This window comes from Culex quinquefasciatus, chromosome 2 (genome assembly GCF_015732765.1).
Source record: "Culex quinquefasciatus strain JHB chromosome 2, VPISU_Cqui_1.0_pri_paternal, whole genome shotgun sequence".
Taxonomy (NCBI): Eukaryota; Metazoa; Arthropoda; class Insecta; order Diptera; family Culicidae; genus Culex; species Culex quinquefasciatus.
Window position 1 is genome coordinate 11,775,467 of NC_051862.1, and position 144,179 is coordinate 11,919,645.

At 35.3% G+C, this 144,179-nt stretch overlaps 3 protein-coding genes across 8 annotated transcripts; 1 reads left to right on the forward strand and 2 right to left on the reverse strand.

Moving 5' to 3' along the window:
• Positions 1 to 7,232: 7,232 nt before the first annotated feature.
• On the reverse strand, positions 7,233 to 7,982 carry LOC119767754 (uncharacterized serine-rich protein C215.13-like). Its single transcript, XM_038257162.1, has one exon. The coding sequence runs from the start codon at positions 7,980 to 7,982 to the stop codon at positions 7,233 to 7,235; it is 750 nt and encodes a 249-aa protein (XP_038113090.1).
• A 41-nt stretch (positions 7,983 to 8,023) lies between these two features.
• LOC6045578 (liprin-beta-1) lies at positions 8,024 to 103,569 on the reverse strand. Of its 6 annotated transcripts, none has more exons than XM_038256507.1 (11): positions 103,356 to 103,569; positions 86,899 to 87,514; positions 39,531 to 40,348; positions 39,191 to 39,415; positions 24,707 to 25,072; positions 24,453 to 24,639; positions 17,967 to 18,514; positions 17,363 to 17,902; positions 16,907 to 17,302; positions 8,484 to 8,526; positions 8,073 to 8,234 (listed from the first exon to the last, which is right to left on the reverse strand). In XM_038256507.1, exons 2-11 carry the CDS (start codon positions 87,404 to 87,406, stop codon positions 8,110 to 8,112), a joined length of 3,756 nt encoding a protein of 1,251 aa, XP_038112435.1. In that variant the 5' UTR covers positions 87,407 to 87,514; positions 103,356 to 103,569; the 3' UTR covers positions 8,073 to 8,109. The 6 variants fall into 6 exon arrangements, with proteins under 6 accessions (XP_038112432.1, XP_038112436.1, XP_038112434.1 ...); XM_038256510.1 differs by having other exon boundaries at positions 8,143 to 8,234; positions 17,203 to 17,302; XM_038256504.1 differs by lacking the exon at positions 8,484 to 8,526 and having other exon boundaries at positions 8,024 to 8,234.
• LOC6045575 (mucin-2) lies at positions 42,664 to 44,768 on the forward strand. Its single transcript, XM_038256511.1, has 4 exons — positions 42,664 to 42,931; positions 42,989 to 43,096; positions 43,154 to 43,996; positions 44,054 to 44,768. The coding sequence occupies exons 1-4, from the start codon at positions 42,880 to 42,882 to the stop codon at positions 44,629 to 44,631; spliced, it is 1,581 nt and encodes a 526-aa protein (XP_038112439.1). The 5' UTR covers positions 42,664 to 42,879; the 3' UTR covers positions 44,632 to 44,768.
• Positions 103,570 to 144,179: the final 40,610 nt, after the last annotated feature.

Consider the following 144,179-nt stretch of genomic DNA (forward strand, 5'->3'; position numbering starts at 1 on the left):
TTCCCCAGCTTTTCCCGCGCGTCAAAAAACTGAGAGCGAAATGCTCTCCCAGAGAGAGGGAGAGAGAAAGTTGGAGCTCCCCAACATTGGTTAGTGGGGGGTTGGGGGGTTCAGCGTGGCGCGACGGCGCCCTTTACCTCACTCCTCACACCACAAATTCACAAAAAATCACTCACGAGCGAGCTTTTTTCGGAATCGCGAGAGCGAAATGAACTCACCATCGTGAGAGGCGGGAGATGGCAGCATGCGGTGCAAACGAAGCAAGTAAAGGAAAAAAAAAGTGGAGCAAAAGAGAAATTGCGAAACACATGGTCGGGTTCGGTGGGTGGTGGGAGGTTAAGAGAGGGGAAGTTGAAGGGGGTTAGCGGGAGCGGTGAAAGGGGGGAGGATTGCTATGTTGAAAGCTCGCCGCGCGCGTCACAGAGTTGAGTTCGGAGAGAAGCGGTTTTGTAACCGTGACTGTTTTGGGATCACGCGAGAGAGGGTGGAAAAGTGGGTGGGAGAGAGTGAGAACCGTGCGTCGGGAGGGGAAAAAGGGAGCTTTGTGTGGGGTACTAGAATGATGGTTTGGATGGGAGTGGGTTGGAATCTTGGGGTTTGGGACCATGGCGCACTGTTTGAGAAATAATCGACAAATAAAATAATTTGAGAATTATGAAGTAAAAACTAAGATTTTATTAAAGATTTTTGATTTAAAGTATGTCGAACAATTCTGATTATTTTACACTCTCAGCAGGCGGCTAAAAGAAATACGATTTCTCTTTAACTTAGTCATAGTCTTTATTTTTTTTTGTTTTTGTTTTTGTTTTTGTCTTTGTCTTTGTCTTTGTCTTTGTCTTTGTCTTTGTCTTTGTCTTTGTCTTTGTCTTTGTCTTTGTCTTTGTCTTTGTCTTTGTCTTTGTCTTTGTCTTTGTCTTTGTCTTTGTCTTTGTCTTTGTCTTTGTCTTTGTCTTTGTCTTTGTCTTTGTCTTTGTCTTTGTCTTTGTCTTTGTCTTTGTCTTTGTCTTTGTCTTTGTCTTTGTCTTTGTCTTTGTCTTTGTCTTTGTCTTTGTCTTTGTCTTTGTCTTTGTCTTTGTCTTTGTCTTTGTCTTTGTCTTTGTCTTTGTCTTTGTCTTTGTCTTTGTCTTTGTCTTTGTCTTTGTCTTTGTCTTTGTCTTTGTCTTTGTCTTTGTCTTTGTCTTTGTCTTTGTCTTTGTCTTTGTCTTTGTCTTTGTCTTTGTCTTTGTCTTTGTCTTTGTCTTTGTCTTTGTCTTTGTCTTTGTCTTTGTCTTTGTCTTTGTCTTTGTCTTTGTCTTTGTCTTTGTCTTTGTCTTTGTCTTTGTCTTTGTCTTTGTCTTTGTCTTTGTCTTTGTCTTTGTCTTTGTCTTTGTCTTTGTCTTTGTCTTTGTCTTTGTCTTTGTCTTTGTCTTTGTCTTTGTCTTTGTCTTTGTCTTTGTCTTTGTCTTTGTCTTTGTCTTTGTCTTTGTCTTTGTCTTTGTCTTTGTCTTTGTCTTTGTCTTTGTCTTTGTCTTTGTCTTTGTCTTTGTCTTTGTCTTTGTCTTTGTCTTTGTCTTTGTCTTTGTCTTTGTCTTTGTCTTTGTCTTTGTCTTTGTCTTTGTCTTTGTCTTTGTCTTTGTCTTTGTCTTTGTCTTTGTCTTTGTCTTTGTCTTTGTCTTTGTCTTTGTCTTTGTCTTTGTCTTTGTCTTTGTCTTTGTCTTTGTCTTTGTCTTTGTCTTTGTCTTTGTCTTTGTCTTTGTCTTTGTCTTTGTCTTTGTCTTTGTCTTTGTCTTTGTCTTTGTCTTTGTCTTTGTCTTTGTCTTTGTCTTTGTCTTTGTCTTTGTCTTTGTCTTTGTCTTTGTCTTTGTCTTTGTCTTTGTCTTTGTCTTTGTCTTTGTCTTTGTCTTTGTCTTTGTCTTTGTCTTTGTCTTTGTCTTTGTCTTTGTCTTTGTCTTTGTCTTTGTCTTTGTCTTTGTCTTTGTCTTTGTCTTTGTCTTTGTCTTTGTCTTTGTCTTTGTCTTTGTCTTTGTCTTTGTCTTTGTCTTTGTCTTTGTCTTTGTCTTTGTCTTTGTCTTTGTCTTTGTCTTTGTCTTTGTCTTTGTCTTTGTCTTTGTCTTTGTCTTTGTCTTTGTCTTTGTCTTTGTCTTTGTCTTTGTCTTTGTCTTTGTCTTTGTCTTTGTCTTTGTCTTTGTCTTTGTCTTTGTCTTTGTCTTTGTCTTTGTCTTTGTCTTTGTCTTTGTCTTTGTCTTTGTCTTTGTCTTTGTCTTTGTCTTTGTCTTTGTCTTTGTCTTTGTCTTTGTCTTTGTCTTTGTCTTTGTCTTTGTCTTTGTCTTTGTCTTTGTCTTTGTCTTTGTCTTTGTCTTTGTCTTTGTCTTTGTCTTTGTCTTTGTCTTTGTCTTTGTCTTTGTCTTTGTCTTTGTCTTTGTCTTTGTCTTTGTCTTTGTCTTTGTCTTTGTCTTTGTCTTTGTCTTTGTCTTTGTCTTTGTCTTTGTCTTTGTCTTTGTCTTTGTCTTTGTCTTTGTCTTTGTCTTTGTCTTTGTCTTTGTCTTTGTCTTTGTCTTTGTCTTTGTCTTTGTCTTTGTCTTTGTCTTTGTCTTTGTCTTTGTCTTTGTCTTTGTCTTTGTCTTTGTCTTTGTCTTTGTCTTTGTCTTTGTCTTTGTCTTTGTCTTTGTCTTTGTCTTTGTCTTTGTCTTTGTCTTTGTCTTTGTCTTTGTCTTTGTCTTTGTCTTTGTCTTTGTCTTTGTCTTTGTCTTTGTCTTTGTCTTTGTCTTTGTCTTTGTCTTTGTCTTTGTCTTTGTCTTTGTCTTTGTCTTTGTCTTTGTCTTTGTCTTTGTCTTTGTCTTTGTCTTTGTCTTTGTCTTTGTCTTTGTCTTTGTCTTTGTCTTTGTCTTTGTCTTTGTCTTTGTCTTTGTCTTTGTCTTTGTCTTTGTCTTTGTCTTTGTCTTTGTCTTTGTCTTTGTCTTTGTCTTTGTCTTTGTCTTTGTCTTTGTCTTTGTCTTTGTCTTTGTCTTTGTCTTTGTCTTTGTCTTTGTCTTTGTCTATGTCTTTGTCTTTGTCTTTGTCTTTGTCTTTGTCTTTGTCTTTGTCTTTGTCTTTGTCTTTGTCTTTGTCTTTGTCTTTGTCTTTGTCTTTGTCTTTGTCTTTGTCTTTGTCTTTGTCTTTGTCTTTGTCTTTGTCTTTTTGTTTTTGTTTTTGTTTTTGTTTTTGTTTTTGTTTTTGTTTTTGTTTTTGTTTTTGTTTTTGTTTTTGTTTTTGTTTTTGTTTTTGTTTTTGTTTTTGTTTTTGTTTTTGTTTTTGTTTTTGTTTTTGTTTTTGTTTTTGTTTTTGTTTTTTTTTTTGTTTTTGTTTTTGTTTTTGTTTTTGTTTTTGTTTTTGTTTTTGTTTTTGTTTTTGTTTTTGTTTTTGTTTTTGTTTTTGTTTTTGTTTTTGTTTTTGTTTTTGTTTTTGTTTTTGTTTTTGTTTTTGTTTTTGTTTTTGTTTTTGTTTTTGTTTTTGTTTTTGTTTTTGTTTTTGTTTTTGTTTTTGTATTTGTTTTTGTTTTTGTTTTTGTTTTTGTTTTTGTTTTTGTTTTTGTTTTTGTTTTTGTTTTTATTTTTGTTGATTTTTTTCGAGATAAATTTTGTAATCTTGTGCGCTGGAGTGATAACAAAATATCAACAACAAAATTTTCAATAAAAGCCATGTGAGATAAGATTTTATTTATTATCTCAGTAAAGGTTGTTGTCAAAAGAAAAGCAATATTCGGTTGTTTTTTTTTTCATCATTCGCCTTTTATTGATCAATTTACTCAATGATTGTAGTATTACAATAGATTTTCTTCCTTGAATAACCCCTCAAGTATCAATTTCTATTACTAATTATCAATCGTAACGGTGTTTTCTTCTTTTTCTTTTGGAAACGCCTCATAAGTGTTCCTCAACTAAGTTTTTTATGTGATTCGGTAGAGTTTTCGCTTCGCTTGTATATTTGTATTAATTTTTCCTTCTTTTCATCGGTTAATAATTTAGTAATCCTCCTGTGTGAGAGCGCGCGTGTGTGCTTGTTTTGCTTGTAAAGTCTTCGAATAATTTCATTATTTTATTTCTTTTTCTTTTTTCTCTCAATAGAAGGTAATAACTGCTTATTTTTTTGGAAATTAAATATGTCTTTATTGAACATTCTTATAATAATTACATTTCTTTTACATGCTAAGTGGTATGGCCTAATGCTCTTCATCTTTGTTGTATTTTTAGTTTTATTATTAACTGATCACATTTATTTTATTTATTTCAAATTGTTTTACATTATTGCATTGAATCGAATACATTTGGGTAAAAAAGAAAAAAAAATCACTTTAACAACTAATCCTAACTTAAAACTAAAAAAATAAATTCATTGAAATATTCAAAATCACTAGAACGAGTAAACTACGAACTGTATTTTAAGATGAATGCTCCAAGAGTTCTTACTTGTTCCTGGCGAGTTTTGCACCCACGCAGTGTTGTTGTCATCTCGATGAAAATGTTCAGAAGTTCTTGTGGTGAAAACAGGTCACTACTGCCTTCACCCGTTGATGCTGGTTGGTTTCCCTCGGTTGCTGACTGAAGCCTGGAGGTGTTGTATTCTCTGCAACTCTTTGCCGCTGATTTAACGGCAATGGCTGCAGATTTGGAACCACTCGAACAGATCCTGCTCCTGGCGACGCCAAAGCAGGAAAATCCACGTCCGTGTATGCTGGTGGTGTTTTGCGACGATTTGGTTGGTGCCTCGTCGTCGCTTGTTGCCGAATTTTTACAAACTCAGCTCGTTTTGGGCAGCTTCGATTCTTGGTAGAATGGTCGCCGCCGCAATTGAAGCATTTCGCTTCGATGTTCTCGTTGATTGTTTCGCAAGCTTGTGTTTTGTGCTCACCTCCGCAGGTTGCACAACGACTCTTGATGAAACAGTTCCTTCCACCATGTCCAAACTGCAAGCAGTTCGAACATTGCGTCACGTCACGGTGCACTGGACGATAACGTTCCCAAGTCACGATGATGTTGAAAATTGCCCGAACTGCTTTCAGCTCAGACGGCGTTGTCGATCCTTTCTCGAGATGAACCAGGTACAGTTGATCACGATACTTGATGTCCTTGTTGTGTCTCGTCATCTTGAAAACTTCGATCACGTTCAACTTAAGAGTTTTGAGCTCTTCTTTCAGCACACTCACATCCATGTCGTACAGGCCTCGGAGGACCTGTTTCATGGGGCGTTTACCTGGATCGTCATGGCTGTAGTATTCAATCTTTGTGTTGTTCAGGAAATCCCGAACGTAGTTGTAATCCTTTCTGGTAGGTAGCAGAATTTTGAGTCCATCAGCACACAAGCGAATGGAAGCTCGTAAAGCACCAGATTTGATAAACCCGGTCAGCCACTTTCGCACCGAATCCGATGACGATGTTTTCACAAAATGGGTGGCAACTTTTCCCGTTGTTCAAATTCTTCCTTCTCGCTCACGTCCACAGGGAGGGTAGCGAACTGGTTTCCAGACGGATTTTGAGCGTCCTTGCTCAAACTGCCTGGCTTTGCAGGTAGCGCTTCAGCATTCTTTAGCTTCTTCAAATCTGCCGATCCTGCTGGTGAGGACCGCCTCTTTTTCTTGCCCTGAGGCATTTTTGCACTTTTTAAGCACTTTTCAGGAGCTAAAATCCAGGAGTACCTCACTGAATGATGGTCCACAAAGGAATAACTGCTTATTTAAGTTCTCACCTCTCACAAAACTTGGAAAATATCTATTAAAGAGTCTCTGCCAACCTGGCTTAAACGGTAAGTCGGTTTTATTATGCTACCTTTTTTGTGTGATTTTTTTGTTTCTCTGATTCACTATCTTTTGGTTGTAATAACAATCTTAACTGGTAGTAACACGGTTTTAAGGTATCCATTATGATTAGTTTTTTTTTATGTTCTTCACGTTCGGTGTAACAATTGGTTTGCTGTACTGTTTAGTGTGTTTGTTGAACTATTTTAGCCTACATACAAATTGGTTGAACTGCTCGTTTCTTGCAGAGAGTTTGGTTCCAAATCGAAAGTACTCAAAATTATAGCAGAATGATGGTGTTGTTTGATTGCAGCAAAGTGTGCCATGCATTTTTCAACGTCACCGCCATTTTGAAATTTGACATACAAACTTGCATGCAAGTTTGAAGGGGGAAACCGCACAAAATGGCGGTCGTGTTAGGAAATTCTGACGAGTTGTAGAAGATGAAAAAAAAGATTTTTTTCAGTAACTTGTCACCTTACTTTATTTGCTTTGCATAAACTTGTACAACGGCACAAAAAAACTTGTTTTCATTTCAAATATTTTCTATCCATTTCTGTGCTGTATTTTATGGAGTTTATTGTCTTTGGCTTCAAACGTGTTTGTGTGTGTATTTTTATTTTCTGCTTTATTTCGGCTAGTTTTAAGTGTGTACGAACGTTCAACTTTAAATTTGCCCTACAAATTAAACGCGTCGGCTAAAACTTACATTTCACCGGGAGGGAGGAAAACCGGCGCTGAAAATTGCAATAAAATTGGTTCAAATTGGCACTGAAAAGCAGTTTCACTTGCGTTCTGGTCCACGTGGGCAGAATCTTTTGTTTATGTTTCGCTATATTTGACTCGATTGGTTTGTTTTGTTTCTCTGTTTTGCGTGTAGAAAAAGATATGAACAGTTTTTATTCAATTTTATTTTCTCGTCTCTAGGTAGGTACACATTAGAATAGTTGGTTTACTGTATTAGTTTAGTTTAGTTATAAATAGCTGGTCGATTTTTTGTTTGTTTATTTAGTTTATTTTCGGGGAAGGAAGGAAATAGAAGGGAGATATTGTTCCCATTGGTTCGTCGGATCTTGCTTCCGCAATGGTACACAGTTTCGTGGTTTCGCTTAGCTCTCTTGATAGGTTTGGATCTGTATCGGTTCGTGCAGAAGTGTTGAAAATATGCAAACAAAAGCTCTCTTTGACAGGGGTGACGTCACAAGTGCACATCAAATTGCACGCGCTCTCTTGCCACGCTGATCGCTCTCTCGCAAAACTTCAACACAAGAGAGAGAATTCTTTGCAGAGTTTCAGCACTCTGCTGGTACGGAAACAGACATTTCTTAAACTAAGGGCGTTAAAAACAAGAAGGTTTCGGATGGGTTCCACTAAAACAAAAGGGACACAAATCAACACGTGGTCTCTACCTACAAATATAAAACATATCGGTATAGTGTATTCTCGTCCCTAAAGCTTAACATGACTACAGGTTTGCCTAATATTAAACGTAATAGTCAACGATGTTGTTCTTGCTGAACTGGGCCAGCGACAGCGCGGCCACGGGTCCGGTTCCGGTGGCGGCCGGGGAGTTTGGGGTGGAGGCAGCTGATGATGCAGCAGCGGCTGCGGCGGCGGCGGCCGTGATCGTGGAGGTCGTCGAAGAGGCCAACGACGTCGAGGAGGACGCCGAGGGCGAGTTTCGCAGGCAGGCGCTCGGATTTTGCCCAGCCATGGCCAGCGCTTCGGTGATGTTGCTCGAGATGGTGATCCCGTTGGCTTGTTGTTGCTGCTTCAGCGCCAGCAAGCTGTTGGCCGAACTGGAGGAGGAAAACTTGAGCAGGGAATTGGCGGTCAGGGACGCCGTCAACCCGGACTTTTTCGCCACCTTTGTCAGCAGCGAGCAGTTGCTGAAGGACGCAGAGTTCTTGACCTGCGTGGTCTTGCTAATACTGAGCGGAACCGTGCAGGTCGCGTTGAACGAAGCCGATCGCTGCACGGGAGCTCCCGAAGCGTCAACCTTCCCTGGCTGAGCCTGCACCTGCTGCTGCGTCGTTGGGCCCTGATTTTGGGACGATTGCTGGGACTGCTGGGACTGGGGCCGGGCCGAGCTGGCCGTCGACACCAGCGACGACGACGACGAGTAGTTGGAACTGGTGGACACCGACTTATAAACGTCCTTAACCGGCGAGAAGGACGCAATAAAGTTGGCCGCGCCGGCGATCCCGGTGTTGTCTTTCTTGCCCGACGACATCAGGCTGCTCGGGACCGGCGAGGACGAGGACGATCCACCGCCACCGCCGGTCGCCGAGATTAACCGCTGCTAGGACGTGGACGTGGTCGAGCTGCGCGTTGACGTAGGCGAGTCCGACCCGGTGTTGTTACTCAGCAGTTGCTGATGAGAGACAGCCTCGGACCCGGGCCCGGAAGTCATGGCCGTGCTGCTGCTGCTGGTGCTGCTGATGCTGCTGTCGGGATGGTACGTGGAGTACGGAGTCTTCGTCATCTGCAACGAAAGTGACCCCTTAGTACGAAACCCTTGCAACCAACTCTTCTCACAACATCTCTCTGTTCTAAAAAGAAACAATCACCCCACTATCAACATTAGCCCAAACCCCCACTCAAATCCCCAACCCTCATCAAAGATTAGAGTAACCAAGCGGTATGACGGGTTATTTCATCTTGGAAATGGAACAAAGCGACAATATAGCGGAACGAAACGAAACGAAGATGATTGGGTTGAAAATCTATTTACCACGACGGCGGTGGTTAGAGCCCGCTAGGAGTTTGTCGCGATCCTGGAAAGAATAGATAGTACAGAAGTTTACAGCTTTGGTTTGAAGCGGAAGCGATTTGTCACGGGTTTTGCAGAGCGATTTTTTATAGTTTTATGAAAGTGTAATGTAATTTTAAACATTAAACTTTTAGCTCGAGTTCCGGATCGATTTATGAGATTAAAAGCGAACTTGGTATTGTGATTTTAATCACGTGTGGTGCATCAAGTTCGTTAAATTCACATTAAATGAACCTTTTTCATGACATAGATTTGTTACAACAATCCATTCTTTTGCGTGGAACTGTTGCTACACGGATAGAAATCTTTTATGCTAATCCATTAACTCTATTTGTTGATTCGTAAGCATTGAAATGTTTTCAAAATTGTCAACAATATTTTTTTTCGATTTCGAACAACAATGTTGACGATTTCGGAAACATTTCAATATTTTTTTTTATTTTTTTTTCGCTTTTTTCCCCAAAATTATTTTTTAACATTTCAATGTTTACGAATTCAAAAAAAAAAAAAGAGTTACCGAATATGCTACAACATTTCTAACCGTGTACGAAAAGGACTTGCTTACTAGTTGTTACAGTCACTTATTTTGTATGATCTTTATGAAGGCCTCGGAAAAATTTCTCTCCGGATAATCGAACCACGAAAAATCCCAGCAAGCTTCAGTCAAGACACAAGAGAGCACGCCGGTATCGGTATGCTAACAGGCAATTTTATAAAAGCTTAGAATGTGGTGTTTTTTATACATAATATTTTATTTTATTATCTTTAATCTCCAATAAAGTCATTACAGACTGAATACATGGTGTCGATTTCTGGAAAAGTCAGGGAAAACCTGGAATTGTCAGGGAATTTTATTTGACCTGGAAAAGTCAGGGAAAGTCAGGGAATTTTAAGCTGGGTCAGGGAATTTCGATGATCTTAAAAATATTACTACAAAATTTCATTTCTTTTTGAAAATTCGCCCTTGATGATGTATTTGAATGTCTTCCAGGCCAAACTTTGCAACATTGATAATATTTAATTTTTTATATTGGTCAGTCCGGAAGAAACGCAGAAATCCATATAAAAAATGCGTAAGAAAAGGGTCACGTTGAAAAGCGCGTAGCTTGTTTGCAATATGTTTAGGTATAAAAATCAAATAATTTGGATTTGATTTGGGTTTCCGTTCAACTGAAAATTACAAATCACTAGTGCACACAGGGTGAGACAATATGACACAGTTGCCCCACCATCCTCAGAGATTTGTTCTAAAATTGGTCGTTTGCTTAGCATATAGGGACCATAGAGAAAATTTTGTCAGACAAATTGAATGATTTAAAAAGCAAAAGTTCAAAAATTCGAACATTTGAAGATTAAAAAAAATAATCAAAAATTCTAAAGCATAAAGATTTTAAATTTTTGAAAATTTGAAATTCTGATATTTTGGAATTGTTGATTTCTTATTTTTTTTTAATTCTTATTCTAAAATTCTAAAAAAAATGTGAGGTTAGAAAATTTTCCTTAATTTCACTTTAGTATTCGTTATCTAAATTTTTAACTGAACTATGATTTAGAAATAATTCAAAGTAGTCTAATTTTGTGTAATCTAAAATGTTAGCAAAATAGTGATGGTGAAATGGAATTAAAAATTAAAGAATTAAATTTAAGAATTAATGAAATAAAACAACAATTTATGGAATAAACAGGGTTGTTACGGACTACACTCAACTCATTTTTAAACATTCTGACTCTGAATATTTCATTTCTTTAAAGTTTTGAGTAATGTTTTTTTATCCTTATTTATTGTTTTTTTTACACTGAATACACTCAATTTTAATCTTGTGAATCTTAATCGTATTTCAAAATTTTCTTGAAGATACAGACATTTGGATGTAACAAAAATTATTATTGGGCATGTGCCAGTGGGTTTACTGTGCTTCTATCCCAAATATGAGCTTGATTGGACGTAACAGAAGCTTTTCCGCCTTTGAATTTTAGATGGGATTCAACCAGTAGAAATATATTTTTTTTAATTTGAACATTCTTGAAGAAAAATAAAAAAATCAAAACATTCAAAAATTACAGCTCCAACATTCAAAACTGGATTATTCAGGAATTAGGAAATAAAATAAGGAAAAATAGTATTAAAAAAATAAATTCATATTAAAAAAGATGTTAAAAGATCCGAAATTTTTAAATCAAGATTTAAAAAATCTGAAAACAAAAATCAAAGATATCAATATTCAGAAATAAAAAAATCAAATAAAAACAATCAAGAGAACAAAAAAATATTATTTTAAAATTCTTAAATTCTTAAAATCTAAAAATCTTAAATTCTTAAATTCTTAAATTCTTAAATTCTTCAATTCTTAAATTCTTCAATTCTTCAATTCTTCAATTCTTCAATTCTTCAATTCTTCAATTCATCAATTCTTCAATTCTTCAATTCTTCAATTCTTCAATTCTTCAATTCTTCAATTCTTCAATTCTTCAATTCTTCAATTCTTCAATTCTTCAATTCTTCAATTCTTCAATTCTTCAATTCTTCAATTCTTCAATTCTTCAATTCTTCAATTCTTCAATTCTTCAATTCTTCAATTCTTCAATTCTTCAATTCTTCAATTCTTCAATTCTTCAATTCTTCAATTCTTCAATTCTTCAATTCTTCAATCCTTCAATTCTTCAATTCTTCAATTCTTCAATTCTTCAATTCTTCAATTCTTAAATTCTTCAATTCTTAAATATTTAAATTCTTAAATTCCTAGTTTCTTGAATGCTGCCATTTTTGTTACCATCTTAGATTACAGAATACCTGATAAAATTTGAAGTGTTTTTGGAGTTATTTTTCGGTTAGAGAAATTTTGAGAAAAAGATGTAGGACAATTCGCTTTGATTTTTCTAAGTGACGCTTTGGTAAGATCATCGAGTATGAACTGTATCTTAAATTTAAATCTCAAGATCGAGAATTTATCACAATTTTTTTTATTAAGATTTCATTCAGTTTTTAGATCTAAATTTCTAAATGTTGATTTTTTTTTGCCAAAATGTTTGTTTTGGCTTTTTCCTCTAGTTTACCTAATCCAAGAAAAAAATACATTTTCAGCGTTTCAAGATTCTGCGTTCTGAGATTACAAAATTGAATTTATTGTGAAACTCTTTTGTATGCTTGTCGCAAAATTATTTTTCTTTAAATGACGTGGATTTTGCGCGGATTGGGTTTTGGGATGGCGCGGATTTTTTCGATTTCTCCGTAACAATTCTGAATAAAGGAATTTGAGAGTTCAAGAATTTATAAAAAATGGTCTCTTCGGAAAAGTTGTTTCCAGCATCCGAGATTTCATAGAGATTAGACAAACAACATTTAACAAATTTTCCCCAAACAACATTCAAGGGGTTACAAGGAGGAGTTCCCGTGGTCAGATCGAGCTTAAATTGGGAATCTATTCCAAAACACCCAAATATCTAAGTTTGATAAATAATGATTATTTGAAATGCTCGAGCAGGTTGAATTTTGTTTTTATTTTTATAAAATCAAAACAAATGGGAATGATCGTCTGTAGGCTCTGGTCTAGGTAGAAAACATTTTTTTTAAATTTTACAGCAAAATTTTTTTTTTTAAATTATACAAGAAGATGTTTTCTTCAAATATCCAGAAAACCGTTAACTTTAAATACAATCATTGTTGAAAAATACCTAGATCTTTTTAAAACCGTAAACATGTACTTGAATAATTTACATTTAATTGTATATTTTTCTTAGTTTTTCAGTTTTGTTTTAAGCTTTCTTAAGGTTCTACAAAATTACATATTTTTTTCAAGTTTTTGTCTCCAAAACCTTTAGTTTTTTTATAAAAACGCAATCAAAAATGGCATCGGCCTAATTCGCTTAAAAATTACGCAAAAGGCAACAATTTTAAAATTAAAAACGACTTCTTACTTTAATTCAAATTTTCAATTGTTTTTTTTTTGAAAACTTTTAACTATAAATTTTCTTTAGGAAATGAAGTGAAACTAACTAATCGCAATTTGAAATTTGCAACATTTGTAATTATTAATTATTTTTAGAGTTTATTAAAGGTGCTGTAAGCTATTGTGTTTCATATGTTTATAGGACCCATTCAAAAAAACTCTAGATTTTTTGGTTAAGGGCAACATTTAAAATGGCATCACCAGATAAAAAAACATAGGACAATTTTATGGTTGCTCATTTTGGATGTTCGATCAGAAAAAATGATTGACAAAATAAAAAAGTTTTTAAGTTTTTGCATCGTTAAAAAATAAAATAAAAAGTCATAGATTTTTTCCAATATCTTAAATTTCCAATATTCAAAAAGGAAAATGCATGGAACCATAAAAACGCGCCAAACAATATGTTAGTAAAAAATAGAAAATAATAAAAAATGGGTGGTCTGGAGAGGTCAGGGAAAAGTCAGGGAATTTTATTTTGGGATTTGGATCGACACCATGGAATAGGTACAGTATATTTTAACAGCATTAAAAAAATGAAATTGGTTCCTAAATTTGCTGTTCTGTTCCCGTTTGAACCGAAATCAATTCAAAATAAGAAAACATTGTGCAAATAAATTCGCCCCACATGCTGGTGAGCTGGTAGGAAAATGTGTAACATGTGAAAATATATTTCAAATTATAAAAAATATACAACCGTTTTAAAATAAAATTTCATATGGCAATTTGCGGAACTGTACAATGAAATTTTGACAATGTTCCTTAATATGCCAAATTTATGCAATTTTAGTGCCTAAAAATCCAATCGAATGCTAAATACTGTAAGTGGAGGTGACATTGGGTCAAAGTGATTTTTTACCGATTTTACCATCACTCTTTTACCATCTTGAGATGACTTAGTTGAAAAACTCTCGTTCCTTGAACAAATCCTGTCAATTTGGAAGCTATATAAAGTTGAGGTACGTTTTTAGCCAAAAATGACCTCTCGAAAAATCATGTTATTTTTTTTTTAATTGCTCGAAAGCTTCCCAAATGTTTAAAAATCTCTTCTTCAAACCTTGTAGCATTTCAATAAAATTCCCTCAAACAAGAAAGACTGTTGGATGACTTGTTTTTACCATATCTTTCTATTTGAGCATCATTTAATTTCATTTGACCCAATGCACCCAATGGGGTGAGATTGGGTTAATTCAAATTCCACCATATTTTGGGAAAATGTTAGTAGACTATCTAAGAACAATTCAACGTTAAATGATTTTTGATGTTAAAATTTTGCGAACATTTCTTATAATAAAGAAATTTTCGTAAAATTTTAATTTTTAACGCTGAAATAGTTTCTGAGACAGTTAGAAAAAAAAAATTATCGATTCGAATTCTTAATAAAAAAATAGGGTATTTCGGGCCTACTAAGACGAACGCACTTGTTATTTGATGTATTCTCATGAATAAGTTGTATTATTGTATTTTTGTATTGTATTACAGTCGACTCTCTGGTTGTCAACATCCAAGGGACCATCGAGGAAGAGAATCATCAGTTTACAGAACGATGCAAAATGAAGACTCGATTGAAAAAAATTTTTCTTGATGCCATTTCGTCCATCAAACAAAAACAAACTAATGTCTAACACCCTTCAAAGCTTCGTTTCGCCAAGAAAAATGTCTATGCAAGCCATGAGAAAGTGAAATTATTGACAACCGGAAGAGATTTTTAAAGCAAACAGAATCCAAGGGACCGTCGAGAAAGAGATCCTTCAAGCAAGGGAAAATATCGAGGAATGAAGATAATTGAAGTATGCAGATTGAAGGAACTGAAGAATTCATCGATAGATGGAGAATTATTGATATCGAGAAGATTGACAGCCAGAGAGTCGACCGTACATTAATAAGTTGGTTTTTAATGCTAATGCTCTTACTTAATCACATATTTGACGAAAATACTTTATATTTCTGTGTAAACCCGAGAAACTAAAACATTTTTTGTCCCTATTTTGGGGATATTGCTTTGTACATATTTTCGGCCTAACTAATGATTGGTTGAAATCTCGGAGCACGTGGCGAACTTTTTTGACGTACGGTTAAGCCCCAGCTCGTACAGTACAGCCGCACAAATTCGGTCGACAAACATGCTCAATAATTGTGATGTTTTAAGCCGCAAATCAACATTAGAATGATTGATTTCTTGTTTCATCTGTAATTGAGCATGAGCATGGTTAATTGATTTCTTGTTTCTTCTGTAACTTGTGAAAAACGCACACACACTGTCACAATTTGTAAAAGTGTCAAATGGACTGAATATAGAGCCATTCTCTCCGAAATGGACGAAGTAACTTCAATCAGATATTTTATTGATTTGGTGGCAATTACAGAAGGTTCGGGAGACGGCTCTCATTTAGAGAGCCTATATGGAGAGGCGAAATGTCACTCTCAGGGTTCAAATCGAACTGTCAAATTGGGGTTCCAATCGAGCAACAAGATCATGCAAGAACAAGGTTGGAATCAATTTAAAATATTTTTGGCAAAAAACGATACTTATAACAATTATAAGTATTGTAAATTTGTTGTTGATAATAATCTGGTAGTTTTAATTATGTTTGATTACAAGAAAAGTGCCAACACCAAAGAAAAACTACTACAACTCAACCTTAAATTAAAATGACTTTGGGTGTTTGAAATTTCTCCCAGAACATTTCATTTCCCTATGTAGGTCCCTACTCTCATTCATGTGCTGAGAGACGAAAGCCGTGACGCTGAGTGTCAACAAGCGGTAAGCAATAGTGGTGAGAATTTTCGACCTAATGGGCAACTAGCGATTTGCCATGAAAAAAGTGAAGAGTGCAATTTTGATTGCTTTATTTTTAATTTAGGAGGAAAGTAAATTATTCTTGCCCACCAAAATGAAGATGATGACTGCACGTATCATTATCAAGTGACAGATTCCTGCCAGATTTGGTTAAATGCTCAATTTCGTTGAATTAAAAAAAAGTTTTGCAGACCCAAAATAGGTACTAGGCCCACAATAGGGACAAAACAAATTGTATTATTGGGTCTAAAATATGAAATAAGGAAGATGATCTGATTTTTTTTTATTGGATAGATCATACAATTTAACAAAAAAAAAACAATTTTAACATTTAAAATCGGAACAACACTGTCCATAAATATCTTTAGTTTAAAATTACAGGCTTATTAGGTGATAATTACTGAAATTAATTCTCATTGATTCAAATTCTCTGTGAGGCTGTACCTCATCAACTAATTTCCTGACTTTCAAAATCGCTTTTATTTTAAGAAGTATTTTTGAAACGCAGAAAAAACGAAAACAAATCGAAAAAGTATACCTAAATGTAGCTATAATAGCCATTCATAACTTGCAACATTGCTGAAGACACCAAATTGATCAGAAAATCCCTTCTCAAGATACAGAATTCCATTCATTTATGTACATACCCATTTTGTATGACCAGCATCACAATTGTATTGAGACGTGCATGGAAAAACGAATGATGCAAAATGACTTCTTGTGACACAGGGAATGCATGAACAAAGTTTCATCCAAATCAAAAATACAAAGAAAAGTCGATATGCGAAATCGACTCAACTCCTCTGCAAACTAAGATGACTAAGATGTTTCCATACCAAAAACCAAGCTTTTTTACAGATTTGGATTTTTGAAATTTTCAGAAGAAAATCATTTCTGGTTCTTTGGAGTGACACATTTTTGGTTAGGCACCAACTAAATAGGTGGATTAGGTTAGTTTTTAATTTGCATTACTTTTACGACTACCCTGAACGCTTTATTTATAAAGCCTGTGCAGCGCCTTCTGAAGTCAGCCACGACTAGGTACTGAAAAAGTGACTTTCCCCATTAAAAAAAAGTATGGAAAATGTATTTAGATTGGGGTGATGAATTTGATCCAGTTGAGCTCGTCTTTGAGATTTAGGCTAAGTGTACCCTAGCAATTTAGCCGTGCATGGAATGCGAATAGTCAATTTTGAACCATACTAATGTTTGCCATCTTGAGATAATATTCCGTTGCTTGATATTCTTCCAATTATTCATATCAGATTTATTTTCGCAATTTAGCAATAATTTTATTTAAGCTTCTGTTGATACATCATTTCATTGTTGACATTAATCTGCTAAATGTTAAATTAGTAGAAGAAATATCAGTTGCTTCAAACATTTATGTTAGAACACGCAATACAAAATACGGTTTGGATTTCAACAACCCAGCCTAAGTGAATAGTTAAGTAAACTTATGTTTTGTTATAATAAAATGATTATCGTGAGATTCATTAGTCAGAAAGCGTACAGCAAATCTCAATTCCTCTCCCGAAACCCCCATAAACTTAAGTAAGATAAGTCCCTAAGAAAACACACACACACACATCCACACAGAGTTAGAACAATTCGGTTAAAAACGTGGTGTTACAACTTACAGCCAGCGCAGCGTTGTTGCTAGTGACATGGTTAGGGTTAGCAGCGAAGGATGGATGTTGTTGGGCGTTGTTGTTTGCGGCGGAGGAGGAAGAAGAAGAAGAAGTACAAGAAGAAGCAACAAGTTGTGCGCCGTTGTCTCTAGCAGTAGTAACATTGGTAGCATTGGTAGTGGTAGCAGCGTTGCTGGCGGTGTTGTTGGTAGTAGCACTAACGACAGCGGATTTATTGCTAGTAGACGACTGTGACTGTGATGAGTTGTGCTGCGTTTGCAGGTGCGGCGGAAGGTGGTCCTGACCTGAGTCGCCCATCGGGCACACGTAGTCGCTCCACTCGTCCCCGGTCAGGCCCTTGGAGCTCTTCTTGCGCTTCAGCGAAAACTGCGACTTTTTCGGCGTCTGCGGGGAAGATTTGGAGGTCAGGTTGGGGTCTTTGGGATGTATCTGAGTGTGACTTACCTTGATTTTGGCGGCCAACGTTAGCGGTTGGAACCCTAGGGTGTTCTCGGCGTCCCGCTTGACCTGGATGATCTCCCGGCCGAGCAGTTCCTTAAAGTGCGTCGCCAGATGTCGCCTCAGCAGCGTTTTGCTCGGTGGGATGCTGAGCAGTTCGGCCAACAACTCCGCGGTGAACTTAACCTCAAACACCATCAACGCCCCGTGGACGCCCGTTCCGCGCAGGTTCGGCGCGTACTCCGACAGGTCCAGCAGCCGGAGCCAGTCCATGACGCGTGAGCAACTCCACAGCCGGACGTTGTCTTTGGTTTCGCCGGGCGTTCCGTCGGTCGGCGCTCGCTGGATGAAGCAGTTGGGGTTCCACTTTTGCTCACGCATCAGCTGAATCCCCCGCCGGATGCTGGCCACGTGAAGGCACGAGCTGACGTGCAGATGGGCCAGGTCGTCCATGGTTAGCTTGTGCAGCATGCGACCGTCCATGCGAGCCGCCGTAAAGCTATCCTTGTGCTGGGGCAGCCCGATGTCTTCGAGCCAGCGGAGGATCTAAAATAAGGTAAGATTGAATTATCAACATGTTTGAAAAAATAAATAAGGTCAACCAACTCACCCACGCCGTATCCAGCTTCCCCGCACACTTCAACAACCCATCGTCCTCCTCGCTCTCCGCCACATCCGCCACCGCCAGCACGATCTTCTTCCGGTGCAGCGCATGCCTCAGACTCAACTCCTTCTCAATGTCAACCGGCGAGGCCGCCGCCAGTTCCGCCGCCCCTCCCACCTTCAACCACTTGCGCAACTCCTCCTCGTACATCCCCAGCCCCATCTGCTCGAACCACAGGCACAATGTGTCCAGATTCCACTCCCGGAACGGTTTGTCCGGCTTGCGGAACTCGCTGTTGGTCCAACCCAGCCGCGGACCTGCCGTCGCCCGGACGCCACCCCGTTTGAACTCGCCATTACCCGCTCCGTCCAGCGGGTCCAGGTCGTCCAGCGTTCCGCTGTTGCTGCGCTTGATCTTCCCAAAGATGTTCCGCAGACCCTTGAGGTTCTTGTGGCTCATCGACGGCGATGGCGACGGTTGGGGTGTGTAGCTGCGCTGGCTGCTCGTGCTGAGCTGGCCGTCGGTGCGATCGCTCGATGCCGATTCCGTGTTGGCTGCGGATAGAGAAGAAGGTTAGATTGTGGGAAAAGACAAACATTTTGGATGTTATTTTTACATAAAATTATCAAGTCTTGCAACGAATTACAAAGTAGAACAACTGAATTAGAGATGGTTTGGTCAGCTGCAGAATCTGTAATGAAGTTATTTTTTTTTTTGTTGACGATGAAACTGGGGCGGTCTTGTCGAAGCAAATACGGATGACGATTCTACCCTAGAACATTTTTCTGGATTTACATTTGGCAAGATATGATGCTAAAACGATTGTTATTTTTTGAACTATGAAAAACTTTCACATTTTTTAAACCATAAAAAAACTTCAAATAATTTATTATAACAATCAGCTCAAAATTGCTCACGCAAAAAATCCTTTAAAATTTAAATTAAAAAAAAAACATTCAAAAAATATGTATCCTGCAATACAATCAAACAGGTCCGTAACGTTCAGCAATCTTGCTTAACGAACAGCTTAAACAGCTTTTTCTTAAAAACAGTTTCAGTTTCCAAGTATTTAAGGGTTGAATCGTTGCAAATATTTGTCAATATCCATGTATACTTTTTCCATTTTGCCCCATTACTTCGTCAATGCAAATCTCCATACAATTTTGGCAAATGTCCATAAAATGCTATTAAAATGTGTCCCTAAAGAACAAAATTTATTATCGATTTGGCAAAGTTACATAACTAACATAATCCATCTATCTGGTTGTTGCTTTCCTAACTCTTTACCAACAATGGGTGATATGATGGGTTAGGACAGGACAAATTTGACTGACACCTTAAGTAACTTAAAATATTCAAAAAAAAAAAACAAAATTTCTCGCTTACTTTTTCAAAAATTCCTTATTTTGAAAAAGTTCTCTTGAATTGAAGAATTCGAACATTAAAGATCCTATAAGTTTAAGAATTGAAAAAAATCGAGAAAATCTAAAAACAAAATTGTTATAGTTAAAAAAATTGATTCTGAAATTTTGAAGTTAAATAATTCGTGGATTTAAATTAAAAAAATTGTAAATTCTCTACTGAGCAGTTCTCTACGGAATCGGTCTTTTTTCTTTAATTTTAATTTTTGTATTTTTTATTCCGGTTGATACTTTTTTGGTGCTTTCGGTATGCCTAAAGAAGCCATTTTGCATCATTAGTTTGTCCATATAATTTTCCATACAAATTTGGCAACTGTTCATACAAAAATGCCGGGACCGTGGTGTAGGGGTAAGCGTGGTTGCCTCTCACCCAGTCGGCCTGGGTTTGATCCCAGAAGGTCCCGGTGGCAAATTTTGAGACGAAATTTGTCTGATCACGCCTTCCGTCGGACAGGGAAGTTAATGTTGGTCCCGGTCTAACCTAGAGGTTAGGTCGTTAGCTCAGTCCAGGTGTAGGAGTCGTCTCCCTGGGTCCTGTCGTGGTGGAGTCGCTGGTAGGCAGTTGGACTCACAATCCAAAGATCGTCAGTTCGAATCCCGGGGTGGATGGAAACTAAGGTGTAAAAAGAGGTTTGCAATTGCCTCAACAATCAAGCCTTCGGACACCTAGTTTCGAGTAGGAATCTCGCAATCGAGGACGCCAAGGCAATGCTGTAGAGCGAATAATTTGATTTTGATTTTTGATTTTATACAAAAATGATGTATGAAAATTCAAAAATCTGTATCTTTTGAAGGAATATTTTGATCGATTTGGTGTCTTCGGCAAAGTTGTAGGTATGAATATGGACTACACTGAATAAAATGATACACGGTAAAATTTATTTTGGTGATTTTTTATTTCACTTTTTGTCACTAAAACTTGATTTGCTAAAAAAGACTATTTTTAATTTTATTATTACTCTCAACTTCTTAAATTCTTAAATTCATATATTCTCAAAGAAAGAACCTTATAATAAAAAAGAATTATTGTTTTTGTTTGAAATAATGATTTTTTTCACAAAAATAATTGCAGCATTATTAATTAAACATTGGAATTGAACGCTCAAAATTCCATGCTTTGAATTTTCGTTTTTTTTCAACTTAGAAATTTTTAATTTTGTTATTTTCAATGTATGTTTTACTTTTGGTTTGTTTGTTTGTATTTGAAAATGAAAAAATGATGTTTTTATTTATATTTTTTTTATTTCATTTGAAAAATGCACATTTTAAAAATTTCTGGTTTGAATTTTTAAAATTTTAGAACTTTCAATTTTTATTTTTTTCCAGACTATTTAATGATAATTTTTGGGGAATTCCCTCTTGTTTAAATAATTTTGAGCAATAAACAAAATCCTTCCTTTTTATATTAAGATGATGCATTTTAAGATTCGGAATTATAAGGAATTTGAGAATTTTAACAATTAATGATGTGAATCGTCAAACGCCACATTCCGTTTCTGTTCCTTTGAAGCTACTTACGTACGTAAAATCATATTTTCATAATTTGCAAAATAAGTATTAAATAAATGGTTTTCACAACATAACCATTTTTAGGTAAAATACCAGAATTTTAAAAATTCAAATTTTTACATCATACAAATTGTTGAACAGATTTACAACAATTTTTTTTGTCAAATATTTACAAAAGATCATTTTTTTAAACGAAAACTCAAATTTTCATTTTTACGATGATTTCCCGTCAAACCAGCTCAATTTTGGCATAGTTGTCCCTAGGCCAAATAATAGCGTTTTTTGACGATTATCGCAAATAAAAATTGTTCTATAGTTTAGAACGGGGCATAAGTACACAGGAGGCCAAGGAACGAAACAGCTTTTTTTTTTAATTGATGTTCACTTTAAAAGATCGACTTGCTTTATGTTAAGAGCGAGTCCACGAACAGGGCATACCCCTTTGTATGGGACGTCGTTTGGACCTCACCAATCTGCCTGAAATTTTCAAGGGTTGTTTGTACATATAAAACTAGCATCTGGCCAAAATATGAGCACTCTAGGTCAACGGGAAGTGGGGCAAATCGGGACACAAAGTTTGAAGGTTCAAAAACGTCAAAAATCGTAAAAAGGCTGTAACTTGGGCAAAATTCAATTTAATTTAAAAATTCAAAATGCATCTGAAAGGGCTTAAAAAATGCAACAAAATGCAGGATAGAGCACCCCGATTGGTTAAATCTAAAGGGAGTTATTGACATTTTAGTGAAAAAATAGCACAATTTTCAAACTCAAATAAAAAAGTGTTCCATCCAGATATCAACTCGGTTCGACCTGCAGCTTGTAGGGGACATTTGGGACTACCATCTGAAACTGAGAACGCTTTGGGTAAGGCAGTTTAACATATTAAATAGATACTTTTACTTTTAGTGAATTTTTTGGATGTAAATTTTTGCTCGGGGGACCCCTTAGATCCTATTTTCTGATGATAATTTTATCATATTCGTGTTCCTGAGACAATTTCACAATAGAAACATGCATAAAAATGTTTATTTTCATCCATTTTAACCCTTTAAAAAATGAAAGTTAAAAAAAATTGAGATGCTGCTTTTTTTCTGGTGTCATCTAGTATCCTTGGAAACGAACTTGAATTTCAATAAATGTGAATCGAAGATTTTTTTTAACTTTCATTTTTTAAAGGGTTAAAATGGATGAAAACAATCATTTTTATGCATGTTTCTATTGTGAAATTGTCTCAGGAACACGAATATGATAAAATTATCATCAGAAAATGGGATCTAAGGGGTCCCCCGAGCAAAAATTTACAACCAAAAAATTTACTAAAAGTAAAAGTATCTATTTAATATGTTAAACTGCCTTACCCAAAGCGTTCTCAGTCTCAGATGGTAGTCCCAGATGTCCCCTACAAGCTGCAGGTCGAACTGAGTTGATATCTGGATGGAACACTTTTTATTTGAGTTTGAAAATTATGCTATTTTTCACTAAAATGTCAATAACTCCCTTTAGATTTAACCAATCGGGGTGCTCTATCCTGCATTTTGTTGCATTTTTAAGCCCTTTCAGATGCATTTAATTTTGTTAAATTAATTTTACCAACCTTCAAACTTTGTGTCAAATTTGCCCCACTTCCCGTTGACCTAGATAGCTCATATTTTGGCCAGATGCTAGTTTTATATGTACAAACAACCCCTGAAAATTTCAGGCAGATTGGTGAGGTCGATGCGAGATGGGTATGCTTTGCTCGTGGACTCGCTCTTAAGTTTTATGTGTTTTCAAAAATAAAGAGAAAAAAATATGTTTTTGTAAGATATTGGGAAAAATCACTTTTTGGTAAATTTAATGAAATATTGGATGCTTACAAAATAAGGTTTACAAAATTTCAGGTTCACGAAATCTTTGAAACCTTTTCTCTAGTGTTTAGTGTGGTCAACCCTTAAGGTGGTGTGGTGTTTGCGGATATCGTAAAAAAAATAACTTTAAGACCACCCTATTTTGGATAGGATCAACCCAATCACCAAACCAAATGTGAGCCAAATCGGAGCACTCTTGATATGGATCCGACTGGTTTGAGGCGGAATCGCTGTTTATATATTTTAAAATGCTTGAATTTTCATTTAATGCTTTATTACTATTTTATACTGAAATGAAGACAAATGGCTGCCCTGGATATAAAAATATTATTTTTTTTATCGAAAACAGCACAAAATTTAGTAAAAGTTTCATTTTCCAGCATTGAAAACCGAACCAAAAGTTTATAAATTTTTAAAATGAAAAAAAAACTGAATACATTTTGAAAAAAAAAACACCAATAAATTGTTGAGTGATTTTCGATAGCAAATTTGATTATGTATCTGAAAATGATTTGAGAAGTTTTGTTTGGCAATATTTTCGATTTCCTAAAAAATAAAATATTTTCAAAAACAATCATATCTCTTTAACCAGATTCTCCTAAAACATATAAAAAATCGATAAATAAAAAAAAATGAATTGAAATTTAAGTGAATAAAAATCCAAATAAAACGACATTGTGTACCTATGTCTTTCTGAAAAGTCCTAATCATAACCTAAAACTTTGCCGAAGACTCCAAATCGATCAGACAATCCCTTCTCAAGATATTTTTTTTTTCGAAAAACTCATAATGCAAAAAGGTTATTTTGGCAACGTTGAAAATTACTAATAATGAAATTTAAAAAAATCTAAAACTCAAATTAATTTTAAAAACCAGAATTGATTATTATAAGTCATCTTGCAAAACGAATATCCAGAAAATGCGTAGAATCTCAGATGATGACAATCCAGGCGAACACCGACGCATTCAAGATTTCGAGTCCTGGTCACAGCTTCAAACTGATGTGGGGTTATGTTTCTTGCATAGCAGTGTTAATTTTGATACAACGTTACCATTGATCGTTTCTGTTTCCGCGATCAAGGATAACGCCATTGCGGCAGGCCAAAACGTGTTAGCTATGGTCAAGTAACATAAATCAACAACGGAACATTCACACGTGGGGATTTTTTTTTCGTTTAGCAGAGGCCGAAAACACGAAACAAACAAAAGAAACAAGACAAATCAACGCGAAACGGGTGGTGGGTAAGAACCTAGATTTGGCACGGAAAAGCCGCCTCGCATCATCTCGAGCGTCTTAAGATCAACGGTGGAGGAGGTTGAGGATCGATCCCGACCCGCCAGGACCGGAGTGCTAGCCGCTTCTAGTAGGGACTCTTGATTGGGTTGTGCAACGGACAAGGTCGTCCCCGTGGGCGGTTCCGTCGTGGCCCGTTCCTGATGATCTTGCCCGAGATCAATCAGCTGCTGTTCGTCTTCTTCTTCACGGTGATCATCGCACGAGTAGATGTTCTGAGCTGAGGCAGAAGCTTGCTTCAAAGATTTAAGGTTTGACCCGGAAAGGGCCGAGGACAGCGTGAGGGCGTTCATCGACGAGGACATCCCGACGGGAATCGATGGTTGCTTTTGCTTCTGGGGTTGTTCGATAGCTGAAAGGGCAGCGGCTTCCTGGTTGATCGAGGCGATATAGTTTTCAAGGGTGGTGGCCACATAATTACCGAATGCTACGTTGCGCTGTTTGGGGTTGGCGTTCGCATCAACGGTGGGCGTTCCGTTACCGTTGGTCAGACCGGAATGGGCGCTGCCGCTGGATCCGCTCGTCGTGGACAGGGTCGTCGCGAACGCCTGCCGTGGAAGACTGCTGTAGTGGAGGTCCACTCGCTGCCGGTAGGTCGCCGGTGGGGTCTGGAAAGGTAGGAAAGGTTGTGTTTAGGTTTGATTTGACAGTTTAACCTATTTTCATCACTAATACTTTTGGTGTAACGGGACTAGGTGAGGTGGCCTGCTGCGACTGCGGCAAACTGCCGTAACTTCCGTGGTGCAGCGGGGACGTATTGATTGAGGTGTTTCCCGACGAGTTCGAGGACACCATCCGGGCCCCGCTGGTGCCCATGGGGATCGCCCTCCGCAGCATGCTGGCCGTCACGATGGTGTTGTTGTTGAGCGCGTTGATCGCCCCGTTCGTTAGGGTTCCGTTGGTGAGGGGCGTTCCGTTGACCAGACTGGACCGCAGTTCCAGATTTTCCCGCTCCAGGGCGGCCTGCTGCAGCTTCAGCTCACTCATCGCGGACATTAGCTCCAGCTTTTGCGTTTCCAGCGAGGATCGGGACAGCATTTCCTTAGATTTTAGGTGAAAGTTGAATGAATTAGTGATTGACCTTAAATTAGCACAGCTGTTGAGGCCTTGGTTAGTGGAAAGATTAGAAATGATTTGTAACGCGATTATTTTTTGTTAAATTCAATAAAGCTACAATGAGGAAGTCATGCAAAATTTAAAAAGCTACACCAAACTCAATACCATAAATTCCGTCCCATTTCCCCACGATTCGTTAAATTAGGTGTTAGCTTTGGCAATTTATCGACAAATTGTTATTTATCCCTTCTCCACGATTTACGCGCTAAAATTTCATAAATTAGCCTCCACACCCTCGCCGTTCCCACCAGAACCTAACATCCCACCTCCCCGCCCTAACTCAAAAAATCTGGGCATGCAAAATTAATTCAAATTGCTTTTAATTACTGTTGGGCAAAGAAGCGTTTGCTGGAAAAACAAATAAAAAACCCCTTTCCGAGGAAAAACGGTGGGAAGGCACGCGCGATAAGCGTTTTAGGGACCTAGAAATTGTCCGCCATTCGCGGGAGAAAAGGGTCGCGACGACCGGAAAATTAGCCGCCACCGCGGCGAAAGGAAATCAAAACCTTTTTCGCTGGAATGTAGTGGAAGAGGAGACGGATGGCCATCAGAAAGGCTCCCGCGTATTTCGTGGATGGTTTCTGAGGTTTCGCGAGAATGTTTTGTTAAAGGGAGATGGAAACGTTTTGGGAAAAAGACATTTTCATAGACAAGAAGACTTTTAATGAGGAATCAATATCCAAGATACTAATTTTAAAATGTATTTTGTTTGATTTTTCAAATTATTTTGAAAACAAAACGAAAAACACTGCATTATTTTTCCAACTTTTGGGTTCCTTTTCTGTGATCAAAAAATACATTTTGCAACATAAATCGAGACTATTAAATTCGGTAACTCTATGTTGTCGAATTATAAAACTTTGATTTTTTTCCCAACATCGCCAATATTGTTGTTCAAAATCAGATTGATGTTTTTTTCCCGATTTTGGAAACATTACAATGTTTACAACTTCAACTCTTTTATTATTTTAGTTGCTAAGAACTTCTCAATTACCAGTTTTTTAGTTTGACTTTTCGCAACAAAAAAAGTGTGCAAAATAATCATTTTTGAAAAATCTCTTTTTTTCATATGTATTACATAAAAAAAAGTATCTTCTGAGCTTTTGTACAAGTTGCCCAAAATTCATTTGGCAGTGCTGCCAATTTTCTAAAAAATATATAAGTTAGAAAAACGTGTAAGGTCAAGGTTGCAATCAAAACGAACTGTACATGAAATTTCATATCTCGTACCGTTTTCAAGTTATAGCCACTCAAAATATTTTTTTGTGAAAAACGTGACTATTTTACCAGTAGAAGTCATCAATAACAAGCTGGCTCTGAAAATATTTGTTCGGTATTTTTATGCATCACCAAAATAGAAAATAAGTGTTATAGGGCATTTTAAAATGTTAAGGTTGATAAATATTATTTTAGGATATGAAATATTCCATCAAATAAATTAAAAATTAAATGGACAAACAAAAAAGTAATAAATACATATACCATTTTGATAATTTTATTCGTAAACAGACAGAAATGGGTAAGCATAACATACTTGTTTACATCAAGACTCATTAGCAAGCTATGTAGACATTTTGGTTGATTTTGTTTTAATTTTAATTAAAAAATATCAAATTTTATTTTTTACCTGTTATGAAGAAAGAATTTTCCTTTAAAATTTAAGAATTATTTAAAAAACTATTTTTTTTAAGATATGTTTTTAACATCACCTTTTTACAATTGCAATAATGTGGACAAACGATGAATAACAAACAATTGACTATAAAAAACAACAGCAAAAAATAAAAATAAAAAAGTTTCAAGTTTTGTCTTGGGATAATACATTGCGTGCCAAAAAATATCCATATTTTTTTTTGAATATTATTGGGTTTATAAAAAAAAACTCAGTGTTTTGCATTAAAGTAACATGATAATTTTTAATGAATAATTTCTATGATGTTTTTTTTTGTTCAACTGGACCAGTTACTTGAAATAAATATGGGACAAATAGGATTTTTAATTCTTTCATGTGCAGTTCACAACCTTTTATTCGAGTTTTTACTTTTTTCAAACTTCTCTTGAAAGGCTATCTTACAATTTTTTAAATTAAAATAAAAACGGATTTTTTGGCATTTTCTGAATCTTCACTTTTATTTATTTATTTGAGGTTTTGTTTGTTTCAAACACGAGCAGTTTGATTATCCATGCTTAATGTACTACAAAAAAAAAAGATTTTGTTTGTATTGGTATTTTGATAATCAATGATCAGCAGTTCTTTGCATTAAAAATTCTAACAAAAAAGATTTTTGAATTAGTTTCTTGTGAAAACAAGAATGCCTTCAAGAATTAAAAATAACCAGCTTTGAGCAAAAACAAACTTTTGAAGAAAAGCAACTTAAACATTTTGCAAAAATGGTTTTGTATTTTTATAACCAAAAAGAAATACAAATCCTTTCTCATGCCTTATTAAAGAAAAACAAAAAACATTCAGTGGAATATCTCTTTTTTCGAGTACTTTGAAATTCATATCGATTCACAATTCTTTTTCATAAAACTTGTGAATTTTATGATTTCTATAAGAATGGCACATTATTAAGAAAACTGTGATATAAAAAAAACCCTTTCTTTTTTATGCTTTAAAGATTGGAGATTTGAAGATAGGAATATTTTAACAAGAAAGGTCAATTTCATTTAATTACTTTAATCTAATCTTATCTAATCGAACACAAGCGCAGCCAGTCCTAAGAAAGCATCCTGGAAGAACTTGAGGTTAGATTACGCCCCAAGCTCTTTCTAGTCAACATTAATAATTGTAGTACATCTGAGTTACCCCGAAAATGTATAGCAAAAATTAAAGCGGCTAGGTCCTGGGTGCTGAAAAGACAGAATGCGTAACGTGATTTTTGAATGCTCCCCACTGCTCCTCACTAATACATCTGCACTACAGCTGTAAACATAAACAAAGTGGAAGGCTATGTTCAAGCTCTAGCGTGACATATTTTTTGCTGTGGAAATGACTTGTTTTGATTTTTTTAAATCTGTTTATGTTTAAATTTTCGTTGAAAAATTAAGAGGGCTTTTGTTAATTTGATTTGGTTAACCGCGGTGGATTTTCTTGAAATAATTCGAACTGTCAAAAATCCACCAAAGCATCTACCGGTGGATACTTTTCTACCACAGATTTTTGTGCGATCAATGTGGTAGATGCTTTGGTGGATTTTTGACAGTTCGAATTATTTCAAGAAAATCCACCGCGGTTAACCAAATCAAATTAACAAAAGCCCTAAGGGCTTCGCACTTTTAATGTTCGTAGACTAATCGATGGGCGGCCAAAAGAGGCCTTTTTTTTATTTCCACGTGACGAAATATTGCTTCAGAAGTGGGTGGAATTTCGTGAATCAGAAAAACAACCTAATCGAAGTTCCGAGATTGTGTATCTTTGAGCGCAATAATAATGTTGAAGTAAGATTATTCAATATTATTTGGCATGTGCCATTCATTGATAATTCTTCGCTAATATTTCACAAAGCGTCATAAACGTAGGATTTGCGTAAGACATAGCGCTTATTGAAATGCTAACGACCAATTTACCCAATCTCGATTCCTACCCTCTTTTTAGGATTTGTTTACTTCGAATACCGCAAAAGCTCGACACCACCAGCAAAATAAATTATAGATCGATTACAATACTTGCCACTTCTTGGTAGCATTTTGCGAACAGTAAATTGGTTCCACTTTGACAGTTCTAAATTGAGGCCGCTTTACGAACAACTATTCTGCACCCAGGCTAGGCCTACTGCGTTGCATTAACCTCAGAGACAGATTCTGTGAACGGACCACATTTCACAGAATCAAAAGGGGAGAAAGGATGCGTGAACATACCGTACTAAACGCTTCAAATAAGTTGGATGTGGTGTGTTGGTGTAAATTGGCAATTATTTTTATTAAAATTAGAAAAAAGGTAAAATAAAAAAAATAAAAAAAATAAAATAAAAAGACTAACTTAATCCACCAATGTGGCTGATGCCTTCCTCACTTTTTACCAACAATGGGTAATATGAGTGGTTTTGACACATATTTCGGCTATTTTTTTGAATCCAGAAAAAAAACGTACACACATATAACTTATGTAATCCTAACTCGAGACAAGGTTGCCAGATCTTCAATGTTTTGGACTCATTGGAAAGGTTTTTCGATTATCTAACCAACGATGGGTCGGATGGTGGATCAGGACATAGTTTACATACATTTAAGTGAGATCCGGCTTCCAAAAAGTACATAAATATTACTTAAGTGGCCATATCTCGAGACAGGGTTGCCAGATCTTCAGTGTTTTGGATTCGTTGGAAAGTTTTTTCGATTACCTAATCAACGATGGGTCGGATGGTGGATCCGGACATAGTTTACATACATTTAAGTGGGATCCGGCTTCAAAAAAGTGCATCAATATCACTTAAGTGGACATATCTCGAGACAGGGTTGCCAGATCTTCAGTGTTTTGGATTCGTTGGAAAGGTTTTTCGATTACCTAACCAACGATGGGTCGGATGGTGGATTCGGACATAGTTTACATACATTTAAGTGGGATCCGGCTTCAAAAAAGTGTATCAATATCACTTAAGTGGACATATCTCGAGACAGGGTTGCCAGATCTTCAACTTGAACTCGTTGGAAAGGTTTATTGATTACCTAACCAACGATGGGTCGGATAGTGGATCCGGACAAAGTTTACATACATTTAAGTGGGATCCGGCTTCAAAAAAGTGCATTAATATCACTTAAGAGGACATATCTCGAGACAGGGTTGCCAGATCTTCAATGTTTTGGACTCGTTGGAAAGGTTTTTCGATTACCTAACCAACGATGGGTCGGATGATGGATCCGGACTTCGTTTACATACATTCAAGTGAGATTCGGCTTCAAAAAAGTACATAAATATCACTTAAGTGGTCGTAACTCGAGACAGGGTTGCCAGATCTTCAATGTTTTGGACTCGTTAGAAAGGTCTTTTGATTACCTAACCAACGATGGGTTGGATGATGGATCCGGACATAGTTTTCATGCATATAAGTGAGATCCGGATAAATGTGAAAACACATTTTTATATATAACTTTTGAACTACTTATCGAAACTTCAAACAATTCAATAGCGATGTATGGGACCCTAAACCAAGTCGAATGCAACCAGTTTGATCAAAATCGGTCCAGCCAGTGCTGAGAAAACTTGGCAAGAATTTTCAACACATACATACATACACACACACACACATACACACACACACACATACACACACACACATACACACACACAGACATTTGTTCAGTTTTCGATTCTGAGTCGATAGGTATACATGAATATATGTCTACGAGCTGTATTTCAAAAGATCATTTTTCGAGCAGGATTATAGCCTTACCTCAGTGAGGAAGGCAAAACCGGAATTGAATTTGGGAAAGTGGAATACAACCAAACAATGAAAAATTTAAGAAACGGCTTACATATTGAAAAAAAAACTAGGTTATGTTTAATATAAATTTTAAGAAATAGAACAACTTTACAAGGCCAATTTTTTATTAGATTAGGCTGACAGAAACTTCAAATAAAATTTTAAGCAGCCTAAGTGTTTTTAAATCATCTTGCCAAATTCAAAAATCAGAAGCAATTGACATCTATTTGTACATGAAAATACAAACAAACAAACAACAAATCCCACAAACCGGAAAGCCAAACTGATTTTTTTACATCCCACCATCCCTCTTTCGTAATGGGTAAACAACCGAACCGGACCGTTGCCGCTTGTCCGCTGTTTGATGGAAGAGGAAGCCACTTATTTGCATCCGTGGTTCAGTTCGGGGGCTTGTTGGCTTTGGGATCCTTTTTATTCCAGTCAGGGATTATTAAAATTTCGCGGTTAATTCCTAGTCGCGTTCGTGGTCTCGGGTTTTGTGTGGAACGGGATGATACGAATTAATCTGGGTGCTTTATTTTAAGAGTGTGTGTTTTTTCATCGTTGGAACTCATAAGCGGTTGTATAATGGTGAAAATGACCTCCCAAAAGGGTTTTTTTTGTTAGATAAGCTTAAAAATTGACATTCAGAAAATAAATATTCGAGCCAGTAAAAAAACGCGTCACATTCTTCAAAGCATCCCTTCATGAAAAATTCCAACTTTTATTTCCACATTTGCATGCCATCAACGCTCACACACACACACATGCATGCACTTTCCGTGTGACTTTGGCGAAGTGCACTTTTGAGTGAAGTTGCACCATCATCATCATCATCGCCGGTGTCGTCAACCTAGCGAATTTCCATACGTGCGAGGCTGCTGTTTTAATGGGAAAACTGCGCTTCCGGTTTTTCCCAATTTGGCTCATCCTGGAGACCGTCATCGTCTGGATAATTTTGTCCTGACTGGAGGGCTGAAGCTTTATGGTATGATTCTTCGTCCTTTTGTCACATACACACACACACACACGCTCAACCTCCATCCAAATAAACCGACCAACCGTTTATGGTGCAGTCTGGGACGAGTTTTCTGGGTCGTTGAGAAGGTGACCTGTCTGGGAATTTCTCGCTGGAGGGTGGTGGCGGTGTGATTGAATGAGCACAATTTAAATTTTATGTCAATGAAGGTTTAATAAAAATATATTTCTTGTGATAACCTTGTTTGAAAGCATAGCTGTAGTTTTCAAAAAAAGTATTTTTAAATTATTGTAAAACAATATCATTAACTTTCAGATAGCATCAACTTTGTGAAAAAATCGCAACAAAAATTAGTGTTGTACAGCAAAACCCGTATGTATTTGCAAATTGTAAAAATGTAAATTATACAATTTTCTGAAACATGAAATTTACTAATCACTCAAAAATTATAATGTTTTTTGAGAAGTTAAATTAATTGTTGCATTTTGTTTAAAATGATTTGCCAACCCCAATTCCCTTCAATATTTTTTCGAAAAACTTCATAATTGTAATGATAGAAATCATCTAAAATAAAACATTCCAAAATACATTTTCTGCATTGATATTCATATTTAGCATGTTTGGGCTTGTTTCAAAATATGTAGAAGTGTAGAAAAAAAAAACGAAAGGCAGTAATGTAATTTTTTCGACGAACAACTAGACTGATTTGTAATGCATTTTAATATACTTGCATCCATTTATTAAAGAAACCATGATCTATAATTTAAATTTTTTGAAAACATGTGTAATTTATGTAAAAACATACAAAATCAAAAATATTTCTTCAATGCATAAGTTTTTTATTTGCTGAGCAGTTCTCTAGGATTTCGGTCATTCGATTTTTTTTGTATTTTTTAATCCGACTGAAACTTTTTTGGTGCCTTCGGTATGCCCAAAGAAGCCATTTTGCATCATTAGTTTGTCCATATAATTTTCCATACAAATTCGGCAGCTGTCCATACAAAAATGATGTATGAAAATTCAAAAATCTGTATCTTTTGAAGGAATTTTTGATCGATTTGGTGTCTTCGGCAAAGTTGTAGGTATGGATACGGACTACACTGGAAAAAATAATACACGGTAAAAAAATTTGGTGATTTTTTATTTAACTTTATCACTAAAACTTGATTTACAAAAAAACACTATTTTTAATTTTTTTTTTTTGATATGTTTTAGAAGGCATAAAATGCCAACTTTTCAGAAATTTCAGGTTGTGCAAAAATCACTGACCGAGTTATGAATTTTTAATCAATACTGATTTTTCAAAAATCGAAATTTTGGTCGTAAAATTTTCAACTTCATTTTCGATGTAAAATCAAATTTGCAATCAAAAGTACTTTACTGAAATTTTGATAAAGTGCACCGTTTTCAAGTTATAGCCATATTTAAGTGACTTTTTGAAAATAGTCGCAGTTTTCATTTTTAAATTAGTGCACATGTTTGCCCAGTTTTGAAAAAATATTTTTGAAAAGCTGAGAAAATTCTCTATATTTTGCTTATTCGGACTATGTTGATACGACCTTTAGTTGCTGAGATATTGCAATGCAAAGGTTTAAAAACAGGAAAATTGATGTTTTCTAAGTTTCACCCAAACAACCCACCATTTTCTATCGTCAATATCTCAGCAACTAATGGTCCGATTTTCAATGTTAATATATGAAACATTTGTGAAATTTTCCGATCTCTTCGAAAAAATATTTTTGGAATTTTCAAATCAAGACTAACATTTCACAAAGGCCAAACATTCAATATTACGCCCTTTTAAAATGTTTGTCTTGATTTGAAAATTCAAAAATATTTTTTCGAAAAGATCGGAAAATTTCACAATTGTTTCATATATTAACATTGAAAATCGGACCATTAGTTGCTGAGATATTGACGATAGAAAATGGTGGGTTGTTTGTGAAACTTTCCTGTTTTTAAACCTTTGCATTGCAATATCTCAGCAACTAAAGGTCGTATCAACATAGTCGAATAAGCAAAATATAGAGAATTTTCTCAGCTTTTCAAAACTGGGCAAACATGTGTAAAAATGAAAAACTGCGACTATTTTCAAAAATGGAAAAACGCTAAACGAACTATTATCAAAATAGTAAAGTACTTTTGATTGCAAATTTGATTTTACATCGAAAATGAAGTTGAAAATTTTACGACCAAAATTTCGATTTATTGAAAAATCAGTATTGATAAAAATTCATAACTCGGTCAGTGATTGCACAACCTGAAATTTCTGAAAAGTTGGCATTTTATGTCTTCTAAAACATATCAAAAATAAAAAATTAAAAATAGTGTTTTTTAAATCAAGTTTTAGTGATAAAAGTTAAATAAAAAATCACCAAATTTTACCGTGTATTATTTTCCAGTGTAGTCCGTATCCATACCTACAACTTTGCCGAAGACACCAAATCGATCAAAATTCCTTCAAAAGATACAGATTTTGAATTTTCATACATCATTTTGTACAGCTGCCGAATTTGTATGGAAAATTATATGGACAAACTAATGATGCAAAATGGCTTCTTTGGGCATACCGAAGGCACCAAAAAAGTTTCAGCCGGATTAAAAAATACAAAAATTAAAATTGAAGAAAAAAGACCGATTTCGTAGAGAATTGCTCTGCTTCTTTGTTGATAGCATTAAAAATGCAATAGAAATTTCATGTAGACTCTTTTTAAGAAATGCGAAATAGTAAACAAGAAAATTGCTGCTCAAAATTTTTGAAACGAAATTATAAATCATAGGTGCCAGGTGGGTAATTCTCCGCCAACTCACACAGCAGTTGCTCCGACCCCTCTTCGATTTGCGTGAAACTTTGTCCTAATGGGTAACTTTTATCCATGATCACGAATCCGAGGTCCGTTTTTTTTATATATCGTGACGGAGGGGTGGTTCGACCCCTTTGAACATGCAAAAAAAGAGGTGTTTTTCAATAATTTGCAGCCTGAAACGATGATGTGATAGAAATTTTGTGTCAAAGGGACTAGTATGTAAAATTAGACGCCCGATTTGATGGCGTACTCAGAATTCCGAAAAAACGTATTTTTCGTCGAAAAAACACTAAAAAATGTTTTAAAAACTATTTCTATTTTCCGTTAATCGACTGTAAATTTTTTTTGGAACATGTCATTTTAAGGGAAATTTAATGTACTTTTCAAATTTACATTGACCCAGAAGGGTAATATTTTCATTTCGAACAAAATTTTTCATTTTAAAATTTCGTGTTTTTTTTTAACTTTGCAAGGTTATTTTTTAGAATATAACAATGATCTACAAAGTAGTAGAGCAGACAATTACAAAAATTGCAGAGCAGACAATAAAGAAATTGATATATAAACATAAGGGGTTTTCTTATAAACATCAAGAGTTATCGCGATTTTACGAAAAAAAAGTTTTGAAAGCTTTATGTTTCATTATCATTTTTTTGTAGTTGTCTGCTTTGCAACTTTGTAGAACATTGTTAAACTCTAAAAAATAACCCTGCAAAGTTAGAAAAAACACGAAATTTTAAAATAAAAAATGTGTTCTAAATGAAAAAATGACCCTTCTAGGTCAATGAAGATTTGAAAAGTACATTAAATTTTCCTTAAAATGACATGTTCCAAAAAAATTTACAGTCAAGTAACGGAAAATGGCAGAGTTTTTAAAACTTTTATTGCGTTTTTTCGATGAAAAATATGTTTTTTCGGAATTCTGAGTACGCCATCAAATCGGGCGTCTAATTTTACATAAAAATCCCTTTGACATCAAATTTCTATCTCATCACCGTTTTAGGCTGCAAATTATTGAAAACACCTCTTTTTTCACAGGCTCAAAAATGGAAGGGGTCGTACCGCCCCTCCGTCACGATATATCAAAAAACGGACCTCGGATTCGTGATCAGGGATAAAAGTTACCCATTAGGACAAAGTTTCACGCAAATCGAAAAGGGTTCAGGGCAACTTTTCCCAATTTCGTATGAGTTTCATGTACAATTTCATTATACTGCTTACATCGTAAACTATTTGAAAAAAAAAACAATCAAGTTAGAATAAAAAATCAAGTAAAACTATACAGCAATTCCATTTGAAAAGAGCCTAAACCAAAAAAAAAGTTCTCCGATCGGGCTCAAAATTTTTCTGGGGGTTCTTTGGCCAAAATAATTAGACCCGTATTTTTTTTTTGGCCATTAGGGTGGCCTACATCGTGCTAGGGTGGTTCAAAAAATGGCAATTTTCGTGATTTTTCGCAAAAACCACTTTTTTCTAAAAATCATATCTCCGCGCCATTTCATCCGATTTTAGCTGTCTTAGACGCAAAAGAAAGGTGATGAGTTTGGCTATTTGGGAAAAATAGTAAAAAGTTCCAAAAATCTAGCTTAACTATTGAAAAAGTCGTATGAAAACTTAAAATGGCGTTTTGACCGTGTCTGGACCAAAGAGCCTATGTCTGAAAATATTTTTATCGGATTCCTCGGAAAATTTCACATAACATATCTAAAAATTGGCGATGTCGAACCGTACGTTTCCGAGATATGATTTTTTGAAAAAAAAAACTGCGTTTTTCGACGCGCCACGCGCAAAAACGGGAAAATGACGAAATCGGCAAAAAATCAACTTTTTCCACTAAAACTGCGATAACTTTAAAATTTCAGCGATGACCTATAGATGTTATGGTACCAAAAGTTGCGTCTCTCAATTACAAAAATTTTGGTACCCAGACATGTATAGGTCATCGCTGAAATTTTAAAGTTATCGCAGTTTTAGTGAAAAAGTTGATTTTTGCCGATTTCGTCATTTTGCGCGTGGCGCGTCGAAAACGCAGTTTTTATTTTCAAAAATCGTATCTCCAAAACGTACGGTTCGACATCGCCAATTTTGATATGTTATGTGAAATTTTCCGAAATCCGATAAAAATATTTTCAGACATAGGCTCTTTGGTCCAGACACGGTCAAAACGCCATTTTAAGTTTTCATACGACTTTTCAATAGTTAAGCTAGATTTTGGAACTTTACTATTTTCCCAAATAGCCAAACTCATCACCTTTCTTTGCGTCTAAGACAGCTAAAATCGGATGAAATGGCGCGAGATGAAGAAAAAGTGGTTTTGCGAAAATGACGAAAATTGCCATTTTTGAACCACCCCAATGGAAAAAAAATACGGGTCTAATTATTTTGGCCAAAACCCCAGAAAATTTTTGGTTTAGGCTCTTTTCAAATGGAATTGCTGTATAACTAAATGCATCAAATATGATGAGAGGTATATGGCAGCTTAACTAGTTTTTAATTTTTAAATACAATTCAATGAAAACTGTTTTGTTTTTGCTTTAGGTATACTTGGAAATATTTGTTTAGCAGTTAAAAATCTTCAGAGTTTAAAATGTATGAAAATGATATTAAAACTACAAATTGTACATTTTAATTTTCCAATAAAAACATAATTTCAAATAAATATGTTTTCTTCTAAAAATAAAAATAAATTGATTTATTTATTTGGCTTATCGTGAAAATTATTCTCGTTTCCCGGAATATATTTTTAAATAACTATTTGAGCAATTATCCAAACTTCCAAAATTACCAAACCTGAAAATGAATTTTACTTATATTTTTTTTATTTGGCTCAAACTTTTTGTGTACCTTCCATATCACCAAAGAAGCCATTTTGTGTCATTACAAATCTCTATACAATTTTGGCAGCTGTTCATACAAAAATGGTACGTAAATATTCGTTTTTTTTTAAACTTTTCAAGGAATTTTTTGATTGATTTGGTGTCTTCGACAAAGTTGTAGGACTATTTTGAAAAAATAGGTACACCGACAAAAATTTTGCAAATTTTTTATTTAGTTTTTTTACACAAATTCAATTTTTCGAAATTCGTATTTTCGATTTTTTTATTTATTTTTTGGTATGTTTTAGCGGAAAAAACTTCGCATCTTTTAAGCCATTCAGAAGTATGGACCAACATTTTGCCGACGAGCAATATTTTTTTTAAACAGTGATTTTTTTTAAATCTCGTTCTAGAATTGTTTACCCTCATTTTAACGTAAAATTCAACTTGAAATTGAAAAGTACTTTACAATTTTTTTGATCAAGTGCACCGTTTTCAGAATATAGCCATTAAAAGCTAAATTTTGTCCGAAAAATTCAGTTTTTGATTTTTAAAATAATGTCCATGATTGTTCATTCCTAAAAATATTTTTTTCGATAATAACTGAAAATGCCCTATAATTTCGTCTAAGAGATATTGAAGATTGGACCTCTGGTTGCTGAGATACAGCGGATAAAAGAAAATAAACATGAAAATTGAATTTTATAAGTCTCACTCAAACTACCCTCCATTTTCTAATGTTGATATCTCAGCAACTAATGGTTCGATTTTCAATGTTAAAATATGAAACACTCTTGAATTTTTCCGATCGTTTTGAATACATTTCTTTTTAAATCTAGACTAACAGTTCAAAAGGGCCAAACATTCAATATTACGCCCTTTTGAAATGTTAATCTTGGTTTAAAAAAATCATAATATTGTTGTAGAGAAGATCGAAAAATTTCACGAATGATTCATTTTTAAAAATTGAAAATCTGACCACAAATTTTGGGACAAATAAAAAAAATATAAGTTAAATCTATGTCCGGGTTTGGTGGGGAATTGCTCAAATATGTTAATGAAATTCCATGAATTAAAAAAAAGTTAAAAAAGTCTTAAAATGAAAAAAAGAAAGCTTTTAAACATTCTTACTAAACGTTGCATTCAAATATAATTGTTATATTATAAAATCAAAAATAACAAAATCATTTAGGGTGGATTAAATTTCCAAAAGGAATTGTTTATGTTTCCTGGAATATGTTTTTAATAGTGTAACTAGTTCTTACAAGTTCACTCAACACACAACACTAAACTAAAATTTTATATGTTTGTTAACATAATTTTGTTTTGAAAGGGAAAATGAAGGGGGTCGTATCGACCCTCCGTCATGAGATATCGAAAAAATGGACCTCGGATTCGCGTTCAAAAACCAAAATTACCCTTTGGGTTGAAGTCTAATGAAAATCACAAAGGGGTAGCTTTTCCGATTTCGTGAGAGTGGTTATTTCTGCTATTCTGGTAAGAAGAGTTTTCACTACTAAGTTAGACAAGTATTTAGGTTACTGTTAGTTAAAAGCATAAGAAGTTAGTTTTTTTTACAATAATATCATGCAAATTTCCATATCCCAGAGAAGAGCATTTTAAGTATTGTTAGATGGTGATGAAGATTTGAAATGAAGGCATTCATGTGTCCTGAATATTCAATTTGGCAACCATCTGACAAACTCAAAGTTTTCTTAAACATCATTGATCGTTCTACGTTCTCATGCAAGCTAGCAGCTGGATCTGATAACGACGAATGCTCCATTTGCATGAACAACAAGGACACAAAATCTACATCGACATACAGCATACAACAAAACTAGGATAGAACTAATGTTGTCCCTTTTTATGGGACAAACAAAAAAAACAAATAAAGAAGTAGAAGGTAAAACTAAGGTACTTTCAACAAAAATAGTAGGATGAAAAATCGGAAGAAGTAATTAAGTAATAAAAAAACGAAGAAATGAATAGAAAAAAATAAAAAAATATCGCGGTACTTTTTGTTTGTCAATCTGGATGCCAACGGTTTTGGCAAATTGGCTTACTCGCTGCAGAAGGTCGTCCGCGTTCGCCAGCAGCTGGTTCTTGTCGGAGAGCGTTCGCTCCAGGTCGCTGATTTTGGTGCCCTGCTGCTGGACCTGGTCGGTCAGCAGCTTGACCTGCAGCGCCATCGCTTCCTTGTCCGACTGGAGCCGCCGCAGCCGCTCGTCCGTATCTTGGCGCTGTTGGGGGAAGAAATTGAAGGTTAGGTTAGAATGTTTGAGGTTAGGTTGAGAAATTGATTGGTTTTGGTGTGGGGTAAAGTGGGTTCTTCGCTAGGATTGTCGCTGCCCTAACCTGACAATCTTTTGACCACGGAGGTCGGTTATGTTCGCACGAGCAGCACGGCGGAGGAGGAGGTTGGTAGAAGCCACGGTTGCAGCAACCGCCGCCACCGCCACCACCACCGCCGGAACATCCGGACAGGTCTTGGTTGCTGGACAGAGCTCCGTTGCTACCGTAGCGGTACAGCTCCTGCTGCCGTCGGTGATAGTCGATGAGTCGAAGTTCCTCCCGGCTGTGATGGTTATTCCAGTTCCAGTAGTAGTGTGGATCCCAGTGGGAGATCGGCGGCGGTGGAGGAGGTTCCCAGATCCCCGGGCTGTGACCCCTTGTGTTGACAATGGCATTGTTCTGGTGGCTACTGCCACTGCTATTGTAGTTATTGCAACTTCCCGAGTCTTGCTGAACCTCGTCGTAGTTCCAGAATCGCTCATCCGACGACTTCCCGTGAGTTCCACCCCTCCTGCTAGACCCCTTCCCCTTGGAGCTCAAGCTCAACGTGCTCGACTGGGAGTCCTGCTTGAACTCCGACGACGACGACTTCTCCTTCAACGAGTGCGTGCTCCGACTCTTCGAGTCCCGCTCATGCCGAGTCGCCCCCAAATGCCTCCTCCGGTCCAAACTGCCCGTCTGCGAAGGTCGTGGAGGTTTGCCGGGACAGCCTGCTGGTTGGGTTGGTACAGCAGCGTTCGAGCTACCCTCCCGGTTGGAACGACCTCCAACGGTGGTGTGGGACGTCGAGCGACGGTCCGAATCGATGGTGGCTCGGGGTGCTTCACCCCGTGCGGACGAGTTGACCCAAGTAAAGTCCTCGTCACGGCAGGAAGATTCGTCTGAAGGGGGTGGGGAGAACAGACTTTGTGAGTTTTGTGTGGGAACGTGGTTTCAACCTAATTTACAGAACAGTTTGTTGATGTTTGAGCTGTCTCGTTCAGCGAAATTAATTAACCCTTGAAAACCCATTTTTTAAATTTTGAAATAACTCAAATCTCTAACTACAAAAAATTCGTGAAATTTTATCATAAAAATTGCAAAATTAACAATAAAATCAATTTCTGATTTTTTGGAGAATTTTGAACATTTTGATCATTTTGAGCATTTTGAGCATTTTGAACATTTTGAACATTTTGAGTATTTTGAGCATTTTGTGCATTTTGAGCATTTTGAGCATTTTGAGTATTTTGAGCATTTTCAGCATTTTCAGCATTTTCAGCATTTTCAGCATTTTGAGCATTTTGAGCATTTTGTGCATTTTGAGCAATTTGAACATTTTGAGTATTTTGAGCATTTTGAACATTTTGAGTATTTTGAGCATTTTGAGCATTTTTGAGCATTTTGTGCATTTTGAGCAATTTGAACATTTTGAGTATTTTGAGCATTTTGAACATTTTGAGTATTTTGAGCATTTTGAGCATTTTTGAGCATTTCGAGCATTTTGAGCATTTTGAGCATTTCGAGCATTTTGAGCATTTTGAGCATTTCGAGAATTTTTGAGCATTTTGAGTATTTTGAGCATTTTGAGCATTTTGAACATTTATGAGCATGTTGAGCATTTTGAGCAATTTGAACATTTTGAACATTTTGAGCATTTTTGAGCATTTTGAGCATTTCGAGCATTTTGAGAATTTTGAACATTTTGAGCATTTTTGAGCATTTTGAGCATTTTGAGCATTTTGAACATTTTGAGTATTTTGTGCATTTTGAGCATTTTGAGTATTTTGAGCATTTCGAGCATTGTCGGCTTTTTAGCATTTTGAGCATTTTGAACATTTTGACTATTTTGAGTATTTTGAGCATTTTGTGCATTTTGAGCATTTTGAGCATTTTGAGCATTTTCAACATTTTGAGCAATTTGAACATTTTGAGCATTTTTAGCATTTTGAGCATTTCGAGCATTTTGAGCATTTTCAACATTTTGAGCATTTTGAGCATTTTTAGCATTTTGAGCATTTCGTGCATTTTTTGCATTTTGATCATTTTGAGCATTTTGAGCAGTTTGAGCATTTTTAACCATTTTGAACATATGAGCATTTTTGAGCATTTGAGTATTTTAAGCATGTTGAGCATTTTGAGCAATTTGAGCATGTTCAGCATTTTGAGCAATTCGAACATTTTGAGCATTTTCAACATTTTGAGCATTTTGAGCATTTTTAGCATTTTGAGCATTTCGTGCATTTTTTGCATTTTGATCATTTTGAGCATTTTGAGCAGTTTGAGCATTTTTAACCATTTTGAACATTTTGAGCATTTTTGAGCATTTTGAGCATTTTTGAGCATTTGAGTATTTTAAGCATGTTGAGCATTTTGGATATTTTAACAAATAGAACCATTTAAGAATTTAATGCATTTTGCATTTTAACAATTTTGAGCATTTTGAGCATTTAAAGCGTTTTGAGCATTATGAGAAATTTGAGCATTTTGCACATTTTGAGCGTTTTGCGACAATCGAGGGTTAATCCCTCTAAGCAACCAATTTAGTGATAACATCTACACCCTTTCATATCAGACGTTCCACCCGGAGTAGCAAAGTCGAGAGAAAGCATATTTCAGCCATGATTTGCCATTGTTCGGTCAACCAAGTGCTGGATATTAGAGTTTGTTCGGCCAGTCTGGGTCAGCACCATAAATTAACCAATTTCATTCCTCTCTAAACCAACTCTGCGGGGGTGCCCCTCGACACTTTTCAAATAGTTGCAGTTCAGCAGTCGGGGGCTAAGCTGCAGTTGAGTTATTTATCGAAACCAATGCACATTGTTGTCCGGAGCGGGTTTGCAACATAAATTCCTCAATTATGGCAGCTATGCTGAGCGCAACAGGTTCGCGCGGGAATTTTGATTGTGGTTGGAGAGAGTGGACGGAATGATTAATGGGTGAATGAAGGGTAAATTTTGTTTTAACTTTTAAAAACAAAACGATGACTTTATACTTCAGTGTAAATCGAAGAAAGTTACAGTAAAATCTAGCGTTGATAGCGAGAGCAAGACACTAATTGAAGGACAATAAGTTCCAACCACGACGTTCGATAACGTAAGGTATCACTCGGAGCATGAGTTGGCCCACATTGGCGCCTTCCCCTTGATAATATATTTGCAAACGCAAAACGATGTTAGACTACCTTCGTTGAGAAACGTGATTCATGACACAACTGTGGTCACTTTTGGTAACATTTATCTCGAGGAGGACGGGAGATAACTTCCATTTGCATACGCATTAGTCCGTCAAACTGATACCAACCAATCGCTGGCAGTACAATCGAATTTATAAATTTGAGGTACGAATGGGTTGGCGAGTCATTTCTTCAGTTTCCATTGAAATCTTCAAGTGAATGTCCTCTGTACGTGAGTAAACTTTGAGTCTGGTGACAATGAGGTGCTTCGGTGTCACGTTACTGCTTTTTGCGGCAATTCTTGGAAGAGGTAGTTTATGGTGATTCTTGAGTGACTTAAGATACTACGAATATCTGTGAATTTCAGTGAACCCACAACTTGTGTGCTACGTATGTACGGACTGTGAATTGAACCCACCGACGGTGGCGATATGCGGAGATACTCTGCCAACGGAACAACCCACGTTGCCACCAGGTAGTACTTCAACCTTGACTTCAACAGTGAGTTGTGAACCCACTTGTACTACTCCAGATATAACGCTGCCAACGACGCCAGAACCAACGTGTCCAACATGTGGCACCCCGGAACCAACTTGTCCCACCTGTGGACCAGTTGAGACAACTCCAGTGTTTACGCCAACGCTACCAACGAGTCCAGAACCAACAACCACGACTCCAGAACCAACCTGTCCCACGTGTGCTCCAGAAACAACGCCCACTCCTACTCTACCCACAAGTCCTGAACCAACCTGTCCCACCTGCGGACCAGTTGAGACAACCCCGATCTTCACACCAACCCTTCCAACGAGTCCACCACTCACAACCTCGACACCAGAACCGACCTGTCCCACCTGCGGACCAGCTGAGACAACCCCAATTTTCACACCAACACTTCCCACAAGTCCACCGCTCACAACTTCGACACCAGAACCAACCTGTCCCACTTGTGGTCCAACCGAGACAACACCAATCTTTACACCAACTCTGCCTACATCTCCGGAACCAACTATGGCACCCACAACAGAGCCAACCTGTCCCACTTGCGCTCCGGAACCAACTCCTACCCCTACTTTACCAACTAGTCCAGAACCAACCTGTCCCACCTGCGGACCAGTTGAGACAACCCCGATTTTCACACCAACCCTTCCAACGAGTCCACCACTGACAACCTCGACCCCAGAACCAACCTGTCCCACCTGTGGTCCAGTCGAGACAACGCCCGTATTCACACCAACTCTGCCCACGAGTCCACCACTCACAACTTCGACCCCAGAACCGACATGTCCCACTTGCGGACCTGTTGAGACAACCCCAATTTTCACACCAACTCTACCCACAAGTCCTGAACCTACTTGTGCAACTTGTGGAACTACAGGTAGTCTTCGAACTCCACGGCCTTCTAAATTGATACCAACTGTCCCACCTCTTACAGAATTCTGGACCGGCCTAACCACTCCTCCGTTCACCACCATCTGGCCAACCTGGCCCTCCGACACGTGGCCAACGGTGCCAATAACCTCAGCGGAACCCACCTGGCCAACTCCATCCCTTACCACAGAACAATCAACCTGGCCAACCGTCCCAATTACCTCGGAAACGTCAACCTACCCAACCGTCCCGATAACCTCAGCCACCTCAACCTACCCAACTGTCCCAATAACGACCCAACTACCAACCTGGCCGACGGTCCCGATAACCTCAGCCCAGCCAACCTGGCCGAATCAACCCATCACAACGACGACGACCACAATCGCCCCCGTGATCACAACCCCTTCGTTCACCACGATCTGGCCTCCGTTGCTAACGCCCCCTCCGGTGCCCCAGAAGAAGCACCTGCCCGTTCCGGTGTACATCTGCTACAGCACGGAGCGGATCGTTAACAACCGAATCGTCACCGACCGGGGCTGCACCAAGCGGGACCAGTCCGTGGCGACCACGTGCGACCGGGTGACCGACAACGGCGGGTACGAGCGGTGTTCGCTGTGCTCGTGGAGTATTTGTAATTTGTAGGTTAGGTAGGAGTTAGTTTTAAGGTAAATTGAATACAGCTAAACGAAACAATTGTCAATCTCAATGCATTCGTCAATAGTCAAAATAAAACAAAAAATATTGATGGTAATCGCATTGAAACTGTTATCGAAACAGTGGCGCCACCAGCGGCCTATCTCGCAACTACGCAGAGTTCTGTCAGGCCAAGTTTACTCACACATTGCTTCATATAGAGGGAAACAGAAAACAGAGAAAGCGAAAACAAAACTTTGGTGAAAAGCTAAACAGCTTAGCGCATTGTCCACCAGATGACTCTGTGTGTTTGATGATTGAAGCTGTCCATCTTTCAAATAAGTTATCTTTGCTAAAAAGATACATGCGAAGACCTCGTCGATTTCTTGCTCAAATTGCAATTTCGAAGTCAAATCTATTCAAAAAAGAAGTCATTGGGCAAATCATAAAATTGATTAGTTTTTGACAGGTGGAGACTAAATTCACTTTTTATATATTTTTTTAGTTTTCAAAGAGTATTATTTCGAGATGGCAACCAATTTGAAATTGCTCAGTGCAAGAAAACGACCTTTTCAAAAATCGCAACCGACTCAATCAATCCACGGCCTAGAATCGAACACAGATCGACGCGGTGAAAGGTGGCAACCGGCAATAAACATAGTTTTATCTTTCCATCCCAGCGCGCCTGCTGCTATGCAATGTTGAAGGTTTTGTCGGACAGAGGAGCTGATCCACCATAAATTGCACAGGTGTGGAATGTTTCCCGTGTTCAACATCCCGCAACATAGTTTGGCCGGGTTAGTCACAGTGGTTTGCACTTGACTTTAAACTTTTTGTTTGGAGAAAAGTTAGTCTGCGCCATCTAGTAACGAGTAGGCGAAGCTCGTTAAAATGTTCGCTTACTCGATTGTGAAAACTTCTTGAACTCCAAACTTTTGTCAACCAGTGTAATTCGTTTTCGATGTTCGCGACCTGCCAGAGGTTGTGGTTTCCAAATTAGAAGAACGCAAAATTTTTGTGCGCCTAGTATATATTTGCATCGGGATTTTGGTCGAATGGTGGTTTCAGGCATGCCGACATACCTGCCCACACAACACACACTCGTGAGGTGAAATATTTGGCAAATGGTGCTAAATCGTCGGAATTTACTGCTAATTAGAGCATAAATTCCAATCACGGTATGTTGGCGGTGGAAGCCTTTCCTGATTTTATCTCAAATTGAAAAATGAGCATTGTGGCAGAATTAGACACTTTCATCGGAGAGCATAACTAGTTTGGTTAGTTTTTCTTGGCAGTTGTTCACGTAATTTTGGTTTTCCTCCTAAAAATAGTATTTTCTCCTTTCCGATATTTCTATTCCCCGTATTACGAGAGCTAATTACCGCAATCCTTGCTTTATGGTAGTTTTCTGCTCCACCCAGGTAGGTCCTCCCACGTGACTGTGTGTCCATCAAGAATCACCTGTTGCGAACGCTCGACTAATGCTGTAATAAGTGCCCTCAAGTGTGAATTTTTCTCTACCGAGAAACGGAGTCCCAGAGATCGAGTGCCACTTGATTGAATTTCCTGCCGCGTAGAACAACAATCAATTATAGGCTCCCGATAATATAATTGAACGCTGCTCTAGTTTTGTTGCCAGTTGCCTCGAGATCTCCAGACAGACGACATTCAGCAGCGGGGCAGACACGTGTCCTTTTGCGCGCTTTTCGATTAGATTTAATTAGCGGACATGAGGGGGAACACATCAATTCGAGCACACAAACACACACACACCCGTGTTTATTGACATTTTGTGCGCCGTGACGACCGGCGGTTGTCGATTGGAAGTTAATCATCGAAAAGCCGGCCGGAGTGGAACCCTTGATGTGGGACGTCCAAATCGGTGCCATTTGACGATGTAGATTTTTTAACAAAAACTTACGAAAAATGGCTATTTTTTATGTTTTCGAATCGAATTTTCGTTGTATTTTATGATTTTGATGGAACTTTGTCCCTCGATTCCTTAAGTCCAAATTAGCCATTTATTATCATTCGTTTCTCCATACCATTCTCCCTCAATGCTGTCCATGGAAATGTGATTTGAAAATATTCGAAAATCTGTATCTCGAGAAGCGATTTTTTGAACCGTTTCGGTGTCTTGCGAAAAGTTGTTGGTTAAGATTTGGACAAATTAGGACTGTTCAGAAAAAAAGGTCCAAGGAAAAATAAGCCATTTTTTGAAATTAACTTTTTATAACAAAATTTGATTTTGCCAAACTTTACCACTGTGATTTATATAAATTCTTTAAATGTTTAAGTAAACCAATTTTGGCAACTTTGAAGGGTATAGGGCAGGGTAAAACGGACGTTTTTCCAACAAATTATGATTTTTTTTTAAATATTGATTCATGGAAATTATCACAAATTTCAACGAACAACACCAATCGAAATTGTTTTGTCCTGTTAAAATGTGAATTGTCATTTAAAACTGAACATATTTTTTTTAAGTATAATACAATTTCACATAAGTTTTACTTTTTGACATTAAGGGCCCACATCAGCCGGGGAAGTTGTTCTCTTCTTCTTCAAAAAATGTTGCATGCAACATCACGAAGAAATGTCGTGCAACGTTTTGAGGTGGTTGGATTGTTCTGTAGAGTGATTTGAAGATGGTTGATTGAAATACCTTTCAATCATTATTGGTTTAGTACACTTTTTTGTAATAATTCGTGATTTTACAATATTTTTTTGAATATTCGGAAAAAATGCAACACAAGTGCAACAAGCAATTCAGTTGCGCAGCGCAAAAATGGCAACAGCGCACCATTCTTGGCTGCTGCTGCTGCACACGGCCAGCACAAAGCGAAGACAAAGGAACGTTATAGGGTAGACTTCACATTTTAGCTCTCTATTATGAAAATACATTTTAGAAAGTTGATATTTTTCATCAACATTTTTACTAACATATTGAAAATACATGCGCAATAATGTATCGTTTGCTAAAAAAATTTTGAGATGTCTCACAAAGACCAAAGCCCATTATCATCCCTTTTGCTGAGCAATTTTTCCTTCTCAAACTAAAGATAAAAAAATGAATAGAAAAAATGCTAAATATATTTACAATTGTTAGAGCACACTTCAATATAATAAAAATTATATATTCTAGTTTACTATTTTATGTCTGTGATCGATCGAGTACTTGACCCTATTCCAGCAGCAGAGGCTCGCCAGGAGTATTGTTTAGAATTTGATCGATTGTGATTGGCTGAAATTTCAAGCACGTGGTTCTCGTGTGTAAACAAACTTACATACTCTCGCGCATGGATATCTCTATACGCATCCTGTCTTAGTGGTTGAATTGTTTCTAATTTTGTTTCAATGGAATGCATGATTTTTAGGTTTTTCGGCATGCTTCGTGACTGTCCACGTGACTGGTAACGGAGTTGTTTACGTAAGAGTCTTTCATGTGATTACTCACGTGACGACTCAGCCACGTCTCTAGCTACTCACGTGACTGACTTTGGACGTTAGATGAAGTGTCGTGGAAGTTAGTAGATTGCTCTACGAACCATCGAATCATGAAAAATGACGTTTCAGTGATATTTTTAATATTCAGTTCTGCAACCGTAAATAAGACAAATTTTAGTAATTTGAAGCGATACCAAATAAACATACATTATCTACCATACAAAAATACAAAAATACAAAAATACAAAAATACAAAAATACAAAAATACAAAAATACAAAAATACAAAAATACAAAAATACAAAAATACAAAAATACAAAAATACAAAATAAAAATACAAAAATACAAAAATACAAAAATAAAAAAATACAAAATACAAAAATGCAAAAATACAAAAGTGCAAAAATACAAAATACAAAAGTACAAAATACAAAAATACAAAATACAAATACAAAATAAAATGCAAAGTACAAACACAAAATGCAGAAATACAAGTGCAAAATGCAAAGTACAAAGTGCAAAGTACAAAAATACAGATAATACAGATAATACAAGATAATACAGATAAAACAGATAATACACATAGAACAGATAATAAAGATATTAAAAGATAATACAGATAATACAGATAATACAGATAATACAAAATACAAATAATACAAATAATACAAATAATACAAATAATACAAATAATACAAATAATACAAATAATACAAATAATACAAATAGTACAAATAATACTTAAAATACAAATAATACAAATAATACAAATAATACAAATAATACAAATAATACAAATAATACAAATAATACAAATAATACAAATAATACAAATAATACAAATAATACAAATAATACAAATAATACAAATAATACAAATAATACAAATAATATAAATAATACAAATAATACAAATTATACAAATAATACAAGAAATAATGCCCTGATATATAGTGTAAACTAACAGGATATCGTTTCAATAAAATTACAATTACAATACAACTACTATTAATTGTATAAGTTGTATTATTTTTATTATTTGTATTATTTGAATTATTTGTTTTATGTGTATTATTTTTATTATTTGTATTTTTTGTATTATTTGTATTTTTTTGTATTATTTGTATTTTTTTATTATTTTTATTAGTTGTATTATTATTATTATTTGTATTATTTGAATTATTTGTATTATTTGTTTTATTTGTTTTATTTGTATTATTTGTAACATTTGTATGATTTGTATTATTTGTATTATTTGTGTTATTTGTATTATTTTTATTATTTTTAATAATTGTATTATTTGTATTATTTGTATTATTTTATTATTTGTATTTTTTGTATTATTTGTATTATTTTTATTATTTTTAATTATTGTATTATTTGTATAATTTGTATTATTTGAATTATTTGTATTATTTGTATTTTTTGTATTTTTTGTATTTTTTGTATTATATGTATTATTTGTATTATTTGTATTATTTGTATTTTTTTATTATTTGTATTTGTTGTATTATTTTTATTATTTGTATTATTTGAATTATTTGTATTATTTGTTTTATTTGTTTTATTTGTATTATTTGTATTATTTGTATGATTTGTATTATTTGTATTATTTGTATTATTTGTATTATTTGTATTATTTGTATTATTTGTATTATTTGTATTATTTGTATTATTTGTATTATTTGTATTATTTGTATTATTTGTATTATTTGTATTATTTGTATTATTTGTATTATTTGTATTATTTGTATTATTTGTTTTATGTGTATTATTTGAATTATTTGTATTTTTTGTATTCTTTGTATTCTTTGTATTTTTTGTATTATTTGTATTATTTGTATTATTTTTATTATTTGTTTTTTGTGTATTATTTGTTTCATTTGTATTATTTTTTTTATTTGTATTATTTGGATTATTTGTATTATTTGCATTATTTGTATTATTTGTATTATTAGTATTATTTGTATTATTTTTATTGTAATTGTAATTTTATTGAAACAAAAATACAAAAATACAATACAAAAATACAAAAATACAAAAATACAAAAATACAAAAATACAAAAATACAAAAATACAAAAATACAAAAATACAAAAATACAAAAATACAAAAATACAAATAATACAAATAATACAAATAATACAAATAATACAAATAATACAAATAATACAAATAATACAAATAATACAAATAATACAAATAATACAAATAATACAAATAATACAAATAATACAAATAATACAAATAATACAAATAATACAAATAATACAAATAATACAAATAATACAAATAATACAAATAATACAAATAATACAAATAATACAAATAATACAAATAATACAAATAATACAAATAATACAAATAATAAAAATAATACAAATAATACATATTTTATGTGTATTATTTGAATTATTTGTATTATTTGTATTCTTTGTATTCTTTGTATTATTTGTATTATTTGTATTATTTGTATTATTTGTATTATTTGTATTATTTTATTATTATTTTTAATAATTGTATTATTTGTATTATTTGTATTATTTTATTATTTGTATTTTTTGTATTAATTGTATTATTTTTATTATTTTTAATTATTGTATTATTTGTATTATTTGTATAATTTGTATTATTTGAATTATTTGTATTATTTGTATTTTTTGTATTTTTTTGTATTTTTTGTATTATATGTATTATTTGTATTATTTGTATTATTTGTATTTTTTTATTATTTGTTTTTGTTGTATTATTTATATTATTTGTATTATTTGAATTATTTGTATTATTTGTTTTATTTGTATTATTTGTATTATTTGTATGATTTGTATTATTTGTATTATTTGTATTATTTGTATTATTTGTATTATTTGTATTATTTGTATTATTTGTATTATTTGTATTATTTGTATTATTTGTATTATTTGTATTATTTGTATTATTTGTATTATTTGTATTATTTGTACTATTTGTATTATTTGTATTATTTGTATTATTTGTATTATTTGTACTATTTGTATTATTTGTATTATTTGTATTATTTGTTTTATGTGTATTATTTGAATTATTTGTATTATTTGTATTCTTTGTATTCTTTGTATTTTTTGTATTATTTGTATTATTTGTATTATTTGTATTATTTGTATTACTTTTATTATTTGTTTTTTGTGTATTATTTGTTTCATTTGTATTATTTTTTTTATTTGTATTATTTGGATTATTTGTATTATTTGCATTATTTGTATTATTTGTATTATTTGTATTATTTTTATTGTAATTGTAATTTTTTTGAAACTATATCCTGTTAGTTAACACTGTATATCAGGGCATTATTTCTTGTATTATTTGTATTATTTATATTATTTGTATTATTTGTATTATTTGTATTATTTGTATTATTTGTATTATTTGTATTATTTGTATTATTTGTATTATTTGTATTATTTGTATTATTTGTACTATTTGTATTATTTGTATCATTTGTATTTTTTGTATTATTTGTATTATTTGTATTATTTGTATTATTTGTATTATTTGTTTTATGTGTATTATATGAATTATTTGTATTATTTGTAGTATTTGTATTCTTTGTATTCTTTGTATTTTTTGTATTATTTGTATTTTTTGTATTATTTGTATTTTTTTATTATTTTTATTAGTTGTATTATTATTATTTGAATTATTTGTATTATTTGTTTTATTTGTTTTATTTGTATTATTTGTATTATTTGTATTATTTGTATGATTTGTTTATTTGTATTATTTGTATTATTTGTATTATTTGTATTATTTGTATTATTTGTTTTATTTGTATTATTTGTATTATTTGTATTATTTGTATTATTTGTGGGTAATTCTCTGCCAACTCACACAGCAGTTGCCCCGACCCCTCTTCGATTTGCGTGAAACTTTGTCCTAAGGGGTAACTTTTGTCCCTGATCACGAATCCGAGGTCCGTTTTTTGATATCTCGTGACGGAGGGGCGGTACGACCCTTCCATTTTTGCACATGCGAAAAAAGAGGTGTTTTTCAATAATTTGCAGCCTGAAACGGTGATGAGATAGAAATTTGGTGTCAAAGGGACTTTTATGTAAAATTAGACGCCCGATTTGATGGCGTACTCAAATTCCGAAAAAACGTATTTTCATCGAAAAAACACTAAAAAGTTTTAAAAATTCTCCCATTTTCCGTTACTCGACTGTAAAAATTTTGGAACATGTCATTTTATGGGAAATTTAATGTACTTTTCGAATCTACATTGTCCCAGAAGGGTCATTTTTCATTTAGAACAAAATTTTTCATTTTAAAATTTCGTGTTTTTCTAACTTTGCAGGGTTATTTTTAGAGTGTAACAATGTTCTACAAAGTTGTAGAGCAGACAATTACAAAAATTTTGATATACATACATAAGGGGTTTGCTTATAAACATCACAAATTATCACGATTTTAAGAAAAAAAGTTTTAAAAAAGTTGGTCGTCATCGATCATGGCCGTTCATGGTCACCCGCGACAGACACGGACGACGAAACAAAGAGAAACGCTAAAAGTAACTTTTTCAAAACTTTTTTTCGTAAAATCGCGATAACTTGTGATGTTTATAAGCAAACCCCTTATGTCTATATATCAAATTTTTTGTAATTGTCTGCTCTACAACTTTGTAGAACATTGTTACACTCTAAAAAATAACCCTGCAAAGTTAGAAAAACACGAATTTAAAATGAAAATTTTGTTCTAAATGAAAATGACCTTCTGGGACAATGTAGATTCGAAAGTACATTAAATTTCCCATAAAATGACATGTTCAAAATTACAGTCGAGTAACGGAAAATGGGAGAATTTTAAAACTTTAGTGTTTTTCGATGAAAAACGAATTCTGAGTACGCCATCAAATCGGGCGTCTAATACATAAAAATCCCTTTGACACCAAATTTCATCATCGTTTCAGGCTGAAAAACTCTTTTCGCATGTTCAAAATGGAAGATCCGTCACAGATATTCGGATGATCAGGGACAAAATATACCCTTAGGACAAAGTTTCACGCAAATCGAAGAAGATCAGGCAACTTTCCCGATTTCGTGTGAGTTGGTAGAGATTACCCTATATATTTGTATTATTTGTATTATTTGTATTATTTGTATTATTTGTATTATTTGTATTATTTGTATTATTTGTATTATTTGTATTATTTGTATTATTTGTATTATTTGTATTTGTATTATTTGTATTATTTGTATTATTTGTATTATTTGTATTATTTGTATTATTTGTATTATTTGTATTATTTGTATTATTTGTATTATTTGTATTATTTGTTTTATGTGTATTATTTGAATTATTTGTATTATTTGTATTCTTTGTATTCTTTGTATTTTTTGTATTATTTGTATTATTTGTATTATTTGTATTATTTTTATTATTTGTTTTTTGTGTATTATTTGTTTCATTTGTATTATTTTTTTTATTTGTATTATTTGGATTATTTGTATTATTTGCATTATTTGTATTATTTGTATTATTTGTATTGTTTTTATTGTAATTGTAATTTTATTGAAACTATATCCTGTTAGTTAACACTGTATATCAGGGCATTATTTCTTGTATTATTTGTATTATTTGTATTATTTGTATTATTTGTATTATTTGTATTATTTGTATTATTTGTATTATTTGTATTATTTGTACTATTTGTATTATTTGTTTTATTTGTATTTTTTGTATTATTTGTATTATTTGTATTATTTGTATTATTTGTATTATTTGTATTGTTTGTATTATTTGTATTATTTGTATTATTTGTATTATTTGTATTATTTGTATTATTTGTATTATTTGTATTATTAGTATTATTTGTATTATTAGTATTATTTGTATTATTTGTATTATTTGTATGATTTGTATTATTTGTTTCATTTGTATAATTTGTATAATGTAAATTTTGTAATTTTGTAATTTTGTAATTTTCTAATTTTGTAATTTTGTAAGCTTGTAATTTTGTAATTTTGTAATTTTGTAATTTTGTAATTTTGTAATTTTGTAATTTTGTAATTTTGTAATTTTGCAATTTTGTAATTTTGTAATTTTGTAATTTTGTAATTTTGTAATTTTGTAATTTTGTAATTTTGTAATTTTGTAATTTTGTAATTTTGTAATTTTGTAATTTTGTAATTTTGTAATTTTGTAATTTTGTAATTTTGTAATTTTGTAATTTTGTAATTTTGTAATTTTGTAATTTTGTAATTTTGTAATTTTGTAATTTTGTAATTTTGTAATTTTGTAATTTTGTAATTTTGTAATTTTGTAATTTTGTAATTTTGTAATTTTGTAATTTTGTAATTTTGTAATTTTGTATTTTTGTAATTTTGTAATTTTGTAATTTTGTAATTTTGTAATTTTGTAATTTTGTAATTTTGTAATTTTGTAATTTTGTAATTTTGTAATTTTGTAATTTTGTAATTTTGTAATTTTGTAATTTTGTAATTTTGTAATTTTGTAATTTTGTAATTTTGTAATTTTGTAATTTTGTAATTTTGTAATTTTGTAATTTTGTAATTTTGTAATTTTGTAATTTTGTAATTTTGTAATTTTGTAATTTTGTAATTTTGTAATTTTGTAATTTTGTAATTTTGTAATTTTGTAATTTTGTAATTTTGTAATTTTGTAATTTTGTAATTTTGTAATTTTGTAATTTTGTAATTACGTAATTTTGTAATTTTGTAATTTTGTAATTTTGTAATTTTGTAATTTTGTAATTTTGTAATTTTGTAATTTTGTAATTTTGTAATTTTGTAATTTTGTAATTTTGTAATTTTGTAATTTTGTAATTTTGTAATTCTGTAATTTTGTAATTTTGTAATTTTGTAATTTTGTAATTTTGTAATTTTGTAATTTTGTAATTTTGTAATTTTGTAATTTTGTAATTTTGTAATTTTGTAATTTTGTAATTTTGTAATTTTGTAATTTTGTAATTTTGTAATTTTGTAATTTTGTAATTTTGTAATTTTGTAATTTTGTAATTTTGTAATTTTGTAATTTTGTAATTTTGTAATTTTGTAATTTGTAATTTTGTAATTTTGTAATTTTGTAATTTTGTAATTTTGTAATTTTGTAATTTTGTATTTTGTAATTTTGTAATTTTGTAATTTTGTAATTTTGTAATTTTGTAATTTTGTAATTTTGTAATTTTGTAATTTTGTAATTTTGTAATTTTGTAATTTTGTAATTTTGTAATTTTGTAATTTTGTAATTTTGTAATTTTGTAATTTTGTAATTTTGTAATTTTGTAATTTTGTAATTTTGTAATTTTGTAATTTTGTAATTTTGTAATTTTGTAATTTTGTAATTTTGTAATTTTGTAATTTTGTAATTTTGTAATTTTGTAATTTTGTAATTTTGTAATTTTGTAATTTTGTAATTTTGTAATTTTGTAATTTTGTAATTTTGTAATTTTGTAATTTTGTAATTTTGTAATTTTGTAATTTTGTAATTTTGTAATTTTGTAATTTTGTAATTTTGTAATTTTGTAATTTTGTAATTTTGTAATTTTGTAATTTTGTAATTTTGTAATTTTGTAATTTTGTAATTTTGTAATTTTGTAATTTTGTAATTTTGTAATTTTGTAATTTTGTAATTTTGTAATTTTGTAATTTCGTAATTTTGTAATTTTGTAATTTTGTAATTTTGTAATTTTGTAATTTTGTAATTTTGTTATTTTGTAATTTTGTAATTTTGTAATTTTGTAATTTTGTAATTTTGTAATTTTGTAATTTTGTAATTTTGTAATTTTGTAATTTTGTAATTTTGTAATTTTGTAATTTTGTAATTTTGTAATTTTGTAATTTTGTAATTTTGTAATTTTGTAATTTTGTAATTTTGTAATTTTGTAATTTTGTAATTTTGTAATTTTGTAATTTTGTAATTTTGTAATTTTGTAATTTTGTAATTTTGTAATTTTGTAATTTTGTAATTTTGTAATTTTGTAATTTTGTAATTTTGTAATTTTGTAATTTTGTAATTTTGTAATTTTGTAATTTTGTAATTTTGTAATTTTGTAATTTTGTAATTTTGTAATTTTGTAATTTTGTAATTTTGTAATTTTGTAATTTTGTAATTTTGTAATTTTGTAATTTTGTAATTTTGTAATTTTGTAATTTTGTAATTTTGTAATTTTGTAATTTTGTAATTTTGTAATTTTGTAATTTTGTAATTTTGTAATTTTGTAATTTTGTAATTTTGTAATTTTGTTGTGTTGTAGTTTTGTAATTTTGTAAAAGATATCTAATATGATCATTCTCTTTACCAGTCGATAGCGACGTGAATGCCAAAATAAATCCAAAACCATGCCTTTGATTGCAATGATTGCAACAAAACAAAGCCTACACACACGCACACACAATCACACACCGAGGCCAGTCGGGCCGGCAAGTTAGCAGAGAAGAAATAGGGTCAATAGCCCACCAAAATTATCAAAATTTTTAATAGTATAAACACTGTTCATTTTTGAAATCACCAGTGTTATTTGAAGTTTCAAATTACATTATTATTACATAAAATTTCATTCACTTTTTATCTTCAGGTTGCATAATGAAAATGCTTAGCCAAGTACGAATTGTACGCTCCCATCTCGCTGTGGAACATCAATAAATTTTATTAGAGTGTAAAATATTATTACATAATTTACTGTTGGCATTATTTCAGTGAAAAATATGTTGAATATATTTGTCGTCAATATTTATTTTCCTAAAAGCGTACAAAAATATGAAGTCGGCCCTATTTGGCTCCTTTGTTCTCGCTGTGTGCCGCGTGCTGGCCGAGTGCTGAGCAGCAGGCTAGCATGGCGCGCTGTTGCCACTTCTGTTGTATGCAACAAAATTGCCTGTCGCGTGCCTGTTGCATGATTTGGGCTGGATAAAAATATTTTTTTGTAGAATATTTACTATAAAATAACGAAAACGTATATCAAAACAAATTTATATTCAATGAATAGATAATTGTCTTGAGAAGCGCGTACCAACTTCCTTTTTTGGACTGACAATGTGGTTTTTGCCCTGTTGGGGTTACACGATCAAAAAACAATATGTAGAGTGCAAAAACAGCATGCAACATTGAACTCTCGGACCCAACATTGAAACAATGGTATTGTAAAAATAGTTTTGCTTAGTTGCAAATTGTTCAGAAATTAAAACTCTAGGGGCTAAATCAAAAATCATATCGATATGTTTTATAGTTTTCGAGATATACCAGTTTTAGAAAAAAAAAATTTCGAGGACGGGTTTCCGGCTGATGTGCCTCGTTAAAAATTGGATTAATAGTTTTCAAAATATCGACGATTTAAATTTGAGGGCCAAATTATTCGTAGCTATAATGCCCAATGTTCACATAAATGTCCCATATGCAAAAACAACAAGCTGAGAAAAACGCAAGTAAAGTTTTTTGAACCAAACTGCAAACTGCACCAAACTAACTCAAAAGTGATGAAATTGCATATGGGACATTTTTGCGAACAAGGGCAGCATACCCAGCTACCAAAGGTTGAATCCAACTTGTCAAAAAAGACACAAAAACGGGGCATTTCAAAAGATCAAAAAAGTCCTTTTTGATTCCAAATCAACTAAAAAAATATTTTCATTAATATTTCCAAAAAAATTACACAATTTGAATAAAACATTGCCGTTAAAGATTGCCAATAAATTTCGAAAAAATTATTGTTGTCATTAAAACAATTTGATTTTTTCCGATAATTTCTTAAATTTATTGCTATAAAATATAAATCACCTTCACTCGGTAGCGAAAATAAACCTAGTATGTAAAAGAGCAACTCTCTACGAAATCGGCCGATTTCGACCATTTTTATTTTTTGAATTTTTTGATTTGACTCAAACTTTGTGGGGGCCTTCCCTATGACCAAATATGCTATTTTGTGTCATTGGTTCACCCATACAAGTCTCCATACAATTTTGGCAGCTGTCCATACAAAAATGGTATGTAAATATTCAAACAGCTGTAACTTTTGAGTGAATTTTCTGATCAATTTGGTGTCTTGGGCAAAGTTGTAGGTATTGTTGAGGACTATTGAGAAAAAAATAGGTACACGGAAAAAAAATTGAGGATTTTTTTATCAACTTTTTTTTCACTAAAACTCAATTTCCCAAAATACGTATTTTTTGATTTTCGAGATTTTTTGATATGTTTTAGGGGACAAAAATCCGCAACTTTTGAGCCATAGAGAAACATGGTCAAAAAATCTGCCACCGAGTTATGAATTTTTGAAAAAATATTTTGGAAAAATGTTTCATTTTGACATTTTTTTAATGCAAAATTGAATTTACAATCGAAAAGTACTTTACATATTTTTTGATAAAGGGCTCCGTTTTCTAAATAGCCACCAAGTTTTATTTTTGAAATATTTGCATTTTTTTAAAAATAGTGACCAGTGACCATTTCTAAAAATATATTTTTGAAAAGTTCAGAAAATTTTCTTGAATTGTCTAAGAGAAAAGATTGACTGAGATACAGCGGCTTACGAATTTTGAATTGAAGTTTTCTAATTTTTTTGATAAATGGTCCGATTTTCAATGTTGATAAATGAAACATTCGTGAAATTTTCTGATCTTTTCGAAAAAATATTATGAAAATTTTTATCAAGACTAGCATTTTAAATGGGCGTAATATTCAATGTTTGGCCCTTTTAAAATGGATTTTAAAATTTTCAAAATATTTTTCGGTCGATTCTTCTTTTGCTTTTTAAAGATCAAAAATTGGTTGAAAAATGGATTTTGTCGATTTTTTAGATCGAAGCCCGTCTGAAGGCGGGGTTGGGTTGTAGAGGGTTAAACAGGTTCCTAATAAATAATAAATATTGTTGACATAAAATATTTCTTAAAAGCTAAAATTTATTAAAAAAAACTAAACTTTAATAAAATAAATGTTTTTCTAGAAAAATATAGAAAGTTTTGAGAGGGTAATTTTTTGTGAAAATAAGAAGTTTAGGAAAATTTTGCTTTCACTTATAATTAAAAAAAATGCAAATTAAAGAAAGCCTTTGACTTCGAATTTCAATTGGATATTGAAGATTACGAAGGACAAAAACTAAAAAAAGGTAACTGGAACTAAAACGAAATGATCGGTTTTTTTTAAATAAATTTCGAATGTAATAACAAGATGTTTTGAAAATACTAAAAAAATTCAAAAAACTACGTTTTTTGAACAAAAAAAAAATACTCAAAGTTTTATATTTTTTAACATGGGTATCAAATGATTGGGATTTTTTCATACATTTCGATATGGTATAATTTTTTGAAATTGTAAAAATTTTCACAAAACTACATAATTTCGAAAAAATCAGCGAGTATTTTTTTTTTGATTTTGCGTATTTTCAAAAAAAAAGTTATTATAACATTCGAAATGTCGGAAAAAATACCGATCTTTTAATACTCATATTATAAAATAATTTAAGTATTTTTTTGAAAAAACGTAGTTCGAAAAAACGTAGTTTTGTGAAAATGTTGAGTATTTGAAAAAAAATGTTATAACATTTCAAATGTTTAAAAAAATCCAGATAATTTGATACCCATCCCAAGTAGCACTCATAACTTGTCGACTGTTGAATAATAGTTAGACAATTGTTTTTGATAAACATACGAGAAAAAATCTGAACATAACTTAAATAACAGTTTGTTTCACTGCTTGTATAACTGACTTGTGTAACTATCGTGTTTTGTGCCACAAAAGTGTTAAAACACAGTCAACTTCACTCTTTTCCAACAAAACACAACATAGGAAAAATTCTCACCTATTTGGGGGGTTCCATCCAATTTGCAGATTTACACTGTTTAAACAATTTATTTTGGAACACCTTCGATAGAAACTTGCTTGCTCACTTCCGTTTGAGGTATTTATCACTTGATTTCAGTCGAAAACGCTTTTTATGAGCTGTAATTAAACGTCAAAATCCTGATATGCCATGATGCTGTTCCCTCATCTGCATTGTTTTCCTCGAAAACAGTTTGTTGAATAAGAATAATATTGCACTGTTTGTTTCACTGCTTATCTAACATAGTCATGTGACGGCATCTTCTGAAAAATGGGCGTGGCCAACCATTCTATAAATAACCTTAGGTTTTCTCGCTTTGTTACACAAATGTTATCGGAGAACAGGTTATATAACTGATATTCAACAAACATATTCAACCTGACATTGCGTGTTGTTAGGTGGTGTAAATTTGTACGTGAGGTATTTAGAGTTTCAATAATGTTTATTTATCGAAGATTGCAATAATTTTGATTGTTGACGGATTATTTATAAAAATATCGCCGGTAAAAACTACAAAAATATCAGCTTACGGAATTCATGATAGAAAACAACAAATTAAAATCACACCAATTTTCAATGTTACTCCGTGGTACGGTAATCGAAATGACAGTTGAAACGGTTTGTTATAACAAAGTTACATAATGGAGTTATAAAAACTGACTTGAAACAAACTTATATAACTTTATTTCCAATGACAGCCTTTTATGGAGTTGAGTTGTATAGCTCACTGCAGTATAACAAAGCTGACAGCAGCCTTCTTATTCACGTTTAGGCCAGCTTGTTTACTATGAAGCCTCGTGGAGAGATGTGGAAGCGCGCCTGGACCTGCCTGGAGATAACAACAAGTCGTGGAAGTCATCGGATCGAATCTTGGGAAAGGCGAAGTTCATAAAAAAATGAAAATCTAAAAGTTCGCCATGAAGAGGGTTTCACATGAATCACAGTTAGAGAGCACGAAAACATTATTTTATTTTTTTTCATGCAATTTCATTTTTTTTTCTAAATAAATTGGCCAGAAACAAGCGCACCAAAATAGTCAGAGATACTATTCATATTGGCTTCGTCGTTGATTGAAATTCTAATAAGAACTGTTTGTTTACATGTATGTTGGGTAACGGTTAGACAACTGTTTTCAATCTATCTTTCCTTTTCAGTGTGCGCTTTGATTTGACAGCACAGCCGTTAACCACGCCCCCTTTTTTTCGTTGAATCTCTTGTTAGCTAGCACAGTGTTGTCAGATACATTTGTACAACTTACTCTGATAACTTGCATCTTATTCTGGCATGTTATACAACAGAAAAAAGTGCGCTTTTTCCAATGCACAGGAGTTGTAGAACAAGTTGTGGTAACGAGGCCGTTCGGTTATACAACCAGTTAGGAAATACGTTTATCTGACAAAGTGTGTTGCTTGGGATATTGCAAAAAACTGAAATTTCGAGGTATTTTTTTTTCGAAAATACGTGGTTCTGTGAAAATTTTTGAGTATTTTAAAAAATAAAATATTTTTACATTTGAAATGTTTGAAAAAACCACAATCATGTTTGTATGGTAATTGTATGCTTTTCAAAATTAAGAAACAGCAATTTAAAAAAATACACTCTTTATAATTGGAATGAATTACTCTATAAATGAGAGGAAGGCACCAGCCACCTAAAAAGCAACGTTTTTATCAAAAAGTTTCACTAACACAAACGAACCCAATTGACCAAGGGTCTTTTCTCCCCCTCTTCCTCCTGATCCAGTTAAGCCCAAAACGGGTGTTTGATTACCCTCATAAGTTTGTTGTTGTCATTATTGGGATTCCCCTCGTGTCTTTTCCCTCTTCTACTTAATCCACTCTCAGCCGACAATATTTTTGTCACGCGGCAGCGCCCTTTCCTCACTTTGGGGACCCCAACTTTCGACATGGTGTGACACGGGTGGCCAACAAAACGTCAACAAGCCAATTCTGGGGAAGCTTCTTCTTCTTCCTCCTCTTTTCGCTTCTTGGGTGTTCGATCGAATCGTGTTATCAACCATTCGATGAGGAGGGCGTTTCTGTTTGTGTGTGATTGTGTCACATGTTATTGATAGTGTGCGAGAGTGTAACGATATGTAAACATCACTTCTTCGTTGGGAAGATTCCCAAGAGGAGCAAGAAGCGTTGGAAGTAGGTGTAAACAGTAGCGCGAAACAGCGCTCTTGAAGAAATGTTTATCAGTTCAGCAGTTTCTTGAAAACAGATACTTCCAATCGTTGAGGCCAATCGATGTTTGCACCGTTGTAATTGATGGCGCTGCACAAATCGGGTGTGCGATAAGTGTGCAATGTGCACCGCAAAACAACGTGATTGACGTTTGAGGTGAGCCGATGTGAGGGAGCGTTCGTTGATAGCGTAACTTTGACTTTTTAACCTTCGAAGAAGTTTAATCAAATGCATTGAGGTTATGTTTTGACTGTTCTTCAGCACTGAACACTTCTCAACGTTTTTTTTTTTCGCAAATAAAGCAGTCACACCCCATTGAGCAAGTTCTAAAGTTAGCCCCACCTCTAGTGACCCCCCGAACCCTGCTGAACGAGACACAAAACGGTTCTGCTCCACCGACTTGATCTAGGTCAGTGACGCTGCGCCACGTCAATCACCTGCTCGCCGTCTGCGGGTTCTTCTCCGACGCCGTTGAGTCCGCTGCTGCGTCTGCAGCAGACGACTCGGTGACGTTGAGAGCGATCGCAAGATCGGTGATTTGTCGCGGTACGCGGAAGATCGCTCCTCATCATCGTCGTCTTCGTCACCGGCATCCAGATAGAGGATGCCCTCGTCTACCGAGCAGCTGCTGCTCCACGAGCTCTTCTGCAGGGTGTTGGACGTGCTACGATCGCTGTCGATCGCGCGAAGATCTTCCCGGGAAGCCGCGGCAGGTTCATCGTCAAAGTCCTCCATACGCGAGTAGAGAAACTCTGTCGACGCGGTTTTGGGATCTTCTTGTTCATGCTGGGAGGTCCCACGGTTCCGGGGAGGTACCGGAGGCAGCGGTAGATCGCGAAAATCTGAGTCATCACTGCTGCTGCGACTGCTGCGTTCCCGGATCGTGCTGAGCCGGGTAAAGTCACCTCGAGGTAACACTCGATGCGGAACCTCGTCGGCCTCCATCGCTAAACTATTCCCCAAAATCCCAAGTGAAATTTTTCCTCTTTTCCCAAGCACACAATTCGACACAACCGCACAACACAAATCCGCACGTCACGAACTTTATTTATACTTCGTGATCTGGCCGTTTGCTCTTTCGCCAAAGTCGCGTCGGGACCAGCAGAACCCAGATAAGCTACATGAATTCCTCCACGACGAAAACTATCTCCCGAAGCCCGAACTTTAACCGCGTCCGTTCCACAAAAACGTTTTCTCCGCAAACAATCGCACGAAATGCCAGACTTTTCCGACAAAAGATGAAAGCGCGCTGGTGCGATATAAATATTCTTTCGCCAATTGCGCGTCCGCCGTAACTCGCGCGCGCACACCCGACGACTCAACTCTGGGCACAACGACTCACGCGGGGTGGCCCCGTCAGACGACGACGGCGGCGTCGCGACGCCGCCCAAAGCAACTATACAAGTGTGTTGGACAACTTGTCACAGTTGGAAAAACAAGAAATTTGCAAGCGATTTAGAGAAAATTGCGTTCAACTTGAATGCAATTACGAGTGAACTTCTAACAATCTAGTCGGCGTAGGTTCAAATCCCACCAAAATGACACTTTTTTGGAGTATTTTTCAACCGTGTCACGATCCTCTCACTGTGCTGTGACGAGACAACTTGACAGGCGTTCGCTCTCTCGCTCTCACTCGCGGAGCTGTTGTGTGAGCTGACTTGATGGGTTTGCTCACGCTCGCGATTTGTGTTTGTGCTGTTCGCGAACTGATCGAGTGCTGAACACGTATCGCACGTCACGGGTCAAGCCCCGGCAGGGGTTCGCAAGATTAAGGATGGATTTTTAAGGAAAACCAAAAAAGTCGATTGATTTTTTTTAAGTCTTGGGAATTTTCATGATTATAGGACCTTTTCAAATACAACTTAACAAATGTGAATTTGTATAAGATATCTTTGTCAAAAATTTTATTCAAAATTCGACACTAACTCTTAAAACAAAGGTACAAAGGCTTTCTTGAGACATAGAGCTACAGTACAGACCCGTCCAGTCTAGATTATCCCAAGGTTTCTTAGGAACATCGGATAGTCGAATTGCGGACTATTTTTTTTCATGCATTAAATTCAAGTTCTGCGACCACTTTTTCATTACCGCCATCTTGGATTACAATTTTCAACTTTTGGTGTGAATTTTGAGCTCAACGACCCAAAACAAGACATCGATTAAAAAATTTCATGATTCGATTATAGAAAGTTTTCCAAGGACTTCTAGTCTGAACTGTACTTTAAACTTGAGCATCAATTTGCATGAGAAAAAAATGCATTTTTACTCTGTTGTTCAATGGATCGTATGAATCAAGAATAAAATAAGTTTTGTGGTTTAATCATCGCAACCAAATGTATGATTACTTCAGAATGCATCAAATACAATTGTGTTTTTTGTGGTCGACCATAAATTAATTGTGGTTTGTTCTATAATATAAATATTACATAATCAAGAGGCAATCATTGCAGACCACATTGTTATCCGAGCATTCGTTGGTGAAGGTTGTCTGAATCAACATGACTCGTCGCGTCCCGGCGCAAAACGCCGGCAATATTGCCCTACCTGCGGCTCAAGCAGGCAAAAAAGTGGGAATTTCCAAAAGGAAGGTTGAGGCCTCAACTGATGGCCAAAAACCGGGGATTTCCAAAAGGAAGGTGCTTTTGGAAGTGACATCGAACAGCAAAAAGACGAAAAAGAGCGACGGTACTGTACCGATGGATGAGGAGGAGGAGAACTCTTCGTCGCACGAGGAGCAGCTATTGAAGAACAACAAGTTTGCTGGACTGCCTGACGAGGACCAGGTAGCGGAAGCAAAGGAGAATGAAGTGAAACAGCGAAAGGAGAAACTGCCTCCTTTTTATGTGCGGCAATCAGCAGCAACGATCGACTTTCGAGCGGGGCTGGTTGAACTCATCAAGTCTGGGAAAGTCCTAGGCAACATTCGTCTGTGTCAGGACGGATTTAAGGTGCTGGTGCAATCCAGGCAGCACTATCAACTGGTCAAGGATTACTTGACCGAAAACGAGGCGGAGTACTTTACCCATGATGTCGTCATGGATAAGCCGTACAAAATCGTCGTCAGAGGTCTGTACGACATGCCAGTGGAGGAATTAGCTGCCGAGCTAAAAGTTTTGAAACTGGATGTGTTGGCCGTGCACAAAATGAGCCGACGCAACAAAGACATCAAGTACCGTGACCAGCTCTACCTGCTGCATTTGGCTAAGGGATCGACGACGCTTCCTGAGCTGAAGGCAATTCGAGCGGTTTTCAACATTATCGTGTCGTGGGAGCGATACCGACCAGTGCATCGTGACGTCACACAATGCTTCAACTGCCTGGGTTTCGGGCACGGAGGTAAGAACTGCCACCTGAAGCGTCGTTGCGCCAAATGTGGTACCGATGCGCACATCACATCCCAGTGCATCCAAGATTCGCTGGTGAAGTGCCTCAACTGCAACGGTGAGCACTCGTCAACCGACCGAAAGTGCCCCAAGAGAGCTGAGTTCGTGAAAATTCGGCAGCAAGCATCGACGAAGAATCAGCCTCAGCGTCGTAGAACTCCTCCAGCCCTGGTGGAGCAAAATTTTCCACCTCTTCAACCGCGACGCCAGGTCCCGAACTTGGCACCGTTGCCGTTGGATCCCAGGAAGAGAGCTGAGATGAATCATCCACGGCCGGGTTCCAGCCAGGAGCCGAGACCGCCACCACCGGGCTTCAGCCAGGAGCCAAGACCAACCCAAGAACCAGCAGTTGAGGAAAATGGTAATGATCTTTACACCTCAACCGAACTCCTCAATATTTTCAAACAGATGTCCGCTGCACTGCGTGGATGCAAAACCAAGACCCAGCAGATTGAAGTGCTGACCTCGTTCGTCATCCAGTATGGATCGTAGGTCCCTCAAGCTGCTGAATTGGAACGCTTGCTCCATTAGGAGGAAGAATTTAGAGCTGGTGGATTTTCTTCGCGAGAAGGAGATCGACGTAGCTGCCATCACGGAAACTCATCTGAAGCCCGGTGAAAAAGTTTATCTGCAAAACTACAAGATCGCGACGCAGCTCGACAGGACCACCTCTGGAGGAGGAGGTGTGCTTGTCGCTGTTCATCGTGATCTCAAGCCACGCCGGCTGCCACACTTCAAGCTGGACATCATCGAGGCCGTTGGGGTGGAAATTCCCACTTCGGTTGGCCCAGTACTCTTCATTGCTGCATACTGCCCACGTCAGGTGAATTCCAGAGATGGTTCAGCAGCAAAACTGAAGGGCGATATCCAGAAGCTGACACGGCGGAGCGCAAAGTACATCATCGCTGGTGACCTCAACGCGAAGCATGAAGTTTGGGGCAACAGCAGGAGGAATCGGAACGGAGTGATTCTGCACAACGATCTGCAAAACGGATACTACAACGTTGTGAGTCCGGATCGTCCAACGAGGGTGGCTCGGTCTGGGAATCACTCAATCATCGACTTCTTCATTACCAATATGGCTGAGAACGTGGCTCATCCTGAGGTGTTTGAAGAGTTGAGTTCTGATCACTATCCGGTGGTTGTGGAGGTTGGAGCTTCCGTTACTCCGCAGCGGCAACCAACCCGGAAAGATTACCACAACGTTGACTGGCAGCAGTTTCAGCAAGTGGTCGACAGCAACATCGACTATGATCAACACCCGGAAACTTCTGCCGATATTGATCGTTCGCTGGAGGTGATCCAGCAGGCTATCAACCAAGCAGAGGCTGCCAACGTTCGGGAGGTTCCTGTTAATTTTAAGGTAACTGATATTGACGTAGATACTAAACACTTGATTAGACTTAGGAATGTTTATAGGAGACAATATCAACGGACTGGGGACTATGACAAAAAGATTTCAGTTAACAATTTGAACAAAATCATACAAGACCGACTTGACAATATCAGAAATCAAGAATTTTCAAAACATGTAAGCCAGCTTGGGAATTATTCAAAACCATTTTGGAAACTTTCAAAAGTTCTTAAAAACAAACCAAAGCCTATTCCTCCTCTTATTGTTGAGGATTCTCCTTTGATTACATCCGAGGAAAAGGCAAATGCACTTGGGCTTCATTTTGTTAGTTCTCATAATCTTGGCGCTTCCATGACCAGCCGTAAAGAAACATCAGTTGCCAATAGTATTTCAACAATCAATGACTCTACCTTTGAATTTCCTGCAGATTCCCATGTTTCTGGTGAGGAAGTCAAAGTTGCAGTTAAACAAATGAAAAATATGAAAGCTCCAGGCTTTGATAACATTTTAATCTGGTGTTGAAAAACAGAGTGATCAGTTCTTTCAACATCTAGCCAATATTTTCAATAAATGTTTGCAACTTGGTTACTTCCCCACCAATTGGAAGCTGGGCAAAGTCATACCAATTTTGAAGCCTCAAAAGATCCAACATCGCCAACAAGTTATCGTCCCATTAGTCTTTTGAGTAGTCTGTCCAAACTCTTTGAGAAGGTCATCTATTCAAGGCTTTTGGATTTTACCAACGATAATAATATAATTTTGAACGAGCAGTTTGGCTTCCGAAAGGGACATAATACTGCTCATCAGCTTACGAGAGTAACTAAAATCATCAAGCAGAACAAGCTTGAGTCTAAATCAACTGCTATGGCTTTGTTGGATGTTGAGAAGGCTTTTGACAATGTTTGGCATGATGGTTTGATACATAAACTGTATTTATACGGTTTTCCAATGTATCTTATCAAAATTATCCAGCACTATCTTTCGGAGAGATCGTTCAAGGTTTTTCTGAATGGGATTGCTTCTGGATTATTCAACATTGATGCTGGGGTTCCCCAAGGAAGTATTCTTGGCCCACTTCTGTACAATATTTTTACATCTGATTTGCCTACTCTTCCTGGTAATGGTGTGTTGTCACTTTTTGCTGATGACACTGCCGTTATTTATAAGGGTAAAATAACCAGATATTTAGTTGGCCGTCTTCAGAAGGGTCTTGACGTTCTTTCCGAATACTTTGGCGACTGGAAAATTCGCATAAATGCAGCCAAAACTCAAACCATCATTTTTCCACTTTCCAAATCGGCCAGATTTGTCCCAAAGGATGATGTTTTGATTAAAATGAATGATGTTTCGATACCCTGGTCAAAGGAAGTTGTCTATTTAGGTCTCATACTTGACTCGAAACTTTTGTTTCGACAGCATGTAGATAAAATATTGAACAAGTGCAGCATTCTCATCAGGTGTTTGTATCCTTTAATTAACAGAAAATCAAAGCTATCTTTGAAAAATAAGTTAGCAGTTTACAAACAAATAATTTACCCCGTTATTGAGTATGCAGTACCTGTTTGGGAGTGTTGCGCTAGAACTCATAAATTGAAGCTCCAGCGTGTCCAAAACAAGGTACTCAAAATGGTTTTGAATGTTCCTGGCTGGACAAGATCAAGTGAGGTTCATGAATTAGCAGAAGTTAAAATGTTGGATCAGAAGATTCAAGAAAAATGTTTGAAATTCAGGGAAAAATGTGCTATATCTGAATACCCCTTGATTCAAGGATTGGTTTAGTTTATGGTAAGATTAAGTTAGTTTTAGGTTAGGTTATGTTTTCTTAACATTTTTTTCCTCATTGTACCTAGTGTTACAAAAATGATAAATCATATACTTTTCAAGTTATAAAAATGAACAGTGTTTAAATCACGAAAAGCAAACTAAAGCTGAAGAGCCACAGCTGACCACTTATTATGTAAACCAAATGTAATTATTATAAGAAAGATTCAATAAAGTATATTTAATTCAAAAAATTCATTGCAGACCACTGCTTAAAGACTGTTTTTTTATTTGCACTTTTTGTTACAATACAGACACTATTATCGGAAATTTCGATTTTTTTTTATTCTAAGTTCGATTATCCGAAGGTTTGTATGGGACTTCGGATAAACGAATCAGAAACAATAAAAAAACAAATTAATCGTATTTCTTTAAGTTTTTAATGTCAAATTCCAGTTGATTCGATTATAATGATTATCCGAAGTGAAATTTTTAGAAAAGGCCTTCGGATAATCGAGTCTTTTTTTTCATTTTTTTTTTATAAAAGTTTAGAACGAATGAGATTTTTTTCAAAGATGACAAAGATTTCAAAGAATCGATAGGTAATATTTTTTTTTTGTTTTAAATATTATTAGCTTCAAAACTTTTATAATTAATATTCAATGACCGTTGATTTTTTCTTAGTTTTTCAAGTTTCAAAGTCCCCTACCTTGATGTTTTTTAGATATTAGGAATTGATACTTATAACTTCAGGTACAGTATTATGTTGGTAATTGAATATAGAATTTGTATTGATCATTTAATAATGTTATTCTTATTTAGGTTCATAAACGAAATACTACCCCTGAGTAGATTTGATTGACGCAAGCAAAATTAAAAGTTAATGACGGGAAGAATCGAACCAATCGAACCAGATGGCAGTCATGTGATATTGTACTCGAAGAACTTTCACAAAAATAAGACTAAATATTAGGGTGGTTCAAATTTGAATTGATTTATCAAATTGGTTTAAACGAGTCTAAAGTTGACATGAATTATAAAAAATGGCAACTTTGCTCAAAAATGGTCATAACTGAAAGACTTTCCCCGTAATAATTGGTATAGAAAATATGTTTGTTCTCGCTAGGTTTTATGGCCAAATTTTTCCTAGTTTTTGTTTAATTGCATTTAAACGGTTTAAACGAACCTAAAGTTGACTTGAATTATAAAAAATGGCTTATTTGCTCAAAAATGGTTATAACTGAAAGAGTGACTTTCCCCGTAATAATTGGTATAGAAAATATGTTTGCTCTCACTAGGTTTTATGGCCAAATTTTTCCTAGTTTTTGTTTAATTGCATTTAAAGAATCGGAGAATTTTATTTCGTGTTTCATCCTGGTTGGCTTGCCCACAAGCAGAAGAAAATCAGTTCAATTTGTTGGGTGGTGACGCGCGGTCAATTATGTGGCATTGTGTGTGAAAAGAAGAGCATTTAATTTCGTGTTTCATCCTGATTGGCTTGCTCAAGTCCTTCCTACATCATCGTTGATCGGGAGGCACGACGTCGTGTGAATTGTTGCATTAAAATAAGTTTAAGTGTTACTGTAAATGTCTGTAAAAAAGTCCTTCCGATATCATCAATGTCGTCAGGGTAGTCGTGATGAAAAATTACATTTATTCAGTATTTAAATACCTGTGCGCGAGTGTTTTGGTGTGCTAATTAGAAAGACCTTCCCATAGTATCGTTGCTCGGAAGGCTCGCCGACGGGTTTGTTATGAAAGTCCTCCCCATAGCATCGTAGCTCGGGAGGCATCGAAAAGCCAATACCTTATCCTACTAACCCAAAAAAAAATAATCACGTGATGCTTGAAGGAGATGCTGTGGATTCAACGGTCTCAAGCGGTATCAACAAGTATATAGCGAAAAACTATGTGCTTGATGAGTCTGCAACTTCAACTATCGGACTAACATTCCTCCCTTTTGTTGAACTGCAGGCTTCTTGGGAGGGCGCCGGTATTGACTAATAAAGTCGGGGTCTTCAGAGGTTAAACAGTGAACGGATGGTTGGCTCCCACTGATCATTTTTGATTCATTGTTTAACTTCAGCTGATCTGTCAATAACAATGCATTTTATTTATAAAATGGCATTTTATTTATATTTATGGCTTGGGCTGCTCGAGTTTTCTTTCACTCGAGCTCAAATTCGACGGAGGCAAAAAGTCAATTTTGAACAACCCTAAGTTAATATGTTTCTCATGGACTCTCTCTCCCATCGAATCGAACCCCATCGAATATTCCAAAATTCGATGATCACGTACCAGACAGATCAAGCTCAAGTGTGTGTTATGGCAGTTATTTTTTTTTTTGTTGTTGTTTGTGGATCGTAAATGTTTTCCGTGCTTTAAATTTTGGGTCCAACATGTTCACGACAGAATGACAAACGATGTATTGGGACTTTGTCAGGATAATTAACAATTGAGACAGTTTGGAACGCTTGTTAGCCGAGAAGCGTGTCAGATTTGAAGTTTGTAAGTCCAATATTTTTGTTATAATTTGTTATGTAAATAAATTGAAAACTTTATCAGACAGTTGCATTTACTCGAAAAAACCAAAACTTTCGTTTTAAATTTTGTAGAAAAAACATTTTTGTATTGATCTGATTGAGCAGAATTACATTACAATTACTAACATGACTTTTAAAACCACATAGCTGTTAAAAACTTTGAGCAGCTATGTGAATCTAAAGTCAGTAGAGAATCAACAGTATTCTACTGGAATTAGGCAAACAACGCAAGCAATTAACTTACATTAAATTTAAATAATTTTTCACTTTGCATATTTCTTTAAAAAAAAGGCAAAAATCCCAAATCAAGGTTTCTTGCGAATCTGGGATTGATATAACACAAAAATAGAATGATTCTAAAAATGAAGCTTTTTCAAATTTTTTGTGCTTTGTTTTTGCCAGAACTATGAATATTATCAAAAATTTGTTCTTAACAGGTATCGTTTCAAAAAAGGATCATTGCTTAATTCTAAAAATATATATATCTGACAATAATTAAATGTTTGAATTGAGCATTAGAACTAATCTTCTGAAAAAAAATCTCAGACCAGCTGCTTCCCATCGCCGTACATGTTTACGGGATTACCCTTCAGCAAAGTGGGTCAAAACAAATGCGTTGAGCTTCATCGCCGAGACAGGAGTGGCATTAAAAAGTGGCTTCCCGTGTACCAAATTTCGTGCGTTCTGTGAGCTGGGATGTTTGTTATTAATTTTGAAATCTCGCCCCAACGCGTGTTGGTCACCGGCTCTTAGTTTTCGAACGAATAATTCCGTCAACTTACTTGACTTACAAGTGTTACTCATCTAGAGTTAAGGTATGTTATTATGGCTTAAAACTTTTAAAAATCTGAAAATTCTTTTAACATTGTGATGCAAAGTCATTAGTCAGTTGTTAATCTTTCACACGCGTCACTTTGCGCAATTCCAACTTTTTCTGACGGTTAGCTTAACTAGAGCTAACTTTTCCTGGTTTAAACCAGCAACAAAAAATTAACACAGTGGAAAATGAGCCTGTTTGTTGATCTTTGAACTGACGCCGTCATCAGTCTGAGTCGTAGTCACACAACACGATGCGTTTCACGGCCCCGGCAGCGCCGGAAAATATTTTCCTCGTGACAATTTATAAACAAACTGCCGACGGCGGCGGCCGACTAAAAGTTTGCTATGCTCGGCTTAATTACAGCTGCTTGTGTAAACATAAAATTGCTGTGGCTAAAATGCTACCGGCGAGGGGGGGGGGGCACGTGTGTGCGTGGAAATGGCGAAATTTTTGAACTATTTTTAACGCCGGGATCATGTTGGTAGATATGTTGCATTCGAAAAACTAGGAAGTCACCGAAGACGAACTTTGCTCATTAGTTGTGTGGTTGTCTGACTAATGTTGTGCATCTAGATAGTATCATCCCCCGGCAGAACTAGCTGAACGGTGGTCATGTTCCCGGTGAATCGCGATGAAATTCATTATCGCGAGTAGCGACCAGCAATAAAACGGTACCGCTGAAAAAGGGAGATCTTTACACCGCAAACATAAAGCTCGGCAAACCGCCAAATGATTCTTATTCCGCTACTGTAACTGTTGCATTAAAATTCATAAGGCAGAAGGCATTCCGGAGAGCATAACACAACTGCTTGGGAGCGAACGCAAACAACTACTGGCTGGGATTTCTTAGCGGGATTTTGAGAAAAAATCCACTTTTATTCGCGAAATTTTAAAAATAAAGTTGTATAAAAAAATATTCACTTAAGTTATAAAAAAAAGAAATAGTTCACAAAAGTCGGAAAATTTGAGAATTTCAACCACTCGATTTTAACCGTCATACCCAATGGATCTGCTCATCAACGCGTTTAACCGCGCCGTAGTTTCCTGCAACGAGGTCAAGCAAGATTTATGGAACGACATCGTTCTCAGCTCAACTGAACGTTCGGAGACAAGACAAATAGAGCATGGCGCTCGCATTCGTCCAATTCCCCCAAGAAGTTCAAGAACGGGACAAAAGCAGAAGCATTCCTCTTGGTACACTGAAATAAATTAAAATGTTTAGATTTTTTAATGAAAATGATTTTTAGATGTTAATTTTTTTAGATTTTTTGATTTTAATAGATTCTTATTGACAACAACTTAATGTCAAGTCAAATCATATTTATAGTAGAAGTTCACAATGATTATTTTCACTGTGTTAAGGTGTGATCATGGCGTTTCGTGCAACTCTAACTCCGACTGTCATCTGCACAGATTTCAGCTCGTCGTATAAAGTTGAGTTGTGACGCCATAAATTAATCACCTTGAATTTCGCCTGCTTTTTTTTAATTCTTCCAAACAAGCCAGAAGAAAGAACTATAATTAAAGCAACCTTCCTGGCTCACTTACTCCCCTTCCTACTTCAAACTTGAGAGGGAAATTTATTTTATGACACTTTTTCCTCCCTTTTTTGGATTTAAATTAGTGTAAGCCGGGCGCGAACGCACGGCCTTTTCAAACACAAATGTTTTATGATTTTGAGTAATGGCACCCCGTGCCACAGGTTGATGGAAATTCTTAACATAAGGAATTCTCTGAGATTTCGGTCATTCATTTTTTTTTTTTGTATTTTTTAATCCGGCTGAAACTTTTTTGGTGCCTTCGGTATACCCAAAGAAGCCGTTTTGCATCAGTAGTTTGTCCATATAATTTTCCATACAAATTTGGCAGCTGTCCATACAAAAATGATATGTGAAAATTCAAAAATCTGTATCTTTTGAAGGAATTTGTGGATCGATTTGGTGTCTTGGGCAAAGTTGTTGGTATGGATATGGACTACAGTGAAAAAAATGATACACGATAAAAAAAATTGGTGATTTTTAATTTCACTTTTTGTCACTAAAATTTGATTTGCAAAAAAACACTATTTTTATTTTTTTATTATTTGATATGTTTTAGAGGACATCAAATGCCAACTTTTCAGAAATTTACAGAATGGGCAAAAAATATTTGACCGAGTTATGATTTTTTGAATCAATACTTTTTTTTCAAAAAATCGAAATATTGATCGCAAAATTTTTCAATTTCATTTTTCGATGTAAAATTGAATTTGCAATCAAAAAGTACTTCAGTAAAATTTTGATAAAGTGCACCGTTTTCAAGTTATAGCCATTTCTATGTAACTTTTTTCAAAATAGTCGCAGTAATTGACTTTTTAAAAATGGTGCCCATGTGTGCCCACTCTCGAAAAAAAATTTTTTTTTGAAAAGCTGAGAAAATTCTCTGTATTATGCTTTTGCGGACTTTGTTGATACGACCCATAGTTGCTGAGATATTGTCATGCAAAGGTTTAAAAACAGGAAAATTGATGTTTTCTAAGTCTCACCCAAACAACCCACCATTTTCAAATGTCGATTTCTCAGCAACGAATGGTCCGATTTACAATGTTAAAATATGAAACATTCGTATACGTATTACGCCCTTTTGAAATGTTAGCCTTGATTAAAAAAAATGGAAAATATTTTTTTCGGAAAATTTCATGAATGTTTCATATTTTAACATTATAAATCGGACCATTAGTTGCTGAGAAATCGACTTTAGAAAATGGTGGGTTGTTTGGGCGAGACTTAGAAAACATCAATTTTCCTGTTTTTAAACCTTTGCATGGCAATATCTCAGCAATTATGGATCGTATCAACAAAGTCCAAAACAATTAAAATAAATAGAATTTTCTCAGCTTTTCAAAAATATTTTTTTCAAAGCGGGCAAAAAAAAATTGCGACCAATATTTCGATTTTTTGAAAAAATGTATTGATTCAAAAAATCATGACTCGGTCAAAGATTTTTCGCCCATTCTGGAAATTTCTGAAAAGTTGGCATTTGATGTCCTCTAAAACATATCAAAAAATTAAAAAAAATAAAAATAGTGTTTTTTTGCAAATCAAGTTTTAGTGACAAAAAGTGAAATTAAAAATCACCTAAAATTTTTTTACCGTGTATCATTTTTTTCAGTGTAGTCCATATCCATACCTACAACTTTGCCGAAGACAGCAAATCGATCAAAAAATTCCTTCAAAAGATACGGATTTTTGAATTTTCACATATCATTTTTGTATGGACAGCTGAGCAATTCTTTACCAAAACCGGAAATGGATTTTATTTGTATTTTTTGATTTGGCTCAAACTTTGTGGGGGCCTTCCCTGTGACCAAATAAGCTATTTTGTGTCATTGATTCACCCATACAAGTCTCCATACAATTTTGGCTGCTGTCCATACAAAAATGGTATGTAAATATTCAAACAGCTGTAACTTTTGAGTGAATTTTCTGATCAATTCTGATGTCTTCGGCAAAGTTGTAGGTATTGTTGAGGACAATTGAGAAAAAAATAGGCACACGGAAAAAAAATTTGCAGATTTTTTTATCAACTTTTTTTTCACTAAAACTCAATTTCCCAAAAAAAATACGTATTTTTTGATTTTCGAGATTTTTTGATATGTTTCAGGGGACTAAAATCCGCAACTTTTGAGCTATCGAGAAACATGGTCAAAAAATCTGCCGCCAAGTTATGAATTTTTGAAAAATAGTGATTTTTGGAAAAAAAATCCAAATTTCATGCAAAAACAAAAACAAAAACAAACAAAAGGGCCAAACAATGAATATTACGCCCATTGAAAATGTCAGTCTTGATTTATTTTTTTTTCAAAATATTTTTTTTTCGAAGAGATCGGAAAATTTCACGAATGTTTCATGTTTTAACATTGAAAATCGGACCATTAGTTGCTGAGATATCGTCTTTTGAAAATGGTGGGTTGTTTTGGTGAGACTTAAAAAACTTCAATTTTCGTGTTTCTTTTTCTTAAAGCGGCTGTATCTCAGCAACCCGAGGTCCATTTTTCAATGTCTCTTAGACAATTTTATAGCAAATTTTCTGAACTTTTCAAAAAAAATATTTTTAGAAATGGTCGCTCATGGTCACTTTTTTTAAAAATCAAAAAACTGTAAATATTTTGCTAAAATCAAACTTTCGGTGGCTATATCTTGAAAACGAAGCCCTTTATCAAAAAAATTGTAGAGTAGTTTTCGATTGCAAATTCAATTTTGCATTAAAAAATAACTTCAAATTTGTTTTAGCATGAAATTTGGATTTTTTTACAAAAATCACTATTTTTCAAAAATTCATAACTTGGCGGCAGATTTTTTGACCATGTTTCTCGATAGCTCAAAAGTTGCGGATTTTTGTCCCCTAAAACATATCAAAAAATCTCGAAAATCAAAAAATACGTATTTTGGGAAATTGAGTTTTAGTGAAAAAAAAAGTTGATAAAAAAATCTGCAATTTTTTTTTCCGTGTACCTATTTTTTTTTCAATTGTCCTCAACAATACCTACAACTTTGCGAAGACACCAAATTGATCGGAAAATTCACTCAAAAGTTACAGCTGTTTGAATATTTACTTACCATTTTTGTATGGACAGCAGCCAAAATTGTATGGAGACTTGTATGGGTGAACCAATGACACAAAATAGCTTATTTGGTCATAGGGAAGGCCCCCACAAAATTTAAGTCAAAAAAAAAAAATACAAAAAATAAAAATGGTCGAAATCGGCCGATTTCGTAGAGAGTTGCTCAGCTGCCAAATTTGTATGTAAAATTATATGGACAAACTAATGATGCAAAATGGCTTCTTTGGGCATACCGAAGGCACCAAAAAAGTTTCAGCCGGATTAAAAAATACAAAAATTAAAATTAAAGAAAGAAGACCGATTCCGTAGAGAACTGCTCACAAGAGTTTCATTTTTCATCACTTTGCTGACTGCTGACCCAATTTTCATTTTGGGTGTATTATGCAAGAGATTTTCTCATTAGTAATTTTATTTGTTTATCTTGAGTAAAAGTTGAGAGAAATGAATAACAAGGTCTTATAAGTTTAAGTATAAGTTTAAGTTTGCGAGTTGGATATACTTAAAAATTGAAAACTGAAAATGTGCAATGTAGAAAAATTTAAACAACTGTAAAACTTCTACCCTAAAAATATTGAAGAGGCTTAACAGTCAACGTAATCTAAATTAACTGCTGCAAATTCGTGACAAACTGTTGCAGAAAACTCTCAACCTTAATACCACGCAGCAATCGCACAAATCCCGAACTAATCCCACATCTTGAACACGACATCAACCGACCCGTAGAAGGAGGTGGAGAAGTCCGCTCCAGGATTAAGGCAACGCAACAACCGAACAGCAGGGTGTCACCCAGCGGAAGCCATGAGAAATGGTTTCCAGTCTAATTTTATGCAAATTGTTTCCTCTCTCCCAGCGCCGCCGCTAAACACCATATCTCCGAGGTCCATACGAAGGCCTACCTCCCCCGCCGGGCTGGAGGTCGCCATGGGGAGGGGGGGAGGTAAAATACGTTACGATTACATCTTCCACCAACCGAGCTTGCGAGGCCTAGAGAGCGCAGCCGAGCCAATTTCATGGAAAATCAATAGGGGCCCCCAATTCGGCTCGGACAAGCTGCGAATGCCGCACCGGATTACAATCTGGGACAGAGGGGACATCGCATCGTCGTTATCGTGTCGGCTGTGTCAACGCCGAAAAGCGATCACTTTATCAAAATTGCATTTATTTTGTAGGCGCTTAGGTGCGAGCTGCCTTCAACAAGTTGAGGGGAAAGGTGGGACGGGTGTGACGACTTTTTGTTTGGGATAAAGAGATTCCGGCAAATCGAATTGCTGCGACAGGGGACAGGGATGGAGTTTTGGAAGCGATTTGAAGATTTAAAGATTTGAAGATTTGAAGATTTGAAGAATTGAAGAATTGGAGAATTGAAGAATTGAAGAATTGAAGAATTGAAGAATTGAAGAATTGAAGAATTGAAGAATTGAAGAATTGAAGAATTGAAGAATTGAAGAATTGAAGAATTGAAGAATTGAAGATTTTTAGTTTTTGTATAACCCACCCTCAACTTCACCCCTGATAGAGCGATTTCGCGTGTAGTCTTTAGGAAAAACAGGTCGTAATCAACTGTCGACTAAATCCGCTTACACCGAGTCGTTGACGAGATCGCTCCGTCCACCGTTGAAGGTAGTCATCGTCGTCGCTATTCCATGGGCAAAATAGCTGCGATAAAAATAAAACACGTGTTGTGTCCTCACAACATAATCGCATGCGACGCCATGTAATGTTACACGCACCGGCATGTGACCCCACGCATTTTCTCTCGAAATAAAAGTGTGGGCTTTCCACGAGGCAAACAGGATTTGGACAAAAATCTGCTTTTCAACCCTTTTCTGAACTGATATGATCTCCGGACAAAACTCTTTTCCTCGAAGGTGTCATTTTTCCAACTGTCCCAAAAATAAACATGGCAAGATTTGATATTTTCGTGTTGTTGAAGCTGATGTCAGAGTGCCCAAATCAGAAACCGGCAAGTGTAGGTAAACGCGTAGGTTTGCGACACCGATGCCATAACCGTCGTCGAGTCGACATTGAATCGACAAAACCTATGTGTTCTGCCTCGTATTTCTGCCATCGACACCAATTTGGGTGGCTGGTTGGTTGACTCCCTGCAGTAACCAAATCTCACTCCAGAAGAACCATTCAGCAAGGTGCTCCCGCGGGAAAGCTGGCAAGTCGTTATGGCTGACGAAGAAAGAAAAAGGTGCGTAATTTGAGGGTAACGAAATTGTCGACTTGATTTCATCTGGGCGTTCCGGACACGCACACCGTACCCTGGGGGAAGATTTGGGCAGCTACTTGAGGCGACGTTGTTCCGGGAGTTGAGCGTTAGATCGGTTCAGAATTTATTTGTAAGTTTAAAAAGCTTGAAAATTTTCAGATTAAAAATTGTTTTGAACCAGTCTAACAACCACTATCCTGAAACGATCACGATTCAGCACCCAACAACATCGTCACGCTGCTCAATTTCACACCTTGGATCAGTTTTCGGGCCCGTCAACTCTTCATCATCTCCGATATTGTTCTCAGATTGCGTTGCAACACTTCGCGTTTCGACGAGGTGCACTCTCTCCCGGTCGAGACTGGGTTTAGCAGCATTAACATTCCTATCATCGCCCGGCTTGAGGGCTAATGCAAATGAGCTAATTTTAGAAACTTCTCCAATGTAATGGTTGTTGCTATTTTCTTCGAAAGGTCATTAAAGTTTCCGCGCACATGCCCTGTCATGTTGGACCAACAATGTGGAGGTGTGCCACATTTCGGAGAACTGTGAGATTGGAATTGAAGGTGATGACGTGAGGGAGTTTTAGTACCTAGTCGATGTCGAGTTGAAGTGTCTATTGATCGTGACTCACAGCTGAGTGAAGATTATGTCATACACTGGGAAGGAATTTAAAGAGATATTGATTCACAAACTTTAAGAAATATTTGAACGATATCGACAACAGGAAGCAATCAACAAAGCATAGCTGAGGAAACCCGATGCACTCTGCCCTTTTGTAGCAATAAACTTTTGCCATTTTACTGCTTCATGCTTCCAATAACACATGATAAACACTGCAAAGTTTGCCCACATCCCCCCTAGGGGTAGAGGAAACCAAGTCCCGATCACGAAAGGAGCCAACAAACCAACCAACCCAACAATAATCGATACAGCCTCAATATTATTGTTTGGAGCCTTTTCTTGGCTGCGGGGATGCAGTTTCCAATCGACCAATCGATTCGCCTCAGTGAACAAGTGACTTTATTGGTTTTCCAAACGATTTTTTACCAAAATGGCCATCAGAAAAAAATAACGACATTACGACCAACGACCCCAAGCCTTAAGGTGGCCACGCACGATTGGTTGTGGTCTGGGTGGCTTAAGTGGAAGCACTTTCCCGGGGCACAATATGAAATCTCTTTTTGAAATAAAACTTCACAAATTAATTTTTGCAAAAAAAAATCAGATAAATAAACAAAAGGCACAATTTTTATAAACTTCACTACATTTTTTATAACTGTGCCAAAACTTGCACCAAAGCAAAGGAGGAGAAGGAGGCGTTCGGCTCCAATGGACCCCAAAAAAGGTGCGACGGACCCTCCCTTTTCCGGGGCGCCACACCGCGTGAACCTCAGTCTCTGTTTCGGTGGATGATTGTTTCATCAAACTGAGATTTGTGTTACGACATTGCGCGACCTGGCGCTATGAAGATGTTCGACGGTCAATGGTCTGCGAACACTGGGTGGAAATTGGGAAAAACTCAACTCAACTCAACTCAACTCAACTCAACTCAATCGAGTCTGCAGTTACTCGCGCAAAACAATCAGGCCAATTGTGTAAAGTTCCAATTCAATTTCGAGTGGAGAGATGAAAGCAAAACCCAACCTAAAAATCGCGAATGCCGAGTAATTAGAGCCAATTTCCAAGTGTCTCTCCGCTTTAATGGCGCTCTTGTGCTGTTGCAGCAATGAAATGCAGATTTATTCATGCAAGATACAGTAACTGGTAATGTAGGAGGGAGAACGGGGGGAGGGGCGGTCCATTCAACTGTCACACTGTTGCAATGACGTGATGCAAGGGCTTGGATCGATTGGGTTGGACACTGAGCCAACGCTGTGCATGACTGGAGGGCGGAGAACTGGTTCGAGAAAGTTTTTGATGGGTAAATTATAAATAGATTTATCGCTAAATGAAATTTACTGTGTATCCGTGAAAACGACAGGATGTCAAGTGAGGTTCATGAATATTTACTCGGTTGAAAAAGTTGATAATTGTTTTGCACTTTCCATCTATTGGTATGACAATATTGAATAATTTAATATTCATATGACGGTTCAGATTTTTTCGCTTGATGGAAAACAATATTAAGACACTCTATCACAGTAATAATCAAAACAACATTAAATTGCTTCAATTTTAAAAAAATGAGTTGAAAAGCTTTATTTAAAAAATTTAAAGGGTTTATGTTCTTCAAGGTGGCCAACCCAAACAAAATCGGAAAAACAGTAAGGAATTTGATTCTACCGGGAAAAACTCAGGAAAAGCAAAATCTAAGTTAAAACTAAAATTAATTCAGATTTGTTAGATTTTTATTTTTGTTTGATGAAGGCTACCGTTTTCTAGTTACAGCTTTTTTGAGCTTTTTGAGATTAAAAAATAATTCTTGAATGGAAAGCACCAATGAAAAAAAAAGAAAAGTTTCATTCTACCCTACTTAAATTGATGGTTTAAAGTAGGCAATAAATGCATATTTAGGTTATATGAGGGTTTTCAGAACCACCATAAAACCTGAAAGTTTAAAAATGTTACAAGGCCCAAGTACCATTTCTTTCCAGGAGTTCTACAAGAGCTCTTCAAGATAGCTACAGCATAGCAGTTTGGACCGCGGAAGGATAAAATTCTCTTCAAAATTTCTTCAGGAGTTTCGAAGAGTTCTTGAAGAGAGTTTTATCGTACGCGGTCCAAACTGCTATGCTGTAGCTATCTTGAAGATCTCTTGTAGAACTCCTGGAAAAAAATGTTACTTGGGGGGTGAGAAACAGCTTCACAAAGAATCAGAATTGATGAAAATGAATTTCTCTAATTGTCTTTCAGTCTTTAAGTTTCAACCGACTCATTCCGATTTTCAATGCTAAATTTGTAATTTTTGAGAAATTTTCGGATTTTTTCAATAAAAAAAATCAAAATTCTAAAATCAAGCCTAACTGATGTGAAAATTTTAAATTAGATAATTTGCATTTTTTTTTAATATTTTAGGCCAAATTATAAATTTACTGGAATATTTCAAATATAAAAAAAGAAAATTTTGCAAAAGTTTCAATCTTTAACATTGAAATTGACAAATCTGCAGTTGTAATTATTGATTAGGCTCATTAGGTGACACCTAGGGGAATTCATTTTCGTCCATTCGAATTATGTTTGAGGCTTTATCTTAGATATTAAGTGCCCGATTTTCAAAGTTCCAGAAAAAAATTCTATAGTGAATGCGGTGTCTCCTTTCAAATGGTTACTTTTTAAACTCTAAACGGTTATTATTAAATCTTAAAAAAATATTTATTTAATAAAAAAGAAACTTTTTATCAAAAAGGCCTTTTCGATTATCAATTGATCAATAACTGCATAAGATTAAAAAAATACTTAAAAACATTTGGTAGAATTAAAAAAAATCAAGAAAAATAAATATTTTCCATTATATTTTTTTTGCGGCTTCAAAAATAAACAAGGCATTTTCATGCTATCAAAGGGTCTGAAATATTTGACATTTTCAAGATGTTTAGAATACTTTCAATACTCAAATAACTGTCAAAACGTGTTGAGCAATTTGATTTCAGAGTAAAAAAATCAAACATGAGTAAATTAAAATATTTAATCTTTCCAGTTTGAAGTGATTTAAACTTTTTATTAAATTTTAGATAAATTTATAATTTTTGCCTTCCTCACCTCTATGAGGAAAGGCTATAAAATCACTCGAAAAATAAACATCATTATTCGACCTCGTAGACCCTCACGAATACCTATCGACTCAGAATCAAATTCTGAACAAATGTCTGTGCGTGTGTCTGTATGTGAGTCCGTGCACCGAAAAATATGCACACGATTATCTCCGGATTGACTGAACCGATTTGTACCGTTTTGGTCTCATTCGATCCGTCTTGGGGTCCCACAAGACCACAGTTAATATTATGAAGTTTAGAAAAGTTCTTCAAAAGTTATGCTAAAAAAACTATTTTAGCTAAATTTCCAAAGATTGTAAAAAGGGTGGTTTTTGTAAAAAAAAACCATGCTATACATTTTTAGAAAGGTATTTAAAAGACAACCCCATCAAAAGTTATGAGCACTTCAGTGTTATTTATAAACTTTTTTGAGGCCGGATCTCAAATATTTTGATGAAAAAGTTGTCCAGAACTATCATGCGACCCATCGTTGGTAGGTAATCTCAAGACCTTTCCAACAAGCCCAAAAGATTGAAGATCTGACAAACCTATCAAAAAATATAAATACTTTAATGTTTTTAAAAAACTTTTTTGAGGCCGAAACTCAGATATTTTGATAAAAATATGCGAGGAAGGCACCAACCACCTAAATGTGGATCAAGTAAAGTTTTTCAAATTTTGTTTGGAGTTGCTAAATTTCGGTAAAAAAATCCATTTCTAAACCAATAATCTTTTAAAATGAAAACATAAATCTGTTTTACAATTGCAAATAAAGTTAAAAAAAGGTTTAGCCGTTTTTGGAAATGACTCTAAAGTGATTTAAAATGTTTAAATTTAAGATGGCGGTCAAAATGGCGGTGATGAAATATTGAAATAATCATGTTGTAATTTGATAAGCAATAAACTATTCAAATTCGACTAAAATTAAGCCGTGGAATTCGAATTTGATGTTAAAATTATGAAAATAAAAAATTACACAAAACTTGTTTCATCCGAATAACGGGTAATTACTGCTATTGCCAAACCAGTTTTTATTTCCACTTCAACCACGATGAAAAACCAATCGATTACAGTCAATGTGTTAAGCAAAAACTCCGATGTCAAAAGCACCCGCACAAAAGCACAAACACAAGAATCCATTAGTTTTGTGCTTGCTCGGTAGGTGGTGACGCCACACTGCACTACAATCCAGCTGACCTTAGGGTATGGTTTCCGATAGTTATGAAGTAAGAAGAAAGCTTTTGCTGTCAAGATCCGGCATCCTTTTTGTGTGTCAACTCATTACTTCCGTTATTTTTCCTTGGAGCGACTTTTTGTTTGCATCAAAATTATCTGATTTTTCCAGAAATTCTTTGAAAACTTTAATCTGTTCCCGTTTCCCCTTTTAAATTTCACTTTAAAACAAGAAAAGCAAACAATGCCGCAGCAGCAGCGGTGTGCATGAAATCTGATTAGCTCGGTCAATCCGGGGGGAGGCGGGGTCGCGCATTTTCACACCAGACACCGTGTCACTTCCTTGTCAAGGGCAACACAGGAAGCAGCTTCCGGCTCTTAAGATGCCCCACCACCGTCTCACCACCGCCACTTTGACGGGATATCGTGGGGGATCCTTGCGGCGCACGGAGGGAAATTTAAAGTCATTGTGACGTTTCGGTCGACTTTGCAGCCATCATTAGGGATTCAATTTGAAGCGTCATTTTTAGCTTTAAAATGCTTGAAAAAATAGTCATTTCCCTCCGTGTTCTTCTGGCAGTGTCCCAAAGATCCTTACTCCAACAGAAGCTTTTGTTCAGCATCTTCGAAGACCATCGCGATACTGCCAACAACAAACTGTCACACAAGGCTGAAGAAGGACCTCCAAGAGGAGCTTTCCGGAAGTGCGGGCAGGAGGTGTTTGCTAATATCCTGTACACACACCCAACAGGATTGTCCTGCTACCACATGTCCCTCCGATAAGCGGCATCGACTTCGAGGCCAGCAGCATTCACCTCATTGTCGAACCGAACCGACGACCAGATGAGATGGGTCTAAATTAAACATTGTTGTGCACAGGTTGTTGCTGCCCGAGCCGTCTTGTCCGGGGGGTTAAGGACACTGCCTGACAGGCGCACGGATTTACACTGCAAGAGGTCGAGGGAGCCGGAGTCCTTTTTGGCAAGTTGGCACTTTTGCGCCTCAGCAGGAGGGCGAGGAGATAGTCGGGGTCGATAATTGAATTTTCATCATGTCAATTAGGTGTTCGATACACAATGAGATTCCTTTTTTTTCGATTAAGGGGAGCACCCTGCTGAGTGGGGTAAGGATTTTCCTTTTTTTTCTTGGGGATGAGGAAAAAGGATTTTGATGTAACATATTCACACGTACAGTTTCAGGGAATCTGCTGGTGCTGCTAGAAATGAGCTGGGTAATTGAAATTTCTTGCAAGGTTGCTAATTGATTGGGGAGGTCATGTGCTTTACGATCTATTTCATGGTCATTAACCAAAAATTAGGGTTAGGTTTTTTTTTCGAAATATTTTATTTGGATTTGAATTCTTAAAAAAAATCTTGCCTTAAACCTGGGTGACATTGATAACCAGAAACAATTCACTCCCCAATCGACGCTATCGTGCTAACTTGTCACACGTCGCTTTTTGACGTTCCGAAAAAAACGCATTTTAATGGTTGACCTTGAATAAACAAACACGAGAGCACGCAATGTAAACAATAACAAACACGTTTTGTTTGGTTGACAATTCTGTGCAGTGTCCTGAAGTTTGGCTGAATTTGGTTGCTGGAGTCCCGAGTCATAATTACAAATGTTTCGTCGGGCATGTACGTGTGTCAAACGCGTTCTGACCATAAGTCCCTTTGGCCAGTTGTCGCAATTTTCAGGGTGTGTCAAGATAGCATGACAATATTGAAACTTCTTTCATTTGAAAAGTGACAATAATGCACGGAGTTTTTTTTTGTGTTTATAGAATATCTCAGGATTGAAATCGAATTTTGGGGATCTGTGAAGGTCAAAAGGTGTGGATTGTGAGCTGCACAAAATGGCGTTCCTAACTCAATTTGGCCCAAAATGCACGTGCGACGAAAGTTCTCCCAATATTCCATTCCTACAATTGGTGGCGCTGTAATGTCCCTCCCCCACAGAATTAAAGTCTGTTTATCTTGCCATTTGTAGGGTAAACTTTTGCCAAGTTGCTTTATTCGCCACTGCCATTAAGCTTGTTTTATTGCTCTCCGACGCATGCGAGGTACGTGGGTGACTTTGGAAGGCCGAATTCGAATTGCACCAGTCGGCGGTTGAGTAGGTGAACCACGGCGGCGACTTATTGACGAAGTACTAGCCAACGTAAATTTCCGTTTTGGTGCCAGGTGTTGGCTTCCGCGTGTATTGGTTCCCCGAGGAACCAACCCGAGAGCTTGCTTGAAATTTATTGCAAAGATTTCAGGTACCGAACAAAGCGGGGGGTTCTCCAAGATACTAAATTCGAAGGTTTCGACTGGGGGTTTGGTTTGTTTATATTGCGTACACAGAGAGTTTCATTTTCGGTTTTATTTACGCAGCAGCGCACCAACTGTAATTGCCTAAACAAACGTGCGCAAGTACGGTTTCACACGCACCCGACTTGGAAGGAGCGAACCCGCGGGACGGGACTCCGTAGAGCTACTAAAAATAGCCCTTTTGACTAGTTGAACCCCGCGGATCGCATCCTGACACGTGATTTCAATTATAATTTTCCCCCAACGCGAGAGCCCGAGCTCAAGCAGGGCAAAGACGATTAACTTCTAGTCAGCGCTGTGCTAGACACTGTTCAAGACGTTCTTCAACGCGAGAGTGCCCTTTGCTCTAAGCTCCAGAGCATCATCATCTTCGCTAGTCAGCAGCAGCAGCTGAAACGTATTAGCGAAAGTGCAAAATCGATTAATATTGACGGGGGCATTTTTCAGTCCACTCGGGGGGTTCTGGCTTTGAAGTTTTTCCGACACTGACTGATTGGCTGGTGGGATGCTTGGAGTTTTTCTGAAGGGTTTTTTTTAAGCCGGGTTTCACCTTCACTTGCTGTCCGAAGCGAGATGTTGGGGAATTTTAAACGATTCGACAGATGAATCGAGAGGTGGGTAAGATAGCTTGAGGGGAGCAATTTTTCAATTAAAAGTTAATGCTCCTTGATTGGAGATTGAGATACAATAACATGGTTTAGTTCAATTGCTAATTAAAGGGTGATAAAACACGCCATGAATGTTGTTCGTAAAACTGACTCACAGGTCTAACATTTCGTAACGTAATTCTGTACAAACATATGCAAATTATCAAGCAACAACAAACTGTTTCTGTTTTGTTTAAAATTTGTATTCCAAAATTTTGAAACACCACGCAACTCCATTGAAATTAAGAATCTCAACGGAGAAGCATGGCATTTCATCAACTTCTCAGCGATTTTCACCAAATCGCCGACCTTCTCAACAACAACCCACCTTGTGTTTTACCGTCACGCAGCTGATCCAACCGGGTCGTCACTCCATTAGCCCCATCTGGTTTCACCGAACTCGTCACCGTCGTCGTCGACGACGTACTCATCTTCCCACCATTCCTCTTGACAACCCTCGGCGAGCTGCTTTCTTCCCCTATGGACAGTTCTGCGCCGATTTGCCCCGCTCCCGAAGTGTCATCTTCATCTTCTTCCTCCCCATCTTCCTCCTCTTCCGGCTCATCCTCACTCGTCGACGAGCTGGAACTTCCCCCCGTCTGGACGTCACTCAGAATGTCGTCCACGCTGAACCCTCGACCGCCGTCTTCCTCCGAGCTCGAAGACAGCTCGCTGACCATAAACTGCCGCACCGGGGACGCTTTGATACCCTCGGACAGTCGGCTCACTCGCGGATTGGTGGCCGGCTTGGCCGGCGGAACTTGCGCCTTGCCTCCGACAAAGATATCCGAGGCCTTCTTCACCACGTGAGTGGTACTTTTCGGCAGATCACGCATCACGTCTGACTCTCCAGTAAACACTTTAATTTCTCCCTTCACTCGATTCACTTCTCACATCACTTCGCGTTTTAATCGCTTATGATTTACTTCACTTTCGGTTTCGGCCTGCGCGAGAAAAAAAACCCCAGCGTTTGAACCATTTGCGTTATCTGCTGCGCTTTACGACTTCTTCAAATCGTGCCAGCCACTTGACGTTCTTTCGATGAAAATGCGCTGCGCGCCGCAGATCTTGATTAGATCTTCAACGCCCTCCTCCCCGCTCGCGCACACACAATTCAATTCTGCTTCAACTTTTTAATTAAACTGCTCTCTGCGTTTTTTTTTCTTCAGACAACTGATCGTGCACACAGTTCAATGACGGGTTTGGAGGGGTAGCGAGAAATGCGATCTTCCTAATTTTTACGAAATCATATCTTGCAGAGTTGAGTCGCGAGGGATTGCCGATTTTTAAGGTTAGGTTAGCTTAGAAACTCTCCAATTACTGCCACCTACTGGTTCAAATATGGTCGCGGCGTGCGGAATACTGGCTGTGCTGCAAGTTACGGACACCCGACCGCGATCGGCTGTCGATACGATGACGTGCTGACTTAGCTGAGCTGAGCTGGCTGGCTGGCTGACTGGGTGGAATCAGGGATGAATTGGTATGATTTTGAAGGGACTTGAAAATAATAAATGATTTTCCATGAGCGAATTTATTTTTTAATAAAATTAACCTCATTTCAATCAAAATATTTTTTACTGGAAAGTTAAGAAGTTTTCTTTTTTTGTCTCCTGATATGAAATTAATATTTAAAATTTAAAATAAAGGATTGGAAAAACACATAATTTCGAGCAGAAAAAAACATGACATCAATAACAAGTACAATAAATATAAAATGAGTTTTATTTGTTATTTCTTTCATTTCATTTAAAGTTTTTAAATACTATAAATATTAAAAATTGTGATTTTTTAACAATTCTTCTTATTTTTATCTGTTTTCTTTTTGATCAAGCAAGCAAGTTAAAAACAATACTTATTTTAATTACTTGCTGAATAAGTTATACACCACTTTTTAAATTTAATTCTTTTCCTTGCAATATTATGTTTCATACATTGAAAAAAATTGTGTTGTTTAAGCTATTGCAAATTTCCGAAAAATTCTAAAAACTAAATTTCAAACATAATTTTTAATATTTTGTTTCACGAACTATCACAAAATGATGCTAAGAAGTATTTTTTGACTTTCGACCAGTGGTTCCCATATTTAAAATTTATATCAAGTCTTAAAGAGGCAAAATGACGTTTTTTTTTTTAAGTATGCAATCGATTTTTTGAGTTATTCATTTAAATTTCAAGACATGGTATGTCCAAGTAACATTTTAGGTTCTATCGTAGCTGTACAACCGTTATTTAACCTATCAGCCAAAACCAGCATCAAAACCTAGTCACGAGTTATGAAAAAATGACATTTCATACGTCTTCAAACGTCTTATGCCAAACAGGTCTTATTCTGGAAAAAAAGATAAGTCTTCGTCAAGCCAAATGATATTTGAGATGGTTTTCAAAAATTGCAACGATGAAATAATAGATATTGAAGGTAATTAAAGTTTTTTTTAACTTCTATAACAATGCTATTTATATCTTAAGTTCAGCAGTTTTCATCTATTTTAATCAAATTTATTGCCTTTTTTATTTTTTTCTAGACCACGCGTTTAGCGCCATATTTATGCATTTCAATTAGGCCGCGATAAATGCTTTTATAGGAAACGGAATCGACGTAACACCTTATAATGTGGCCCTCTTAAACCTTGCGGTTTCGTCAACGGTTCCACAGGTGTGTATCGTTCTTTTTGCGACAAGACTCCGCCTCCCGGGTCTCCTAAGTGTGAAGGTATGGGCACGGGGAGAGGGCACCGAATACCTATATTTACACTTAGAATTTTTTGCGTCCGCCCCGGGATTCGAACCGGCAACCTCTGGATTGTGAGTCCAGTGCGCGGTCCGATTGATCCACACAGGCAGACGATGCATGCTTTTATAGGAGCTTATGGTTTTAAGTAAGCTTTTTGCATGCCTAATGGCACTTGAAATGTCACAAGACTCTTGGTTTTAAAAAAGTATGCGATAAAACCGTTTGGCATGGCATTGCCATCGGATTTTAAAGACTCTCTTAAAACTTTCATAAACACTTATTGAATGGCTGTCAACCAGATCTTATGTCCGAGGCATACAGACTTCTTAAAACAATTTAAGGGGTTACATACATGTAAACCGGCAAAAATGTCAGAGGTTGGTTTGAGCACAAACTTAAACTTTTTTTAAATCTGTTTTCAGGACATTAAAATATACATTTTCAACTATTAACAAAATAAATTTGAAGACATTTGGTCGCATCATTGCCGAGATACTGCTATATGAAGTTAGCATTTTCAAAAAACGGGTGCCACGATATTTCAACACTGCACCAACCAAATCGGCTCAAAATTTTGGTGAAGACTCGTTAAACCGGTCCTGTGTGCATGACGTAGGCCGATTTTCAAAAAGTTTATTTTGAAAAAAGATAAAAATATTTTATGTTTTCCATATAAAAAATCGAAAGTTTAAGATTTTTGTATTTTTTTAAATGGAAAATTTCAAAATCGGCCTTCGTCATGCACGAGATATGTCTTGCGAGTCTACACCCCAAATTTCAGCCAATTTGGTCCATCTCATCTCGAGATATCGTGACACCCGTAAATCAACTCTGTGTTCAGAGAAAAACGCTCGCGAAATTTGACAGTTCGCTTTGCGCATAGCAAAATTTTGATCTTTAATCGTCTCTTACTCAGTTTAATCATGTAATATCTTTATAAAATTTTCAGGAGTGATTGGAAATCATCTTTAAAGTTGATTTAACAAATTTTCTGAAATATGAAATTTTATGATTTTCTACATGTATGTAGCCCCTTAATCAGCTCATGCTTATTGGTTGCTGTCAATGTCGAAATAAAACTTTCAAGCACGTAAGATGCTACCATTAAACTAGGTAGTGACTAGTTGGTTTAAAAATGTTAATTGGGTAGTTCCAGAACTCCAGAGTATTTTTTTAAAGAACCTTTTTAAATACAACTCTAGATTTGTTTTTCAATTCAATAAAATTCACTGCAAAATACGATAAAATTACATAAAAAAACAATTCCTCAGAAGTTGCGTGGTCAGAAAAAATAGAAAAAAATTGCAAAGTATAAAACTGGAGAAAATTTTCAAAACAATCTTTGAGCCATTTTCTGACACTTAGAACAACGATTTTGTTTTTATTTGGTGTAAACATTGTGTTTACCTTTTCTATGATCATGTCAAACGTTATGCGTCAGTAGCTCGTCCATACAAGTCTGCATACAATTTTGGCAGCTGTCAGTTCATACAAAAAGGCTATCAAAATATTAAAAAAAATTAATTCCAATTTTCGCGCATAAAATTTAAGTGCGCGAAATAAAAATATTGAATAAAATCATTTTTGGATTTGTATTAGAAAATAAAAAATTGCTATAGCACAAATTGCTTAACATAAAAAATCATATTTTTTTAAAAAAAGTAGAAAAATCGAAAATCTCGTTTATTTTATTTCTAGATGTAAAGTAAAATTTGCAATCAAAAATTACTTTGCATAAAAATTGATATCGTGCACCATTTTCAAGTTAAAGCTACTTAAAATTCATTTTGTGGTAATAACGACTTTATTTACTTTTTAGAATTTCTTGAAAATATTATTTGGAATGCAAAACTAAAGATTTTTTTGTACAGCAAGGTTGGTCAAACAGTTCAAAGGACTCGAATTACATCAATTTTAGCTTGAATTATAATGTATGGTGTCCCAAAAAAGGTTTTTTCATATCAAAGCAATGATTTCACCGAATTAATAATTTTCAAGTTGGAGTTGGTTCAAGTAAGTAGATTGGTCAAAATAATTAAAACTAATTGAAAGCCAGTTATTGGCAGGCAATGTCAGCCGAAAATTCACAATAAAAGGGATAAATTTGCTCAAGAAAGTTGTAATTACCTCAAGGAACTCAACGTATATTAAAACTTAATATCAATTACAGTTAAAAAGAAAGTCAGCCAAAACAAAATAAAATTACATAACGATGAGTACAGATAGTCGGTGAGACTTCATCCCTTTCAAGACTGTCGAACGCGCATTAGCAGTATAGAACATATTGTTTCCACACACAAAATGTCAAACCAGTCCCCTTCCCCCTTCTCCCAAACAAAGTTTTCATCCTCCACAAAAATCCGCTTCCACAGCGGTGTCCACGCTGACGCCATCAACCATGGTCTAATAAACACACATTCGCACACACCCATTCACAAAAAAAAAACCAACATTTTCACACGCGGACTATCACCGGCTAGGGTATTGGTTGCAATTAATTTACCCCCCTTCGTGTGTTTGTGCGATGGACCGGCTTCGAGATGTTGTTTACCTTCGAAAATTTTCTATCTTTTTTGTGGCTGCTTTTTTGCCTTTTTAATGTTTGCAGGTTTTGTTTATCCAAGCGACTGTGTTGACGGTTGATCAACACGATCCACCGAGAAGGTTTGGCATTTTTTTAGGAAGTCGTGCGGTGGACATTAAAAGCAAATAAAATTACTCTTTTTTTTCGACTAATTTGTGTGAAATTTACGAAGAGATTAGTCATGCAGTAATTTTGTCAGGTTGGAATAAAAAAAATTGCAATCGTGATTTAAAGTTATGTTACACGTGCGATGATTTGGCGTTATTTCATAACATGAAGTGTAAAATCTCAAATTAATCTTTATGAAGTAGTATTCAAACAAGATCATTTAACCACCTCCTGATTGTGGTTCTGCAGCGATTAATTTAATTGTCGTGTGTATTTTACTGAACGTTTAATGTCACACTGATAAGTGCTTTATGGCAAGAGTACATAAGCAAATACAGGTTGTTTGGCTTGCGCATAACCTTAACCATGCTTGAAGAGTGGCGCTGGAAAAAAGTGCACGAATTTTATCAGGTCGTAATTTATACTTTATTGACCGTGATACTTAATTGCAAACTTCCGGAAAAACCACAGGCAATTGGTGAAGTCAATTGTTAGTATAAATTAATTTAAATACAATAAAAATTTAAATAAAAATCAAAAATAAAATAAAGCATAGAAATTGGCAACCATTAACGTTTGCAAGTACAAAAAATTTCCTTTAGAATTTGTGTCAATTCAACAGTCAAGTACAGAGCTCAACTCATGAATACCGACTAATTTCCTGAACAATAACAAAAGACTTACCCCTAATCTCTCTCGAAAATCAGCAAAAAAAAAAAACGAGCACCTCGACAATCTTTTCCTCAAATAAAACGTGAACCCCCCAAAAAAAGGAACCGGGAGCAAACGAAATCCCTCCAGATCTAATGTGAAACATAACAGACACATTTCGGAAGCATTCCAAAGCTCTCTCTCTCTCTTCCCTGCTTCAAGACCACGTGCAGAATCGTATACACACACTCACGTGGAAAAGCACATAAATAACCCCATCCCATCCTGCTACAACGGAAAGGCATCAAAAGCTAGACCGAGTGGACGAGCTTTTCTTGTATTTTATTCCCATTTTTCGAGGTGGGGTAGGGTGAGCTCCAGAAAGTGCTTAGTGAAATTCCGGGAGTTTTTCCCTTCTCCTGTCAAAGGTTGGAAGAGAGCAAATCCGTGTTGTAAAATCATAAAAGTCATTCCACCGGCAGCGAATAGTTTGACAGGAAATTGAAGGTTCTGGGGGGAAAAATGCACTTCATGTTCGGTAATTGAAGTGCATTTATTGAATTTTCCTCAAATGTAACGAATCAAAATTTAAGAAGTTTCAAACCGAAACAAAACCAGAAAACTTTGGAGGAAAATTCCAACCAAAAAGGAGTTAAAATCAACAGCGATAATTAGCAGCACATAATTGTTTAATTACTTCGAGTGGAAATCCACCAGCTCAACTTCGCAAGTTTTCGACTTGAGCGAGAGAGAAGCAAAAAAGAGGTCGGAAAATCCGTACTATTTATCTTTTCACTCGTTGGAAAAAAAAAACCCAAAGGAGGGGGGAAACTCTCCCGAAACTGATTTACGATGACCGCAGTCAACAGAGAGTCCAGCGCGTTCGCAAAGTGGGTGGTGATCGCGGGAAAAGTGAGTGAAAAACTTTTTTTTTCTCTATCCACTCTCGTTCTGTGGCAGTACTGTGTATCAGTTTGAATTGGTGGACGGGAAATAAAAAGTTGAAATGAAACATATTTTTCAATTTTCGCTTCCATAATTCATGCCCAATTTATTCTGCGACTGCCTCCGGGAATGCTCAGGACGCCATATATATATGTGGCGATAATGAAAATTCATGGAAAATGCAAGTGTGCAGAATCGATTTGAGATGGGCTAGTTTGTGGATCCTTGAAGGGTAAATGTATTATTTAATTATACTTTCCAAAGTTTGATTGAAATTGCACAAATTTACTGTTATTTTCAAAATAATTCACAAACATATTTTCAAAAAACAATAGGCACGAATGTCAAACTTTAGATGAATTAATCATATTTCATTTCAGCAAAAAAAAGTCAGATCTGCATGTCATCGAATATCAACCCTTTGTTGCACATATTTCACTACACTTTTTTCGCATTCCAATTTGATAATTGATACAAGCTTGTTCTGTTGTAATTCTTTTCCTCTCCTGTCAAAGCACAATCGGACCAGCCAGAAAAAAAATGTCGCAAAATGCAAAACATATTTCAGCAAAAACGAAGGGAAAAAACATTCAGCTCGTAAAATGTTTGCATAAATTTGCACGTGCAAAAAATCTGTCTCGAGCCGGGCAAAACAAACAAACCTTGGAATTGACATCACGAAAATTTATACCATTCAACATTCCACTCTGCCGCTCGATTCAGAATTTTTATGGTGGTGTTTTTGTCCAGATTCTGCTCAACGGGAGCTGAAATGTTCGCTTCTCAACTGGAGGGGCTGATTAATACAAATCTTCGCCCAGCTTCATTAACATCTTAACCGCGATGGAGTAGCACTTTTTGTGGTTCAAACGAAACAAGGCAGACTTGTTTGCGGAAAAATTTATTCTCTTGAATGATTTTTTGAAGTTATTTTTGTCTTTTTTTAGTGATTTTCAAAATTGAATTAATGTATTTATTGAAGCTTATTTTGAATTTCATTTCAATAATTTTGGATACTTCTACCTTTTTTCTATGAACAAAGAAGTCTTTTTGCATCGTAGTTCGTCCATACAATTCTTCATACATTTCTTGCAACAGTCCATACAAAAGGCTATTTAAATGTTATTATTATTGTTTGGTAATCCATACAAATTTTCATAAAAAATAGTGGCCGATCTTTTCGTAAAAAATTATGCCTTTAATGGTCTAGCTAGGTCATGACTTTTACAGGTAAAAAGTCACGTATTTAACAAAAGATCTTTTAAAGTTAGCTTCAACTCAAAAATCGTTTGTATCAAAATTTATTACAGAATTTTTGATTGCAAGTTTGCATCTAAAACACATCCTAAAATGAGATTTATGAAAAAATGTTATCTTGCGCAAATCAATGTTTTGTATGAAAAAAGGTTATTTTTTTAGAGAGTGACTATTCTTTCTTAAACTTTGCTGAAGACACCAAATCGATCAGAAAATCCGTTCTCAATATTCAGATTTCTGAATATTTTTATAGCCTTTTTGTAAGGACGGTTGCAATAATTGTATGGAAACTTATATGGGTGAATTAATAATGCAAAATTACGTATTGTGTACGAAAAGTACACATAAATTTTTCATCCATATCAAAAAATATAAAAAATAATCGTTGGTCGAAGCATAGCATAGCATAGCATAGCATAGCATTGGTGTCTACCCGTAGCTGCTACTTCGTTATTGACCAGGACCCCCAAACATTGCTCCGTGGACCACAGATGAAAAGTAGGAACCAATCATCACCCCTTCGCAATTTTCAAAGGTCCCTATCGTGCTGATCAATACCGACGCCGGCCACGACCAGAGGTAAGACACGGGGAAGTGGACGGGAATGTTAGCCGATACTTGAGTGATGGGACCGCCAAATCGACTGCGTCTCAGACAAAGTATCACATGAGTTTTGAGGGGTTAGTAAGATGGGTATGAGGTCAGGATTCACTGTGGTAGGTGATGCGACCATAAGCAATTTGTTTATCGGTTGAAATTTTAAAAATCTTAGGCAGCCGGCTGCAGAAAGATACCTATCTAGGGATTTATATATAGTATTAATTCGACCGCGATCCTCCAGAAATTCTCCGTCGGCGTGCCTTCCGATCAACGGTGATGTAGGAAGGGCTTCATTCATCAAAATTATTTTATATCATAGGCCTTAAAACATATTCGTTGACGTGCCTTCCGATCCTCGATGATATGGAAAGAACTTAATCCAGCAATGCGACTTGCTTATCTCAAAAAATAAAAATCGGATCGTTTCTATCGAAAACTATATAGGGGAGAGTGGGGAGACTTGATCCCCGGGGAGACTTGATCCCAAGCCTGTATCTCGTCAGCATGTGGGTAAAACAATTAGCTTTGTTCTAGAAAGTTGTGCGAAATTGACTAAAACTCATTGTAGAAAACAAAGAAAAATTTTTAAAAATGTTTAGATTGAGTTACACACATTTTTCTAAGAAGTGCTGCAAAAAACTCCCAAGAGATCTTTTTTCTTTGTATTGATAAGTATAGAAAACACTGAAAAATTTTTCCAAAAAATATTTTTTATACATGAATTGTTTGATAAATATATCAACTCCAAAACCCTTACGCATTTGAAGTTAAATTTATCGTCATACTATTTTTACAATCAATTGTTTAAAAAAGTGCGTTTAGGGAGACTTGATCCCTGCATTTTTACAGTCACTGGAATCAGCCTCAAGATTAAATAATTGGGCTGTGTTTTCGTACATAGTTTCCTTTAGTATAGTTGTACATAACTTACTGCAGTTTGAACCTTTTTTCAAAAGTTTTGTAAACAAAAATTTCCAGCTTTTGTAAACATGCTCAATTTTGGTCTAAAAAAGGAAATTTTATGTTTTTAAATATTTTGCATGCTAAACTTGTTATATTTTGAACACAAACGTACAGGTTTAATGTGAAATTGCTGTAACTTATAGAAAATTAAAAGTTTGGATGAATAAGAAACATTTTGCTTAAGATTTCTTCAAAATGTTGAAAGGGGGATCAAGTTACCCCTAACATTTTTGAAATGCCGGTTTAAAATATTTTTCTAAAACGCTTGGCATGATTCGAAGCGTTCATCTGATGAAATACCTGTATTAGCCAAACATAGATGAATGTTTAAGCTTTCAATTCCTGCAAAAAGATCATAGTTTTGTGAGAAATTGACAGAGTTATGTGCGATACAAAAAAAGGGGATCAAGTCTCCCCACTCTCCCCTAAAAAGAACAAAAATAAAATTCATCGGCCAACGAACACGCGAACTAAAAAAAATAAAAAAGAAGAAGAAAAAATCCAATCACCCCATGCACTCGAACAGCGACACAAAGGAGACGGAAAATAACACGAAAAAACAGGACTGCGCGTCCCCACTAGCACCGCTCTACTGTTGCCATTATTTAATTATAATGACCAATCACCCCATGCACTCGAACAGCGACACAAAAGAGACGGAAAATAACACGAAAAAACAGGATTGTGCGTCCCCACAGGCACCGCACTACTCAAAAAATAATCGTTGGTCGAAGTCTCAGAGAAATTAGTTGATAATAAACTCAAATTTAATAAAATATTATTTCAAGCACTATTTTTCAATCATTTGTAATACCAAAAAGTTTGCAAAGAGTCTCACTACTTATTTGAATATTGAATAAGGCTAATGCAAATATTTTTCAATTTTTTTGTCCTTCGGATCTCGTTGAAGTCGAAGGGGGAGGAGCGCAAAAAAAATAACATGCCATAGTCGCAATATTTGATTGAAAGAAGTATTTTAACATTCATTTTACACTAGTTCAGATGTTTTGCAATCATTAGTTATCAAAAAATGTAAGATTTGAGAAAATAAAAATTTTAGCGAAAACAAAACATTTTGCGATACTGTACATTTTTATTTTTAGGTTTTTTTATCGGCACCGTTTTCAAAATATAAAAATTCAAAATTAAATTTTGTCTAATAAATTCCAGTTTTATTGTACTTTTTGCATTAGTGGAATTCCTTAAATATTTTTCGAGGAAAAAATTAATAAAAAAATCTAATTTTTTCCGTGTACCTATTTTTGTCTGAATAGTCCTCATCAATACCTACAACTTAGCCGAAAAAAATCCTTGAAATGTTACAGATTTCGTATAATTACGATGTATTTTTGTATAAATAGCTGCCAAAATTGTATGGAGACTTTTATGGATGAACCAATGACACAAAATTACTTCTTTGATTATAGGGAAGGCCCCCACAAAGTCTGCGCAAAATCAAAAATTGTAAGTAAAATCCATTTCCGGGTTTGGTGGACAATTGCTCACATCTAATATTTTCAAAAACTCTATTTTTTTAATACACCTAAACATGCTAAAAATGATTCTAAACGCTGATTTTTCAGACCGACTTTGAAGAAGGGAAGAAGAACGTTGATTGCTTGGAACTGTTTTGAAAGAAAAAATGCACGTTGTTCAGTTTTTGAAGTTGTCAGGAAACTGGAAAAATAAATGGCATAAAAAAGATCGAGTTCCTTTTAATACAATTTGGGACATCAAATTTAGTTTGTATGCATTTTATTTTTATATTTCATTAGTATTTGTGTAAAATTATAACAAAGTGCATCTGCAAAAAGTTATATAAATTCAGGTGTTTATTTTTCAAATATCTGTGTTTGGGAGAAAACTATTTTAAACACACCTTACAATTTAGAAAGCGATTTAAATATTGAAATCGAGACCGATAAAATAATCACAATATTGTGAAATAAAATGGCTAAAAAACTATCCAGATTAGCACCAGAAACGATTAAAGATATGTTTTGAAATAGAATTCTTTTTTTTTGTTCATGATCTGAACAAACAAGATTTTTGATGAGTCCAACTAAAAATACACATTTTTTTTTAATTTATCTGTAAACACGAATTATTGAAAGCCCTACACCATACAAAACAAAATTTTGTTATTTAAATAAACAACACTTAGTTTTTATTATCAATCTGGAAATCAAAAACTTTAAACCAAAACTCCGTAGCTATCAATCTTTCTCTCTAATTTCTCGTTTTGTAAATCACCCCTCCCAACAATCGTGACCAAAATCAACGATCAAAACACGAAAACTGTAACAAAACTATTCAGGCAGAGATTTGTGCACCGAACTTGCCCCAAATAATTCAAGAGTTAAGTTTGCCCCCCTTTCAACTCCTCACCATGGGGGTGAGCGCGCCAAAAGAATAGCTCATAAAAAACATGAATAAATGCATAAGTACACGACAAAGTTTAATTGCCCACAAAACAATACCTCGTTTTCAACGAGAGGTTAAGATAACTTGTAGCAGACCGAATTTTTGAAATGTTTTTCTTTGGTTTAATACGATTAATTTGCTTGAATTTTACGATAGTTTGTCTGGAGACAGTTAACTCTACTATAAATCGCTTGATTCAACTCAGCAATCCAATCCAATCCAATCACGTGCAGTCCTGACTCATACCTCGCGGCACGCTATCTTATCACCCTCACCTGAGTCTGAGATGACGACGCGTTCAAGTTATGTACACAATTATGGAAACCTCCTCCCACGCCCCTTCCAACAAGAAGTGGGTACCTGCAGCGTCCAGTGCTCAGCCAGAAGTAGATAATAAAACTGTTTTACGCTTCTGCGGGTAACTTCACAGAGAGTGTGGCTCGTGGCTCGCATTAGAGCTGTCCCGAAAAAAAGGAAGTTGAAATAAGAAATTGCTACATTAAATTATGCAGCTTACTTAGCTGGGCGCAAAAAAAAACAACTAAAGTGGGGAGTCACTTTTCAAAAAGGTACATCACCAAAAAAAATTAAATTGTTTTTTTGACTTGGATGTTTGAATATTGATTTTTTTTTTCAAATTAAAATAAAGATCCACTAATAGACCCTTCCAAAATGTTACCCCCCGGACCTCTGGTTAGCTTCTGCAGCGCGTAATGTTTACGTTACAAATACCCAGCTTCTTCACTAATAGATTCATCATCGTCGTCGTTCCCGGCGAGTTGTTTACGGGGCCCGGCTTCCGGCCAGGGGACTTGGACTTCTTGGGTAACCGTATTTTTTCGTTATTTTTCGTTCAGTCTCCCAACTGAAAGAGCGATCCATTAATTTCGAATGCATGAATCTTTAATTACGGCGACGGCTAGTGCGCGCGCGCGTCCAAGCTGAATAAAGTTACGATCTGAAAACGATCCCAAATCACGAAGATCGGGCGGTGTTCAAACGGAATTATACATGTTAAGGGAGCGTTATGGACTAGGCGGTGGCCATAATGATGGAAATAGGCTTTACGACGTTGGTTCAACTGTGCCAAGTGTGGCGAGGTACGGATAGGGGGGGGGGTGAAGTCTCCAAATTGATGGAATTCGTGACAGAAAGATGAAGTTGATTTCCCTCAAGATCATCAAGGAAATTACACAGAAAGAAATTGTGTAAAATTGGAAGGTATAATTTTGGAAAGTTGAATATTACCTCTTTATGATGTAATTTTACCTCAATTCAGACTGAATAAGTGACATTACACCAGAAAAGTAGTAAATTTACACATTTTTTGTGACCCCTTCTCAGATGTAATAATACTATTTTTTTACTGTGTAGAAATGAGTAATTTTCTTCTTTTTTCATGATCATTAATGAATTTTGGAATTTAATTTGGAATGAAAGTGGACTCTCTCTATGTGTCGATATTGAAGGGACCATCGAGAGAGGGAGGTATCAAATTATAGAACAAAAATTCAAAGCATGCTTTTGAAGGGACTGAAAAAATAATCGACAGACGAAGCAATATTGATATAGAGCAGATCGAAAGTTAAAGAGTGACATTACACCAGAAAAGAAGTAAAATTACACATTTTCAGGGATAAAATTACACATTTTTTGTGACATAAAAGATATACCCCTTCTCAGATGTACACCCAAAATTCAGAGTCGAGATAATCGTTCTCTCAAAATTTATTGAGGGCTTAGTGCCAAAATCGATAGAATAATGGTACCAACTCACACCATCATAACAAATGAGTTCATTCGTTAGTTGAATCAATAAATCTCCAACAAGTGTCATACATCGACTTCTGACTTCTCCATGGTCACCAAGCTGTGGTGGCCGAGGCAGCTAAGTCATTGGATTGGTTTGTCAAAGGTCTCTGGTTCGATTCCCGTTGTCGACACTTTCGGTTTTTTGTTTGACGGATGAACTTTTTTGCAAATGAACCTCGAGAGAATAGTTTTATCGCCCATCTCGAGCTGTGTTCTCTGCGTCCGTGAATGGTACCACTATTATCTCGACTCGAGACCATCATTCTCTCGGACTAGCGCTGCCAGTTTTGGGTGTAATAATACTATTTTTTTACTGTGTAGAAATGAGTAATTTTCTTTTTTTTTTCAAGATCATAAATGAATTTTAGAATTTAATTTGGAATGAAAGTGGACTCTCTCTATGTGTCGATATTGAAGGGTCCATCGAGAGAGTTAATTGTATATTTAAAAAAAAATGTTTTTATGGAAATCATTAAGCGTCCAATTTTCCCGGGTTTGAAATTTCCCGGGAAACGGGAAAAATATTTTTTGAATCCCGGGAATTCCCGGGATCCGGGGATTGTTTTGAAATTGCCAGAAAATCATTTTTTTATATGTTGTTGTTTTTATGTTTAAAATCAAAGAATTAGCTCAATACCATCAGTTGGTGATAATCTACCATCAATCTTAAAAAGGACAGCAGTTTTTAGACAGCTTAAAAGAAATATAAAATTGATTTTATCAAATAAATCATGTATCATGTCTTTTAAATATATTTTATTTATTTTTATATATTTGACATCACTTGAGAAAGCTTTTTTTTTAATTTAAAACTGCAGTGACACCATTTAAGTGATACCAGGTAATGTTAAATTTTAGATAAATTAAGAATTTCATGTATCATTTAAAACTTATATTACAAATATTCTTTTAATCACTACTGCCAACTGGGGAAAATCAAGACAAAAGTCTGGTATAGGAGAAAAATCGAAACATTTTCAAAAAATGGCTTAAACAGCTGTATTACTTTGTTACCTTTGTACTGATTTTTCCCAGGCGGCGGTAATTGATGAAAAATAGTTAAATATGATATTTAGAATAATTAATACCCAGTCTTTGAATAGAATATAAAATTAAATAGAAAATATTTAAGGCGCTGCGAATTTTTTTAATTTCTAAACTAAAATTTTAACAATTTCCATAATATGAAAATTATTGGTGATATATGTCGAGTACAAATTTTTAATGTTTTATAATAATTATCGATTATTAATTAATCAAATGTTCATCTATTTCTACATCCTAATCAGAATATCCAAACCAAAATAAGTTTTTTCTCACTTTCGGGAATTCCTTGGATAAAATATGAAAAATCCCGGGATTCGGGAATTCCCGGTTTTGGAAAAATCCCGGGAATTTTGTCTCGGGAATTCCCGGGATGGACGCACTTAGAATCATGTTAACTCAAAATATCTGATTATTTAATCTTTGACATATTTTAGGTCAGTGATTTCCATTCTTTAAATTCAAGTAAGATTATATGTTGCAATTTTTGCAATCACTTTTTTTTAGTTCTTTAATTATATTAATGAAGCACTGACAGCTCAAAAAAGTTATCCCTTTTGATTTCTCCATTTCCAACAGATTTTCTCCAACCAGTCATCAAGCTCACAAATCACCACAACCATACTGCACAACAGATTTTTCCGGAACTTTTCAGCTTCAACAGTATCAAAGTTAATCCAAACCTCATTCTTGCATCCCTTCCCGATGCCCAACAAAGTCACGACTTTAATTAAAAACCACTACCGCCACCATCCAGCAACCAATGATGATGAACTTTTTCCGCGATCCAATTCTTTTGATTTGTGTTCCGGCAATTTTTCACAACCTTTTTTCCCGCGTTTCAGAACTGGTTGAACTCCGCGTTCTGCGGCGTCGATTTCAGCGTTGACAGCAGCAAACTGGCTTCGACTATCAATCTAAATACCGTTTTGTTCAATCAAAAATCGACACTAAGCTCTGGCAAACGGCTTTGAGAGCGCGGAATTAATCACGGAAAAAAATAATTTCTTAAAATATCATTCAATTTGATGATCTTACTTTGATCATATTATCTCAAAGAACATGTTTGAAAGAATTAATTTGACAATTTAGAGTTTTCCGTGTTCTCCTAAACCGTTACCAATCCCAAAAGAGGGAAATTGAATTGAATTATTGTCCCCTGTCTGACGACGAAAACGTCTATGCGAATCGTTCGCCTTTTCCTGGCTTTTCACTGCAAGAGACCCCATAGATTAAAGTGTGGAGAATAGTCGATTCCACCTTCCAAAACACCACTTCTTTTTCACATGTTCAACCAGATCGATTTAAAGGTGGAAATAATTTTCCTGTTTCGCGATCGCGAACAATAGAGGGCGGCGGCTTTTTCCTCGTCATTTCACTGCAATTTTTCGCCGCCACCCCAATCAGGCATTTTCATCGCCAATTTCATATTGGCCCCTTGTCTTTTTTGTTCGTTTTTCCGATACGTGAAGGGAGAGCCTTTTCTCCAATTTATTCCCGGCAGATTTGTCGATAAAATTTTCCTTTTTTTTGTTTTCACTCATCCAAGCATGACTAACAAGTCGTTGGCAATTAAATTTTCCGCGTGAATTTAGCACTGAACTGAAATTTATGACAGAGAAAACCACCGTAATGCGTCAACAAAACACTTTTTTAATAGGTTTACCACTCAAGATAAGCCGTCCCCACAACTCAAATATCACGACTGTATTTTCGCAGATGATGACCGACCAATTAGTAAAAAAAAAACGCGCGCAACGCAGCGTCCGTAGGTTAAGTTTGTTTAGTAAAAACGTGTTATTCTTGCGCGCGATAGTAGAAGAAGTTGGACAGGCGCGCGCGCTAAGCTAAGCGCTATAGCTCGTTTTTCGGCGGTAGGTTTACTACTGACGCCCCCCGTTTTGCAGACGCAGAGTCAGTCAGTCAGGCTCGGATTTCAAAGCCGCGTGCGCGAGAGCGGTGAGCCGATTGTGAGAACGGTGTGAGAGTCTAAGAGAGTTTTGGAAGGGAAGGGATGTTCACATCTTGGGAAAAGGAAGTTTGAATATAAGTATTATTAGAAGTTATCAAAATAAATATTGAATTAGAAGGTTTTTTTGAGTTGTTAATTCAAAATTATTATCAGTTCCATTTTTTTTTTTAAATAAATATGTGCTTAACTAATAATTACGAGAAAATCATAGAAAATTTAGGGAGTTACAGAATACATTCAAGAATAAATAAATAAGTTAAAACATTTTTTGTTGACGGTATTTTTAAACGAAATACATTAATTCAATTTTCATCTATGTTTTTCCTCAACCTTCCTTCTTATTAAAATATGTTCACAAAAAGTGATAAAAAACGATTTTGATATTTTGCCGATTTAAACAGTCACATTATTGTTATGATTTAGGTATATTAGAAATTCTAAAAGCATTGTAATTATTTGATTTTTTTAAATGATCAAATCAAACCTGAACAAAGTTATCCCGATGTCTGAATGGTTGAGTCCTGGAGTTCACTTTGCACCCTACAATTTAATTTATGTAAATTGGTATGGATTTTTTTATTTTATCACCAGCACAGTGTATTAGAAATTGAGAAAATTCGGTTAAATTTTTCCCAAGAAAGTAAGGAGATATCTAGTTCATATTAAACGGTACACCTTAACAATTGATGTGGTCAAAAATTCGTGATTGTCAATTGGAAAATTTTGAAAACATTTTTTTTTGCAAAGATTCGAAAATTTCACGAATGTAATTGTTTCACTATCAAATGATTTTAAATGTTAATGATTAGTAGTGGAAGAGTTATTCTGGACATCCAAGGACTTCTACGGTATTAGTTTCATAAAATAATAAAACATGGATTTTGGACAGTCAAAATTGAAAAAAATAAAGTTTACCTATAGTAATTTCCACACCAACTTTAATCGCTTTGGGCCAATCATAGACATAACCAATCACTCCCAAATTTTGGGAAGATGTTCGAGACCCTTAATAGGATTAAAGAAATGTGTTACTGATTCAATTATCGATTTACACTAATATGCCATATATCAAAATATGCATTATTTTGTAAAACATAAAATCAAAAATAAGAATTTTCAAAAATGGTGTTATTGCGCCTTTTTGTTTTTTTTTTTTTTTGTGTGAAAAGTCGAATTTTCCACAACTTTGTCATCAAATCGATAAGAAAATTTGTTCTAAAGATTATTGAATGTCTAAATAGAATTTTTGAATGGACAGCAACCACAATTGTATGGTGACTGTTATGGATGAACTGATGATGCTTAATAATTCTGTAGTCATATGAAAAATAATTTCATACAAATATAAAAATTAAAAATAAATTGTTTTGAAATATTGCTAATTGTTTAGAGAATTTATTTATTATAATTAAAATAAAATATAATTCTGGAAAAAGCCTAACCAATATAAAGTTCTTATAAAAAAAGTATGAAATCGTATCAATGTCAACCTGGTAAAATGTTTTCAAAAATTATTAGCTTTTTTACGCTGCATGCCAATAAAGGTGGTAGATACACTATCTTCACTTTTGGGGCAATGACTGTCAATGATGGTTCTGAATTTAGGGTCCAGAAATAGTAAATTGAAATGAAAAAATAATCTCTATATGGGTAATTCTCTACCAACTCACACGAAATCGGGAAAAGTTGCCCCGACCCCTCTTCGATTTGCGTGAAACTTTGTCCTAAGGGGTAACTTTTGTCCCTGATCACGAATCCGAGGTCCGTTTTTGATATCTCGTGACGGAGGGGCGGTACGACCTTCCATTTTTGAACATGCGAAAAAGAGGTGTTTTTCAATAATTTGCAGCCTGAAACGGTGATGAGATAGAAATTTGGTGTCAAAGGGACTTTTATGTAAAATTAGACGCCCGATTTGATGGCGTACTCAGAATTCCGAAAAACGTATTTTCATCGAAAAACACTAAAAAGTTTTAAAATTCTCCCATTTTCCGTTACTCGACTGTAAAAATTTTGAAACATGTCATTTTATGGGAAATTTAATGTACTTTTCGAATCTACATTGTCCCAGAAGGGTCATTTTTCATTTAGAACAAAATTTTTCATTTTAAAATTTCGTGTTTTTCTAACTTTGCAGGGTTATTTTTAGAGTGTAACAATGTTCTACAAAGTTGTAGAGCAGACAATTACAAAAATTTTGATATATAGACATAAGGGTTTGCTTATAAACATCACAAGTTATCGCGATTTTACGAAAAAAGTTTTGAAAAAGTTACTTTTTGCGTTTCTCTTTGTTTCGTCGTCCGTGTCTGTCGCGGGTGACCATGAACGGCCATGATCGATGACGACCAACTTTTTTAAAACTTTTTTTCGTAAAATCGTGATAACTTGTGATGTTTATAAGCAAAACCCTTATGTATATATATCAAAATTTTTGTAATTGTCTGCTCTACAACTTTGTAGAACATTGTTACACTCTAAAAATAACCCTGCAAAGTTAGAAAAACACGAAATTTTAAAATGAAAAATTTTGTTCTAAATGAAAAATGACCCTTCTGGGACAATGTAGATTCGAAAAGTACATTAAATTTCCCATAAAATGACATGTTCCAAAATTTTTACAGTTGAGTAACGGAAAATGGGAGAATTTTAAAACTTTTTAGTGTTTTTTCGATGAAAATACGTTTTTCGGAATTCTGAGTACGCCATCAAATCGGGCGTCTAATTTTACATAAAAGTCCCTTTGACACCAAATTTCTATCTCATCACCGTTTCAGGCTGCAAATTATTGAAAAACACCTCTTTTTCGCATGTTCAAAAATGGAAGGTCGTACCGCCCTCCGTCACGAGATATCAAAAACCGGACCTCGGATTCGTGATCAGGGACAAAAGTTACCCCTTAGGACAAAGTTTCACGCAAATCGAAGAGGGGTCGGGGCAACTGCTGTGTGAGTTGGCGGAGAATTACCCATATGTAAAATGATTCTACAAACAACACAAAGGAAACGATTTTTTGACCGAAAACTTCTGAATCAAGATTTGAATGCCGCCTAATAGAGAATTTGCAGCAAAGCTAAAAGACACATGCCGCCACCTATGAACAAATAGCGTAAACCTATGATTTTTCGAAAAAATGTGTTTTAACCTTCAAAATCAACATTTTTATTGAATTTATGCCGGATTCGGATGAGAAAAATTATTTCCAACAATTTGGTGTATAACTTTCCAATATTTGTTTGATTTTTCTATGAGAAAACTGGAAATTAAGAAAAAGATAGTAATTTGGACTATTTGGCAAGAAAGTCTGTCAAAAATCAATGAAAATTGTTGAATATACGTTAATACATCTGTTATCATTTATATAACTGTTTATTTCTTTGATATTTATGGGGAAACTCATTTTTTCGTGTTCCAAAACATGTTTTATTAAGAAAAAGTTCACAAATTTTTGCGCGCCCAAAAAATGATGTTCATTATTTTAAAGCAAAAAATTTTTCTCGTCTTTTGCAACTAGTTTCATTAAGATTGATGCAGGGAATCATGAGAAATAAGCGATTTTGTTCTTCAATCCAGCAGAAAGGAATACGATTTTTGGCAAATAACCCCATTTTGGCGCCACCTACATTTGAAACACAGTCGCGCTGCAAAACCTCAATGGCCAAACGGGAATGATGCCTTCCAGAGCCTTAAGGTAAAATTAGATTTTTTATGGTTTTCAGAAATAGAAAATTGGAGCATTTCATTAAATTCCATTTGAAAAAAATTAAATTTAAAAAGTGCGTCATGAGTTTTCTTCCAAAAATTACAATAATTGTTATTGTATTTTAATGCAAATTGAATAATTTTTTTTCATTAATTATGGATTTTTTCTGACATTCCTTTCGTTTTATGCAATTTTTCATTGGTAGTTTTTTTTAATTTTACTGAGATTTGAAAATTAAATAGCTCAAAAAGCTCTGCATGTTCTTTCACTGCAGTTTCAAATAACGTACTTTAAATTGTTTTTGAAATCATATGCAAAATAGACAACAAAATTCTGACTTTAAAATTCATAAAACTAATTACAACAACAAAAAAATTATAAAAAATTCTTAAATATCTTTTGCCCTATCCATTTGAAACTTTTCAGAACACATTTTGTTATGATGACTGACTTCCAGCCAAAAAAACAAAAATCAATCCATTGGATATTTTTCTCGAGCTCTTAGATTATCTAACCATTTTAATTATCATTATTCATTTAACCTAACGAATCATCATTATTCATCATTTTTAAAGTTGGTGCTTGACATCTATTTTTTCAGAATCAATTATTTTTTAGAGAAAAATTTACAGATAGAGAACCAACAACAAAAACAACTCTAGAGTTTTTTTTAGAGGTTCAAAAACAAAATGCTTATTTTTCACTTTTGGGGTGTTTTTGCACACCCCTGACTACAGACGGTTTCAAAAACACCCAAAAAGCAAAAAAAAAGTTAACTAGACCTTTGAAAAGAACAATACTACTGTTTCATCTGAAAACAAACAAGTTTGAACATGACCATCCCTAACATAAGTCACCCAACCGCGAGAGTAAACATCTTAAACGTAAACGCTCGGCGTCGCCGTGGTGACGAATCTTTTTGGAGAAGAGCGCGAGAGGTGAGCAAAGTTGGGAGCGCGGATTTTCTCTCAAATGCGGTAAGAATCTAGTCGGCGTCTAGATTCTGCGGTAGAAATTCCATCTGTTTTTGTTTTTGTTTTTATGTCGTGTTTTAGGAAATCTTATTTTTTTTATTTTAAATCTAATAGAAATTTTTATTTGCACAAATATTTTTTAACGTGGTTTTAAAATCTCTTTGAAGCCTTACTGATGAAAAACACAAACAGCATGAATGAGCTACATTCAAACTTGTTTCGCAAAGTAAAAAGAGTTGAAGTTTATGGTTTCAGCTTTCAATGCTGCTGCAGAGCTGCCCATCCGGGCAAAACCTCGGAATCGAGATCCAAATCTCTACTCTCAGACAAAGTTCTTTAACCGGAACCAATGACTTTTCGTGGTGGTGCAGGCACACAACAAAAGCTGAATTAGTTCGACAGAGTTGAGTTTGCGAATCGCGGCAAAACTGCGGTAATGGAGAAGAACAAATCTACTTAGCACAAGGCAGAGTCGACGTCGGCGTCTTTTTAGTCATGTTTCAGGTAGGAGGAGGTTGGAAGGTTCGACTAATAAGGCTTGATTACATTCGGCAATCGATGGGTGACACACGCGATGTTGCATGATTTATTTAGGGAGGAATTACGTGAATTTCCTCATAAATCATTCAAACATAGTAAGGCGATATGGCTTTAAGAGTGCTAAATTTGGTAGAGTTGCTCAAATCCGGTCATAACTAACTCGAAATTTGCAATTCCAATCACAAAGCGCCATCTGGCTAGAAGTTTACTGTCGGTAACGCCTAAAGCTCTGCAACCAGGTTGACCGAATTTAAAGTCAGCTCCTTCTCTTGCCGAAGAAGCACCTCAAGTGTCGGTTTTAATTCAATTTTCCGGTGACACAATCCGTACCGGTTCGGGCAGGTTTGATATTCTCGCTCGGTAGATATCATCTCGGCAATGAAGATAAAGTTGTTATTGATTTTTTGCGCCACTTTTTTGCAAAGTCTCAGAGAAGCTAACGAAAAGAGTTGCGGCTTTTCGAGAAGCTTTTCAAATGCCAAAGTTAAATTTATACTTCACAGGGTATAATCATTTTAGCTCGTAACTCTTCCAAGAAAAAAAAAGTTTTAATTTGCTGAAAATATATATTTTATTCCCGACAAACAATCAATCGGCGGTCAACACAATCAGCCATGGCTGCCAGCAAAAATAAAATAACAAAAGAAAAACAGCTTTTCCCCTGGACCAGTAAACCATCTTAGATTGCTTTTCCGCTCTTATTTCCGGTTCCTTTAGCCGACTTCGATCCAATTTCACACAAATTCCCTCCCACCCCCTCACCCAGTTCAAAATTCCCCCTTGGCTGGGTTTTGTTTGTGTACTTGCAGCTATCCCTTTTAGCCGAAACTCCTGTACACCGAGAGAGTTTCTATTATTTTTCCATTAGTTTTGCAGCCGGCGGATTGGACAGGAAAAGTGACAGGAAGTGAGATTTGCTGCTGGCCCGTTTCGTGCCACTGCAAGGCATTGCATCAAGCCCCCTCCCCCTCGCACACAATTCGGTTATCATTTGTCACATTCGACGGGTTTTGGTAGACATACCCCCCACCCAACACCTCTAATAGGGATACTGGAGAAACTGGTGACTTGCTGATTTTCTTGTTGTGTTTTTTTTAAAGAAAAGGGCTGTAATTGAGATTTTAAGTTGTAATGCTCAATTTTATGTTTGATTTTTTTACATCAAGCGCTTAAAAGGTCACATTGAGATATTCATGTTTTACAAACAAAAAAAACATTGCTTCTCTTGTTTCTTGTTGGTATTTATCTTTTTTGGAAAGTTAAAGAGTCTTAAAAAAATATTCGATTATTGTCAGTAGCCTTGTCTGTGTCCTTCAGTTATTTTGATTAGTTATTTGATGATTTCAGACAAGTTTTGGTAGTCATTGTTGCGAGTTTAAAATATATACTGGTAGTAATTTAACAAAAAAGCAATGAAAATATTATTCTTTATTTATCAGGAATTAAGTTCAAGCCAAAAAAAAAAAAAACATTTAAAAAATAAAAAAAAACCATGAAATTTCTAATGAACCAAAACAATGTTCGTTTTGCTTAAAATAGCTCAACAAAGTTTAAAAAGATACCAATAAGATTATAAGAATGTGAAATATAAAATTTTTTTCAGCTATAATTGGAATTAGTTTTCACTACGCTCAACAATAACAATATTTTAAGAATGACTATAAACAAAAAATATCAAAAATCAACTTGGAAAAAATGTCAAACGATCAAAAAAGTAATTTGTCAACATGCAAAGCAATTAATTCCTTGAATAACTTGTTTTTGAATGAATTTTCACACTTTATACGATTATAAAATAAACATGTAGACACCAATCAGTAGCGAACCTTCGTGAGAACATGTTTGAGAATTTCGATTCGCATTCTAAATGATAGTTCATAACTTGAGTTCTTCGATTTGTGTTATTTGGATAAAACTTTTATCGAATTTTTTTTGAATTAAATATACTTTATTGAATCTTTTTTATAATAATTACATTTGGTTTACATAATAAGTGGTCAGCTGTGGCTCTTCAGCTTTAGTTTGCTTTTCGTTATTTAAACACTGTTCATTTTCTTAACTTTAAAAGTATATGATTTATCATTTTTGTAACACTAGGTACAATGAGGAAAAAAAAAAATTAAGAAAACATAACCTAACCTAAAACTAACTTAATCTTACCATAAACTAAACCAATCCTTGAATCAAGGGGTATTCAGATATAGCACATTTTTCCCTGAATTTCAAACATTTTTCTTGAATCTTCTGATCCAACATTTTTACTTCTGCTAATTCATGAACCTCACTTGATCTTGTCCAGCCAGGAACATTCAAAACCATTTTGAGTACCTTGTTTTGGACACGCTGGAGCTTCAATTTATGAGTTCTAGCGCAACACTCCCAAACAGGTACTGCATACTCAATAACGGGGTAAATTATTTGTTTGTAAACTGCTAACTTATTTTTCAAAGAAAGCTTTGATTTTCTGTTAATTAAAGGATACAAACACCTGATGAGAATGCTGCACTTGTTCAATATTTTATCTACATGCTGCCGAAACAATAGTTTCGAGTCAAGTATGAGACCTAAATAGACAACTTCCTTTGACCAGGGTATCGAAACATCATTCATTTTATCAAAACATCATCCTTTGGGGCAAATCTGGCCGATTTGGAAAGTGGAAAAATGATGGTTTGAGTTTTGGCTGCATTTATGCGAATTTTCCAGTCGCCAAAGTATTCGGAAAGAACGTCAAGACCCTTCTGAAGACGGCCAACTAAATATCTGGTTATTTTACCCTTATAAATAACGGCAGTGTCATCAGCAAAAAGTGACAACACACCATTACCAGGAAGAGTAGGCAAATCAGATGTAAAAATATTGTACAGAAGTGGGCCAAGAATACTTCCTTGGGGAACCCCAGCATCAATGTTGAATAATCCAGAAGCAATCCCATTCAGAAAAACCCTGAACGATCTCTCCGAAAGATAGTGCTGGATAATTTTGATAAGATACATTGGAAAACCGTATAAATACAGTTTATGTATCAAACCATCATGCCAAACATTGTCAAAAGCCTTCTCAACATCCAACAAAGCCATAGCAGTTGATTTAGACTCAAGCTTGTTCTGCTTGATGATTTTAGTTACTCTCGTAAGCTGATGAGCAGTATTATGTCCCTTTCGGAAGCCAAACTGCTCATTCAAAATTATATTATTATCGTTGGTAAAATCCAAAAGCCTTGAATAGATGACCTTCTCAAAGAGTTTGGACAGACTACTCAAAAGACTAATGGGACGATAACTTGTTGGCGATGTTGGATCTTTTTGAGGCTTCAAAATTGGTATGACTTTGCCCAGCTTCCAATTGGAAGGGAAATAACCAAGTTGCAAACATTTATTGAAAATATTGGCTAGATGTTGAAAGAACTGATCACTCTGTTTTTTCAACACTAGATTAAAAATGTTATCAAAGCCTGGAGCTTTCATATTTTTCATTTGTTTAACTGCAACTTTGACTTCCTCACCAGAAACATGGGAATCTGCAGGAAATTCAAAGGTAGAGTCATTGATTGTTGAAATACTATTGGCAACTGATGTTTCTTTACGGCTGGTCATGGAAGCGCCAAGATTATGTGAACTAACAAAATGAAGCCCAAGTGCATTTGCCTTTTCCTCGGATGTAATCAAACGAGAATCCTCAACAATAAGAGGAGGAATAGGCTTTGGTTTGTTTTTAAGAACTTTTGAAAGTTTCCAAAATGGTTTTGAATAATTCCCAGCTGGCTTACATGTTTTGAAAATTCTTGATTTCTGATATTGTCAAGTCGGTCTTGTATGATTTTGTTCAAATTGTTCACTGAAATCTTTTGTCATAGTCCCCAGTCCGTTGATATTGTCTCCTATAAACATTCCTAAGTCTAATCAAGTGTTTAGTATCTACGTCAATATCAGTTACCTTAAAATTAACAGGAACCTCCCGAACGTTGGCAGCCTCTGCTTGGTTGATAGCCTGCTGGATCACCTCCAGCGAACGATCAATATCGGCAGAAGTTTCCGGGTGTTGATCATAGTCGATGTTGCTGTCGACCACTTGCTGAAACTGCTGCCAGTCAACGTTGTGGTAATCTTTCCGGGTTGGTTGCCGCTGCGGAGTAACGGAAGCTCCAACCTCCACAACCACCGGATAGTGATCAGAACTCAACTCTTCAAACACCTCAGGATGAGCCACGTTCTCAGCCATATTGGTAATGAAGAAGTCGATGATTGAGTGATTCCCAGACCGAGCCACCCTCGTTGGACGATCCGGACTCACAACGTTGTAGTATCCGTTTTGCAGATCGTTGTGCAGAATCACTCCGTTCCGATTCCTCCTGCTGTTGCCCCAAACTTCATGCTTCGCGTTGAGGTCACCAGCGATGATGTACTTTGCGCTCCGCCGTGTCAGCTTCTGGATATCGCTTTTCAGTTTTGCTGCTGAACCATCTCTGGAATTCACCTGACGTGGGCAGTATGCAGCAATGAAGAGTACTGGGCCAACAGAAGTGGGAATTTCCACCCCAACGGCCTCGATGATGTCCAGCTTAAAGTGTGGCAGCCGGCGTGGCTTGAGATCACGATGAACAGCGACAAGCACACCTCCTCCTCCAGAGGTGGTCCTGTCGAGCTGCGTCGCGATCTTGTAGTTTTGCAGATAAACTTTTTCACCGGGCTTCAGATGAGTTTCCGTGATGGCAGCTACGTCGATCTCCTTCTCGCGAAGAAAATCCACCAGCTCTAGGTTCTTCCTCCTAATGGAGCAAGCGTTCCAATTCAGCAGCTTGAGGGACCTACGATCCATACTGGATGACGAACGAGGTCAGCACTTCAATCTGCTGGGTCTTGGTTTTGCATCCACGCAGTGCAGCGGACATCTGTTTGAAAATATTGAGGAGTTCGGTTGAGGTGTAAAGATCATTACCATTTTCCTCAACTGCTGGTTCTTGGGTTGGTCTTGGCTCCTGGCTGAAGCCCGGTGGTGGCGGTCTCGGCTCCTGGCTGGAACCCGGCCGTGGATGATTCATCTCAGCTCTCTTCCTGGGATCCAACGGCAACGGTGCCAAGTTCGGGACCTGGCGTCGCGGTTGAAGAGGTGGAAAATTTTGCTCCACCAGGGCTGGAGGAGTTCTACGACGCTGAGGCTGATTCTTCGTCGATGCTTGCTGCCGAATTTTCACGAACTCAGCTCTCTTGGGGCACTTTCGGTCGGTTGACGAGTGCTCACCGTTGCAGTTGAGGCACTTCACCAGCGAATCTTGGATGCACTGGGACGTGATGTGCGCATCAGTACCACATTTGGCGCAACGACGCTTCAGGTGGCAGTTCTTACCTCCGTGCCCGAAGCCCAGGCAGTTGAAGCATTGTGTGACGTCACGATGCACTGGTCGGTATCGCTCCCACGACACGATAATGTTGAAAACCGCTCGGATTGCCTTCAGCTCAGGAAGCGTCGTCGATCCCTTAGCCAAATGCAGCAGGTAGAGCTGGTCACGGTACTTGATGTCTTTGTTGCGTCGGCTCATTTTGTGCACGGCCAACACATCCAGTTTCAAAACTTTTAGCTCGGCAGCTAATTCCTCCACTGGCATGTCGTACAGACCTCTGACGACGATTTTGTACGGCTTATCCATGACGACATCATGGGTAAAGTACTCCGCCTCGTTTTCGGTCAAGTAATCCTTGACCAGTTGATAGTGCTGCCTGGATTGCACCAGCACCTTAAATCCGTCCTGACACAGACGAATGTTGCCTTGGACTTTCCCAGACTTGATGAGTTCAACAAGCCCCGCACGAAAGTCGATCGTTGCTGCTGATTGCCTCACATAAAAAGGAGGCAGTTTCTCCTTTCGCTGTTTCACTTCATTCTCCTTTGCTTCCGCTACCTGGTCCTCGTCAGGCAGTCCAGCGAACTTGTTGTTCTTCAAAAGCTGCTCCTCGTGCGATGAAGAGTTCTCCTCCTCCTCATCCATCGGTACAGTACCGTCGCTCTTTTTCGTCTTTTTGCTGTTCGATGTCACTTCCAAAAGCACCTTCCTCTTGGAAATTCCCGGTTTTTGGCCATTAGTTGAGGCCTCAACCTTCCTTTTGGAAATTCCCACTTTTTTGCCTGCTTGAGCCGCAGGTAGGGCAATATTGCCGGCGTTTTGCGCCGGGACGCGACGAGTCATGTTGATTCAGACAACCTTCACCAACGAATGCTCGGATAACAATGAAACTTTTATCGTGCTTTTCTTATGTCTAAAGAAATAAAATGGAATTTTGCATGGAATGGGCATGACTTCTGAAAGGGGATTTTCTGATCGATTTTGAATGTTGAAGTTATGATTAAGATTTTTACAACAAAAATGTACCGGGAAAAAATCAGTAAAGTGATTAAAAGTCTAAGACTTTTAATCACTTAATTTTATTTTCCTAAAAAAAATATTTATAGAATTTAAATTTTTTTGTTTCTTTTTTGGAGACGAAATTTATTGGCATTATGAAGCATTTATATCGAAAAATGTTCATTTTTTTGCACTTTTACAATGGTACACAAAGGAAAGCACTCATCAGACAATATTTTTGAAGAACTGATTTGTTTATTTCTTGATCGATTCGATAGAACTGAGACAACGTTTAAATTTAGTAAAATATGATTTATTTCGCTTTACCTAACTTAAATCTATTTTTTGGAATTGCAAACATGCGAACTTGTGGTTCGATGTAGACAAAATAAATTTCGTGATATTATTTAAAATTTATCAAATCAAGCCTAGCTTTTCAAAGAACTGAAATCATTAATTTTGGACTCTTACTTAAAGTTTGCTTAAACATATAAAACTAAATTGAAATGTGTTTGAAAGTCAAGTAAAAATTGAGGGTTCTTCCGTGCAATCAGTTTTGTTCTCAAAAGTCTCAATCATAAAGTAAAACTTTGACAAATTGACCAAATGGAGAAACAAATTCGTTTGAATTGAGGAATGCATGGAAAAATTCAAATCCTTAAAAAACAGAATTTAAATATCGAATTAAAAATGTTGAATACTATTAAATTACTCAATTGAAACAGTATTTTTTTGTAAATTTCACAAAATCATATTTTTTCTTACTAGATAAACATTTATTTTCTTCATTTTATTTATTTAACATAAAACTAATTTTTTAAATTCATTCTTGACCTTTCTCAGCAACTAAAAGTTTGATAAGCAGTGTATTTTTCTTAACCTTTCAAAACAAACAAAAGTGAGATGAACAAAAAATGACACTTTGAAGAGAAGTTTATTCAAATCTTGTATTAGTTTTTGATTTCTGAAAGCTAAAAGCTTAACATTTAATTATGTTTTTTTTTTTCATCAAATAATCAAACGTCAAGCACCTGTTTATTACGATTGCAAATAAACTGATTATGTAGGGGTTTAAACAATTTACGAGCGTTATTCCTGCTTTCACTCTTTTCAATAATTCAAGAATAAATTTATGAACAGAATAATTCTTTAAAAACTTGTGATTAATAGAGATCTCCACGGTTTCTCTCACGCACACCACGATTCTGCGTTAGTATTTGTATTTGAAGTATTGTTTTGGTTTTGATCAGGGGGTAGCGAAGAAGCCGCCATCTTGGAAGTTCAGATAACAAACACTCAGAATCAGTATTACTCATATTACTTTGGTAACACGAAGTGTGTTATCCTGGTTAAACTCAAAAGTCCCATGCAAATGTGTAAAACCAAACTGAAAAATGTGTAATGCCGATTCAGAGTGTAAGGGCGCTACTTTGATCGACCAAAAGAAAAAAAGCAAAAAAAAAAATAAACAGAAAAATCACTTTTTTCGATATGAATTTTCAGCCAATATTGGGATGGAATCCCCAAGGATATGATAGAATTTGCCATCAGCAACACAATTTACCTGTTTTTTCAGGTATTTATCGTTTGAATTGCGGGAAATTTGAAAATCAAAAACCCAAACAATGATTTGTTATGGGCTACCATTTGACAGCTACCGTCAGTGGGGGTGACTATGGGTCAAAAAACGAAACACCTCTCGAAATTTCTTAATAACAAAAACAATTTAAATAACATCGAAAATCTTTTAACGTAGATTTGTTCTTAGATAGTTTACTAACATTTTCCCAAAATATGGTCGATTTTGATGAACACTACCTTAAATGCCAATTGTTTGAAAATTGACCCAATCTCACCCTTAGAGGGGTGACATTGGGTCAAATGAAACTAAAATGATGCTGAAATACAAAGATATGGTAAAAACAAGTCATCCAACAGCGTTTCTTGTTCGAGGGAATCGTATTGACACGCTACAATGTTTGAAGTGGAGATTTTCAAATATTTGGGTAGTTTTCGAGCAATTCTAACAATAATATTAGAAAAATGATTTTTCGAGAGGTCATTTTTGGCCAAAAACGTACCCCAACATTAGACATCTGCCAAAATAACAGGATATGTTCTAGGAACGAATTTTTTTCAGCGAAGTCATCTTAAGATGTCCCCTACACAACCCTTTTAACAGAATTCAGTTTCATTGAAAAGAATCTGAGAAATGGTAAAATCCGTAAAAAATCACTTTGACCCAATCTCACCCCCCAGACCCAATGTCACCCCCACTGACGGTAGTGCTTTTGTTGTGGGCTCTCATTTGACAACCGTGCTAATGTCGACTGTTGTCAGTTTGCTTGGGTCGGAATAGGGTTGCCATCCCCCCGGTTTTGATCGACTGTGATTGGCTGAATTCCAAGCAGCTGATTTTGTTTACACTTTTTTTACGCAGACATAGGCAAATCGAGTAGATCAATCGTCTGTAAAAACCAGCTGTTTATCACGTGCTCGTGGTATAACAAAGAACACAGCTGATTTTGACAGACGAATCATTCTACTCGATTTGCCTAAGTCTGCGTGTAAATTTTGTACAAACTTACACACTCTCGCGCGTGGATATCTCTATTGTCGTTTTAACGTGAAGACTTTCATCATTGCCATGTTTTTCGTTCAAAGATAAAAATTTTGCGCCCTTATCAATATTTTGACAAAATTCCTTCTACAAGTTGTTAAGAATACTGTCCTACACATGCTGATTCTTTTTGGTAACGATTATCCCATTCCTTGCAAAGTTATGGAAATCGTCATTAATCAATGATTGCCAATTAGGACGTCAATGACTGTACCACAAAATTATATAAATTTTGAAGCACATTTGATTTAGATCAAAAAAATTTCAGTGGCTTCAAGAAGGCAACAACCGGCACATGCTGATTCCTTTTGGTGCTGAAATTAATAAAATTGAATTTAATACAGAATATTTTATAGTGATGTACAATTTTCTTCGAAAATGATCAACGGCTTCACTTTAATTGTAAAAAAAATGAGAGAAAAGATGTTTTATACAAAAAACGTTTAAATATATTTACTCAATATGACATTTTTTGTACAACCCAACCCAAATTGAAAGCACAAGACACATTTTCTTTATATTTTTATCGCAATTTTGTACTCTTTCCGAAAGTTGCATATTCAAAATTGCCTTTTTTGATTGAATAAACTAGTGGCCAAAGATTCATGCAAAGAAACATCAACTTCAACCCTGATTCATCGCCAAAGTCGGTCCCATTTAAGGTTTCCCAAGTTTGGACATTGGATGGCGTTCTGTGAAACCAATGTTTGCTCGAAGTGGGCTGCCGGAGTACAGTTGGCTGTTGGATCCAACCAATTAAAATCAATAAATTTAATTAAACAGTTTTTGAACAGAGCTGGATGGAACATTCATTTGAATTCAGAAAATAATTCATTTTGATTCGAAGGGATTTCTTTTTTTCATTTTCGTTATGACAAATCTGGGTACTGTTTGAAATTAGAAGTTATTTTAGAGGTAAGATTTACTACAGAATAGTTTCAACAAATCCATCAAAGGATTATCCGATGCATCAGGAGAAGTAAAGATGCACTTAATGTTGCTCATCCAGCATCAAACGAATGACTAATGGCAAAAAGTTGGTAGATAGATTTACAAGCCAATATGAGGATGCAATATAGTTTGCTTGTTATGATTAAAATTTCAATCAAATCTAAAAAATATTAAAGGCAATCATATACATTGGTAATTTTTTTAAATAACGATAACATTTTTCTCGTCCTCGTTTTCAGAGCTCGCTGCAGATATGTACAGTACATGCGTTATAGTGTTTACCTTCCCCATCGGATCAACACACGACACAACGGAAGCGATATCAAAGAGACTTGGTTATCATGATACAACAACCCCAATCCTGCCGCCACCACCACATGCCATCAAAACATCCTGCCGCCGCACTTAACCCGGAATCTCCGGTTTGGTTTGGTTTTTTTGTTCCATCTTCTGTGGCGCAGCCATTTCCTCCGATGGGGTTGTTTGTTTGTTCCGAGATCCACCTGGTGGATGATTGAGAGCAAACATTAGGGAGTGCTGGCAACACTGGCAAATGTTCCGCTTTTCAAAGGGTCTTTCGGACACTTTTGCCATTGCTGGTAACGCTGACAAATGATGGCACGGGGGGATAAATAAACCATCACCATTCCCAACTCAACACACAAACTCACACAATAGCCATGTGAGGCTGAGCTCCCACACAATATTGACCCTCGGAATCCTTTGAAGCCTTATTGGGTTACGCTGCCGGGGTCGACATGAACCTGGCCTGTGCACACGGAGAGTGCACTTGGTGTATGCAGCGAACCCCAGCGACATCAATTCTCCCAACAGTGTTACATTGAAGCCGGGAGATAACATTTGAATTACATTTTCTCTTTCAGCACTACAGAGTTGAATACAAAATTCAACAGGTTGAAGTGTTGCCAACTTTTAATTATCCACCAAACAAAGTGACAAACCCCCCGCCCGCAGGGTAGAGGCACACTTTTGACCCAGTTTGTTCCGGGGGTTCATTTCCGGCGTTGCTTCGGGGACTGTTAATGAAAGCCAAGTCGAGCGCCAACCAGTGGGGATTGCGATGATGAGCCACCCCGTAATCTCCCCCTTCGAAGAGTCAGTCAGTCAGTCGGTGGAGTGACACAGTTTGTAATGGTCGTTGGGGGTTATTATTGAGGGAAGGAAAACCCGGCGCAGCGATTGCTGGGAAATGGATGCACTTCAAGTGTCCTGTTGAAGTTTCCGCTGCTTCGCTGGGTGGATCTTCGCAGAAGCAATTGTCAAGTGGTGGTCGTTTTAAGCGCTCAAACTTCAAACATTTTAAATCGCTTATTTTTGTTAATAATACTTAAATCAACCTGGTTTTAAACCATGTTACAATAGTCATTAAAAAGGCATTAATGGTTTTGCGAATGGATCCCACGTGTGTGTGCGAGCGCAGGTAAACCCCTTTCAATAACCGTAACCGTAATCATTGTCTGGTTTGCACGCGGGGATTCAGCCAGACACCTGTTTACATATTTTTCCACTGTGGCCGGAGCCATCGCCGGAGATTATCCTTTTTTTTGCTCCCTCTCTTGTGATCATAACGGGCATTACCGAACCATCATGTATGCGTGTGGAACAGGTACGAGAGTTCCATAACAAGTAACTTTTTTCTTAAAAGCAAAACATTAAAAAATTAAATTTTATGTATTTCAACATGCAAATTTGGGTTACATAAAATATTTACGCTCACACCATTATATCTAATGTTAACATCAAATTGAATAAAAATAAAACATTTTGTCCAAGAACAGAAAAAATGTAAGCTTTTAATAAAAATAGGTGCAAAACTTTTAGGAAAAGTTTCGGATGATTTTTAAATTTTATTTTATTTTTATGTGAATAAAAATTTGTGAAAAAGTAGCGAATTTTGCACCATTAGATTTTTCCATAAAAGTCTCTATATAATTTTGGTGAATAATCATACAAAATCGGTATGTAAATTTATGAAATTAGGTTTAATTGAAAAGGGATTTTCCGATCAATTTGGTGTTTTTGGCAAACCTGTAGGGTATGATTATTATTTTTTTTTTTAAATAGGTACACGAAAAAAAACATTTTTTATTTAACTTTCTATTGTTTTAAGTTGATATTCTCAAAATTCTTTTTTTTTATTTAAGTTTTTTTAATTTATGTTCATGGACTAAATAGGCGATATGATTTTTTGGAAAATATCGAAATCAAAAATATTTTTAAAGCAAAATCAAATTTGCAATCCAAAAGTACTGTAAATTTTCAATATAAACTAACGGTACATGTTGTATTAAAAACGTAATGCACTTTTCGATTGCAAATTTTGCGTTAAAAAAATATTTATGATAATATTGTTGTTGAAAATTTGGCTAATACTTTGTAAAAACTTTCGATTCCTTTTCGTTTTTTTTTTTTTCATTTTAAAAATACTTCTTGTCAGTGTAGCCTGTAATTTGAAATGACGATACCCCAAAAAAGGTTGGTCCGATTTTCAATGTTAAATTATTTTTTTCTAATTCCGTCGTGAATCTATTTACTTTTTCTGTAATTCTCGAGTGACGAAACAACCTACTTTTTTCTACCAAAAACAAAAAAAAGGAAAATTAGTACCTTTCAATACCAGTGCTGAAAAGTTCTACATTTCTGCATTGATATGGGTGATAAGTTGAACTTTATAGCACTAAAATCGATTTTTTTTCAATTTTTTATGTTTTTAACGGTGCGATTACTTAGCAAATGGATGTTTGACATAAAATTTCATTCAAAAAGCGATTTTAGGAATTAAAAAAAATGTTGTAAGCAACTTGTTTCAAAACTTGATTTTTTCAGTACTCGCCTTATATATTCAACTTTGTGAACCTCTAGGGCGTCCAATTTTCCCGGGTTTTGAATTTCCCGGGAAACGGGAAAAATATATTTGGAATCCCGGGAATTCCCGGGATCCCGGGAAATTTTTGAATCAGTAATAAAATCTATGTTTCATTATATTTGTTATGATTTCAAGCTTAAAATCATTGAATTAGCTTAATAATATCAAATGGTTATAATCCTCACTTCAATCTAAACAAAGACGACAGTTTTAAAATAGCCTAAAAGAATTTTTTTTGTCTTTGTGGTGTTTAGGATTTTTTTATCAACTACTATTTTTAATTCCAGTATGATTAATCATTTTTTTATTTGCGAATCAAATTACATAATTCTTGAGTTTTTTTTTTTTTTTTTTTTTGTAAAGATCCAATAAGCTTTTGTTTTCCATATGTTTATAGGACCTATTCAAAAAAACTTTGGAATTCTTTCATATTTTTTTTCTTTTATATATATTTTATATGACATGACTAAAACAGCTAGAAAACAAACAACGACAATAAATAAAATGATACCAGTCAATGTAAAATTTTAGATAAGTTTTGAATTCATTGTTTTATATAAAACATATTTTACAAATTATCTTCAAGTTACTACCGCCAACCGAGGGAAAATCAGAATTACAGTCTAAATAGGTACAGGAGATTTTAGAGCAATACATTTGGAAGTACAAATTGTTTTGTTCTGTTACTGTTTCAACCGAAGTAATCCAAAACGTCATGCAAATATTTTTTGCTTTAATAGCTGTATTTATTCGTTACATTTGTACGTATTTGCCCTAGATGCCGGTGTTTGATTATAAATAATTTGATATGAGATTGTTTTTTTTTTTTAATTTAAAATCGAAAATATACGTAAATATATCCAGTTTTTCAAAAAAATAAAATAATAGAGAAAAAAATTTAAAGCACTAGGCATTTTGCGGACCTGGTAATTCAAATTATAATATTTTTTCCTTAAATGCCAATTTAATGCTGATATTTGCTGAATACAAATTTTAATTCATTTTATTGTTCTACTATTTTCACAACCAAATCTGAATTTCCAGACCAAAATATGATTTTTTTTTTCAATTTCGGGAATTCCCGGGACAAATTATAGAAAATCCCGGGATTCGGGAATTCCCGGTTTAGGAAAAATCCCGGGATTTTTGTCCCGGGAATTCCCGGGATGGACGCACTATGAACCTCGTTGCATAAATGTACGACTCGTGTTGAAAAATCTTCTTTTTGCAACTTGTTCCATAAGTACTATTTTTGTGAATTTTTTCAACATTTCAATAAAAATATTTTCAAAATTTTTAAATTCAGATAAATCAAGCAAATAGTTAACCCTCTACAACCCATCATTAAAAAGCATTGGAAAGAAGAACTCTGTTTTAGAAAACGTTAGGGTTGGAAGTTTGACTTGTTTTATGTGACTTTGACAATGTTTAAAAAAAAAATTAAGGGGTCAACTTTGGCTTTAAAATACATTTACTAACATTTACTACATTTTAGGTGAAAAGAAGTATGTAGTAGTTTTTGTAGTGTCCCAGACTTTGTCTCTACGCATTTATTACAATTTAAATAATAATGGTGCCAAAATGTAAAAAAAACAAGCAAAAAATAGAAAAAGCGACTGAAGAAATAAGAAAAAAAATAGGCAAAATTTAATGATAGGAGGTGGTGGAATATGCCAAATACTATTAAAAACAAACATAAACCATAAAAGATAAATACAAATTAAAAAATAAAAATTAAACAAGAAAAGCATAATACAAGAGAGTAAAATTTTTCGTAGAACAAAAGTTGAAAAATAAAAAATAAATCGAAAAAAGTTGGGCAGTAGAGGGTTAATAATTCTTATTTCATATTTTAGACTGAATTATAAAAGCAGAAAATTTAGCTACAGTGTTTGTTATGGAACTCAAACTTGATTGCCAACATTTCACGGAACGTGGATCAATCGTCAAATCTGTAAAGATTTCATTTTGGAATATATGCCAAAATTTTCGCTAAATCCAATTGGATTTTACAAATCAATGCATAGTAATTTTATTTAGAACATTTTTCATATTTAAAAAAAAAATCATGATATTTATTTTCGAAAGTATGACAACACTGTCAAATAAATTTTAATCAACATAAATCAAATCTCAAAAGATGACATTTGTGGTCATCCAGAACACAGAAAAAAAAGTTTTTGTTTTATTTTATTTTGTGCAATTCTTTTTTTGGGGAAAATTCGAACTGAGAAAATCAGTTATTTTCTTTAATAGTATAACATTTTTTCTTAGAAGGTTCTAATCATAACCGTCACTTTTGGCCAGGACCTTCAATTAAAATAATTTCAAATTTTTAAAATCATGCCAATCAACTTCAAAGGGTCGTAAACCCCTTATTTTGAATTTTTTTTTCAAAAAAAAGCATTGATTTAGAGATTCGAAAACATTTTTATCTTAAAGATTCAAAAATGTTATGAAATTTTTTAAATTCAAAATTAATCTTTGACCTTCTAAATATTTGTACTTTTTTCCTATATTTTATTCAATTGTCTATCAATCTGTATCAAATCAATTAGTTATTTCAATCTGGAATCGCATCACAACAAAACATTTCCAATTTCCCAGACAAGGACCCATCATAGCCCAATCCGATCCCAACCCAGACATTTCACCCATCGCTATTCCCGTACGGTCGGGTGTTCCAGAGATAAATTTAATAACGAAAAATCCGTTTGCTCCCCAAGCCCAACCAGCCACCAGACCCAGATGATGCCATCCACGCCAGCTGCTTTCACCACACGTGTTGACGCGCGGTGAATCGATTCGAGCATAGGTTTAGCACCTGGTCGTAAAATGAATGTGTGGCGGTATGGTACGGTCGTCCCCGTATATCCTTTAGCCCGGGATTAAACGGTGATGAAAGGGTCAATAAACGGCCACCTGTATGCGAGATAGAGAGCGAAAGAGTTGTGTCCCATATGAATGAACGCCACCACAACAGGTTGGCAAACAAAACCACACACTCCGGCACTAGGACGCGGCCATTTCCACTAGTACGGATTTAAAGAGCGAAACCGCAGCCTCTTTGCGCTACCTCTCTGGACACACGAGTATCATCATGAGGTCCTTTATGAGTTGTGTTAACCCTCAATAGGTGATTGTACTACAATTTTGGAAGCAGCTATGGATGAAAATCGGAAAAGAATAAGGCTCTCTTGCCTCATTCGTGAGATATATGTATCACAGAATGATTTTTAAAACTATCAACCTTTCAAGAAAGACTAGATCGTTGAGGGTTAAGGGCTCCCGGTAAGGATACCCAAGAAATGAGGGTACTTTAGGTGCAAAAACCGTGCCGGGAAGGTTTTAATAATTAATGCATCCGGCGGTGCTATCCCAACATGTTGTAGTAGGTACAACACTACCAGACCAATACTTTGTATGACGATGCGATGCCTGGAGGAGGTGTTGCACAAACCAACCTGGAGAGTCTAAGAAGGGCTTGTGGTTGTACCCCGCTCCGATAATGGTTTGTAGTATTTTGTAACGTTTAGCCGGCCGGCCGGTTTCAGAACAAATAGCCCGGCTCTCGTAAAACAAGGAGGAGATACAGGGTTCAGTGAGGCGTTGACCTGACGATGGTGATGGCGATGAAAAGGATTAAAGTTTATGTTAGGGTAGGTTAACGAGAGTGTTTAATCAGTCACTAGCGTGAAAAGCTTCCCGGACGAGAAGGTTTCCGGCATCGAAGCGTTCAAGCTTGCAGGATATTCAGTGATTTGGATGATTCTGAACAAAGGTAATCCGGAGTAATGAGTGAGAAATTGCAGTTATGAACGATATGGGTTGTCATGTAATTGCTTTGTGCTTTGATTCAATCGGGTTGCATCATAAGATTGTGGCAGGTTTGAAGTTTATTTTTTTATACTTGTAAATTCAGTAACAATTTCTTCTAGAGTTCAGTTCGAAAAACGGGAATGCACGACTTGTTGACGTTGTTTTTATAGAGTTTCCACGAATTATCTCGCACCAAAACAATGTTGACATTCCCCGTCCAAACCGTGCCAACCACAAATCTTGCACTTTTCCGAAAATCCCTCAACTTTGCACAGCCACTTTTCACTCGCTGACATCGACAGATTACACGCCCAGATTCGGCGAGGAGTGAGTTTCCCCCACCAGTCCCAGTCTGCCCAAGATTTATTACCCGGCACACCCTCGCGAAGCGCGTCCGACGCGTGTGCGCCTGCTGCTTAAAATTCGACACATTCTTCCAACACTTTTGAGCGATCCACGTGGCATCTCGACGAGGAAGCAGGGTGTGAAAACACGTGAGAAATGTTTAATTTCCTCGCTGCACAGCTAAAAAAGTAGTAATCCAGCTACGTGTAAAAGGCCTGGATGTAAAATAAATATTGCATTATTTTATGCAATTTTATGTGATTTTACACCCTGAAATATGTAGCCCATCAGTATGGGAAACCTACTTGACCGAAATGTCAAGCTCATATATGCGTTTATCCTTACAGCTTTCCATCGGTCTGATGGCCGAGTGGGCTAAGGCACCAGTCTTTACTGTAGGTGCTGGGTTTGAATCCCGTCGGTTGCAACTTTTTTTTGTGTTTGCAAAAATTGTACATGCAGTGTGTAATATTAAGTGTTTATTTTGACGAAGGTGATGTGCATACTTTTGCATGCGATTTTACCATCGGATTTTTTGCTGTGTGCGCTTCAAAGAAGCGCACGGCGCGACATAAAAGTTGATTATTTTGGGCATTTTTCTTTCGTAAAATTTGATTTTATGGACTCTTTGTTTGTTAACATGCCAAGTCTTGAGGGAAAAAGAATAAAGACAACTCGAAAATAAACACATTCCCAGTTCAGAGACTCGCTGGACAGATTCCGACTCATTTGTTGTCTGGGCGAGGTTGGGGCGCGGAACAAAACAGTCAACATGACAGGTTCCCCTCTCCGGGGGGACACATGTGTGGCGGTACGGACATTGCTACCATGCCAGGAATGTTCTATGATTTTGGGAGGAGAAAAAAAAACAGATGTCAGAGGAGCATTCCACGTGGAAAACTGTGGAATAAAAGGCGAAATTAGCATACTTTTGAGCTGGCACTGGAATGAGTGCGATTTTGTGCTCCACTTCTTTGGAGTCACATGTGTGACACGAGATTTCCTTGGGACACTTCAGGCAGAAAATGAGACATTTTTGGGTTGTTTTTTTTTTATACGAGTTATTTCCAGATGTACTATTTTGTGCACATGTCATTCTTTTTAACACCTTAACTACCAAGTTTTTAAATATTCGAAATTCTTATTTCGGAGCTCCCGTAACAAGGCGGAGCAATTTCTGGCCCTCGGGGAGCTGATGATCAAGCACATCTATAATTGATATTATTTTTGTCTGTGATCTAGTTTTAAGCTTTCTCTCTATGTATCCTTTTCCCATTGCACTTTCTGTAAGTTTTTTGAAAACTTTTCCTTACTCTTGTCTATTCCATAGTCATAAGTAATAATTTTTCGATTGAATTACGATGTAAAACACAGCTGAAAGGAACACCAAAACTCTGTTGTGTACCTAAATTTAAATACCCCAGAGCTGGGATATTCCAGAAACAGATTTCAAGATTCAATGTTTACAACAGTTGGAAAATGTGAAAAAATGTTATCAAGGATGTTTAACATGTCCTGGAAAGGATTGCATTTTTTAGAATACTTATAATTTAGAAGTGGCCACAAAATCACATTTTAATAACAAATAAAATTCTTCTTGAGACCCGACATCCATTAAACGCTTCCATCAAATTTGGCTTCAAACCCGAGCTCATCATTAAAATTCAGTGAATCAGACATAACTCCGCCAGAACCCCGCACAGCAGGTCGTTGATCCTCGGCCAGGATTATAGGCCGAAATGCCAACCAACGGTTTTCAGAACGAAAAGCGACAAGCTTCATTTCCTGCAACCGCCACCACACGAATGCAAACGTCGGCAAATTTTGAGCTTTTATGCCGATTTTTCTCGGTCTGAGAGCCTTCGACGGCCGGGTCGCTGTTCATCCTTTTTATTTATCGAAATGTTTTCAGTTGGTTTCGCTTTCCGCTGGAAAATTCACGTTCGGTCTGGTGAATTGCGAGGGGTTTCCTTTTTTTAATATTTTCGCCAAGATTTAAACAGTCTGTGCTTACAGCCAAATGAAGATAATATTGATGCTTCGTTGGGTTTTCTTCGCCCAGCCGGAAAGTTGCCGAAAGTAGCAACTTTTCACTCTTCTGCCGGTGCAGAACGTAACTACATCCAATGGTATTGATTTATGTATGAGCGGAAAATCAGTACCTTGCCCTCACTTCCTCCCTTGGGTGAAGATAAGGATGTTCTTACAGTCACTTAGTTTTGTACCTTCGGGGCACAGACAGTCTCAGGAAGATGGAAACTTTAGTTTGGTTCACCTTGCAGGATTTTTGAGTCTTTTTGATGTCAGCTAGAATATCGTTTGTCAAAATTTTAGTAATCTTCATTAATCGCTTGAAAAACTTGAAAAGTAAAAAAATTAAAAAAATCTAAATTTTAAATCATTTTGCCACACCAAAGAAGCCAAACAGTCCGGAATTATCTTTCGATTTGTACAGTTTGCACATTTCCCAGGATTTTCTTCCCATTTTCAATTTTCGCCTTTACGAGTCATTGCTCAGTGAAGGTGTAGGGAACCGGCGCCCCCTGTCGATAGTTGCTACAGGACGCCGAGGCTGAAGGTCTCGAAATGAATTTTCACATTTTATTCGATTAAATTTTATGGAACTGTCTATTAAATTAGCAGCGTTATTGCGATGTTGCGAGCTTGAATGGAGACGAAAATAATGGGAATGGGGAATAAAGTGAGTTTGCAGTGGAAATTGCAGGTGGTGGGAAAATTTTTGATGATTTTTTTGTTGTTCGAAAATGTACCATGCTTTTTCAGGTTATAATTATTATTTATATAAAAAATGTATTCTTAATAAAATCTTATCGTTTAATATACCGTAAAACGGGGTGACTTTGATAGCCGGGGTGACTTTGATAGGTTTGAGATTTTTCCGCAAAATGAAGAGTACAATTAAGATACGTAAGGAATTGTTTAAAATCATACTGACCGTGGTAGAAAAGGGTTCAAAGTATCTCAAAAAGAACTTTTCATAAAATTTTGAAAGGTTTAAAAAGTTAGTTTACTATAGTTAAGAAAATGTCGATGAAAGTCATTATTTTTAACTTCTCAAAGTGTCATGATTTTTTCAATGAACACGATTTTGAATCGGAAAACGGAATGCATTTCCGGATTCTTTGGACAATTTTCTACTAGGAGAAGGTTAAATAAGTTTGTAAATAATAAATAATGTGTGTTTTTGAAACACAATTTAAAAAAAATCTCCAAATTTATAGGCAATTTTAGTTGAACAAATTTCATGTAAAATGTGAAAATTTGTGATTTGTGCTTTGAATTCAGTTTTAATGCAATATAAATCGATAATTTCATAAACAAAACTAGTTTTAACAAATTTCAGGCAAAATTCCAACATTTTAACAATTTTACCTAAAATTTGTTTGTATTTTGTTAAAAAGCTTATAAACTTAGTTAACTAAATACAAACATTGATTTTTTTTTCTTAAAAACTTTATCAGCTACTTAAGTAATGGTACATTTAACGAACAAATAAATTTTGAACATCTAAAATATGATTTTAACAAGAAACACTATGACTATCAAAGTCACCCCGGAATTTAATTTAAGAATTTTTAACGTAACTATTTTTCTAAACACTATTGAAAAAACTTTTTTTCCAAAAAAGTGCATGGACTTTGTGTGGCCTACCCCAGTACATGTTTTAAAAATAATAATCTTGAGAAAAACCATAACTGTTGGAAAATATTCCAAAATCAAATTGAAATCCTATCAATGTCACCCCGGTTTACGGTATCACAAATTTAATTTATTTTTAGAAGGTTGTCACCTTTTTTCTAGTCGAACTGAAAAATTATTATAATTTTCAGAAATTTTGAGCTTCAAAAATGAAACATAAAAAAACTTTATATGACTGAAGCGAATCGAGACAAAAGCAGCGATTTGGGAAAGCAGTTTCAGCTATAATAGCGTACATTTTTTTTTTTTTTGATGATTACAAATTTAAAGCATTCAAGTGTTCAAAAACTGTTAACCGTAATCAGACTGTGCTATAAATGTATTTCAGTTTATTGAAATGCAAAATGAAATAAAATAAAACAAAATATATTTTTAAAAGTAAGGTTGCACATAAAACTCTCAACTTACAAACAAGCTTAGGGTACGTAATCCATTAGTGGACCCCTTTCCTATAGTGGACCCTCTAAAGGGTTTTTGATGAAAATTCAATAAAATTACAATTTCAAGCGTGTTACTGTCTACACATCTTTTATTTGGCATGTTCAGCATCATTTAAACCAATGTTAACTGATATTTAATTGTTCTTTTTACCAAAATAAATGTTTTGAGTTCGACATCTGAAATCAGCCATGGCCACTAGCATTTTCACAACAAAACTGCATTTATATTTTATGATTTAATTAACTATCCAATCATTGTTTGACTGACTATTTAACTTCAGCAAGTCGAAATAATGTAAGTTTAAGGAACTTTTCTAAAATAAAGCGAAGAACTGCTTATTTTCTAGCAAAAAGTAGGGGGTTCAATATAGGGCAACGCAAATCCAAACTTTTCCAAAAGTGGTCCCCTGTTAATTAAACCTTCAAAAATGAAGAAAACTGTGTATTTAACCAAAAGTTTCTATTTAAACATACAATGAATGCTTGTTGTTATCAGCCTAAACGCATATTTTTTTTTTTCAATGTTTCATGTTAAAAGTACCAAAAAAGGCTGAAGCCGTAAAAAAATATAATTAATCAAAACTATAGTCAATTATACTTAACTGAAGCATCATAATTGCAGTTTGAAATGATATTTAAAAAATTTGGCTTCAAACAACAATAATACCAAACAGACATTTAAACACATTCATTTCCGAAAAAGATCTGAGAAAACGTTTCAAAAACCACTGTAAACGTAAAATAATTTAAAAAAAATTTTTTGGGCAAATTTTTTCATATTAATTACATAAATGGTTGACCGAAATTATACAATATATTTTTTTACAGTTGCTGATAAAACCACGCATGTTTATTTAAAAAAAAAAAATTTGTTCTTGATTTATTATTATAAATAAATCAAGAACAATTTTTTTTTTAAATAAACATGCGTGGTTTTATCAGCAACTGTAAACAAATATATTGTTTAATTTCGGTCAACCATTTATGTAATTAATATGAAAAAATTTGGCCAAAATTTTTTTTTAATTATTTTACGTTTACAGTGGTTTTTGAAACGTTTTCTCAGATCTTTTTCGGAAATGAATGTGTTTAAATGTCTGTTTGGTATTATTGTTGTTTGAAGCCACATTTTTTAACAAAACATATTTGTTTATGATAAAAAGTGAGCAGAATCCATCTTTTATTCATTATATCTATCATTAGACCTACACCATGCATCAAAACATCAAATATCGGTTAAATTTGGTATAAAAATAACAGTTTGCCTATAGTGGACCCGGGTCCACAATCGGATTATGGACCCGGGTCCACTATAGGAAAAGGGGGTCCGTAACAGGAAAAAAAACTTTTTTTTCAAATAGCTATTTTTCTGCTTAAAAACAAATAAACTGATTAAACAAATAGTCAAAATTGTTCAAAAGTTTTCATTGTTTTGTACAAAGGGTTATGAAAAAGTACTTAAAATATTGAAAATTTTGTGAAAAATAAGCTTCGGCTCTACTAGGGGATCCACTAATGGTTAAAATACCCTAATTCTTTATTGAAAATGAACTAAAACAATTTCTCATTTTGTATTTATTTGAATAAATATATTTTTTATAATTTTAGTGGAAAATAATATTAAAACCTATGATCCACATAATTTAATCAATTAATTTTTCCGCTTACTCAAATCAAAGTTAATTCAATATTCAAAGTTTCTAAGGCAAATCTTAAAGACAATGACATTCAAAAATATAAAAAAAAAACACTTTTGAACAACAAACAAGCAAAAAACATGCCAAACTATCGCAAAAAAAAAACAACCATTAGTTCAATTAATCACAAAACAGTGAATTTCAATTTATTTTTTTCAATTACAACTCTACAGATCTGTTTCAAAATAAAATTTTGCACCTAAAAATATGTTTTTTGATTTTTTTCAAAGTTCACCTAAACATATAATTCAAAAATTAAGTCCAACAATGAAAAATGTTGAAAATAATTGGTCCTTTCAAAAGTTCCTCCCCCTTTTTCAATTTCCAAATTATTAAACCGAAAAAATGCAAAAAATTAACAAAGACTCATTTATTTACAATAAAACCCGAAAAGTGAGGGCTTATTACGTGACACTGGGAGATACTATTTTTTTAACAAAATTCAAAAAAGCGACCGGTGCCAGTGGGTGAGTCGAAGCAGCTCCAAAATTGGTATTTCTATCAACTATTGGTGAATGAATACTCCCTCCAAGTTTGGTCCAAATCGATTAAGGTCGAGTCCAAAAGGGTGCTCACTTGACATTGATTATAATATATTTAATTCTTAACCCTTTACTGTCCAATTTTTTTTTTTGATTTTTTTTATTTTTCCCATGTTTAGGAGGTAATTTTGAGCAACTATTGTTCTACGAAAAACTTTACTTCTCTTGTATTATTATTTTTGTATTATTTTTTCAGTATTTTAATTTGCATTCATCTTGTTTGGTTTAAATTTGTTTCTTTTTTCACATTTTCTGCAAAAAAAAATCTTAGAGGCATAGTCTGGTACAATACAAAAATTTCTGCATACTTATTTTCACATAATATAGGGGAAATGTTAGAAAGAAACTCATCCAAAGTTGGCCCCAGAAAAATGACAATTTTACAAACATTAGTAAAGTCACACTTCACGCCTTATAACTTTCTGAAATTTTATGTATTTTAATGATTGAAAATTGGTTGAATATTGATTTTTGGCGAATTTTTAGATCGAAGCCCATCCAGAGGCGGGGTTGTGTTGTAGAGGGTTAATTCTCAGAAATACTGTAGAAATCCAAGAACTCGTGAAAATCACGAGTTCACTTGAAATCCTGCGCGACTTTACGTAAATGTATGTTTTCTATTTATTTTTTAAATTTTTACAACTTTAATAAGGATCAAAAAGTAGAGATTATTTGAAAGAATTAGAAAGAAGCTGATTTTTTAAGCATCACATTTCTTGACTCTTGTCAATAGCAATTCGATTACAAAAAAAATCAAAAGAAAAGATCAAAAAAGATCCTGGTGGCCAAATCTCGAGGTTATTGGTCGTGGTTCATCTCCCTTAAATACATACCAAGAATCATACAGGTACATGACCTATCTTTAGCATAGTAAACTTGTTTTACAAAATGCTGGCACTTCACTGCGAATAATTATTATAGTTGAAACAAGCTTGGTACAATGAAACAATACAAATTTATTTCTAGACTATATAGTTGACCAAGGAAGAAGTCAACTATACTTTTATTGCCCTTTCAGTACCATTACTCATGGTTAGTTTCCTCAAAATATGCCACGCTCCGTGAACAACTAAATCAATTGCCAAGACTCTCGCCACATGAGTTCGCAAATTCATATTTGCTGCACTTTTACCACAGCAAAACCAAAAGGAATTGCACCCAAAGCCGCTGCTTGGGCCACAATAATAACCATCATGTCTGCCTAAACGAGCAGAAACTTGGCCCAGAAAATGCAAATGCAGTTACATTTAATGCCGCGCACATTTGCTCGTTTTCCGAGCTCTTCCAAGATCATGGGCAAATGCATCGTTTTCTTGTTTCTCTTCCGAAGTTCTGGTTCACTGACGATTTCCACTCGAAACTTACTGGTTGTGCTGGTTTGCCAGAAGAAAACAGATACGAGCAGCTGTTTGTGTTCATAAACGATTTATGTTTACATGATTTTGCATCCTCTTTCATTTTCGTTTCTCAAAAAAGAATAAAATCAACCATTTCAATGCTTTCTGCGCTTCTCATGTGGGTTTTTATTTTCCGGAAAACTGCTCCAGAGGCAGAACACTGAACAAACGAATGAAAATAAAAAATCATCGAACGTCAGAAGATTCGCGGGAAACAAAAAGCAGATTTCCCGAGACCAGACCAGACCCGGGCGGCGTTGTTGAATGTTGTTGTTGGTCGTCGTCGCATATTTTTAAATGTTTTAAAATTCTGATTCACCCACCACTGATCGCCCCCGACGGTGATGGGATTCTTGGCAAGAGGTGGTGAAAATTTAATAAATAAAACGCGGCGACGGATGGCGGTAAATGGAGCATGTCGAACACAACATGGTTGTTGGGGAGTTGAGTTTTTTTTTCCGAAGGGATGAGCTCAGATTTTTATTTAAATTATTTAAAATTGTCATTTGGTTGGTTTCCTTTTGTATTATCCACAAATGAAGTAACATTTATTTTCTGAAAATCATAACTCAACAAACTTCTAAGAGTCATTCCAAATTCAATCTCCACCGTTGATTTAGTACCAATCTTCATTCACATTAATCATCTTACCTTCTCTCGAGTAACTCTGTTGACTACCCAAAAGGATTAGATTCCGAAGAACATCCTCACCCCACTAGCACCAACATTCTCCACGTCTGAGCTAACCTAAGACATCCCAAATGCTAACAAGTTACACCACCGCAGACCGGATGGGACTTTTCTTGCTCAAACCGAGCGAGCTTGAATCAATATTTAGATTGACCTCTCTTCCTTCCTCTCGAGATACGGAAAACGAGCTTTTCCATTGATCTTGGTTCAGAACACACACTCATTTATACTTTATGCAGACAAGAGCTTTTTGATGAGAGCTATTAGTGTTTGTAACTACCACCACCGGAAATCAGGTCATTCAATGAGGTGGAACCAAACGAGGCAGATATTCATTGGAATGCTCAATGGAGCTTGAAATTTTTCGGAAAACAGAAAGCCAAATCCGATTTGTGCTGATTTCTCTCGGTGGGAATTTTCGGAAAATTGTGTACTCCCGATACTTTGGAAAAGCCATTTGCAATTGAAATTTTTGTAATTTTTCAATAAAACCTCCCCCTCCGATGAACAACGTATCCACTGGGAGATTGCTCAACCAGGAATTTCAATCAAATCGGTTAGTGTGTTTCTGTGAAGTATTCAGTCGATTTTTCAATAACATCCTTTCGGTTGTGCATGGCACCTGTTCGGGGGGGAGCGCAGCGCTCATCCATCACTCCTGCGGACGAAACCGTGATTAATAGCCGGTCCGTCATAAATCTGTCACCGTGTTGCACAGCCGTGACGTGGGCTATTGCCAAGAGTGATGGGAATTGACGTTTTTTTTTGTTTGTAATTGAACTCTCGACAACATTTGATATTGATACAAATTCTTGTAGATTAAAGTTAATCTTATTTCAAATTCATAAAATCCTCATACAATGTAGCTATCGATTTCCAAGATGACGTTCACGTTCTTGAATCTTGAAGGTATCTCTAAGGTCAACCACCACTCCAAGAGATCGTCAAGTATCCTTGTCATACCAAAGAGAGAGAGGCTCCTCCAGTAGCTTATCTTGCAACAAGGCATCAGTAGCTATCGTTTGAGGAAACGACCAACTCCCAACCTCCCCCCTCTCAGATGAGACGAGAGCACATCCACATATAATGATATCGTTGACGCCATAATTGTTCTTGAAGAGCAGTCCGCTCTCCATACCATGCACTCCGTTGCAACATAACCATTGAGGAGGACGACGAGGTACTTCAGAGATGAAGTCCATTATGAGTTCTGCCGTTTTCCGACTGACGGACTCCGGAATGTCCGCTCGAACCCATGAAGCCAGAGGGAAGTAGTTTAATTTTTTTTCTCGAGCACTTCCAGTTGACATTCATTCACGTTTCAGTTTTGGGACGGACTGCTTGTCGCTCGACATCTACATTTATAGAACACATGCACAGAGGCTCAAGTAGGGCGATTTTTCCTGGTTTTTCTCCCTCATATGATTTCTGCCCTCATAACATTGAGCCTCAAACAGGCACGATATGGGAATAGTTATCGGAGCATCATCCGGTTGGAACTTTGGGGATGCATACTAGGCTAGGCTCTTCAGTGCTGCTCTGGGGAGATCCGATATTATTATTCATCAGACAGAAATGGGAGGAGGTGGAAAACAGCCAGCGATGGCAATATGCGATAGGGTGCAATAAATTGGAGGCTTATCTGTTGATTTCGTGTTGTGGAATATGGCAGGAAAGAACGAACAAATCTAGCTCAAATTTAAGCTATGAATCTTAAAACAGGGTCTCATCGAGCTGTGGCTTTAAAGAGCTGAATAGTTTTTTTTGTTCAGGTTTTTTTTATCCTTCCGTATCAATATGCAACAAGAATCATCAAAACAAGATGAATTTTGATCGAAATACAGCTGGTTTAAAATGCAATACAAAATTTGAACCCCCTTGATATCGAAAACAAATTTATGTCTCTTGTACACGGAGATATAGACTTAGACGAATTTATGAATCAATGGGAGCAATTCTCTACCAAAACCGGAAATGGATTTTATTTGTATTATTTGATTTGGCTCAAACTTTGTGGGGGCCTTCCCTATGACCAAATAAACTATTTTGTGTGATTGGTTCACCCATACAAGTCTCCATACAATTTTGGCTGCTGTCCATACAAAAATGGAGTGTAAATATTCAAACAGCTGTAACTTTTGAGTGAATTTTCTGATCAATTTGGTGTCTTCGGCAAAGTTGTAGGTATTGTTGAGGACTTTTGAGAAAAAATAGGTACACGGAAAAAAATTTGCAGATTTTTTAATCAACTTTTTTTTCACTACAACTCAATTTCTCAAAATAGGTATTTTTTTGATTTTCGAGATTTTTTATATGTTTTAGGGGACAAAAATCCGCAACTTTTGAGCCATAGAGAAACATGGTCAAAAAATCTGCCGCCGAGTTATGAATTTTTGAAAAAATAGTGATTTTTGGAAAAAATCGAAGTTTCATGCAAAAACAAGTTTGACATTATTTTTTAATGCAAAATTGAATTTGCAATCGATTTCACTTATGGTCACTATTTTTAAAAATTGAAAAACTGCAAATATTTCGCTAATATCAAACTTTCGGTGGCTATATCTTGAAAACGGAGCACTTTATCAAAAAATCTGTGAAGTACTTTTCGATTGCAAATTCAATTTTGCATTAAAAAATAATGTCAAACTTGTTTTTGCATGAAACTTCGATTTTTTCCAAAAATCACTATTTTTTCAAAAAATCATAACTCGGCGGCAGATTTTTTGACCATGTTTCTCTATGGCTCAAAAGTTGCGGATTTTTGTCCCCTAAAACATATAAAAAAAATCTCGAAAATCAAAAAATACGTATTTTGGGAAATTGAGTTTAAGTGAAAAAAGGCTGATAAAAAAATCAGCAATTTTTTTCCGTGTACCAATTTTTTTCTCAAAAGTCCTCAACAATACCTACAACTTTGCCGAAGACACCAAATGGATCAGAAAATTCACTCAAAAGTAACAGCTGTTTGAATATTTACACACCATTTTTGTATAAACAGCAGCCAAAATTGTATGGAGACTTGTATGGGTGAACCAATGATGCAAAATAGCTTATTTGGTCAAAGGGAAGGCCCCCACAAAGTTTAAGTCAAATCAAAAAATACAAAAAAAAAATAAAAATGGTCGAAATCGGCCGATTTCGTAGAGAGTGGTTCATGGTTCATTTTCATCATTACTGAAATTTCAGTTATGTTTCTAAAACATTTGTAAAGTCTGCATTTTTTATAAAGTAGACATAATTCATGGCGAAAATTAAACAAAAAATATTTTTTGTTTTTGAAAAAACAATTTTGATTGCTTTTCAGTCAAACGTATTGGCATACGATTCTCGTGATCATTTTTTAGAGTTAAAAAAAACATTTTTATACTTCTTGGCGAGTTGCTATAACCTGCCTTTTTTCATGCATGCTTTTCTATGGCTCAAAAAATAAATAAAAAATGAAAAATATAGATTCAGGGAAATTTATTTTTTATGAATAACAATGTTTTTTTTTCGTCTACCATTATTTCTGAATAGTCCTCATCATAAGTTGTAAACTTCGTTGAATATACAAAACCAACCGGAAAATTCCTTCAAACATTACAGATTTGCAAATAGTCACGTACCATTTTTGTATGGACAGCTGCCAAAATTGTATGGAACATTGTAAGGGTGAACCAATGACACAAAATAGCCACCAAAAAGTTTTAGTTACACCCAAAGGAAAAATATATCTCATAATCTGCAACAGTGGATTTGCTGCAGAAAATGTCACATTTTATAACATTTTTTGCAGTAAGCTCATAGCTCATTTTTGCCCGCGTGTAAACATTTCAGCGATCTGCAGTTCTCACCAACACATATAATGCTGGCCCGTCCCCGAGCAACACTCCAAAGAGAAGATTATGTCGGTGATCTTTCACTCACATTTCATAAAGCGTCCATGGCGCGGTGGTAGCGTGTCGGATCTATAACCAAGAAGTTGGTGGTTCAATCCTCGTTCTGTTTAGGGTTTTTTTTTGTGAAATACAACCAAAAAGCTGTCGGTAATGTCGATAATTGTCGGTAACGGGCAAAAATGTCATACCCCTATATCGCAAAAAATGCATGAGGACAGATTTCATGCTGATTCTGATATACTTTCATGCCGCCGTGCATCACAATCATGCGTCCGCCGGTTGGGTGTAGTTAAAAAATATAAATAAAATAATTTCCGAATTTAGTGAAGAACTCTGGAGTTTTGTTTTTTTTTTTTTTTTTTGAAAACGTCCAATAAACCAAATTTACAGTTTTTTTGCATTTTGGGTATTTTTGAAACAGCCTTGAGTCAAAGGTATTACAGTCAACTCTCTGGTTGTCAATATCAGTCATCAGTTTACAGAACGATGCAAAATGAAGACTCGATTGAAAATATTTTTTTCTTGATACACAGCTATGGGAGAGAATCATGGCAACGTCCAGCAAACAAAAACAAACTAATGTCAAACATCCTTCAAAGCTTCGTTTCGCCAAGAAAAATGTCCATGCAAGCCATGAGAAAGTGAAATTATTGACAACCGGAAGAGATTTTTAAAGCAAACAGAATTCAAGGGACCGTCGAGGAAGAGATCCTCCAAGCAAGGGAAAATATCGAGGAATGAAGATAATTGAAGTATGCAGATTGAAGGGACTGAAGAATTCATCGATAGATGGAGAATTATTGATATCGAGAAGATCGACAGCCAGAGAGTCGACTGTAATAACAACCAAAAAGCAAAAACTGAAAATTTGGTTTAAAACTCCAGAATTGTTATTGTCTAAGAAAGGCTAAAATTGCTCGATACTCTTTGTTTCTTTTTTCGATTATTCATTTTTTTTAAAGCGGCAATAGAACAAAGAGAAAATCGCAAAAAAGTTAAGATATAGTTTTTAAACTTAAAATGTTCGATTTTGAAATGTTCTCTTATTATCATGATTGATAATGCTGGTGTGAATTGACATGTCCAATTTTATGAAAGTAACAATAAACCAGCTCATAATCTATTTCCCAAGCTTTCATTTCCAGCCAACCAATCGATCAACTTCCCAAACTTTAACAGCCCCCAAAAGCGCTCCAAAACATTTTCTCGAGCACGCTAAAACTTCAACTACCAGGAAGCTCCGTTTCCCTCCCGGGCCAGCAGTGTTTCAAACGCGCCAACTTGCGCTCAAAACAATTTCTCATCCAATCCTCGAGCAGAGAAACATTCTTCTGGAAACAAACAAGCGAACGCGTTCCGGGGTTGCAACAGAAAACGCTTGTGCAACAACTGAGGAAGGACTTTTTTCATTTTCAAGACCAAACTTTTCCGCTGGACAGTTGGCCCCCGGAGGGGCGTTCGGAAAAGTTGCAATATTTCAAGTTCTTATTTTTTTTTTGCTCTCTCGGAGGGACAAGTGTCACGTGGATTGTTTCCGGAAAGGATGAGAGGGTGGTCGGTGCTAATTGCGTTTCAATTAGGTTTTGTGTGCGGCAGATTGCTTCTATTATCACAATTAGTAAAGTTCTTCATTGTCGAAGCAGATCGGAGCTTGTTTGTTTATGATGGGTGAAAGCAGATTCTTTTAACCATTACCTAGACATTCTGTCGGAGGCAGCTGAGGGAAATTTCCTCTTTTGTTCTGCCTTTAAAGCAGGGTGCGCTCAAGCAAAATACCTTCCAGGGGCATTTAAATCCGGATGAATTAACTTGAATAAGTCATTCCTGTTATGTTACAAAGGTAGGATGGGGGAGTAGCAAGGAGAAATGTGTAATACACTTTGTGGAACCGGTACCAGGAGCTTTTCTTCAAGCACGCAAAGTAGCAAGTCACCTACTCTGTGTTTATCCTATTTAAGCACATTGTTGTCGTCAACTCCTGGGTGTGTGTGTGTGTGCGTTGGCGTTTGAGTATGTAAGTAAGTGTTTTGGAAAACTTTTCATAACGAAGCTCCATCGAAAAGTTGCCTTCCATGAAGATGAACTTGAAAGCTGCCGTACCAGCTGTACAAAGCTCCAGAGGGGAAAAGTCGGGGCTTCCACGAAGCTTCTGCTCGTTCCGTTGGCGGTGCCATATGACTTGAATCCGGAGTAATTTAATAAACGTCACATCCACACACACGTGCACGTACGAATGTGTAAATGTGCTGGCAAAATGCCTTTTCCAGAAATACCAGTCGGAAACGGAATTTACTGACAATTGCGGTGTAAACCTCGTGCACCTCGGAATGACAACTGCATAACAATGAATTCCTCCATTCAGAAACAAGCTAATATCGAACCTACCAACTCTTATCATCCAACCAGAGTGGAGAGGTTGGTTTGTTTCGTTTCGAAAACATTCCCTACCACCCCCCTGTCGCAAATCCCCTCACGGAATCCGGAACATTGACGACCGATAAAGTGTTCATGGCTTGAACCGATACCATTATGGATCTGTCTCTCAAGTCTGTGTGTTGATCCTTTATTGCATGGTGCGCACCCATAGTCTACCCATAGTCATCATGATGGAAATAATGATGCATTTCCCCGCAGCTCTCCTAAATCCGAGGAATACGACTTCAAACGACACGTTGAATGGGGCTAGGGTCGGATGTCCTAGGTTGGACAGTTTTAGTTATTCAATGCAGTCTTAGTTTGTCTCATTAAACATTATTGAGTGAATTCTTAACTTTGTTAATGATTCGCTACTCAATGCTTGAGACACAAACTTGTGAAGCAAATGAATATTCATTTCTCGAACGAAAAACAGAAATATTAATATTGCAGGAAACACTTTTTTAATGTTCATAGTCAGCATAAAAAAACGATTTTTTACCCATGTTGCTCAAATGAGTCTGCCATCGTCATCCCTCATTTTAGTCATTATTTTTTTTGTATTTTTTTGTATTTTTTGTATTTATTGTAATTTTTAACAATTTTTAACAATTTTGTAATTTTTGTCATTTTGGTCATTATTGTCATTATTGTCATTTTTGTCATTTTTGTCATTTTTGTCATTTTTGTCATTTTTGTCATTTTTGTCATTTTTGTCATTTTTGTCATTTTTGTCATTTTTGTCATTTTTGTCATTTTTGTCATTTTTGTCATTTTTGTCATTTTTGTCATTTTTGTCATTTTTGTCATTTTTGTCATTTTTGTCATTTTTGTCATTTTTGTCATTTTTGTCATTTTTGTCATTTTTGTCATTTTTGTCATTTTTGTCATTTTTGTCATTTTTGTCATTTTGTCATTTTTGTCATTTTTGTCATTTTGTCATTTTTGTCATTTTTGTCATTTTTGTCATTTTTGTCATTTTTGTCATTTTTGTCATTTTTGTCATTTTGTCATTTTTGTCATTTTTGTCATTTTGTCATTTTGTCATTTTTGTCATTTTTGTCATTTTTGTCATTTTGTCATTTTTGTCATTTTTGTCATTTTGTCATTTTTGTCATTTTTGTCATTTTTGTCATTTTTGTCATTTTTGTCATTTTTGTCATTTTTGTCATTTTTGTCATTTTGTCATTTTGTCATTTTTGTCATTTTGTCATTTTTGTCATTTTTGTCATTTTTATCATTTTTATCATTTTGTCATTTTGTCATTTTTGTCATTTTTGTCATTTTTGTCATTTTTGTCATTTTTGTCATTTTTGTCATTTTTGTCATTTTTGTCATTTTTGTCATTTTTGTCATTTTTGTCATTTTTGTCATTTTTGTCATTTTTGTCATTTTGTCATTTTTGTCATTTTTGTCATTTTTGTCATTTTTGTCATTTTTGTCATTTTGTCATTTTGTCATTTTGTCATTTTTGTCATTTTTGTCATTTTTGTCATTTTTGTCATTTTTGTCATTTTTGTCATTTTTGTCATTTTTGTCATTTTTGTCATTTTTGTCATTTTTGTCATTTTTGTCATTTTTGTCATTTTTGTCATTTTTGTCATTTTTGTCATTTTTGTCATTTTTGTCATTTTTGTCATTTTTGTCATTTTTGTCATTTTTGTCATTTTGTTAATTTTGTTAATTTGGTCACTTTGGTCATTTTGGTCATTTTTGTCATTTTTGTCATTTTTGTCATTTTTGTCATTTTTGTCATTTTTGTCATTTTTGTCATTTTTGTCATTTTTGTCATTTTTGTCATTTTTGTCATTTTTGTCATTTTTGTCATTTTGTCATTTTTGTCATTTTTGTCATTTTTGTCATTTTTGTCATTTTTGTCATTTTTGTCATTTTTGTCATTTTTGTCATTTTTGTCATTTTTGTCATTTTTGTCATTTTTGTCATTTTTGTCATTTTTGTCATTTTTGTCATTTTTGTCATTTTTGTCATTTTTGTCATTTTTGTCATTTCGGTCATTTTGATCATTTCGGTCATTATGATAATATTGGTCATTTTGGCCATTTCGGTCATATTGATACTTTTGGTTATAATTGCCATTTTGGTCATTCTGGTAATTTTGATCATTATTATATGTGGTTATATCTACCAAGTTGATAATTTCGGTCATTTTGGCAATTTCAGTCAATTTCATCATTTTGGTTATTTTGAAAACTTGGATTGTTTTGAAAATTTTGGTTATTTAGGAAATTCCTGTTATTTTGTCGTTTTGGTTAAAAAAAATTTAAAATATATTTTCAAACATAAAATTTACACCGATTTAAACTTAAACATATATCCTTACATTATTAGTCCACCTACCCTATAGCTTCATGGTCCCACAGGGTTTGTTCCGTCCGACGTTATGAATGTTCGCATGAGGCGCTCACATCTGCATATCTCTGCATGTGCCGTTTATGGTCCACATGGACCGGTACCTTTTGTATAGTGTTCCGTGCATGACGGGTTCACGGGTTCTCCATATACACTATGCACTGCACGTCTGAACACCATCATCAGCGTGTGTTTGTTGTGGTGGACGCTTTTCGACTGGCAGTGGGGATGATATTGGACTCCACGTGAGTTTTGAGTTGTTTCGGAATGTAAGTGGAACTTCAATTTGAGGGATCTTTGGAACTTAATCCTTCGATGATTTTTGCTCCTGACTTGTAAGGTACGGTTTTCAAATAATTCTGTTTTGAAATGATCAAAAGAAAGAGCTGAAAATTACAGCCTCTCAAACAAGAAAAATCTAGGTCATAAACTGGTCGTACAATACAAACCTAAAGAGTGGCTCCTTTGAACTGACCTTTTCCATCCACCCACAACAAAAAAATCACCAAGATTGGCAACATTGTTTTTTGTTTTAACGAAACTTTTCCCACCCGGGAAGCGTAAAAAGTGCAACAAACGAAGGAAAAAAATTCAGTCAAACTTCCTTTAATGCTCTTTTAAGGTAACAATGACGCAAAAACGGTGCCCTCCCTTTTTTATTCGTCCATCCTGGGTCTAGTCTGGTTTTCTGGTTCAAGTAGAAAAGAAAAGAAGAGCCAATTTGGAAAATGGGAAAATTAAACAAGCGCGCTTGCATACAGTACAGAAAAGTTTTACGCGATTTCATAAAAATGCTGTTACTTTGGACTCTCGGCTGGCTGGCCAGAGCTGGGAACACTGGCCGGGAAAAGTTGGGCTCTCTTTCTTGGACGACCTAGGAAAGTTTGGCGGGAGTTCACCGCCGTTGCGACGCAATGCTGGGTAATTGGATATTATGGAAAGTTAAGTGCTAGATGGTCAACATTTGAGCAGCGTCAAGTTGTTTGGTAAGTTGGAAGGAAGCGTTCTGAAAGTTTTGGAAGAAAAACTCAATTTTCAGCGAAAATTCAAAGAGAATTTAATTAGATTTTCAAGCTTTTTGAAATACCTTACAAAAAAAGTAACCGGAGTACCAATGCAGACCTTCAGATAAGATATAGAAGAAATCCTTCCCATTGAAGTTTAATTTCTCAAAAAATGAAACCCATCCG

Coding starts and splice junctions, on each gene's coding strand:
- LOC119767754 (XM_038257162.1), bottom strand. CDS start 7,982: ATGTCGTCGGGCAAGAAAGACAACACCGGGATCGCCGGCGCGGCCAAC.
- LOC6045575 (XM_038256511.1), top strand. CDS start 42,880: ATGAGGTGCTTCGGTGTCACGTTACTGCTTTTTGCGGCAATTCTTGGA. Junction 42,932..42,988: donor TGCGGCAATTCTTGGAAGAG/GTAGTTTATGGT, acceptor TGTGAATTTCAG/TGAACCCACAACTTGTGTGC. Junction 43,097..43,153: donor ACAACCCACGTTGCCACCAG/GTAGTACTTCAA, acceptor GTACTACTCCAG/ATATAACGCTGCCAACGACG.
- LOC6045578 (XM_038256504.1), bottom strand. CDS start 87,406: ATGCGTGATCTGCCGAAAAGTACCACTCACGTGGTGAAGAAGGCCTCG. Junction 25,073..39,190: donor TCCAGATTGACAAACAAAAA/GTACCGCGATAT, acceptor CTAAAATCTAAG/GAAATGCTGTCCCGATCCTC. Junction 17,903..17,966: donor GGAAGCTGGATACGGCGTGG/GTGAGTTGGTTG, acceptor ACCTTATTTTAG/ATCCTCCGCTGGCTCGAAGA.